We start from the raw sequence: 126,878 nt of genomic DNA on the forward strand, positions 1-126,878 counted from the left end.
TTACTGGCATCATTTCTGGAGAGAATTGTAATGAATCTCATTTCCCCACAGCATTCACGTCTCTCTCCACCGCTTCTCTCTCCTCTCATATAATTTTCACACCAGTGTTGGATTTTTTGCTACATTTTTACTTTACACATTCATAAACATCTGTGTTCATTCTACTTAATGTTTGTGCAACAAAAAAAGTGCAATTAATTTTTTCAACACAAAAGTGATAAATGGAAGCGATTTTAGAATTAGGATTTGACGCTTACAACCTTCAACTGGGACAGAGGATCTGTCTGGTCCTCTGCTGCTTTTTTGTGAATTTTTCAGTAAGTTTTGACTGAAAACAGCAGGCAGAAAATAAACAAGTCAATGATCCAGGGTGACCTGACACCATCATATTATCTAATGTAAGAAGGCATGCACGTTTGACGCAGAACATCACAGTCATGTCAGACAAACAAATGGGCAAAAGCTATAAAACTGAATAGACAATGGGTGAAAAAAATTATGTAATAGATCAGCAAATGCCCAGATACCCGGACTGTGGCTCAGGAGGGAGCGCAGAATACTTACTAATTGGAAGGATGGTGGTTTGAGCCCTGGCTACCCCAATCTGCACGCCAAGTATCCATGGGCAAGATACTAACCCCAAGTTCGAATGTGTGTAAATGCTTAGGTAGGAAACACTTAAAGCATAGAAGAAAGTGAGTGTGGCATGTTGTATAGAGTGCTCTGGGAGACTAGAGTAGGTTGTTGGGGACATCTTTTGAAAGTCAAACTTCGACTCATTTTAGATGTCGTTTTTATAATGCTTCTACGTGTACAAGCTCTTTAATCTCATGTTTTCAGGGAGTGGAGGGCATGTTTTCTGTACAGAAACAGTTATGTGTGAAGGAATGCAGAGTGATCAGTGGACATCTCCAAAATGGCGCGGGCTCTTGATGCTAAAACAAAAGTGAGCAGCTGCACCGTGGATTTCAAACAGAAATGCCCCCAGCTTCTCACAGACGCTTTGCAAAATGTGCCAGTCGACAAAGACTGTCAAGCAGATAGTCCAGTTCATACATACACACTGGGTTCTGATCACAACAACACTTACTTCCTCTTACAAAACTTTTCTCAATAAAACAGGATACTAGCAAAAATGAACCACAGATAATGCAAATGCTCTTTTAAACTTATGAAGCATATTGTTTCATAACACTGAGCTTCTGGCACAAAGTGAGCACCCAAAGAAGACACCAAAGCAAGTTGTCTTATACTGTCAGCACTTAGAAACCTTTGTGACCCCTGTCTCTTTAACATATTTGCCACTTTACAGCGTCATAGGGCTGCCAAGAAGCCTGGCGTGACTGTCATTCCCCCTCAGCCCTACATACGCCATGAACATGCAGAGGAATGTCATGTTCACTGAGGAGTCCAGATTCTGCCTACAGCAGTTGGGTTGTAGGGTCAAGGTGTGGAGAAGATCCAGAGAGGCTGATTGCTGGAACAGTTCTCGTGGAGGCAGTGTGTTGGTGTCGGTCTCTGGAAAACAAGGCTTGTCATCATGAAGGCAAGGTGACAATGATTGCCTCCAGAAAGCATGTTTTAAGAAAGCTCTTTGAAATCTAAAGTTTTATGTATCAAAATACAATTTTTTAATAAAATCACCTTTTTGTTGTTAATCTAATTGTACTTGTACAATGACAATAAAGGGCTGTTGTGTTCTATTCCATCTCAGACTACCTCCAGAATTTGGAAGTGCAGAGGATGGAATGGCCTGCCTAGCAACAAACGCTGGTTAATGAATGGGATACCATCCTACAGAAGTGCGTGACGATGCTGGTAAACAGCATGAGGAGGATGTGCCAAGCTGTTGTGGCTGTGTATGGTTTGATCATCCAATCAAATAAATGACATCAAACAAAAGTTAAAAGCAGAATAAGCGTTTCGGCATTGGCAGGGAAGATTTGGCAAGTTTTTCATGGTTGAAACATCCCACAAATGCATTTTCCTTACAAATGTAACACCATTTAAGGGGAAATAAACCAACTTTCCAACAGTGTAATATTTTTTGCCAAGAAGCATTGTTACAAACAACAAAGAAATAATCAACCAAGTACAAATTTCTTTACTTTTTGTGCAGTTTATTATCAGGCTCATTTCTATGGAAGGAATTGTAAGGGCTGTTCATGTTGGAAAATATACCTGTAGTATACCTCTGTGAAATCTAAGGTTTTATGTATCAAACATAATTTTAAAATAAAATCACCTTGTCATTACCAGATTCTAATATTATTTATTACATTGTGCTATCTTTTTTTTTTTTTTTTTTTGTAAATTAATCCAAAATACAGAGGCAGTGTGAAACATTAAGTACACCCCTAGATTTTGGGGGTGAACCACCTTTAGTACAGCAGAGTATAATCAGGCCTAACCCTTCATAGACTGAAGGGCCAAATAATTTTTATCATGTCTAAAATCTTAGAAGTAAAAGAGAGCATACTTTCTTTCAAACATTTTCTGGATCAAGCAAAGTTGAATTTCACAATTAAACAAACAACTCAACGCATGAGACATGAAGTCCATTGATTGTGTCAAGTCATTGATTTCTACTCAACTAAGGACTTTTCTGGGCTGTAGCTGGAAAAGGTCAAGGTGTCAGCACTTCCCATTACATCAGCCAAGCTCAGAGCTGTTTTTTGCTTGAGGCATTATGTGTCAGTCTGTGGAAAAGACACAGTTTTCTGTCATCTGAACTGATCTGAACCGGAAGCTAAGTTGCAGTAGAGAGTTTTAATCTCGAGAGTTTAGTGAATAAATATTTAAAAAATCAACATGAAACTGCTGCCTAGCCTGTACAAATTCTTTAGTGTGGGGAATATCAGGGGTTAATCTCCATCACTCATCTAAATCACTTAACCCAATGACAATCTTAAACTGACTATCTAATCTGGTTCTCACGTAAATGGAATAGAAACGCACGACCGACTGAGACTCGGGGCAGGGATGTGAGAAAATCTGTAATCTGTGTATGAGAGAAAATGCAGCAGAAGAATGAGGGATGGCTTAGTGGATGAGTGCAAAGCCTATATATGTGTGACAGAGTACATTGTGATGAGGTGTGAAAAAGAAGCAGGAACCTTAAAACGCCACATACTTCAGCAGAGATTTGCTGCTTCTGCCTTAAACTGTTTCATGTGACCGTCAAGTTTATTTTGTCTGAATCATCTGAGAACACTTAATGTGCTGCGAGAGTGATCAGTAGTTTTAAATGACTGCAGATGCACTGTTAAAAACTGTCCATGTAGCACCTCACTAATTATGTGTTCCCACTCAGCAATGGTTGGAAAAAACATTTTTTTTTAGTCAAAGACTATACGAGACCACTTTTTAGCTTACTGGAAGCATCCAGTCCCATTCATGCATATATACACCACAGTGGTTATTTTGGTGTGCTACCTCTTAAACACAAAAATAACTTAAAACATCCTGAAATCCATTTTTCCTTATAGCAAGTATTAATGCATATGTATGCTCCAGGAGAACATGACATCATTATGACTGAGGTTACTGGCACATTGAAGGCTTTTTGACTTTTAGAAACATGCAGTGAAACAAAATATCAGAATACGTGGACTAACGTGGCTTCCTCTTGCAAAAGCATTACTAATACACTGATACCAAACATTATTTTTATGTTTTTAACAGCAGATCAAAACTAATTCCCCCTCTAATTTACTTTTCAGAGTAACTGCATCATGAATGAGTATGAAATGAATGCGAGTTAACTGGCTTGTAGCTATGAAGAAATCTAGAGTGGGAAATGGCAGACAAAAAGCTGATCCGAAATAATTCTTCAGATTTATATATTATTAAAATGTAATAAATATGGTACACAGACAGTGATGTCACACTGTAGTGAGTAAATGGAAGGTGGGAATGATCAGATGCTCTCTTTTTCCCAAAGGTGTTGCTGCAACAGATGGATATGGGATTTTGCACCCAATGCTCTTCCTGTTGCAATGCTCATATTTATTCCAGGATGGGTCCAGCACCAGGAGGCAACTGGCTTGTGATCCTTAAGATTGAGCTTACCGGATACCTTTTGTTTGTCAGACAAATGTGATTATCACCAGACTGTGGATGCAATATTGTAGTAAATAAATAATTTACACTGTTTTTAGGATTGATAGAAAAAAACGTAATATCCTTTTTAAACTTTGCAAATGAATTACTGGTCACAAAATACTAGTTTGAAACTTCTCTGCCATTGAGGTATAAGCAATCACCTCTATGTTCTCTTTAATGGGTGTGCCAAACTGAAAAATTTGCAAGAACATCATCACACATATTAAGATTTATATATTTCAAAAAATCATCATCGCCTGTGAATGTTATGTTATACTCTCTGTTTGTTTCATGTTATGTTCAACGTATGTTGCCCAAATGCAACTAATCGGTCACCAAATTTGTAATATTCACCACTAAATACGTGATGAAAAATCGGAAAAGTGCCAAGAATAGTGAAAAAAAATTTTTTAAATGTCTTTTTACTGTATTAGATGGTATAATGTCACAGATGGAACCAGGAAACACTAAACACACAGGGCAAAAGAACACACAACATGAGGGAAGAATTGACAACAACATGAAAAAGAACAGAGGGAAGCTGAGGACTTAAATAGTGGAGACATCTGAGGAACACAGCTGAACAAAATCCAACTAATGAACCAAGGGAAGCAAAACTGAACACAACACACACAAGTTGAGGAACCATCAAAGTAAAACAGGGAACCTAATAATGAGACATCAAAAATCATGTAATTTACCAGTAATGTCGCTAAATTTGTGGCATCATAAATATTAAATCATAAAATGACCTCTCCTATTTCCAACAAGACAAAAAGTGTAAACTTAGCTATTCTTTAGAAATTGTAGCATCCATTTTTATTAATGGCATTGTTTTCTAAATGGGGCTATTATTCCTTTACCGTTTCTCTCTTTACTTTTTGTATTCACACTTCCTGCTGCAATAAGACTCTGCTAAGAAAAAGGCAATCTTTCTGCATATTTGGTGGTTTGCCATGTGCAATGCAGCTTAAATGCCAATACGGGTTGTCAGAAAAGTTTTCCTTTTCTCACCAATGACTTAAAAGAAGATGAATTTAGTGACAGATCAATATTCTAAACATAAACATGGTCACCTTTCCATTCACCTGTCAATCAGTGCACCAGGCTTCTTATAGGTGCTGTGATGTACTGTCATATCATGTAAATCTGCAATGCTAAACTGCAGCAGGTGAGTGGCAGCCACAGTAGTTGATTCTAATAAGGAGTTGCTATTTCAGTAAGTCCTCCAGCAGGCAGCTTTCTCTGGAGTTAATCACACTGAACAACAGCACTGTAGCTCGTCTCTCCTCTCTGGGGTCACCACTGGCTCTTCCCTTTTTTTCTGGCTCTGCTCTCTTTTTCTCCTCACTGCAGCTCCTTGTTGTTATTTAGATCTATATCTGCACAGCCTTCTCATTTACATCACACACTATGCTCTGTTTCCCCCCCCACTTTTCTCAGTTAATCACCCGGAGCCCCTCTGGGATGTTCAGGTTGAATGTCATTACACTCAATGCATTTCCATTAAATCACTCCCAGGCTACCAATCCGGTATAACCGGTATAAAAAATGTTTCTTTTGAAAATCTGTCCCTATATTTACATTTTACACACATTAGTAGCTGGTAATTAGTTAAACTGCTTTCGTTTTACAGTACTTGTTTAATCAATCGTCACTACTCCATGTGCTCCAAGTCTTTTTCATAAACAAGTCTGTCCAAAGCAACAGATAGCAGGATTCAGATGTTTGTCATTTTAATACATTTTTATTCTTTAAGATTTCAAATTAATTTATGAAAATAATTCTTTTTTTCCTATTTGCAAATCACTTGTGGACATAGAACTCAAAAAGTTGAGTTTGTGTGGTGATCCAGCTGCTGGTCTTTGCTGATGTGATGGACATTATTTAGTAAATTAGTGACTGAAAGGGAGGGACATAGAGTTGAGCCCTTTAAGCTTCCACAGTCAGTACATGGTTGCCGCTGTCTGTGCAACCCAACTTTCTCCATTTTTGTTTTCAAATTTTTTCAGTGTGACACCTGTTGTCATTAATGCCTGCCTTAAAGCTTTCCATATACACTACAGGTCAACAGTTTTAGAACACCCCATAGCTTGTAATGGCAGTGAACTGCCAGAGGTTAAAAAAAGATAAGGCCAAAATAATGAACTTTTTCAGAATTATACTGAGAGGCCTTTTTCAGGGAACTCAAAATGGGTTAACAATTTAAAGCTGTTCTGCAGCAATGGAGGTTGATCAAGCCTTGAAACCTGGTGCTACTAATTCCTACAGGTGTTCCAACTTTTCTGGATTACTTGCAACCCCCTCTGTCTGCATAAAAGCACTGTTGGAACACACTGTGGTACCATATCCTCATGAGCATCAGCTGAACAGTATTGTGTGTTGCTACAAAAATTGTGAGAAAAAGACAATATAAAGGAAGAGAGGCTGTTCACAGGACAACAGCTTAATAGTGGTCATAGTAAACAAGTCCCACTTTCAACTGTGGAGAGAAGACGTCGAGCTGCAGGTTTGACAGGAAGAGTTCCAGCAAGAAAGCAATTCCTAAGTATTTGTACTATGCTTTCATTTCAGAGTGCAATGAGACATTAAAAGCATAACTTCCAATAAAAAAACCAGAAAAAATTGGGTTGTTTTACAACTTTTGATCAGTGTCCCAGAAAAAGCCATATCACCAAGCATAAAGTTTACTGCAGTGCCCGCCTCATAATGCTCTGTCAGGACAACAGAGCTCTAACAACATGTTAACATGGTTATGATAAACTGCTGAAGAAAGTGATTGGCATGACTTTGAATGAAGCACCTTAAAGCAGATGGGCAACAGCAGCAGAAGAGCACATCAGGAGTCACTGCTGTCAGCAAAGAACAGAAAACTGAGGCTACTGTTCGCACAGACTTTCCTTAATTGGACAGAAAACTGAAAACGTTATCTGCTCTGGTGAGTCTCGATTTCTGCTGCAATGTTTTGGTAGCACCAAGAAACACATCACAGAATCCTTGCCTGATGGATCAGTGATTTTGTGTACTATCTCACACTGTATTATCTGCTGTATCTAACATGCCTCTGATACCACTGTATTAATGAATGCCAGTGACTCCGAGTACAATCTGATTACCTCTCTGCAATCTCGCTCTCACCAAGCATCTGAACGAGCGCTTCCCTCCAATTAAACTGAGAGCTTAGGGCTGTTTGGGCTCAACCAGTCAATTAATTGATGCTTCCATTGCAATGAGCTTGCTTTCATATTGCCCTTTCATCATGTCCATTGAGCATTATTCACTGATCCTGCATCAGATCACTGAAACAAACACACTGAAGGAAGCAAACAAAGCTGTTTGTGATTGAAAAACAGAAATATAATCTTAGACAGATTTGACACCTGCGATATACACATCTGTTGTTCTGATAATGTGGAGTGATTGTGCTTCTCGGGACTGTAATATCAAGCTTTTCATAAAAAAAATGATAAAAAGCCTTAAGTCAGTTATGGTCTAGACTAATAACAGTCCGATGATGGAGAACAGGATGATGTGGAGGGGCGTGCCTTCATATGCTTCATTGTTTAAGGTAAAAACCAACATCTGTGGAGTTCGACAAAAACATCTAAACCAGGCCATCGTGAGTGCGTTGCATAACTCTGCCTCACACAGTTTAGCTGTCCCAAGGTTATGTTAAAAGACACCGACCTCGATTATATGATGTCCAGTCGACCGTGAGCTCAGCTGTCCCTCCCAAAGCGCAGTCAGATCCTGATAAATTCATCATGTCAGATTACATTTTCTTTGAGAATTAGAGAAGTTTTGTCTCCCTCAACACTGGCAGTTTGTCCTGTAGATGTTATATCTTCCAGTATGTTTTTTTTTTTCACATACTACACAATAACGCCCCCCTTTTTTCTTTTTTTTCTTTTAGTGAGTGGTAGATTTGGACTCTACATGTATGAAAGACGAAGGATGTGGTTTGGAATTGTCTTGCTGAAATAAGCAAGACCTTCACTGAAAAAGGTTGTCATCCATTCAATTTAATTCAATTTTATTTATAAAAGGCCAAATCACAACAGCAGTCACCTCAAGGCGCTTTAGATTGTAAGATAGAGACCCTACATAATACAGAGAAAACCCCGACAATCACATGACCCCCTTTGAGTTAGTACTTGGCAGTAGGATGGAAGAACTCCCTTTTCACAGGAAGAAACCTCCAGCAGAACCAGGCTCACGGAGGGGCATCCATCTGCCGCAACTGGTTGGGGGTGAGGATAGGATACAAGTTGTGGAAGAAAGCCAGATATTAAATAAATATTTTATTCATTTATTTATATTTTGGCTTTTTTATACTGAGGTGTAGTTAGCGTGATTTGTGCCTAGCAATAATACCAAGCAGTGAAAAGAAGACTTATTTAGTTTGAAGCGTTTGCAAACCATTCTCTGTGAAAGCGTCACTCTCTTGTCGTTTGTGCCTCCACACTCTGTTTTCCTTCAGACGAGCAGGTGTAGAACAAAACAGTGTGTCTATTCTCTCAGCACCTCCCTGCCTTTCTGCCTCCCATTTTCCTCACTGATCCCCTCTCCGTCTCCCCCTGCCCACCCAAATGTCAGCCCTCACATCTTCTGCTATCAAAGGCTCTGCATTCGCAGCAGGATCCACCCAAACCTGACTGCTCCTTTCACATCATCCAGCTTCACATGAAAACAAGTGAAGACAGAGGCACAATGAAAAAATGAAAAAAAAAAAATGTTTGAAACACACGATCGGTTCAATATTACGTGTGTTGTGATTTGGTTTTCTGTAATTTTGTGGCTCAGCATGATGTAATAAAGCAGCACTGGAACGCTTCAGAGGCAATCTTCATGTTAAGTCATCATCATCATGACGCGTCTGGAAAATAAAATCCTTGTTCTGAGTAATAACAGATGACACCACCACACAGAAACATAGACATCCATGATACATTTTGTGATACTGCTGCTCTAATGGACTGACATGTGGTGGCTGTAGAGGTAGTTTGGGTGCTGTGAACTCACCGTTATGTTCAAGCAACCAGTTTGAGATGATTTTAGGTTTGTGACATGGTGAGTTATCCTGCCGTGAGCAGCCATCAGAGGATATTTACATTGTGATTATAAACCGATGGACATGTTCAGCAACAACTTTCAGGCAGGCTGTGGTAATTAAACTATGCTCAGTTGGTTCTAATAGGCCAGATGGAGCTATGCTTTCATGTTGTTTATTCCAAATTCTGACACTACCATCTGAATGTCACAGTAAAAATGGAGACTGTTCAGACCAGGTAACATTTTTCTGTTTCCAGTTTTGGTGAGTCCGTTCAAACTGGAGTCTCAGTTTTCTTTTAGCTGATAGAAGTGGCTCCTAGTGTGGTCATCTGCTGCTCATCTCCTTTAAAGTTTGACATGCTGCGCTTTCAGAGATGCTCTTCTGCATATCTTGGTTGTAACAAGTGTTCTTATCAGCTTTTCTCGTCTGATCTCTGGCATCAACAAGGCGTTTTGGCCCAGAGAACTCACTGGACATTTTCTCTTTTTCAGACCATTTTCTGTAAACCATAGAAATGTTTTCTGCGAGGCATTAGATCAGCACATGTGACACTAACAACCATGCACCATTCAAGCTCACTAAAACTTCAGCAGGTCATCATATTCTTGATCATGTCTACATGTATGGTTTCTGTCACATGATTGGCAAACTAGATATTTATGCTAAGGAGCAGTTGAACAGGTGTACGTAATGAAGCCTGTGCTGAAACTATTTAAAAAGTGAAAGTTTAGTTTTGGGCATGTCAGAACCAGCTATGATAATTTGGTGGTAAAAGGCTGTCTGAGAATGTGTGACTAAAAATCCTGCGTGGCGGCTGGCTGCGGGGTGGCAGACTCCTGTCAGAGGGATGTGGGATACAGAAGAGATCTTTAGTCCTTGTGGTGCTGCAGCCCTTTAGAGCTCACTGTAGCTAATTAGAGGCATGGCCTCGGGACTTTTATCTGCTCTGTCTGTATATGGGTGAGGGAGAGATGGTACTGATGCTGCTCTGGGGAGCTGCGGCAACCTGTGTGTGTGCGTGTGTGAAAGGAATTTGTAAGAGCACACTGAGCTGGCTCATGTTTGGATCTTGTGCATTGTTTATCTGCGTGTGTTGCGGTTCCTGTGTGTGTGAGAGAGGACGAGATGACAAGGGACAAGGATCCCCTCGTATTGAGGGCGTCAAATGGGACGTTAGAGCCAGAAGTTAAAGAGAAAAGAAAGAAGAAATGATGAAGGTTCAACTTATGGATGCTCCAGACTCCCAAATATCCTTGACCAAGATACTAACCCCTAGTTGCTCTCTGATGCATCCATCAGAATATGAATGTGTGTAAATTTTTGACAGAAAGTGCATACAAATGGAAAAAAGTGATTGTATGAATGGGTGAATGGGGCAAGTTATATAGAGCACCTTAGCAGTATTATACATTTTCTATCATAATACAATATTTTATGTATTCTTTATATATAGTACAGGTGTAAAACACCTGAATTGTTGAACTGTTGGTACATAAATATAGTCTGACCCAGGGTACTTTGTATAAAAGTGACAAAACATATTTGTCAAAATTACACTGTACTCTAGTTGCTTTTTGTTATTGCCAATAATTTTACACCATTACTTGGCATTTTTGGTCTGCAGATCCATACATGCCACAGTTAAAACCTTTAATAAACATATTTAAAGATTCAAAAACCTGCCGACTGTCCCACACAAATGATCTGTAGTGTTCCTTCAAAATAAACTGACCGAGATGATTAAAGTAAACTTTTCAGGTGGTTGAGAGAAGCCACGTTGTTGATCCGTTTAGGCAGGGGTGTGTTTTCATTCAGAAGCAGTTGTGGGGGAAATGCAGCTTGAAATTTGTGACAACTGGCACACAAAACCTTTACGTTGTAAATTGAGGCTTTAAATGAGTGAGATAACTAGAACTCAATAAAATCCAGTTGAACGCGTCTTTCAGCACCAAACAAAGAACTGGTAAATGTGCTCAGGTCCTGTTTAGCACTACAGAAAATACAAGGGTAAGAAAATTTCTTGAAAATACCCTCCTGTTCCAGATGGCTGCAGCTTTCTTTATTCTTTGAACAACATCGCCCTCTTGTGGCTTTTAATTTCATTACCAGGATTACTGAAAGCACAAAGCTGAGATGAAATAAATGTGTATCTGTTCATGTGAAAAATCAAAAGGAAAAACAAACACATCTTTAGAGTTTTTTTTAATGGTATGTTTATTTTTTTTATTCTTTTTTTTCTTTAAAAAATGACAAGGTCCAAGTTCTCTTGGAAGCCCCGCCCTCCCCTCTGTTCCCCAGCCGGCTAGCTTGACTCTAAAGCAACCAGCAAAGAAAAATAGTCATATGGACAAATTGTAATATACACCCAATATACAGCAATACATAGTGGTCTACCATAATGTTACCAATAATACGCAACCTCCAATGAGGCTTCAATTCAAACTGTTGCCACTGATAAGGTTCATTTCAACAGCAACTCTCAACCAATGAAGGTTGTATCTTTGACTAGTGTGGGTGGGGTTTAGGTTGGCATGGTGAGGCCACAAGCAGCTGCCTTTTTTCTTTTACTTTTTAAAAAAAAACAAAAACACAATCAGTGGCTCAGCTGACCATTGTAACATTAGGTGGCTTTCACTCAGCTGTTGACCTAAACACCCACCCTTTAAACCAATCAGATTCAGCATAAGTGCAAAGTTTAGGAGGCACTGACACACACTGCTATCTCTAGGAGCCCAGGAAAACATCGCGGACAGTCCCTACTCGCCTCTGATCTGTCCAGCTGTTTACTGAGGGTTGAAATGGGTTGAAAGCGGCCTGCAACTTTCGGCTGGTTTACTTAAACCTGGTTTTACTGCAGGTCGGGACACAGGAAATGGGATTTTATCTGTTTTGGTTCCCTGTAGAGTTAAAATTTTTACAAGTCCACTTCAGGTCCACCAAGTCGTTTCAATGAATTTAACACCACCTCACCTTGCATACAGCAACAGCCAGTGAAAGACAAGACAAACTGAGTAAATGTGTGAGAGTGTGTGTGTGTGTGCGCGTGCATGTGCCAGAGACCCCCCGCAGTGGTAGAGACAGCATAGAGTATGTGCATGAAATAAAGACGGAGCCTGTACACAGTGTGAGCGACCATGTGTTCATCTGTGTGCGTCTGCGTGAGGAGCTACAGACGTGGCTACCAGTGCAGCTGCAGGTCTGTATTGTCCAGAAAGTCGGCTGAGAACACGCTTTGCGGTGTGTGTGGTGCCAACGGAGCTAAACTCGTCCCTCCGTCTCCACTTCCTCGCCCTCCTCTATTGCCCTCGCCCCCTCCGCTTGCGCTCCCTACCATGTCCAACCAGTCCATGCTATCCAGGTTGGGGTCGCCAAAGTCCAGCCCCGTAGAATGAGGGGAGAAGCCCAGGTCGGACGTGTCCATGGGGGAGGGGGGGTGGTCCAGGATGCTGGGCGTGCTCAGCATCTGGCTGTGGAGGTCGTCGATCAGCGCCAGGCCGCCGTCGGACTCTATGCCCAGCAGCGGGGTGCCCGTCGTGCTCTCCAAGAAGTCCTCCAGACGCCCGCTGCCTGAGCAGGGCTCTCCCACCGAAGGCTCCGGGGAGATGAACGCCTCTGTGGGGGTGGGAGGAGACAGGTGGAGGGGGGATGGGGCAGTAGATGGAGAAGGTGGGTCAGAGTGGAGAGGGGGGAGGGAAGGGTCCGGGTTGGCCTTGAAGCCGGTGATTTCTGGGGGAGGACAGAGAAATAAAGGTCATTAAGATGTACCGACCTGTGATGTCTCTCTCACATTAAACTGAGATCTCATCCTTACCTCCACTTTTGAGCAGGATGTCAAACAGGTCGTCCATCTGTTGGCTGTTCAGGCCATTCTCTGGCTGTCAAACAGAAACACAGTATTCATTAGCCATCATGTAAACACAACACTGCTTTCTGTACTGTAACACAAACTCCAATAAATGAAACTTTATTATTTTTCTCTTACAGTTTCATTTTTATTAGGTCAGTGAATAACCGGTCAGGTGTAGATGCAAAATCTTTCGCAATGGCTAAAGAATATTATTACTTGGCCCTAGCAACAGTGAGGTATCATGTACTTATTTAACACAAAAAACAGCAGGAAGTGTTCTTCACTGGAATGTTGCAGGGCGTGATTTCTTTTAGATAATTGGGTCTGATAGGATGACACTGATCTAGTCTACCACTACGGCCTAACGAACCCAACACCACTGCCACTCCTCTGCTAAAAACATTAGAGACAAAAAAAGTGAGAAGATGGAAAAAAGGAGTCGAGACAGGGAGAAAGATCAATACTGCAAGGCAGATGGAAAGAAAAGACATGCTGGAGGACATACTCTGGAGCGCTGAGAAGGAAGGGAGGTGTTGGGTTTAGGAGAGGGAGGGGTGAACAGTGTGTGTCGGTCGTAAGGTGGACACACCTCCTGTCTCTGTCAGCATGGTGCCATGAAGTGATGAAATGAGAAGAGAGAAGAAACAAGAAGACAAATTTAATGAACATGTGGAGAGAGCAGGACCACCATTAGAGATGACATGCTGAAGGTAACTCTGCCTGGAAGCAGAGGAGGGAGAGGAGGAGGAGAAGGAGGAGGTGCTGCTGGTGGCGTTACCTTGAGAGATGACATTAAGTTGTTTTGGCTTTCATTGTCTGAAATGTCGTCAAAGAAAGGCTGCAGGTTGGGTGGAGCGGTGACGGGCTGGCTGGGTTGTGGATCACCGTTGGTGTCTAAGTGCAGCCCCGCTTTTTGTCCCTAAGGGCAAAGAGTGGCACGTTTAGACCAGAAGGCACACTTGCATATGTTAATCACACAAGTCATTTTCTTGGATAAGATGCAGTTTTTTAACATTTGTTAGTCCACAATCTAACTTGGATGATTTTACAGTGTCAGTGGCGACACCTTGTGGTAGGAAGCTGTTGCTGTTGTTGTCTTCAGGACTAAATTAGTAAACAGAGATCAATTCAACTCAGTGTACTGACATAGCGCCAACCCTCAGTAACAGTTGCCTGAGGGCGCTTTATGCTGTAAGGTTAAGACCCTACAATAATACAAATGAAATCAAGAAAAAAGTTAAGTAAAAATGTTGGGAAAGTTACAATCTACACCATGCTTACATGTTTCACTGAGAAAGAGTTTTTGCTGTACCTTTTTGCTTGGTTGGCTCACAGGCTCGGCCTCTGCCTGACCTTTTGATTGGCTGTCGGTGCTGGGCAGTTTACTTGGAGTTGAATTCAATCTCTGAAACGTTACAAGTACACAAACATTCATATTCTGTCAAACCATTTAATATTATGCGCTTCCCATATATAAGCAGTACATGCAGGACTAACCCTAACCTACTGAAGTGTATTTTTTATTTTATTATTTTTTCATCCATGGACAGTAAAGGTTGAAATACTACAGTAAGTCAGTGACATCTGGCAACTTCAGGTGACTATGGGTGGGGACAAAAGAAAACAAAAGAAGAAAACCCCCACAGGCGACATGAGGTAAACTTCTTAACTTCAAGGGGCGTGACTGAAGGGACTACCAATCAGTGATCAGGATACCGCTGATTGACATATGACCTGGTAGTAAATATACCTAGGCAACAGGAGCCTGGAATGTCCCCTAGTGACAAGCTGTCAGCTTCAAAGCAACGTGTGATGAGCGACTCAGAGTTTTGATGGAACTGAATTAACATAGTCAAAAAGACACTGCTGTTGTAGGCTACAGCTGGTGACAGTAGCTCTTGTTCTGCTCAGGAAGCTCTACGAGCTAAGACAAGAAATCTTAAGAAAACCCACAGCAGGTGGAGAGTGGGTACACGTGCCACTACGACAAACGCACAAAGGCTGCAGAGTAATTGTAGGGCTAAGTTTACTCGCTACAGTTCAAAATAGGGGAGTTGGAGGAACTGACTGAAGGTGCAACTAATTATTTGCTACACAGTATATATTTATTATTTTTGTATAATGTACAAATAGTCTAATGTAGAGGGAAACGCTTAGCATTATTATCATTCTCATCAGAATACCATGTTCCCTGTACCTGCAGTGTGATGCGTCCATTGGTTTTGGCCAATGAGGACACTCCATTCTGTCCATCTGTGGTGTGACTGGTGAGAGCGATTAGGTAGTGGTTCCCGTTGGTGTCTGTCACCAGTGTAGGTGTGCCATTGGCCTTAAGGAGGTCTAATGAGATGGCCTGAGTGTGCACTGGTGTGCCATTCTGTTGCTTGATGATGACTGGAGTCACCTGGAAACAGAAAAACGTTGCGTAAGCGTTTTATTTTATGCTATATACTCATAGTAAAGATTGCAGCATGTGTGCTTTCAGTCTTTGAAGTTCACAGTATTACCTGTTGTGTTGTGGCTGCTGATGTCTGCTGTTTCTGCTGCTGCCTCTGTTGAGCTTTCAGCTGCTTCCTCTGCTGAGTTTGGCTTAGTGCGGGTTTCTGACTTGTCACCGTCTGGTTTTGGATCTGCAGCTGAACCTGCTTTAGCTGAACCTGGTTCTTCTGCTGAGCCTGCTGCTGCCCTTGGGTTTGCTTGAGCTGGTTTTGCTGTACTTGCTTCTGCTGGGCCAGTTTCTGCTGCGTTATCTTCTGCTGAGCCTGGAGCTGTTTCTGTTGGGTCTGCTGGAAGATGAGCTGCTGCAGCTGCTGCTGCTGTTGGATCAGGAGTTGAGCCTCTTTCTTTTGGTGCTGCTGTTTTTGAGGATTCGGTTTGGGTTCTGCAGCCTTCGTCGGCTGCGCCTGACTTTGTTGCTGTTTCGGTTGTGGTTGCTGTTTTTGTTGATCAGACTGTTGGAGCTGCAGCCGCTGAATCTGCTGCAGCCTGAGCAGAGTCTCCTGGGAGCACTGCATCGTCGGGACCTGCTTCTTTGACAGAGCCTCCTCTGTTACTCCCTCCATTCCTTCCTCTGGCTCTACCTCCTTTTTGACCTTCAACACGATGCCATTAGGGAGCGTAGGGGGCTGAATGGCTGAGGCTTTTATTAGAGTTTGGAGCTTAACCTCTGGGGATGTTTTGCTCTTATCGCTTCCTTCCCTCTTGACCACTATCCCACCTGCCATCTTGCCTTGCTCCAGCTGGGACCTGAGAGTCTCCACCAGCCTCTGCTTTTGCCTCAGCATCCTGGTGAGCTCCTCGATCTGTTTGTCCTTCTCCTGGAGCATCTGGTCTTTATCCATAGATGACGTGTCCATGGCTGCTCCGGGCTCGGGGGTTTGGACAGATGCAGGTGAGGACCTGGACAGACTGCATGAGCTCTGGATCTCATCTTTGACTGCGAGTGGAGAGACATTTGCTGGGTGCTTAGGAGAGGGGTGCAAGGTGAGCTGGGTCAGTGGAGAGCTCACCTGAAGGCACGCACACAAAAAAAGGAGAGGATGTTGTGAAAATGTCTGGGCAGACACAAACATGACAAAGTGCTTCTAACAATAACAAATGAAACATAAGTTTCACCATTTCTCCAAACATGTCTCCATTGCAGCTGGTCTCATCTGGACTCATTCCAGCTAATGACCTCTCCGACGGAGTCGGTGACACCGGAGGGCTCGAGCTGGTGCTGCCAAACCGCATCACCCGCCCTGGAACCGCCTGACCCAGTGAGGACAGAGACAACTTAAACCCACCCTCTACTGACTGGTGGTCAGAGGTGGAAGTTGTGGTGGGAGAAGATGTGGTGGTGCTAGCAGCTGACGTCGTGCCCTGCAAGCCGGCCTGCAAAATACCATTCTTGGAAACAGTTGCGGTTCCCCCATTTTGTTCTTGGTAGTTACGGAGCCTCTCAATTAGGTCATTCTTGGTGCCTGAGACGGTCAAACCCCGCAATTTCAGTTCTTGTTTCAGCTCAGCAACCTGGAAGATGGAAACAAAAGTGTTATTCATAAAACAAACACTGACTCAAAGTGAGAATAGACTCAAATTTAAAATGCTCAGCTCAAAGGAACTTTATACAGCTGGACCTTTAAAGGGTGCGTAGGTGGTGATGTACTGATAAAAAAAAGCCGTGTAAAAGTTCGCCTCGGACAAATTCAGACAAATGAATCTTTAAAATGACACCCAACACCCAAATAAAATGACACATTATTTTAAAACCAAAACACTAATGAGTGTGTGTAAACCATTCACACACACAGAACTGCATGCAAATCAGGAGTAAAGATAGCAAAGATAAAGAGCTCAACTCTTTCGCCCATAAAGACAACTCCCTTGTACCCTTAATAATGAGTTTTGACACCTCAGTAAATATCAAAAAAGACGTGATTTGATTACCATCTGAATAGTTTCCAGCTTTTTCTCGCACAGACAGAGACGACACTCACTAACTTTGAATGCAAACCAGGTGATTTTGTTCTATAAGCAGGCTTGAAATATGATAGAAAGCACTCAGGGCAGAGAAGAGTTTCAAGGGTTACTCCTAGTAAGGTTTCAAGGCGTAAAGACAGAGCCTTAAAACGTAATTTTGTTGGCTTGTGGCTCAATGGGACTAATGATCACGTCTTTTATTCTCTGGCCGAGTGAGTTTAACTGTCTTTCTTAAGTTGGCTTTGCAGTGATGACAAAGCACAAACAATGCATGAAAAACGTATAATCGCATCTACACGTCTGTAGAGTGAACCACCATATGAGGGGTGTCTGCGCAGATCTAATCCTGACAGCTTAGTCTGCTGCAGACTTTCAAAGATTTCCCTTTTAGAAAGGACCAAAATCAGAGCTCTATTTTAAAATGGGCAGGATCAACAACTGTCTTAGTTTGGGGTCGTTTTGCTGAGCACAAACTTAGATCTTTGATTCAAATTACCCAACAAAAGTTGGCGCTACTTTAATAAGCCACAACAATGTGTGCAGTAATGATCTCATAAGTTTGTTTTTGGGTCCTGAGTTAATTACTTTGAACTCGTCCAGGTTGGCTGGCAGAGTGGCTGGTTTGGCTCCTCCCACTGCGGTTTGGCTGTGACGGGCTGTCCCCGTTTGACTCGAGGAAGCTGTGGTGGTTGTTGTGTGAACGGTACGGGAGGGGGAAGGGCCAGAGTTGGTCGTGGGAGGCTCCGTTTGTGGCCTGAAGGAAGACAAATAACAAAGTTGTAATAAAGATTATCGAGCATGTTTTTCTCTGTTGCAGACCACAGGGGAAATTATGATAACAGATCAGCTCAAAAGATTACACAAACTGTAAAGCTACACTGCAACTACTAGCTTAATGCAGGAAAAAAATAAGGGTGTTGAACTTGTTGACTCTCGGCAAAAACCCACAGCAATTACTCATCCTCGCTTCCAAACCATACGCACACATACGCAAAACCCTACCGTGGTTCGACACTCACTTGGGAGGGGCGGGCAGGATGGTGTGGTAGTTGTAGTGCTGCTGCTGCTGACTGAGAATCTGCAGCTGCAGGAAGAGCTGCTGCTGCTGGAGCAGCTTCGCGTAAGAGGAATCCATCTGAGGCGGACGCTCCTTGTCTGCCTTCTGGTCGGGGGGGATGTACTGATGGTACTTCAGCTTCTTCACCTTCATGTGGCAGGAGGCAAAAGTTTAAGAGACAGACACGTGTGACGTGCATGGGCATTCTGTACATGTAGGTCAAACGATGCATACTAATAAAAACTTAACTGAAGTAAAAGCTAACACACTTCCAGTTAAGAAAAGCAAGTATATATTTCTGATGTGCTGAGGCCACTGTGGCTGCATAAAATGGTATCTCTTCCTCTTTTACAAGCATTTCTCCTCAGTATGATTGTAAAATGTCAGAAAAAAAACACTGAGGTTAGAGAGAAGCCCCTGCTCTATGATTTAATAGAGACGACGCAAAAACCACAAAGAAGACTTTTATTGGCTCTTTCAAATCTAAGAAGTAACTTTTAATATTTGTCGCTCAGCTGTGGGAGCAGTGAGCCTTAAAGTCTTAAAATCTTTACTGCAGTCAAGATGTCGTCAAAGAACAGCCTTTACCTGGTGACTGGTCGCAATATAAATTGGCCATAAATCATGTGTCAGGGTGTGAGTTAAAATGAAAGCAAAACAAAGACCTCTGACCTTTGGTTTGCTGTCCTTTGCTTTCTTAGATCTCTGTGGAGGGCGGTCTGAACTCGTCTTGGCCTGAGACTGCAGTAAGAGAACCAGGAGAAATGGGGTAGGGGGTGGGGTATGAGGAAGGAAATGAAAAGATGAGGAGGGGGTTTTAGTGAGCTACAGCATTCCCATAAATAGAGATTAAGGTCAGAATTATTTTTAAGTCATGAAAATCAACAGGAAGTTTGAGGGACAGCCGTCTGAAAGAACGTTCGGCGCACCTTGACCTGGCCGGCAGAATGGCGGGAGGATCCCGAGGTCACCGTTGTCCCATTTGTAATTTTAGGTAAAGGGGACGAATCGGACCCATTCAACAAGGGAGGGGGCGGCGGAGGTGGTGGTGGAGGTGGAGCAGGAGGCTGTGTGAGAAACTGGTGAGATGAGATCACTGTGGTTAATTGCATGATCCTGCTGAAAAACACTCGCTTTTGTTTCACTAACTGCTCTGTCCAGTTCTTTCTGTTCCGCCTCGGTAATACCTGTGTGGGGGAGAGGTCTCCGTTCTGGGTGAGCACATCTGAGGGGGAGACCTGAGGGACAGCGCTCAGGGGAGAGTCCTGATTGGTTAGCTGGTCAGGTGACAGAGCATCACTGCTGTCTTCGTCCAAAGATGAGCTCTCTCCTCCGTTTCCCTTTGGAGAATCTGTGACAGTGCAGAAACGTTCACACATTTAATGAAACCGCAATTTAATGGTGGCGTCTTCTGGTGTACAGGATCAACGATGTGAAAAGGGTTGGCGTTCTCTGGAATTTCCAGAGCCGCTGGGAATAAAAGGAAAGGGCAGCTTAATTCCCAGCTTCCCCTGCAATTTTAATAGTCAAATAAAGTTTCTCTAAAGTTAGTCACCGCTCTTTAGCAATCGGCACTAAGCGATTTTAGAGAAGTTACAACACCGCGTGCCGTGTCTCATGTTTCAAAACAGTGCCATGTCCAAACAAAGCTTCTGAGTCACTTCTGTTTCAGAGCTGCTAGTTTTGTTTACACACTCACCTGACTGTAAATACGTGAATGGTGTAACTGCTCAGGTGTTCAGTCTGAACGGAAATCAAACTATAGAGGTGGCGCAACTGCACACCAAGTCACAGGTACAATAGCACCGCGAACAGTGGGAGTGGACGTGTTTGAACTTGTATTCATCACATGCCTGAGGCGCAGCCTGAATTCACCTTAGTCCACTGTCCTGTATTTACAAGTCTTGCTAATTCGTGCAGGTACGCTTGTGAGTGTTGGACGTTGTGCAATTGTGTGTGTGTGTACATCTCTGAACCAAAACACTTGGTTGTGTTGCTCAATTTTTCTTGTAAACACTAGCCTGCGGCACCTTTTCAAATTCTTCATTCCATTTTTTGAGTCCGACAAAATTTCATCACAGGTACAAATTTTTACATACAGAGATTGCAACATTGTATTACCAGCAGGATGAGGGAATGATCAAGAAATACAAAGAATGAACAGTTTAAAAAAAATACAGATCTTATTGATCGCTGTAGATGTGACAGTGTTGTGTGGGCCTACCCATTAAGGAGACGCTAGCCTTCATGCAGACATAAATAAATGCAGTGCGATCGTTAACGTGAGATAAGATTTATCTTTTCAATTCATTTACTTGGAAAACTTGTGTATTTCAAAGTTTTAAGCATCTACTGATAATGAGCACCAATCCTGCACCAGTTATCATTTCTCAGAAACAGACTGGGAATCGCTCTTCTTTAACGACTTAAACACTGATTTTCTGGTAACAAACAAAAGCGTTTGAGAATATAAATGAACTGAAACGATATTTATTAGTAAAAAGTAAATGAGAGTGAGATCAATATAAATAAAGCGATAAACCAAAGAATTGTGTTATACTTTTCATATAATGCTCATTTATTTTCACTCATTTTCACTCGTTTTCACTTCATCTCAGTGTGAGTCATTACTGTACTTTACTGTCATTTAAGGTCACCCCAGCTTTTCCTTTTCCTGCTCTCAGTTTAACTGCGGGTGCACGTTCTGACACACGGGAAGTGCAGCAGATGAGACACAGGTGAAACGACAATAACGTTGACGAAGTTGAGTAATCGCAGGTGCAATTAAACCTTCCCAACGACTCTTAAACTTGGGATTATGTTAAAAAGAAAGAGCAAGGCTGTCCATGAAGACATTTTCTGTTGGTGTCCCTGGACTGAGACGTGTACAGGTGAACGTTCTTACCTAGGAGTGAGTGCTGCAGATCGCAGTTAACAGACAGGATGTTCTTGTGGACCAGCTCGATGGGACCCGGTCTGTGAGAGATTTTGTCATTGAGGTCGTCGGCCAGTCGTGCTCTCTTCAGCTGCAGCTGCTTAGCCTGCAGAGACGGCTCTGCCGACGTCTCTGCAGAGGGCACAGCAGGCCGTTATGGATACATGTGCATTTATTTATCAAGTGATTCACACACGTATAATCCTCTGTGGATCTGTTCCAAATGTTACAACAGGTTTTAGCCTATTTTAACACTTTCTCGATTTAACTTCAACCTAATTTAAAAGAAACTAAACCAACAGTCAAACCAGCTGCTTCAAAAAAAATCATAACAAAAACAACGCTTTAAACCACAAACACATACATAACATTAAAATTAATGTGAAAATGTGAAGATAAGCACCTCGCCTCATGAAGACAACATGCCGAAACACATTTTATAAAAGAGTTTTCACAGCGCCCGAATCGAGCTACCGAGTTTTAAGGCGCAGAAGCAAAACCGTCAAAGAACACGGAATTGCTTCAAGCAGAAATATGAAGGAGGAACTATACATTAACCTCATCATAAAGATTTGGTTCCGGTTTTACCGTATGCTTCCTATTCAAGAAGGCCTGGGTATTTTACAAAGCTTAAAATTTGACTTTTTACAACACTGGCGCTGGCTGATTTTAAAAAAACAAAACAAATAAAAAACACGTACCCTCCAGAATGTGCATCCTGACCAGCTCCGAGCGCTCAGGACGACTCCGGATCTTCCTCTTTAGGTAGTCCTCAGTCTGGGAAGAAAACGAGATGCCAAAATCACATGAACTCCAAATTGCTACAACACCATAAAATACTATTCTGATAGTTTTAATATGCTTTCGTTTCCATGTCTCTCTGATTAAACTGTGAAGTCGCTTGTTTTCATTATTTCCTGGCTCTGCAGCTCACAACAATTTTGCAGAAACCTCAACTAACCAGAAATTATCTGTATGATAACCCAACTACAACCAATCTGTATCCGTGGCGTCCAAGCGTTCAATTTGTTAGGTTCTTGTGGGGTTTTTTTGTTTGTTTGTTTTTTGCCTCTCTAAAGAAAATCCACCGAGACTGCAGGAGACTCATTGTTCTTATGGCTCTCACCCTTGCTCGCTCCAGACTCCTCCGCTGTTCGTGAAAGGCTGCTGGGCTCTTCAGTGCTGCATGGAGAGGGAGGGGGGACAGTAGGAGAAACAAAAAGCCAAGATTAATGCAGTTTAGACAGACTGTGAAGGAAGTCGTGATGTTCCTTTCAGCAAGCAAAAATGTGAGAACCTGTACGGCTACAGTCAAAGACAGACTCAAAGCAGAAGTAGCTTCTGGCAGAGAAGGTCAGGAGTGCTATTCTAAACCACACACTCTGATGACAACTCAGTAGGCAGATCAGCCTCTGCTGCTTTGTGTGGTGCACATCCACCTCAGTTATCACCGAGAAAACCGTTAGTGCCAGCGTTTCCTCGGCCTTTTACTACGTTTGTCACATCAGTTGTGTTACGTTTATTCTCGCTGCAACTCAAACACCAAGGCAGCTGCAGGAAGTGTCGCGATGTGGTCAGTGGTAGTGAAGTAGTTTAGATGAGCTTGATTTAATGGAACAATATGACTAAAACCATGAAAGCAAACTGTACCAAACATTCACTCAGCAGTTTCATTAACCTAAATGAGAACACACTGCTCATTATTCAGCAAGAGTTTTCCACGTATTCCAAAGTTTCCAAACGTTCTTTCTCATACTTTGAACTGACGTTAGACACTTTTGGACACTTTCAGCTTTGTTGTGATCTGTGATTTAGAATTACACACTGTTAAAAAGGGAATACAAACACTAATAAAGATTACAGTTTACATATAGCCCAGCTTCATTATACTTTTATTGGTATTTTACACAGAAACGTGCTGCAGATTGTGGTGCGTTCTAAGATTTTTCATGAAGAAAAGTAAGTCTAAAGAAACAGCATTTCAGAGGTCAAACTATCTGCACTAAGTCTGGCAGATGGACTGTAGCTGAGGGACATCAATTCTTGATGAACAGAGTCTGGAGTGGCTCTTTAAAAAGGAGCGAGCTGGCAGAAGAGAGACTGATGAATAGAGTGCAGCACACCCAGCGAAAGTCTAGATTCATCACTTCATTGCTCAGCCATGACCAGTGTATGGGGTGGGGGAGCGAACGTCTATGCAGTATTTTTGTAAGAGGGAAATGCATAAAAGCAATTTCAGCTGGCTAAAATTGTGTAAAAAGAAAAAAATCTGTATTACCTTTGAGGTGAAAGAGGTGGTCAACATGAAAAATGAGTCCAAAGCGTCATATATTTTGCATTTTATCTTACACTTTTATAATTATTCAGTTTGCAGAAAGGTCCAGTGCAAGGAAACAAAACGTTTTACAGTCCATCTCCCATCACAGATGTTTTGAGCCTAGAAGATCATTTCTATCCAAAAAACAAAGCGCTAGACATCAAACTCTATTTAACCACAAATGTAAAGTCGAGGTTTTAGAAAAGCTCAACGGACAAAGGGAGATGCCCGCTCCGTTTTTGGGGAAGGATATTCGGAGGACAGCGGCAGTTATAATGATGTAAGATAGCGATCGTCTGATTGGTCAAGAGTTGGTGAAATCCCTGCCAAGGGTTTTTGAGATAGGACATTCTGGCTACAGCAGGGCGTCAACTGTATGTGCACCACAGATGACTGGGTGGGGGTCGGAAGCATTCCTCGTGTCACAACCCCTGGCGTTCAAAGAATACCAGTTGTAATATGACCAACGAGTGGTCTGGATCACAATAATAACACCACAAGGACAAACCGGGGCCATAAACTACTTAAACACTGATTAACTGCTTCAATATGATGTTCAATGAAAACAATATTTCCTTGCGTATGGGGAAGGGAAGGCTGGGCTGGTTTTATTTTAATCATATCAGACTCGTACTGGCATTCATTGGAAAATAAATGTTAGGTTATGACCTTGTTCACCAAATGCATGAAAGAATGGACAATGAGTCTGTTGGCCTGTGAGTCCTTACGTTATTGTGTGGACATGGCTCTGTATCAGAGGTGTGCAATTGGTTTTCCCAACAGTAAGCTATGATGACATAAAATTAATAGTGACCAGAGTTCAGCTTATTGGTGCGGCCCTCCACACCAGTCCGTTTCTCATGTATCCCCCCTGCAGTTTAAACCTTCTATTTGCAAGAGACAGCCAATCAGAAGAAAGATGGCTTAAACGGAAAGAGAAAAGACCCAAAGCAGCTAGTTTTTATGATGTGTAAATGATCACTGAATATGTAATCTATAACTGGATATACTCAAACATTAAAAGAATTGGAAACACCAAAACACGTACACACCAATAGAACAAGCAGCAAGTTAAACTCCCAAAACGAGCTACTGGATCAACAGTTCTTCTTTCACAATATTGCTCCTGAAGCACATTTAAATTGAAACTTCATGGGGAAGAAAACACTAAGTTATTTGAACATGCCAGGAGGAAGTGAAAACTTTCGGCTAAAAAACAGCATTTTCAAGCCTATTCTTATAGCTGGGCACATAATACTGTTCAGAACTTTCCCCCCCTGGAACACCACAACCTCCCTGACCCCATTATCTACAGTTTCACTATAAAAACATTGGTGTTTTTTTCACACATAGCCCAGTTTTTCATACAGTGGATCAACAAAATATGTCAATGCTACAAAACTATAGATTTGTTGGCATTCTTAAATGACAATTAACTGACGTTTGCTCAAAGCTGGACAGTCAAGGTCTGTGCTCAGGAACCTCGCCAAAGTGTTTGAAAGTGGAAAGTTATTCATTCACACCACCTTCAGATGCAAAACCAGTGTGAGGATTTGATACCACAGGAGGAACTGACCCTACTTCAGCACTCAGACATAAAAGTCTTTTTTTAGTAGCAGAAAACACAGCACAAAGGACATTTAAATGTAAGAATTAGAGAACTGACAGAAAACACCTGATCATTTATGTCACCTTTGAAGGTTCTATGTTAACTAAAACGAACCATGTGGTGACACTGTAAGTGAAATTTTCAGATTTTTTTTTATGTTTCAAAAATCCAGCAAATAACAGTAATTAGAGAGTCATTAATAAATATAAAGACTATTTTTTCCTTGCTGAAAAGTGTTCAGGGTGTGGCAGCAATGTGGAACTACTTGGCAAAATTTATTCCTGTCAACAAGATACAGTTACAGTGAAAATCGATCGAAGATGAAGCGAGAAGTGAAGAGAGCGGTTCATATGATCTTTACTGAACTATAACACAACAGCGGACCTGATGACTGAACAACCTTCGCCCCATCTTTCTGCATCTCGGGGAAACAATTTAAAAGAGGATTTCTGTAGTCAACAAAGTCATCGACTTGGGAGCAATCTAAAATCTCATTTAAACCCACAGCTATACTTTTTTTTTCTCTAGGAATCTCCACAGAGGAGTAGCTGGAAAGCGAAATAGTCAATCCAAACATGTTGATCCTAAATCTGCAACAATCTGGCACGAGGCCTGTTGCAGAAAAGAGGGCACAGAGCGATTTACTGGACTCCTTAAATGGTTCACTGGAAGGCTCCGTGCTGCCCACCAAAACAAACCCTCAGTCATCACTTTATGGTACTCTTATGTAGCTAACCCTTAAACTCTTATGCAAACTGAATGTGCAGCACTGCGGGCTGACAGCAGCTTGCATGGTGTATCTTTTCAATCGCATCTGCTTTTGTCAAAAACAAAAACCAAAATATGACAACAGGTGTGCCACATGTTACCATCCATTCACAGTTACTTGTTTCCCTGATACCCTTCTTAACACACAGCTAGCATAATCTACACATCAAAGTTTGTATGTCTGAACAGGCCTATCGGGTAATCTAACAGGTATTCAGTCTCCATTTGAAAATCTACTCAATTACAATGAATTTTGGCTACCATGTCTACAGTATGAGGCCGAACACTCTCTTGCACACTTGTAATTCAAACCAAAAGTCTTGGAAAAACAGAAAAAGCAGAGTGCTTTCGGTTCTACACAGAAACAGAGGGAAACATTTAAAACTATATTTCTGACTCTTGTGATGTGAGGAACCCTGAAACAGGAAGTGGATAGACATAAAGAGGAAGCTGCCGTATTTGATAACACAAAGTGGGGCAAAGACACAGCTAAATATGACACTTGCAGAACACACATACTCATACTGATAGTGCCGATAAGAGCCGACATTTTCAGCAAAAAACAAGAAACGACATTCCAGACCTTCACAATATCACCCATCATATGACAGCATATAGAGCACAGACTGACTGACACTATTTACCAACACATCCAGGTTCTGTTGTTGATAACCAATGTGTCAGCATAAGCTCCACTCAGGATGTGAATTAAACGACATTCCACATATACGTGAGTATCATGTAGCGTCTAGCATCTAGCGACCTTGTTAGTGTGTGACAGGTTAAGATTTGGTGTGTAATCCTGAAACAGGAAAGGGTTAGCAGTTTGACCTCAGCTCACAGCCAAAGCTCCTGTTTTCTGCTCGAGTTTACTGAACTGTACTGAACTGAACTGAACTGTTCTAAAAAATAAAGAAGTGCTGTCTTTGGGTAAAACTCGATCAGTTGAGAGTCTCAAACCACACTTAAAGTCAAACTACCGTACATTGATGATGTATACTTTGGTAAATGAGCTTTAATAAAAGAAAAAAGCAAAAAAGCAAGTAAAACACACTCAGCAGACTTACGTGGCATGATCCCTTGGCTGACCAGCTCCTCTCGTGTGCGTCTCTGCTGAAGTTTGAGCTGGAGGACTGCATGGAGACACAGGAGGTAAGAGGAGAAAGAAGAGAAGACAGTCAGTGACGGCCGGCGAGATTAAGAAACTGCAGCGGTGAAGCTCTGTCCCCGTAAAGCCTTACAATCAGCAACAGATCCACAATATTTAGGTAAATAACCACATAAAGGAACATATATGACTGTTACGATGAGGACCTTTACTCTGTGGCAACCGGTTCATTCTCCAGTTTCCCTGTCTCGCATGCATCTTTTTTTCTTTTTTTGAAGTTAAAGGAGGCGGGTACAAGGTGGGTGGGTGTGTAGCGCACTTCCTGTTTCTGAGCACAGATGTGTGAAAAAGCAGCAACCATCCGTCAACCATCCGAGTGAGAGAGACAGAAAACTAAGGCATAATGCTGCTATAAGAAATTAAAGAAAAAATTAAAAGAAATGAAAAAATAAAAGCTCCGATTTGAAACAAAATAACTTTTTTTTTTTTTTTTTTTTAAATGGGCCGATTGCATCGTCATTTCAAAACAGGAAGCTCTTGTTACATAATGGAGAGGCAGGGTGGGGGAGAACTGTAAGGAACACAATGCTGGACAGAAAGAGTTGGACATTTCTACAAAAATAAAATGTCAGTTGTTGGGTGCTGTGTGGCACAGTCCTCCTCATCCTGATACTTTTTAAAGTTTTAACGAACCCAGAAAGTCTGGCGTCTTCTTAGTAACCGGATATTAAATTAGAAACGAGCTGGCTATCGTTTAAACAAAGCAAAGCAAAGACACAAATATAACAAACTAACAATTACATATAGACAACTGCAAGGTTGTGCAGCATTTCATCATTGGTGCAGCATTGGCTTCATTGCAACACAACAACAATTTAGGGAAGTGACCTGGACTATTTAGTCAACCATCACATCACACAAACCATGAAAAATAAGACACCCAGAATGGCTGCAGACATTTGTGTGTAATGATTTTTTTTTAGCTTGTTAAGTAAGTGACAATATTTCCATTTCATTGTCTGTCTTTTATTTCCAAGATATTAACAGTATCAGAAGAGAAGTATGTTGTTATACCAAGTAACTTCACTACTGATGTAAACATTCAGCTGACGCTCCTGCTCAAGTTCTCCCAGCGATCCTTGCAGAAGGGCTACGTATCTATTTATGTGTGTATGTAGTGTGGTGCAAACCACTGAAGATTCCCAAGCATTTTGAGCCAGGGTTGTGTTTGCTACTTCAGTCAAGCACCTGTTCTTCCTCGCCAACAAAGTGACATCACTGGTACTCACAGTCTAGCTCACGATATAGCTGTTGCTGCTGCGGTGCTGCCTCTGTGTTATGACAAAGAATCCTCGCCTAGACGGGAACGCCGCAAGAGCCATGAATTAATGTCAGAGCCTGTGCAACTAAATGTCATTCTTTGGCTCCAAATTCGTGCTGGCGATCCCGGCTCCCCTCTGTTATTTTTACAAGTGTGTATGCTCCAAGTCGGAAAGTATCAGTCTAACACTACCCACTCCTCTCTAGAAGCAATAACTTGCCATTTGACGTTTAGCATTATAAACATGCACGCCTAAACACACTTACGCGGGTCGATCTATATGGTCTTGCTTGTACAGCAGCACTCATTTTGTCTCAGTGGCAAACACAGGAAAACACTTTCAATAAAGGAACGCGCGCACAGACACACTGATACAGACTGACCGTGCCATGCGGCATTAGATGCCATGCCACATGGGGCTTCCAGGGAAGAGGTTTATTCTTAGAAAGAGAATCTTACACTTTCCCCCTATCCATAACCTCCCACCCTCCACATCTTCTATCCCTCACCCAGGATACTCCAGTCCCCCCCTAAACACCAAGCTGATGAGTTTAGTACAGTGGCAACACTGGCTCTAATGGTTGGCTATAATAATAAAGCTATCAATAAACCTCCAACCACAACATTGCAGAATTCTCTGGCAGACAATTATGGCGTGAAGCAGTGTTGAAATTGTAGAATCATGTGCATAAAATAATCATGTTTGCACCACTGCCTGTTATTTTGTTTTTTTTCCCTCTGTCTTTTCTTCTAAATTTGTATCTATTTTAATTCCACTTTTCCAGTGCTTTTAATTCTAGTTTTTGTCTGCTGAACTAAACTGTCATGTCTTTTGTATAGCACTTTGTAACTCTAGTATTCCTAAAGTCCTACACAAATAAATACTGCTTGCTTGCAGCACAACAACAAAGACAGGAGCATAACAGACAGAAAAAAAACACTTGGAGGCTGTGAACTGTTTGTTCTGGATTAACCACAAAGCAAACTTTAAATGGGTGCCAGAAAGACAAATGAAAACTTTTGCACTACGACGGTGACTATGGTTACATGCACTGCAGCGAGAACTTATAATAAGATAAGACAGTTTCTTTAATGGACAAAATCATAACCAACAAGGATACTGATGTTTTGTTAACTGTAAGCAGATTACTGCTTGGGAAAAAAGAGGAGGGATGTGTCTTTGTGTTTTGGAGACCAGGACATGCTCTGGGACTTAAATCAGGTTTGAAGGCCATTTTGGTTAATTTAAGAAAAAGGATGAAAAGGCAGGACAGTTTTATTGGGATACTAGGCCACAGCCAAAGCTTGCTACTACACTCATAAAAAGTTAGAGCAAAGGAAGACAAGGGAGAAAGAGGAAGATGGCAGAGATGCAAACGTTTGAAGATTTTAGATTAAGCAGAGGAAATGACAGCAGACGGCTTATTTGAAGACAATTCGCTTAGTCGATCTTTTGATTACATTCGTCATTGCAAACGTCAGAGAACTAACACTATGATTTGCACAATGATTTGTTATTTCAAAGAACTTTGTGTGGGTGTACATAAAAAACCCCCAAAACAAAAGACTTTATCTCATGAAATACCTGACCTTTTTTCTGCCCAGCAACTAAAAATATGGATGTCTTTAAACCTTTCACAAGCTGAACTTTATAACAAATCACCAATAATGAAATCTTAAGCTGAACTTATAGAGCTTTTCTTTCCTAAATGTCAAGCTCAGATCTGTTTAAAGTCATCATCATCGTCTAAAAAGAAGGGTGTACAGGTAAAAAGTCACATTAGAGGGGAGAACGAGGAGGAATTAGGATGCTGGTGGCCAACTGGGCTAAGCCTGCTGTGCTCATGTGTCAGTAGATCTGATTAAAGATGTCTGAGTTCGTCACTGTCCCCAAAGACCCCTGGCTTGGCACGACTAAGCCTGCACGCACCAACAGGAGTGACACACATGAAGGCAAAAGGCTTCGGGCCCACAGAGCGCGTGCCACATACCCACCTAAAGACGAGCCCTGCAGACGCTTTGAACAGACGTTACGCTTGGCACTGGCTTTGGAAATGTTTTTAATCGGGAAAGATGCTCTCATCGCCCGCACGGTAGCACCGTTCAATTGCATGTGCTGAACAGACAGGCGAACGCAGCGCATGACCACAGCAAATGTTTCGCACATCAGTGAGAGTGCAAAGAAGCTAGAGAGCTAAAAGGGCAGAAACAATGCAAGGTTAAGGCCATTCACACCTTGGACTCACTCCCACTGCCTTTCCTCTGCTGCACTGTGCCGAGAAGTAGGATGACAACACGGAGAGGTGCGGTGAATACTAATCATCCTTAAAGTTCAAGTGAGAACAGACGGCTAATGGCTTTTGCAGCTTTTGCAGTTTGTGTCACTCATGTTTCAGAGTAAGCAAAAAGCACACCGGGATTAATAATCTTAAACTGATGGCTATAGTTCAGATAAGCACGAGTAAAACAAATCCCTTTTGTTTTTTTTAAATCCCTTTGCTTTTCTCTAGACTCCATCCATCTTCAGTCATTCTAACCTCACAGGAATGTTTTGTTTCATCTGCAGCCAGTCATCTGAGACTCTGGTCCATGCTTGTAACGCTCGTTATAAACAAAGTGAAGCCTTTTTACTGTTGCACGGACCATACCAAATTAGGCTAATTTTTGATAGTATGTCACTGTTGGATGACTTCATTTTTTTGGAACGCCATGTTTTTTTGAGCCTTTTGCACATCACATCTAAATCCCAAACATGCACAGTGGCAACAAGTGTCACACAGTCATATTTAATACAGCCCGAAATACTTTAGAAATAAACCACTACTGTAAGCTGCTCTTAATGTCCCCCAAAATAGGAAAATGGGAAGACTACTGAAGAGAAAACCTGTTTGCAACTAAATATCACGGTATATCCTGCTAACTATTCAAGAAATTTCTGTATGTCTGCCTGCATGCATCTCCATTCATCTGATCCACTTCAAACTTCCATCACTGGGACGTGGAGATCTCATATTTGGGTTAAAATCTGTTACTGGTGTTTACCTTCTAGTTACCTACCCCAATCTGTGTGCAGTATGGAGGGCACACATCCACACAGAGCCATGTTTTTTGGCTCTCACATTCACATTAACACATTCTCAAGTTAATTAATTCCAAGTTTTAGCATCACAAATAAGTGCTGAACCCTCACTCCACCTCTTAACATAAACCCTAAAACCTAGACTCAAGGTCTCAAACAATCTTTTCAATATTATAAAAAAAAAAAATAACAAAAGCCATTTCATTGCTCTGTTGGTCTAAAACCCAAGCTGAAACTCACAAAGACACCTGGACGTGTTATGCTTATTTATTATTTATGTTATTTATTTATGCTTTTGGTTTCCTGTGACAAATGTGTTGCTCGCTCATTGAGTTTGGAGGCGTGGCTCTAGAGAAAACTACAACCCACAATCTGCCTGTTATAGACACACTTTTTGAACAGACATAAACGTGCGCACACACTCAGAGTGTCTTTATAGCTGTCTCCCTTTGAAATCTGTACCTTTATGACTGCCTGGTGTGGAGCATTTATGTGACATCTGTAAATTTCCACCATAGTTACACTATTCCCAAATTCAAACTACACTAGGGTTTGTGAATGAATGCAAGTCAACACATTTCTTCTTTAAACATATGCATGATTTTTTGGGGTGAGCACTGACTCATTTTAAACATTAACTTGACCTTTTATGTCAACATGTTATTTGGAAGCTTTAACCTTGAAGAAATTAGCAAAGTTGCCCCACAGGCCCGGCTGTCAGCACTTCCTGAATTCACAGGGGTCAAGTCTGCTCTATTGAAAGGGTTTATCAGAAAGAACCTAAAACCACTTCAACTTCCTTCCATCTTACACAAGCCAGTAAACTCTATCACTTATCTTTAGCAACACCCCATTAACTATTTATATTAGGCCATAAAGCCCTGTTTTGAAAATGTAGAGTGAACTCAGGAACAAAAACACAACACAATCTCCAGATCCGACTGTAGATTGCCCACCTTCTTTCAAGCTGTGATAGACAAGTCTGTCATGATCCATCTTCAGTCCTGCCTTCTCCATGTCATCTCCCATTGGAGGAGAGTCCAGGGAGGAGGGTTCAAAGGACAGGCAATGGTTGGTGTCCAGCATTATCATTCAGAATAGGGATTGGTTATTAGGTAAACATTGAACACCACGTTTTAAAGTAGATTTCCTCCAAAGTCCCAGATTTTGACCGTATCCCTGAAGAAGGGCACCCTTGATGTGTCAAAAGCTGTCCTCTCTTCTCAAGGGAAAGATGTGATTCAAATGCTTCAGAAGACTCCGTTCCAAGTTAACAAATATCTCCTTTTAAACCAAAACGACAAAGAGAAGCACAGCTACCGCCCTTGCCCTTCTATCCCGGTGCTTCTTCTCTGTATCAGAGCAATCGATTGGGCTGTCTCAGCTTTGCTCTCTCTCTCCTGCCTCCTGCGCTCTCCTTTCCTTGCAGTGACAGCCGGCGAGTCACGACAGCGCTGTCCTGCAGTTTCCCAGAGAGCCGGGGTAAAGAAATCCACAGGACGAGTCGTGGATAGAAAGAACAAGAGAGCTAAAGGGAGGAAACTGAAAAGAGGCCAGCGGCTGAGGAAGGGAGGACAGCAGTGAGCTCAGCAGAGAGTCCCCAGTGAGACTGCTCTGGTTGCAGCTCCTCCTGAATCTCCCACACATGCAGGGAGACACACACACACACACACACACACACGCACACACGCACACACACACACACACACGCGCACACACACACACACGCACACACAGTGAGGGCTGCTGATAAAGTTTTCCTGCTCAGCTGTTGCCATTCATTCACAGTTACAAGCTCAGGGGGGCTCCAACATGAAAACCTGCTCCCTGTTCAACCCAAACACAGCAAGCTGATCAAAATCAAAGCAACAACACGACGATCGGCTCATAAAAACTTCCTCTGGCTAAACAAAACAATGACTCAGACAAGCTATGAACAGTTTTTATTAGACAGGTAGAAATGATTCCATGCACCATAAACGACCTTTGTCAAAGATGCTTGAGTAACTCTGATACCAGGATGAGTCACAGGCTGACTAGAGTGGCTGATTTGATACCCAATCACAAACGAAATTCTGAAAGATTTTCCAAACGGTTTGCCCTTCAGGGAACGCAGCAAACACAAATCTGCACTCATACTGGGAAAAACATTTTAGAAAACAATCTTATTGGACTGGTGCGACCAGCAACTTATCCAATGCGTCCTAACCTGGTCTTAAAACGATCAGATTCTTCTGAAGTTCAGCACTACTGACCAAAACTGTCTGCTGACGGTAAACGCCGGCCACGGCCACAGTCACCCTTCCCCCTCAATCTGTTTTAAATAGCAGGGCCAGCTGGCCATAAGGGGGCTAAATACAGCTTGGTATCACCTGTGCACTCGCAGGGTAAGGTTACTCTGAGACAGGCATGCACATCTCTAGCTCCAAACACATACAAGAAAACTTTAAACCCAATATCCTTGAACCAAATCACTTTTTTATGATACAAAAGAAGACTTTACCATACATTCAGCATTCAGCAGTTTCAACAGCAGCCGGCGTTTAAACACCAAATTCGAAATGAATAGCATACTACACTGATATCACACAGGGCACCAGTGCACCTGAAAACACAGACAACACCTTAAACAAACCCTGTCTGGTGACTACAATTACTGTCTGTTATGAGTGTGAGATTAAAGTCCACCTGCTGTTATGATTCACAGTCTGGGCAGGAAACACAGAAAAGACAGCACATGCTGGGATTAGGACATGGCTGTGTAGGCTGAATCTCAGCACTGCACACATCAGAAACCGACACAGCATGCTAAACACATACTGGCTTATTTACACCTCCACAGCTCAAAATCATAAATCCTTCATTAAATTAACATTTCAACTATTTGTAACCAGCTTTCAGCCTCTACAGTACAGCCAGCTGTATATTTCACATAACTAAAAACCTCAGGGGCAGCGAATCCCCTGTAATAACAGTACTGAGTGAGGCAGTAATGCTGGCAAATATTTTATGGTTTTAAAACAGCTTGACCACACTGTGTGGAAGGCACATTTCACAGTTTCCCAGGATTTAACCCCACTAAATAGGATTATGTAGTAACCAGTAACCCACACTAATAGATGAGTTATGATCTTCCTTAGAATTAATTTGAATTAGTTATGGTAAATGGTAAATGGCCTGTATTTGTATAGCGCTTTACTAGTCCCGCCTAGGGACCCCAAAGCGCTTTACACATCCAGTCATCCACCCATTCACACACACATTCACACACTGGTGGAGGCAAGCTACAGTTGTAGCCACAGCTGCCCTGGGGCAGGCTGACAGAAGCGAGGCTGCCATATCGCGCCATCGGCCCTTCTGGCCAACACCAGTAGGCGGTAGGTGAAGTGTCTTGCCCAAGGACACAACGACCGAGACTGTCCGAGCCGGGGCTCGAACCAGCAACCTTCCGATTACAAGGCGAACTCCCAACTCTTGAGCCACGATTAGTTGATACTGGGATCTCTATAACTACACAAAAAACCCACCAAAGCACTACAAACTCCAAAGGGTCTGATTCCAACGAGAGATGAAAGCTCAAAATGTGTCCAAACTGTGCTGCTGCTCAAGTAAAGTACTGGAGTCTACAACCTTTGACCTGATGGGTGTTGTTGGGCATCAGTACTTTCCACTGAAGTTATTTGGCCTTGGGTATTTTATCTGGATTTTCCTTTATCCTTCACTAAAAACATTTCCGTGACTTTATAATAGAAAAAGAGATGCATTTTGTGAAGAAGACAGAATGACTTGAAGGTCTCACAGTGAGTCTGAGACGTCCATAAATAAATGGAGGGAAAACCTGAAAACACATTATCTAGTAGGGGTGGATAATCTGGCCTAAATGTTACAAGAAGATCTTTTAGGTTATTAAAGGGATACACAATCTGTTTAATGTTGAAGGCTATTATTTCAATTCTGATCTCAAAGCCTGATTAAAATTTTTATTTTTCTATACGTTCAAAACTATAAGTGGTAATTCATATTCTGGGACTTCCTTTGTTTCAGACACTTGTCTGTTGCCGCTATTCTTTGTCCACCATGGTGTTTTTGGTTCGGTACACCGTCTCTCTGTGGTATTTTTAATTATCTTTTATTAAATAGAAGTAGCTGATTTCCGTTTGATCACAGCAGCTAGCACTGCAGCAGCGTTTTTATTCCAAATTCCCTTCATGACACAATCCAGAAGGGATTTGTGTCTCCTTGTTGATTAATCACAAACTGATAGCAGACTGATAGCAGACTGACTCTATTTTATTGCCATCTTATCACTGCCTTGATGCCTTAAAATCACTTTGAAGACAGTAACTGACTGGGCGATTGCAGATCTGGTCCCCAACATCAAAGCAATCATTTTAGGCAACGAGATTCCAAGTTTGTTAATTATCGAATTAGAGTTAATGAATTTTGACTGAATAAATACATCCTTGGGAACTAGCACCTCTTCTACAAAGTGGCAAAGACCTCACCTTACAAATTTGCCGTCAACTGGATTAACTAGAATGTTTTGGCATGTTTATTCACTACCTGACCACCACTGTTTAAGCTCGCGTTTAACTTCAGAGTATTTTATTTAGGCAACATTTTACACCTAACACACATCAAATAGTTTGGGATCATTTGTCCAATGCAAAAGGTTTTACAATGTTATACAAAAACTAGAGGCACCACAAGTAAATTTAAACTTGCGTAACATTATCAGCACTGAGCCAGACAACACTCCTCACTTGTATCTTTTCATGATGTCTGAATGTTTGAATTGATGCCTTTCTAGTCAAAGGCAAGTTTACAGATGGACAAAGAATGCACTAAACAGATGAGCTCAACAAAACCCGAGCTGCCAAGAAACTAACCAGGCCAAGTGTCAGGCTACCATAGGTCAGACCAGCCATTAACATTCCAGCAAGGAAAACAAGCAACGATTTTCTTTTCCTTTCCTTTTTACTTCCTGGTCTCCCCCCACCCACTCGCTCTTCTGTGGAGTTTACCAGCACTGTTTCCTGGGACTCGCTGACATCAGGCAGGGGATTACTCAGCGTCATCCTGAACCGAGGAGACTTTTAGCCATGGCAGCCATGAGGAAAAGAGGAATCATGAGGAAAAGATGTGGAATTCTGAACAAACCACAAAATGCTGCAACAAGGCTCCGCTTAATCATTTACTTTGCTATATAGTTGTAATTAAAGCAGCAAACTCACAGGAAAAGGCAGCTCTTTACATGTTTGGGGATGAGGGAACAGTACAAGTCATCCCGGGTTTATCAGATGCATAATCCCTGACTGACCTACTGCTGAACTTCAGCTTCTCTCCAAAGAGGAATCAAGTTTTGTGCTTTTGTTAGCTGTCAGAGGTAACAAAACTTCAAAGAGAGGTTTATACTTTGCAACGTACTTATTTGGCTTTTTCTAATGCAAAGTGCTACAGTGAGATCTCCAAATGCAGGGAATACTAATTCGTCCAATTAGCACAAGTTCAAATAGAATAATAAAAAATAAGCACAAACCTTTCCCAGATCCTAATCAGACATAATCCCAACATGATCTACCTGAAATAGTGCTGATAATCCTTAAATGTCACAGCTGGAGCAAGTCATAACTAGCCTGTACTACGGAGCTGCATCTTTACAGACTGGTTTGGTTTGTAGCTTTAACTTTTCGCTTAAGGAGCTCGGAAGTTTGAAGTCCTGCCCATTTTAACTACTACTACTTTATTTGATTTGATTTTCCCACATGATTATTCATCAGATGGCTGAAAGAGAAATTTAATTCTGCTTTTAAAAGCAGTAGAACTAATTAAGCCCACTCCTTTTAAACACAGTCAAAGGTTCTTTTGTTGACCAGCTTGCAGCAGCACCCCTCCCTCTGTCACATCATGTCAATGAAAAGTAGTCAAAACGAGCTCTAATTGTATACTGTTGAAGGAAACAGAAGCATCTATAAGTGCGCAAGCCCCGAAAGAGCCAGAAGCCAGCTGGCAGCTGTTAGCATCTGGTTTTGTCAACCTTTATTGTAAAACAGAAACGACGGGGTAAGGAGGAGAAGGGGGGTGGGGGGTGGGGGTTCAGGTCGTGTTCAGCAAAATGAGATTTTCAGAGAAACAGAGGGGGAAAACAGAGAGCAAGAGCAGCAGAAAGGGTGCTCCCAGTGCTGAGATGACGGCTTCGTAACGCTGTTACATAACTCCAACATCTGAAAATAATTTTTACTGTAACGAACCCCCTAACCTCCTACCCTAGTTGCAGAGGAAACACAACTTTTTTTTCCTTCAGATGTACAACAACAGACTCCTGTCAGCAAACAAAGACAGAGTGGGACACAAATAAAAGAAACCGTTTCACTGAGTGCACATTACAGCACACAAGCATCTGACAGAGAAGTCTTTTTAATACTTACTGATTGTATTCTTACAAGTCTCTTTCCTTTAGGTGCTCTTTAGAGTTTTATAGGGCTCTTTCTGCTTCCTCCTCTCCTCTCCTTTTTCTGTTACTGTATATAACATCTAATAAAAGCCTGGCTCTTAATTTGCTTCAGCAGAGTTTTTATTAGACACAGACCTTTGGGGACACAGGTTTCTATTTATTACAAGAGTTTAAGTGACATGCAGGTGCAAATCCAAGCGTACGAAAAGTCAGAGCTTCATAGACAGCTAGCTGCTAGTGCTACACATTCACTTCACAACTTTGCTTTCAAGAAGACTTATCATTAGTCACATGACATATTTGCAGATGTGTCGCAATGCTGATTAAAAAGATCTTTCATGTTCTATTACAAGGCAGATTTTTTCCACAGTGACCAAACAGACACACAAAACTTTAAATGTGGTTTGCGTTCAATGCAAAAGCAAAAGACATAACACAAAACCATATAAACCTGCAAGAGAGAAATGTGTCAGAATGCAGAAGCCTCAAATGACTTTGGGACGTCTAGAATGAGCTCAAGAAATTCAATCCAGCCACACACAGCTTTGTTTTTAGTTGGGTGTAGGAATACTTGAGATGTGATGTAACCTCTTCGAGAGTTTCCCAGCCTCTCTGGATTGGTGAAAGGTTTGATGTTATCAAGCATTGCCAACAGATATTCTTGTTTGTGCAGAAAGGCAACTATGTTCTCACACTTACTGGAACTTAAAACCATTTTCTAGTTTATTTAGCCAAAGAGGTGACATATGAGGGAGAAAATACTTAATATTTATCATTTGTTATGAAAAATGTTGGTGGTTCCTCTTTTTGTCCCTCTTTTGAGGCTATATGTTTCACATATAGCTTCAATAATGTATGGTAGGCACATCTTAGCCTACAGTCCTGATTTTTGTGACTCGTGACTGAGTCATCCTGATGAAACAGGAGTCCTGCCAGTTCACGGTGACCTCTGTTACATTCATCAGCGAACACTAAGTGCGCCACATTTGGTGTTGGCAGGTGAGTCACAGGCTAATAGGTCTTCTATTATTCAGAAACACCAGAGCACACCAGGTAGAAGAAGATCATAGAGCACATGTCTTCTGTTTGTGGGCCTACTTGTTCCCACAGCTTGCACAGCAGGAGCTTAAACCTTGAGTTAGGTCCAAGAAGTTTTGAGACATGATGCAGTTTTTGCATTATACCTCTGTACACCACTACAGTGAATTTTAAATCAAGCAATCAAGGCATGATTGAAGTGCAGACTTTCAGAGGATCAAAAAGGACAATTAATAAAAGATGTTGAGTGGATTACTATCATTATTATCATTGCAACTTTAAATATAAGGTCTTAGGAGATGTGGATGCAAATGAAGGTGACCATAAACAGGCTGAAAAACACAATGCAACTGTCCAGATATTTATCTGTACATGTGCAATTCCATCCAAGTGTAGCATGTAGGACATAAATTATTGTTTAAAATCCTAATTACTTCTGCTGCTTGCAGCTGTTTAACAGACTGTCTTTGTTCAGCCAATAGTAGATGTAATAGATTAGGGGAAAATGTGACCTAAGCTACGTGCTCGCCTAGTCTTCTTTGTTTGTTTTCACTCTCACAGTTTCTTTTTTTTGTTTTGCACTTGAGGCTGACTAAAGCCTGGAACTCTAAGTGGGGACTACACAACCTGAGCATAATTTTAGAGATTAACCGATCAATTGGTTGGTGACCAGAATCCGCCGGATTTCAGCTGACTGGCCATGATCGGTGTCGGGCCAGTCAGCCTCAAATCTATGCAATTCTGTGCCAATTCCACTCCATCTTTTCGTTTACCTTTGCAAAAAAAAAAAATCAAACAAACACATGTTCTGTTTGGTAATAATACATTTTTGCACATTGGTTTGGCTAAAATTCCATCAGACTGCCTTGTAATGCTGATGTTAACACAGCAGCCAATAATTTGTCAGTGTAGCATGAGCAGTTTCCTCAGTCCAGCAGTGAATAAACTCAAACTGTTCAGAAATCTTGTCTTTTCTTTGCATTGCAGTAATTTTAGTTAAGATATAATGTTTTACTCCTAATTCTAGCATGAACTGCTGGGTTCATTCAACTCTGTTTGCATACAAGAAGAACCTAAACACAGCATAGTAACTACATTGCCATCTAGCATATTAGGAGGTGTAATTACAGAGAAAAAGACATGTAAAACGTGTTGAAGTGTGATGTATGAAATTCTTTTCAGATTGATTTTAAATTTAAAAAAAAATTGCAGAAAAATAACTGTTTTCTTTCATTAAAACTCCTAGAAAGAAAATCTGAACAGGCCAAGAACTGAATTGGTAGACCAGATTCTTCTTAAAAAATTGAAATCAGTGCATCGTTTAGTAGTTTTCCATGGTCTAATGTTATTTTTCAATTAATTCACATCCAGTTTACTGAATGTATTCAATAACTTTTTTTAAAAGGGCCATTTTGTGGTAGTTACCCAGTATACGATGACAGCGGGGCTGGAGTCTATTCCACCTGCCACAGGGTAAGAGGCGAGGTACAACCTGGCCAGGTTGCCAGTCTATGGCAGGGTTATTGTTGCATAAATAAAATAGCCAGTTAGTTTATTTCTCATTGCACTGGGATTACCTCGCTTCCATATTTTAAACTTCCAGTTTTTAAGTGGATAACGTTGGGTTTAGTATGTTTGGTACCAAGTTAGTAATATAGTATTATTCCAATACATGATTACCCCTACCATACAATGCAAAACTACTGCAGTAATTTGAAGGCAGCAGACATTCTCATTAATAAAGCACCCCTTTGCCTTCATTTTCTGTCTTGCTACTCACAGCACCAATTATAAATGTGCAAATGTGTGCTGTAGCTGTGCTCAAAATACACACCGCAGCATAACCGTGTTTGTGAAACTGAACATCAAAACGTTTCATGCTGTACACAGCATGTTGCATTCAAGTGATAAACAACTGATATTAGCTGGGGTAAATGTGTGTCCATCTGCCCAGAATGGTCAGCTTTGAAACTGAATTGCATGTTATAAGATGTGTGCTTGTGTGTCTTTAAAGATCACTGAGCTACATGAGTGGGCTTGTACCTGTGGGTGTGCAGGCATTGTGTTCTTGTTGCTACGAGCAGACCTGCGAAGCGCTTTTCTTTAGCTTTAGGCAACAGATCTGAGTGAGGTTTTTTTGGATATGCTCTCACACTTCTCATTATCTAACAGGAATTTGCTGGATTGTAAATGAAAGATGTATGTGTGTGTCTGTGCTTGTTCAAATACCATGCTCTCAGGACACACAGTCAAAAAAAATTTTTTAAAATAAAAAAAAATGGAAGGCTACCAATTCCCCGAAGGGCATGTCCAGATTCTGACAGTGACACCAGTTGTGAAATGTGTGTGTGTGTGTGTGTGTGTGTGTGTGTGTGAGTGTGAGGGTGAGTCACGGGTAGCCTGTGGGTGTGTGCGTGGTGTGCTGGACACACTTAAGTTCTAAGCTTCTTGCAGGACTTGCCTGTGTTGCATAAATATTCTCCTGCCTGTGTGTTTATTAGACTGAATGCTGTTTACATTCACCAAAAGCTACGACATTTGGTGTCCCGTTGTTTGGACTCAATCTGTTTTGCCGTGTTGCTAGGAAGCACAGATTTGTCCTGCAGTTCCATACATATTCAAACTCCAATGTGCACAGATCTATCTATCACCACATGAATAAAAATATGAAATGTGTGCAGTGAAAATATGACAAAAAGCGTGTTGTTGCAATTATGTTTGTATACTGTATAACAATTTCATGTGTGTTAATGATTTTTTGGGAATTATGGAGATTAGCTAATACCATGAAAGAATTACTGTTATAAAGGAAAGGAGACATGTAGCTGGATTGTGTCGGTTGCAGCTGTTTGCAGGGATAAGATCAAAACAACTTTTCCTTCCTTCCCTTCTCTCTTTAATTTTTATATTTTTTCTACCTTTTGGAATATTCAGTTCTTTCTGCATTTCTTCTTCTCTTTCTCTCCACGTTTATTCCTTCACTTTCTCGCCATCTATCAGTCCCTCCATCCTATTCTTCCCTCTCCTCTTCACTCCTACTCTCAGCTTGACAGAATGATCTGGGGTCTCTGCTGCTGGCAGCCTCCCAGTAGGTTACATAACAGTACCAGCAGCCTCCCTGAATCACTGCTGGGCTAAGCTAGCCTCAGCAATGATACATATCTTAACTACTACCCAAAAGCATGAGTGTCTGGCTGTGCAGGGATCACATTATATTCACATTTTTAATTTTTCACACTGATCATTTCAGCCTCATGCAAATGAGACCCTTGTCCTACATCCCGATGTAATCTATAGCCCGTCATGTGCTGAAGACAAAGAAGCATGTGATATTTATCTGTCTTTGTTTACAAGTCTGAATGACGCAGGGAGGCAAATCCAAAATCTCACTTCATGGAATTTCAGCAGGAGGCTACCAGCTCCACTCTTACATTTCACCCTTTTCGTGACCATCTTTTAGCAGTCAGCCGCCCTTAGTCTGCAACTACCTGTAGTTTGTAAAGGAGTCATTTGCAGTCAAGTCCTGAAGGTCAAAATGGTTTAAGTGACTAGAAAGTACAAGAGGTGATTTAAAAACATGGAGGCTTTGTCTGGATCAGACAGTTTGAACTCGCCTCTGTGCCTGTAACAGAAAATTCTGCAGGTTTTAAATTCATAGCAAACATTGCAGCATCTACTAGTTGCAGGTATATTGCTTATTCAATCAGCTGCCAGCTGCAGACAGCGCTGACACTCTGTCTCATTGCATTTATCATTTAAAAACCTCTTTCTACTCTCAGCGGCAGTAGACGTAGTTTACAATGTGATCTGGAACAATCCGTTCTGACTGAGCGGGTAATTTCTGCTTAAATCTAGAGCAAAATCTGTGACGCCTCTAACCTAATTTCCCCCCAGCCTCAGTCTCTGTCAGTGAGCCCGGCATATGCCTCTATCCCTCCTCCCTCAGCTAACCTCTGACTCTCCAAGTTCGCTTGGATCCTGGCCCACTGCCTGTAGTCACTCCTTGGGCAGAACTCATGCCTTGTCTGGACAGTTCACAGCTGCTGAGTGATGGATGGCCTTCCCCCTCTCCCTAACCTAACTATATCTTCCAACCTGCACAGCTCCTGCAGCCCCTAACTTCTGCTTAGGACACACAAACCTGGCATCACAACCCCGCCTAGCTTCTGTGCCCTGCGGATCTCATTTACACACATGTACTGTATGGTCTGCTTTCCACCAACTCAAGACTCAAGAAACCACTGGAAACTATGTTTTTTCTTTTTTTCCACATACACACAATTTATATATTCAAAAGGTTACAGCGTTGCAGCTTGCAGCTAAAATCTACAGAGGCACTTTTCATGACTGAAGATTTCACATGTACTTCACCTTAAGGTCCATTTTAAGGTAGACCAAACTTTCAATTGTTTCCGTAAGTTTAAAACAAAATGCACAAAGACTAGAGACTCAAATGGGCTTTACCTGACTGGATAGTCATATCCCTCTGCACCATGCTGAAGGGAGACTTTACCTTCCTGGGAAGATTATGGATTCATATTCCAAAGACAGCCAACTTGGTTCATTTGAGAAAACACAGGAGTCTGAGGAGAAGTCCGACAGCAGAAAAGCCACAGCAATGCTGTCGCAGGGAACTGGTACTCCACAGGTACTCCAACTCACAGTCCCTTTCTCTGAACTGTCTTGTCTACAAGTGCATGCACGCCCCAACAGAAAGGGCGTGTGTAGGTCTGTGCGTCTGTCTTATTGCTCCTTGGATAAGAACAAGATCCACCCATACGCTGTTCCGTGAATGATTTTTAAGCTCTTCTTAAAAAGAAAAAGGAAACTTTTGGTCACTCCTCTGCACTCTAAAACAAGAATAAAAACAAGCTGATTCCAAGCCTCACCTCCTCAAGTCCAAGTGACACACACCCCTCTTTTCTTGCTTTTCACTTTCCTTCACTATCCTTCTGTTCCCTCTCTGAGAAATTATGCAATACAGCCATTTCAGACATGACCGCCCTTGTTCCCCCCGCTCTTTACGACATCCCCATCCTCCTTCTCATGTTGCTCTCACAGCCCACACTCAAGCAAGTTCCTTCAGCTCAAAGTTTCAAATGATTGCAATTCCATTATCATAGCATGACCAGGTTTTTTGGCACAAAAAACCTCAGAGGCAAGTTTGCAACTGGGAAAGCAGGAAATGTAAAATGCTTTCAAGACTAGTCTTGGTTTATATCAACCTTCCCCTTTAAAAACAGAGGGAGCCAGCTCCCTCTTCTTCTCTCTTGCATATGCATTAATGTATACAGACCTAACCATCCTGAAAAACATGCCACATATCTCTACAGCGTGTTTAACAACAAATGTCCCAGCCTCTATCAAGTACAGTTAGCATACTGTACAACCGGGTATCAGAGATAAACCTTGGATAACCTTCCCAATGCAGGTTCTGCGCTTCCACTGCAACACATGTACGTGTGCAGAAATGTACATCCAATCACATGCAGTGCTGTAAAGGCATATAGATAAGCTGCAGGGGTGTCTGCAGCAACATGTTTGCTCCTGGCTACCACACTGAAGTGTAAGGAGAAGGCCAAGACGAGCAGGGGTTGTTTAAAGAAGGGAGTGATGGCCTGAGGCTGTGAGACGGTGAAGTAAACAGGGTGTTGGGACAAGCAGCCACAGAGCCATTCTTAAATACTTCCTTAATGACATAAACACATTTGAAATATTGTTCAAGAAACACAAAGTTTCTTATCTTATTCTTTCACTGCACTCTAAAAGTTAGCCTTCTACTGCCTTAACTCTGTTTTCCATTGTACTTTGTAACTCAGATTTTTATTGTATGTGTTATTGTGCATTGTTCTCTCCCACTGTTGATTTATAAATCATTGACTGATCCAACCTTGCCTAACCTTCATCTCCTTACAAATCAACACCAAGTCAACTAACTTTCCCTCCAAGTAAAAATGGGTGACCAACGCCCAGCTGGGAACAATGGCCAATATGGCTGACAATTCTGATATGGCAAGATACATGTGCATGAGTGAGTGTGTTTGACTGACCTTCTAATACATTCTGGAAACAAATGTTGTGGACTGATGAAGCTGAAATAGATTTTTTGTGGGGCTCGGCTGGGCTATCAGCCGATAGCTTTCGTTTTCTTTTGTATCATAAATTAGATACTTCCTCCTTCCTTTTATAGCACTGCGCTCACAGTCATCCTTATAAGTTCAACCTTCCTCAGCAGGTTTAGTTCAGCTCAAGCTAAGATGACAGAAAATGAGCCTTTGGTCAGCAAAATCTTTCTAAAAGGCATAACAAGGTTTCCACAGATAAACACGTAGAAGGATCATTAGTGTTTGCCTAAAGCCGCCTTTGTTTCCAGAAGATCTCACATAAATTGGCTTCAACATCGCTCTCCCCATGCCTTCCATTCTGCCCTCCACAAGAGCACAAGCCCACTTTATGGTTAAAAAACACCAGCTAGTCTAGGCGTACTCCCTACCAGATGACCAGCTGCATGTCTTCCCTTACAATTCACAATCCACAATGGACAATTTCAAGAGGTGCAAGCTAAAGGTTTTGCCATTTCCCTCATAGTCCACTGAGGACTATGGACATAAATAGCACTGCATACAAGATGGGTCAAGACAGAGTAGGAGCCCTTTGCAGAAAGAATGGATGAAAGGGGAGAAGAACTCGATGACTCTTAGCTACAAAAACGTTTTAACAAACTTTGACTTTTGCTAAGTGCTAAGTGTTTTCTGGTTACTTCTGCAACTGTAACAAACGGATACATTCTTAAAGACAAATTTGACTTTATACCTTTTAGGAAACAGCTCAAGTTTTGCTCTCTTAGCAAGGGTTTTCTTGACACTATGCCACTAAGCACTGCTTCACTTGTAATTCGGCATTATGACCTTAAACAAATCAAAGACATTAATCCAGCAAACGTAACTTTTCCACTGTGACTCAGCCTAAAGAAAGATGCTCAAGTAACTCATAAGAACAAAGTACTCCAAGCTCTACGCTAACTCCAGACATAAAAAGGGTCTACAGAGTGTTAAGTCCACAGAGCAAACATGCAGCAAGCTCTAATCTACTGTAGCGGGAGGTCAAAGCTGAGGAGCAAGCCAATTAGGCACAGAAGCTTCTTCACTCCCTTCTTTCTGGAGACTTCAGTGCACACAGTCTTTTACATACACACAGTACCACCTCAGAACTTAAATCTCTGTATTTCGCTTGCCTTTAGACACCCTCCATGGTGAGCTAATCTCTCTACTGACTAATGAACAAGAAGTACGGGCGCATCTGACATATAACTTCTGCCTCCCAGACAAGTGCTTTTCCCACCTTCCACGTGTCCTCAACTTATGTAAGATATTCCCCAAGCACACCTTTTCTATGCTTGGAGGATTTTATGTTCACTTCTATTAGACATGAGAAGTGTTCGACAAAATCTTAACTTGGGGCAGAAGCAAGAGTGCTGCTGGTTTGTAATATCTGTTAAGCGTTTCCTACACGACATCCCAGAAAAAGGACATTTCTGAAAAGCCAACAGGGATAACTGTAAATACAACACTTATTGATTTTGACATTGTAGTAATGTATAGGGATGGGTATCGTTTAGGTTTTATCCGATACCGGTGCCAAACCGGTACTTTTGAAACGGTGCCGGTGCTTAAACGGTGCTCAAACCGGTGCTTAAAGAATGGAGAACACAAAATTGGTCCAAAAACCTCTCATGTTCAGCTGGTTTTTTTTGTAAAAAGATAACAATGTTAGCCTTTTCTGCAGCTATAGGGCATATATGGTCTCACTCTTGGCTGGAAGCAGTGCTTAAACAATGGGAAAAACACAGACTTTGTCCAAAAACCTCTCATGTTTAGCTGTTTTCCACTTTTTCTTTGGTCATTTTAGCCTTTTTGGCCAGGGTGAAGGGAGTATCTGCCATCAAACAAGAAGACAGCCGCATGTAACTACGACGGTGTTTGCTAGTTCACCTTACATGCATTAATGTAATAATGTGGTTAGCCTACTCAACTTTAATTACACACGAACAACATGAAGCTACTCACGCAGAGAAGAACGGCTGCTGCTGCCATCATCATCCGTCATCATTTCTGCTACACTGGCAGGGCTAGGGGCCAGGACTCTCCTCTTCGGGTTTTTGGGGGATGTTGCTAACTCCAGGTCCGCTAACAGGCACCACACCCGCAGTAGATGTGCACAGTGTGAGGTCTCACAGCAAGCTATCAAACACGGCGCATTTCTCAGCTTTAAAAAAAAACGCTATGCGTCGCCAGGTGTTTCATCAGATTTGAGGTGTTACCTCCTTTGACGGTATCACAGTATCAGCTTAAAGCACTTGTTGCAGGCTGCTGAGTTTGCATCTTTTGCTGTGAAGTACAGCCAGACTTTTGATCGCCGCGCTTGGGCATTTTTAATCTGTAGCTCTGCTCTAAAAGAACATACGTTCCTGGCCCCGCCTACTATCCTCGTAAACGTAAAATGATTGGCTAGAATTGGCTCAGGAAAAAAAAAGCACCGAAATAAAGCACCGAAATGTGCGCTGCTTTTCGGTCTGGTTACTACCGTTTATGTCAGAACCCGGTACCCATCCCTAGTAATGTATATAATGGCGAACATCTAATGGTTAGATGGTGAGTCCAGGAAGGATGTGAGGCAAAAAAAACAAACAGTGTGAAGCTACAAGACAACAGAAGGACAAAGTGTTTTTTAAAGTTGCTTTACAAAAACTCGTGGTGAGAGCCAAGAATCAGGCAGTAGGGCAGTTTTATAACACTACTTGATTACAAATGAGCAGAAAACATACATATGAAAAGCCGCCCTGCACGTAACTGAGGCTTTGTGGGACTTTTTACAGAAAGACCCTATCACTGAAGCAAACCTGGTGTGACATGCTCAAAGGAAGTGTAGCTAGACAGTGTTTATACCATGTTTTTCCGCCAGAAAAGCTGTTAGACGTGGTGGCTGCAATATGACTGGGGGGTCAGGTGGGTCTGTTCACTAAAATTTAATCTTGCACTCTATCAAAGCGGCACTATCCATTGACTATATCACTAACTGCCGTTTCAGAACCAGCAGGGCTGTAGCACAGATAGAGTAGGCAGAGATAAGTTTATGAAGAGAAACTGACATGTAAAAACCCCAGTCTTACAGATCTGAATCACATTTAATTCTGTTTACATACAGTTGTGATAAAATACTCAGTGTGTGATTTAATCAAACATCCTGCACAGTGGATGGTAAAATGATATTAAGTCATAAAAACTGGATTTTAGAACCTTTTTAATTTCTCTATAGTTTTGGAGAGCAAGCTCTTATGTGTAAAAACATCGAATTAAAATAACAGTCGTAGCTTTGGATGTATTTTTGCCACGTGACAGATGTCTGCTGTGGTTTCTTTAACACCTATCCAAAACCTAGCATCAAAATTAAGCAGTGTTGGCTGAAAAACACAAAGGTCACGTGCGTCACTGTCTCACCATTCTTGCGCTCCTGTATAGGCAGCAGATTGGGAGCAGGCTGAAGGGAGAGCTCCTGAAGCTCGCTGGTCACGGCGTCGCTCTGGGGGCTCGAGGCCGAGCCTGGCACACTGGCAACTTCCATACTGCCAGGACTTGGCTCCTCCCCTTTCTGTGAGTCCATCGATGCCAAGGTGACAGAAAGACCTGGAATCATTTTTTCAAAAGGGAAAGAGAAAGTGTAATGTCTCGTGAAATAATCAGAGGACGCAGAGTTGAAAGCTCCATATGAAAGGACAGTGACTAATGCAACTGGTGCATATGTATGCAGTTTTTTATTTAGGAATTGACCAAACAGGATTATACACACACACACACACACACACACACACACACACACACATCTATTTTTTCCATTTTCTGTAGCCATGTGGCTCTACACAGGAAATGAATAAACAAATCAAACTGTGGCTAATAACTGAGTCAGTTTGTACTTTTCTGAGCTATACTGAATATGAAGCGCTGTTGCAACATGGATAATATTCCCTTGGTCTAATTGCTGAAGCCGCAATGACATCCATTCTTCCAATTGCAATTTGTTTCCCCATTAAAAACAGATCTATTAATGAATTACTAAGAATTGGATTTTAGAAATTCCAGTGTTCAGCTTGTCCTTTATGTAGTTAGAGTTGAGGAATCCTCAACTTTGCCATGCTATAAAAACAAAACAATAACCCAGATATGTTCACAGGCTTTAACAAGTCTGAAAAACATAGTTCCAGGAACCTGAGTCCTAGTCCCAGAAACCGTTCAGTCTGACTGTCTGTCTCTCTCATACACAAATAACTTGGGAAAGAGAAAGAATGCTGAACTGTAGACCAGGGATTAAATCAGCCATCACGGAAGAATTTGCATGTTTCAGCTTTTACAAGTGTTGCTGTGGCCGCTGTTCTAAAAAGGCAGCATATGTTTTGTTTTTTACTTCTTAACAACCTCAGCACGATTTCCATACATTTAACCCAAGTAAAGAGTCGCCATCAGAGCTCGAGGTATCTCATAAGGAAGCTATTAAAAAAAAAGTGCCTGTCTATCTGTGTGCTGCCTTGCATTTGGCAGAGAGACAAAGTCCCTCCTTGGGAACAGTTAAAGTAAAGTTGAACGTTGAGCTGAGGAAGTGTATAAAAAAAATATAACAAAAAAAAAAAAAACACTTAATATAGAAACACATATAGTCAATTTGGACTAAATGGAGCCTCGAGGCAAAGAGTTCAGGACACTTTCCTATCTGAGGCTGCCCACTCCTTGTAAACCTGTAATGAGCAATGGGAATAGTGCAAATGTAACCTAAACGTGTGCGGGTTTAAACAAGCTAAACCTGCTTTTAGCAACAAAAGCATTCAGTTTAGCTCAGGCTACTTGGCTTTAGTGACAAGTGTCACTATATAAATGCAATTCATTATCATATTATTAACATGGATATCTTCTAATGTTTCCATGGAAATTTTATGCAAAGCACAAACACGTGGCGCAATAAACTGTGCTCTGTAATGAGCCAAAAGTCATACATGTCACTGACTTTTGAATAACTTTAGTCTATTTCTGGTTCTCCATCAAGCTTAGGTGATTATTGCTGTGTTTACAAAAAAAAGCCCCGTAAGCCATCACAGTGTGAAAGTGATGCAACAGGCACAATTGTGTAAAATGTGCACTTGATGCGATTCACACTTCATTGGCGTAATGGTTGGGGGCAAAAAAAAAATTCTTAAAATTGCTGTTGCTTTCTGACTGGCAGGTACATTTATAACGCAAACTGGTTAAGCGTGTGAAGAAGCGAAGCCTGAAGGCTAACCTTCCTGTGAATAGTCAAACCATTCAAAACCATGTTATGGAAGAGATTTTCCTGATTTACTGGCACAAGCCTGGTGTAACTGGTTCCTTTCTCAAACACTCCTCTGGACTGAGCAGGCCCGGTAACTTTTGACAGCTACTCGCTAATGGTTGTTTACAAAGGCAGGACCTGCCGCTGTGCTGTGTGCTGATTTCCCTCTTGCGCTCTCTGCAAATATGTGTTTTCTAGCTGTGGGGTTCTGATGGGGATTCTGTCATTACTGCACAGCGGGGCTGCAAACAATGAGGCAGTGTTGTCTGAGATGCTGCTCCTCTCTTTCTCTCACAATCAAACACAAGCTCACACGTCTGAATAGCGACACACTAACCGCACGACACTAAAGTTTCTCTTGATCTCACTGGATCACTGCACGTTTGATCGCGACAAACATAACACACTTAGATAGCAGTTGATAGAAGACAAATGTTATTTTTAAGTCAATTAAACCAGAGAGATAAAAAAAATTGTGAACCTATCAGAATGTAGGTAAATAGTGTTACTTTTTATGGAAAATAATAATTTTGAGTCGTTAAAACTGGATTAAAAATCAGTCTTCTCTGATCTCTGGGGCTGAGTTTCCTCACAAATAGACTTTAATTTACTTTTTCATCCATCTGAGCGAGTTCACGCTGGCAGCTGCTGTCCAAGATGCTACAGTCGGGGGTTCGACAAATGGACAAGAGATTCTCTAAAGAAACAACTAAACATATTGTTCAGTCATTTATCTGGCACAAGGCTTTTACTCAGTAAGTATCTGCACCTTATACAGAGCATCCATCCATCTCATTTTAGGGTCTAACGCAGCTGTGAAAGGGTGAAAAACAGGTCACCGGTCTCTCACAGGCTAACACAACCCACTTTTACAAATTATAAACCAGATTCTCTCATTACTAGTCAATGACAGACCTAATAAAATACAGCTAAAAATTAGCAAAATGTTATAATTTAATATGATTTAATAAGATGACAATTATTTAAACAAATTATATAGCTGGTCCAAATAACCCTGTATCAGTGTGTATACATGTTACAGACAGAAATCAAACTGCATAAGCATTTTTTCACCATTCTGTCCAGCTGTCAAAGTCATCTGATATTTAACAATGACTTTTTGACCTGATCACACAAGAGATTTGGAATCATTTTACAGATGACAACAGCCAAAACTAGTCTAGTTAGACCGCCTGACTGCTCACCCAGAGAAAACAAATCAGAAAACTGGTTTAGAAAGGCTCAGAAAACCTTGCCAAAATAACATTAAATCAATAATTGAGACTAAATATTTGTATAAAGAAATTATTTAGTGCTGTATCTACATGAGCTCAATAACAGCGTAAGCCAACACGATGAGACACGCAAGATAATGCATGCACTTGCTTCTTCAATCTGATGTGTGATCTTTGTCTCAGCACACCACGCTGAGATGCCTATCTCCTCGACAACAGGTGAGAAAAACTGCGAGGCGTTATGTCTGCAGCTTTTGTCGAGGCCTCACACAAAAGCTAGCTTAATACAATAAAGCCAGTGACCTAAATATCAAGTGTCACACATTAAATTAACCTCCAAATCACAAATGAAGGATGACAGATCTTCACAGTTGCCTCATCCCTACTTTCCCCAGCAAACAGCTGCTGTTCAAACATGCATAATGTGCTATTCTGCTGAATAGTACATTCAAATGCTGAAACACACTGGAAGCATTCCTCCCTACACGCCCACACTAGCCTTTCAGATATGCATCATCATTACACTGGTACACACTGCGAGGCACACACGTCCTGACAGCCAGGGCTGTTTCACCATCAGTCACAGGAAACCAGCTACCAAGAATTACAAGAGCTTTTCAGTTCCCCAGCAAACAGGTAAAAGGATGTGGTTGCAACCTGGCTTATCATAAACTAGGCCAGATGTGAACAAGGCTTGTTGCTTACCTGTGTTACAAAATCTGGAAGGGGGGTTTTCCCATTTCAGGAGGACAGAGCTTTGAACGGTCCTGTAAAGCAAAATAAGAGCAAAGCTTCAGTACAAATAGTCTGTTATACCCCTTTGCTCTTCTGATCCACTACTTGTACGTGATGCTGAGCAGCTGTATCACAGTAACCAGGGCATGTGCAGGAAAAAAAGAAAAGAAAAAAGATCTACAATAGTAAAAGACGTTTTGAAAAAAAGACTCATGACAACTGATAAGATGGGCTAAAGAAATCCACGTTTCAGGAGGCCTTTCCACAGATGTCATGGGGCCGCAGCCTGCAGCTGTCACTGTCCAAAACACACAGGCATGCTAAGCTATTGTTAGCCTGTCTGGGTGGGAGTGAACCTAAACATTCAATACGCGAGCCAAAGTCGGGCTGCTATAGAAAAGCGGACACACGGGCCATACTGAACGTGAAACGCTATCAAATACAACAATAAAGTATTTAACGCTGACACCGGCTTCAGCTGAAAACTCTTCGGCTCCCCTGCTGACTGCAGACACAGACACCCCAAGTTAGCTAGCAACCGTTAGCATGCCATAACAACATCACCTCTAAGTGCTAACGCCTACGATCAGTTATCTGCCACGCTGTTACTCTCGCTGAATAGAAATCAAGATGCTGCACTAACTCCAAACCATGAATTTGTATTTTTATGCTTACTCATAATGTTCGCCACTTGTGTGTTGTGTCTGTGAGGATAAACGCCTTTGGCATCACAGCGCCACCCCCGAATCACAAAGGAAACTTTGACCGGAAAACCCTCCTCTGCGTGGGACGCAGAGACCCACTTCCTTCGCTACGCCGTTCCCACGGATTCAGCCCGCTTCGGTAACAGGAGATAAAAGAGCGGAGCTTTGTCCGCATATCCCTTTAAAACACTGCCCTCGCCACAAAAATAGGTATGCTGTTTAACTTGAAGTGGAGAGTGTGTTTGCACTTCTGAGAACTGTTTCTGTCACACATGCGCAGTCTCTGTCTCCCTCTAGTGTTCAACTGCGTGTACTTCAGGACACACGGAGCTACAGGTATTAGCGTTATATTTATATCTAAAATAAAGAAGCGCGTTTTTCTATGTGATTTTCACTTCGGTCTGAAGTTTGCAATGCTACAATCTTTTTTTCTTTGTAATATTCTTAATCCAATAATGTATCTTTTATGTGATTTTTAATAAACAAAGCCAAACTGACATACCAATTCTTAGTCTGAAAGACAAACAGAGATGCATTTAGATAAAAGTAAATAAAAAAAATATTTATTGATGTATGTAATGTAGTTATTGATTCAGATTATTTGGATTTATATTTGTAGAATAATCAGTGTTTTATTTTATAGTAAAGATTTTTCTGCAAACCAAATAAAAATAATATAAGGTCCATTTTTATACATAGCCCCAGATTTTCTGTTTAATTATCTTGGTGCACTTAGATTTCTAAGTCTGGGTTTCTATCTAGCTTTCCCTTATACTTTATACTTATTAGCCCTCGGATTACCATTGTTATTCAAATAATGGCTGAGCGATCAAAGGAACCATAAGGGATTTCATGCACCATTCACAGTTTCACATGTACTTAGACATGCACAGTTTAATCACTGAGACAAGCACATGCTACTGGCAGGATCAATCAGGTTGCTCCTTAGATATCCACCCGGCCAGGAGACACCCTTCAATCAGGGGCCCCGGATAGATTTTAAGTTCTTCAGCTTTACCTTCATTGTGTATTGTGTATCTCCAGCCTTTGACATTCAGAGGTTCATAATTGAACGACAGGTACTTCAGTTTCATGGAAAAGTGAGGACTGTTCTGTTATTTCCTGACAAATGAAGCAGACTTCATGTATGAAGTTGATTCAGAGTCTTGAGTTTATATTTTATAGGTCTTCACTGTATAAGGCTCCCTTAATTCCTGTGTATTTAAAACTGTGTATAAACTGTATATTCTGTGTATTTATTATCTCACTCGTATTGCCTGTTTATGCCCCGTCCTTATCTTCAACGTCATGCTGCTCTGTTCTATCTTAATTAAGTCTTTCTGATTCTGATTCTGAATGTGAGACTACTAGAACTGGAGCCCCCTACTACAATAAAAACAACATTACCCAGAATCCTCTGGGCCTCCTTACATAACCAACATCACACCAGCTCCCTTTTTAAGGAGGAAATAAAATCTTTCACTTTGGATTTAGTTACTGTTGAATAGATTCTTAACTTGAACGCAGCTTTGCTCTTTTGTTTCTTTTGAAGATAACAAACTTTTTACCCCAACAGCCCAGCAACAGCCCAAGTTTCATCATAATGCATTAGCTTTCAAACTAAGGATAATCTCTGTTTGCGCAGTTGTTTACAAGTTCAGTCCAGTCCTGTGGTTTCAAAACTGCTCTGCCTGACTTAGTTATGACTGTGGTGCTATTTGGAAAAGGTCCGGGTGTTGGTTTTTGTAGGGAAGGAACTAGAGTGCAGTTCAACCACGCCTGTTCCCACGTAGGGGGATAACTGAACTCCTGTGCACAGTGATGCCTGTTGAAGAATCTCTGATGTGAATTCATTCTGTCCTTTCTCCTTTTCGATGACCGCTGCGCTGTCGGGAAGCACTGCTGGGTCAGCACAGTGGAACCAAGCTGGCACCAAATCAGACGTTGAGCTGGGCTGAAACACATTTTTAAGTGGGACGACAAGATATGCAGAAGTACTGATCTGGTCTTTTTTAAACAGCCTGTTTAGCCTCCCCATTGGTTTGTGGGAACTGTGCACTGCTGCTCACATGTTTGAAACTGTATGTATCAGAAAACGTTGTGACACCCGCTGAGAGCTGTGACCCATTGCCAGTCCTTAAGATCTCAAGCACCCTGTCACATCCGAACGTGGATTTCAGATTGACAGTGACATCAGCAAACTTTATGTGGTGGAGGTTGGCCATTTCAACATAGCTCGAGTAACACTCCACCAACAGCAAGTACATTTTCCATTTGAGTGTAAACAGGTCTGCCCTCACCTCCTTCCAGGGTCTCTCCAGGAGATCTGGTGGGAGCAATGGCTCCTTTTGGCTCACACGCATGTTCCGCATGCATTTAGCTACCCCTCATGTAGCCTGCTGAGGACACCGTTTCTTAAAGCTGCAGGAATGACCAATTATGCCCTTTTTAACTAGAGGCCACCATGCAAAATAAAGGAGGCATCTGCATAGTGCAGCTTTACCAAACTTTAATGATCTGCTCTCTGGCCATCCGTCCTGATACATTTTCATGACTTGGGTCTGTTAGCCACTAGCGACTAGCTGAGTCCACTAGCCCTGAGCAGGAGAGTGCCGGTTACTGATCACAAAGATGTAAAACCTATTGGTTTTTCTTCTTTTTGTAGTGTTAAGTTTGTGAACCTTAGGATGCTCAGTGGTATACCACCTTATGGGCTTCTTTTCTTTCTCAAGAGTTGGTTTCACATCTATGAACATCACATTGAATCAGGTCAGGAATGACAGTCATATCAGCATCAGTGTCAATTTTAAATGTGATAGTCCTGTCCTTGGGCTTTAGATCCACAGTCAGTGGATCTCCTTTTCCTGTTATGCTCCCAATGAATATGCTTCCATCTTTTTCTTGCACCAGCTCTTAATGAAGCACACACTCTTTTATAATATTGCATGTTTTACACTTTACTCTTTGGCTTATAATGGAATTTCCCCACATTTGTAACACTCTGCTTGTCTCTACATGTCCACAGTTGTGTTTATTTCCCTAACTTGTTTTTGTCTCTGAAAGACAAAAACAAAGAAGTCTGTTTGACTCTGCTCATTACTCTACCTACCAAGCATGTCTCTCTTTTTCACACAGTATTCCTACATAAGTCACTCTGTTGTTGTTTTACTGTTACTGGTTAGCACAAGATCCTCATCCAGTTACATGTGCTGGTGTGTATATCAGCGAGCCCTACAACCAGTCTGTCTCTGATTACTTCATTATGAACCATTTTGTCATATTAAGGTGTACCCGTTTCAAAATGACATTTGTCTTGCCAATGAAAAAGCCGTGGATATCATCCGCCATTGCAGCATACAGTTGTTGCTGTCTGTTAATGTGTCGTCACCTATGCTCCATCACCTATGCAGTACATTGAAATATTTACCTAAACATCTGCCAAAATACCTTCTGCAAAATGCAGCTATTTGGCCAAGCAGATAGTGATCCAAAGCATACATATAAAACACAGAGGGGGATTTGTTACAGTAAAGGATGAAGACCGTGAATGTGTTAGTCCAAAAACTTCTGGAAGATAGAAGAAGTACTGCATCTGAAAAAAGAAGTGGGACAAAAGTATAAGGAACTGCAGCAAAAATATGAAGACCAGACTAAAAAAATAGTAAAGGAGTAAAAAGAGGCAGAAGAAGAAAGAATACTTCTACATATGTATAACAAAGGGCAGGGAAAGTACGGCAAAGTATGACAAGAAGTAATTGAAAAGGAGAAAGAAAACCTGGAGCAGAAGAATTAGGAGCTGCAGGAATGCTGCTTAAGAAAGAACATCCCCCAAAATGCTCCAGGGTTTTCAAAATAAGGGAGATGGAACAGATGGAGGTGGAGCACAAGAAAAAAAGATAAAAGAATTCATAGTAATAAAAAGAAAAAATATAAAGAAAAGGAGTTGAACAAGAAAGAGAAAGATGACAGTTAAGGTTTGTGGAGCTGGATTCACAAGAATAAGAAGTGTTTGGGCAACTGTAGAGCAGAGGAGGCTGCCGCCTCCTCTGCCTCCCTCCTTCTCTCAAACATTTCTCAGTCTTTCATTTTTACCTGTGCCTCAGGTTCAGCTCCTCCATTTTTCATCAAGTTCTTAACCTTCACCTATTGTAAGTCTACATTTATTTGTATGTATTTCTTTTAAAACTGTATAACACGTACACACTTCTTGGAAATCTGTTTGCTCTTTGCTCTGTAGCATTTCTCATTTTCATATCCTCTCTGAATACAAAATCAGCAAAGCTAAACAGCAAGAGGAGAAGCACAAATGTTATTCCACAGTACACATGCAAATTCGAAAACAGACTTTCGAAACGGACTTTTACAGTAAATGCCAAGTCATTCGCGTACCAGACAATGAGGTCTGTATTTACAGGTGAAGAACTCAGTATATTACCGTTACAAATTCACAACATAGACACCTGATCCGTGTCGCCAGTTCTGATGAGATCGTTTGAAAATCATCCTCCAGTCTCTGCGATGCCTGCCTTTGCTGATGCACGGCATGGTTTGCAGCGCCACATGTAGAAAAACTAAAGAGTTGCATGTAGTCAGGGCTCATTATGCCAGGACTTTAACCTGGAAGAGTGAGGTTTCAAAACCCCCATGAACTGAAATTCAGTACCCAATACCCAAGACATATACCACAAAGCAAATTCAACATAGCCAGACTTTCTTTACATTAGCCGGCAATCCTGTTCAGAAATAACGAGTATCATCTATGGTTGTTATCAACTTCATTTGTTAAACTCAAGGCTGCACTCAAACAGTTTCCAAATTAAATTGATAAGGAACAAACCTTCCATTGCCAGTGGATTCATTATGGCACACAGATATTTTGGACCTCAGCACTATTTTGTACTGGGACGGTGTTTGGGACATCGTTAAACAGTCCTCCAGGAACCCTAATCATTAACCGATACATTTCTTTATTTTGTACATAGGACATATATGACTTCACAAAGATTTTATAGTATGAAACTTGAGGCTGACTTTGCCGTTTGACACCTTTTATGACATGGTATGGAAAAGTCCTGGATTGTCCATGTTTTTGAAATGTCTGAAGAAAATCTGTCTATTTTATAACATATTTCAGTTCCATTTCCCCCATTTTTTTTTTCAATTTTAAGTGATTTATGTCAATTAAAAGTGCACGAGGCTCAGAAAAATGTGTTTTTAGCTGGTTTAATAGCTGCTACAAAGATGATTTCCACACGGAGGAAACTTCAGTTGCTCACTTGGCAGCAGTGGTTGCTCATTTTCATGAATGTTGTTTATCTTGAACTGTCCACAGCACGAACCCACAAAGCTAAAGAAGATGTTGTGTAGAATTTGAAGTCTTTATTGTACTGAGTGCCTCTCTGTCTGTTCCTCTCCCCCTTCTTTCTTTTTTCCCTTACTCTTTTATTATATTTGTACATTTGTCTGAAAACAATAAAAATTTTATCACAAAAAAACTTTATTTGTTAACTCAGGGTTTCTCCTTCAGTATTTGTTCAGTCTCACATAAAAGGGGTCCTTCACACATCATTTCATTCTTCCTTCAGCACAAATTTAACAGATTGCCCCCCCCCCACACTTTAATCAAACATTATCAGAGGAACAGATGATAAAATTCTGTAAAGAAAATAAAGAGTACAAAGCAACAAAACAACACATATAAAGTGAAAACTGTGTTTATTGTCTATTCTCAGTGCTAAACAAAAAGTACAAATGAACTGATCAGCTTTCTAATAGCTGTAGTGTGAGCTGCAATTCCAGCAGCTTATATGCAAATCAGGAGGAAGTATGAAAATATATATATTTAGGTGTCCTCTGCCTCACCAACTGACTATGCAAATTCCTGTGACAATGCAACACACAGTCTGCGCTGCTTTTACTTTAGAGAGGGCGTCCTTTTGTGTTTTTTTGAGGTACAGTTCAACTGGTATGTGTTTAACGTCATAAATGTTGGTTTGACGCCTGGTGCTTGGTGGTGATTGCAAAAGAGTAGCTTCAAATCGAAGTGCTAAATTAAGAGAGAAAACTCCTGCGTCCCTTTACAGCTCAGTAAAAAAAATAAAGGGGTGAGACAGTTCTCTCACTTTTCTTTAATGAAGGACAACACAGGAAGGCCATCATGTTAAGACTGCCTCAGAGGCAGTCTTGTGTTTCACATCAAACCCGTCGTGTGAATCAATTGTTTCCTGTGAATTTGTTGCACATATTGTGCAACTTGAGTTCCCCAACATATTAATGACTATGGGTTTAAACTGATATCTGCTTCTCATAATGTAAAACCATTCACTTCATTTGAAATCCAACGTTGAAATTCGGATATTATTATCATTTTTATCAAGTTTTTTGTAACATCTTGATGCATGCTCATCCAGGTAAGGAATTCCCAAAAAGTTGATTCTGTTCATCTGGACGTAGTGTTTTCAGTGGGAGAAACGTTTCGTCACTCATCCAGTTTGCTTCTTCAGTCTCAGCTAGCTGCAGTTTTCCCCAGCCAGTGATCAAGGAACTGACCTCACAGCCCATTGTTCATTGGGTGGTGCTAGTTGCAGTTATTGTGCAAAGGTACTGTTTATAAGTTTGGGGAAAACTGCAGTCAGCTGAGACTGAAGAAGTAAACTGGATGAGTGATGAAACGTTTCTCCCACTGAAAAGGTTACGTCCAGATGAACAGAATCAACCTTTGGTGAAGTTTTTGTAACAAAATAAATTTCAAACTTAGACATCATATTAATTTACTCAACCAGTGAACATGGACATGGCATGCTTGTTTGTTTAACTGAAATAGACTTTTTTTTTTTTTTTAATCTTTTTTAAGTTCCCATCAAGTGTAAAATATCTAACTTTTAAGCAGCTTAGGTATTTAAAGACTGCCAAATTTTATGCAGTGGGGTTTATAGCGTTTCCCCTTCCCTTACACTTGTTACAGTTGCGAGAGTAAATCAAAAATGACAAAGCAAGACAATAAGCAATAAGCTCAATTGTGTGGCCCATTCATGAAGTGAAGTTTAAGAGTTGGAACTGCTTTAAGAAGACAGCCGGTGATCTTTCCTACGGTAAAACATAATTTTTGTACATATTTAAACCCCTTATGAAGCAGTCATGTGATGAAAAGCGCACTACAGGTGAGAACAAAGTGGAAAAGGTAGGCTTTCGCAGTCTCAGGGGAGGATCTGCTCCAGTCTACTGACGCAGGCGGTGACAGCAATATGGAGCCAGGGAGGCGCTACTGCGCATGTCCGCGACTGCACGGACGGAGAAAGAGACAGGAGAGAGCCACAACAGGAAAAAAGTGGCAAAGACAAAGGTCTGAGCACCCTTTAGGGGGAAAAGGACAGAGGAGACTCGGGTTTTAGACCGGTTTACGGCAGCTCAGCTGTGACACCAGCGGCAGGTAACGGGCGGGGAAGTGGTCGGCGAGAGAAAATGAAGTTATAAATCATAAAAGGAGGCGTTGTGGTTGTGTTTGCTGGAGACACGGAGTCACGTAGAGCAGCAATAAGACCAACGCCAGATATCTGCTGCTAACACGGATTAAAACCTTCTGTACATTCCTGCTTTTAGGGGAATATGTTTGCTATCCCTCCTTAACGCTGTGTAAGCTGCACATTAATGTGTAGCTCTTGTCAAATGTTGCTAGCTCAGTGAACAGCTTGCTTCCTCTATCCAGTTCAAAGCTGCTCGAAATGTTTACCTTCCCTTCATTTGGGCTCTGCTGACCAACAAGAAACTGAAGCTCTAAATAATGTAACAGCGTATTCAGTGGTGCTTCACTGTGTTGTTTAGGCCGATTTGGCAGCTGTTCTTTAACCAATCTTAATCGAGGTGTGATTTGGGGACTTGTGTTATTATGTGTAATAGCTAAATTATGAGGAAAAACACGTGACTTTCCTTTCCCTTTTAATAAAATGTATTTAGTTTTTGCATTTCAGTTGCTTATTGAGTGTATTTTTCTCCACAGTGTGTGACTCCTCTGTTCCTGTGGAACTGTAGCTTCGCGGTCAGCAAGTCTTGGAGGATGGAAAGACCTGCTAAGCTATAGGCTTTAGATGGAAAGAGCTGTCAGCACATAGAGAGAATGGAGGAAGTGGAAAACGCAAAGAGTGACGGCAGTATGATTGATGACACCGCTGTGCTGTTGGAGGACTAGTCTGTCATTTTGGAGCATCTAGAGTATCTTTGCTGGTTATACTTGGTCACTCATAGCGATATTTCTGCACATCTGTCCTTTAGTGGGAAAGAGACAGAGAGAAGGTTTTGCGGTGTTTAAGAGCCACAGGTCTCATTTACCCTCCCTCCAGTCACAAGCTCCTCTCTTCCAAGTGGCTGAGAGGTTATCACACAAATGGTTGTCATGATGCTCATGTAGTGTCCTGACATTAGTAGTTGTGGAGCTGAAGGAGGTACCGGTGGTGGTGGGGGCGGCGACAGCGCTGGCGGTGGTGAACGTCCAGGGATGGGAAGTGCTCCGTATCCAGCCAGTGAGTGGAAGGGGAAGGGGCGAGGCAGCCTGCAGGAGCTGGGGTGCATGCCCTGGAAGGTCAGCAAACAGAAAGGTGGTGGAGGAAGTGGAGGGGGAGGAGGAGGCGAGGCGGTGGTGGGAACAGAGGAGAAGAGGTGCAGAGATCCCAGGGAAACTCAGCAGCAGCAGCAAGATCTCTCGTCGTCTTCTTCTTCGCTCACCTCGCCAGCTCCTCCCCAAGCTCCTTTGGTGCCTCCGGCAATTTATCACGAAAAGCAGCGGCGGGAGCTGTGTGCCCTGCACGCACTCAATAACGTCTTCCAGGATGGGACAGCATTCAGCCGGGACACCCTGCAGGAGATCTACCAGAGGTGAGACAGTATGTGGATTAAAAGTGTTAAGGTGTGCATAAAATGTTTCGTCAATGCAATCTGACTAAGTCATCTGTGGACGATCCCTTTTGTCAACTTGTTGCAGGCTCTCTCCCAGCACTATGGTGACGCCTCACAAGAAGAGCGTGCTGGGAAACGGGAACTATGACGTAAATGTCATTATGGCAGCCCTGCAGACCCGAGGGTTTGAGGCAGTTTGGTGGGATAAAAGAAGGTATGTAGGGGTAGCAATAAAAGAAGCCTTAGCATGGATAAATCATATTTAATCTAGTAAAAGTATTGATTTAATAGATTTATTTCCATTTGCTTATGTTGTAACTGCAATTTGCCTCATGACTTCTGCCCCTGATTGTTTCCCAAAATAGTCAATGTGAGGCAGAGGAAGCCCAAACCAAAGAAAAGCAATCAGTCTATTGTTGCTTATCTGTACTTGTTTACACTTGTTCCTCTCTTATCTTGCTTGAGTGCACATATATTGTAAATGCTAAAAAGGAGGCACCCCTTGTTTTCATCTGCACCTCAACCACCTCATCAGCAGGGTCCTGAGTGATCTCTGTGATTAGTCAGCGCTTCCTGTGGTTGATAAAGTTTAAGAGTCGGTTTTATCAGCATTCCTGCTTCCTTCATTATCAGGCTTACACGACTGTTGACAGCAGCACCAAACACAGACTTGCTATATCGATAAAACCCATTCCTGTTATTCTCTTTTTGAGCTTCTGCAGCTGCGCGCTGTTGCTGTTTGACATAACTCTGGAGATTCACCCCTTTTTTGCATGTAACTAAGGCTTTACATGCTTACGTGTTGTAAACATTCGGTTGCTGGCACATTAACCGGAGACTGAGGCGAGAAAACAACGCGATGCATGGACTAGCACTTAAGCGCTCTATCTTTTTCGATTTCTCGACAAGAGAAGACATGACTTCTTTTTATTCTTTGGTTATGTTTATGAAGTTGCTGTGACCTGAGGCTGTTTTTATAACTCTACTCACAGGGGATTTTTGATGCGGTAAACACTTGCAGCCAAGATATTTTTAAGTATTTGGATCACGGTGAAAAAAGTGTGCTTAAAAGCTCCTACCCACAACTGGAGTATTTTTAAATATCATTTATTTTTGGAAGGGAGCAAAATAATAAGGCCACTTATGAGAGGACAAGTGATTGATAAGACAAGGAAATCTGGTGCCCTGATCCACAGAGCAGGTTTAACAATCTCTGAGTTCAACTCTAAGGTTTTTCAAGCGGATCAGCATGTGTAATGAAAAAAAAAAAGATACCAGCATTGGGTAAAGAAAAAGCAGAGCCTTCGTTTTAATCCAGAAGTATGAATGTCTCTCAACGAGAACCTTGACCAGACAGCCTCAGAGCCGACTTATTGTCCACAGAGTCACAGATGATCAATTATATAAGCACTCAGGTTAAATAGAACAAGTACTAAGCTAAGATATCAGTGGGATTATAATGTTTGTAAACTTCTTAAATTAATACATTTCAATATGTGCTCAGAGTTTGTTGAAGAAAACCTGCTAGCGGTCTCAGAGTCTGTTACTCCAATAAAAGACTCAGAGTTCAAGTTAGCTCTCTTTCTGGAGCAGAAAACCCACAAACTCTGAGTTTTTATTAAATCTGTTGGTTGAACAGGGTCCTTGTGTAGTATTATTATCAGTGTACAGTCAACTGTGTTTAGAAGTGTGCTCTGATACTGGAGTGTAGGTGTGGCAGGCATTCAAGCACTGAAACTTCAAAGTCCCTACTTCAGTCTTAGTTTGCCAGTTAATGACAGTTTTGAATTTTGACAGATGCAAAGTTTGCAATGCATGTCACTACACAAACTGCACAAAGGTCAGTGCAGTTGAGTTACACAGTGTTCGTTACAGTCATCAATGGGAACTGACAAAATCAAGAGTGGTTTGAAGTGCAGTAAGCATGTATGTTATATAACCTGTTTGTTTCATTTGAAAATGAATCTGCCTCCCTGGTTTGTTTAAACTTCTGGCTGCAAGAATGCTTCTCTCTGGTATTCTACGCAGTCTCTTGCGATGTCCTGTACATAGCTGAATAGCTTTGCTTGTGATTGTTACTGTGGATGGTTTATCACAGGGTTTTTTTTCTGGACTTCCTGACTTAGAATAGACCTTTGTGTTGTGACTACACTTGTAAGTGCATTTTATCTGAACGTAGCTGAAAGTTTCAATGTAAAAAAAATATATATATATATATATATATTTTGCTCAAGTAAATGCAAGCCCAAATAATGACAGGTAACAAAAATGCTGTATGGCTGGAGAGCAGTAGGCCCGGGTTTGAGTCCGACCCGCAGCCCTTTGTCTTCCCCTCTCTCACTCCCCACTTTCCTGTCAATCTACACTGTCTCTATCCAATAAAGGCCAAAAAAATAATCTTAAAAAAAAGTAAAATAAAAATATTTGCAAATATTAATATAATATATATGTATTGTTGTTATTATTATTATTATTATTATCATTATTATTAAAAAATATATTTTTTAGGGATGTTGGCAATATTGAACTGTCCAACGTGGAGGGCTTCATCCTGAACGTACCGTCCAATCTGCGCTGGGGGCCTCTCCGGTTGCCGCTTAAGCGCCAGCACTGGATAGGTGTCAGAGAGGTGGGAGGAGTCTACTACAACTTGGACTCCAAGCTACGTAGCCCTCAACCAATTGGCAATCCGGATGAGCTCAGGTGAGAGGGATGGGGAGTGTGTGCATGTGTAGCAGCAGCAGCAGCTGTGTTGTTTTATACTTTTGTTGTCATAAAGTTTTAAAAACTAATAGATGTGCCGGTGGAGAGGATCTAGCTGAGAAATGTACAGTTAGCTCCATGTTAGAAGTAAGTGTGAAGCCTCGATGGTGCTCTGCATGTACATGGACAACTGATGCATCACAGCTGAGTAGTTATTCCTGTTGTAGTTCTTTGAAGTCTGCTGCCTGGGGTGCATGCGTAGTTATTGCATTGTAATGTAAAGTCTGTGGACGACAGAGGCCCTCAAGCTCATCATCTCATGACGAAATGTATCTCATACCGATCCTAGATGACTCAAGGATCTGGAAAGGCCCAAGACAGCCATATTGATCCCCAAAAATGTTCTAGCCATCTTTTATAGTGATAAAACGTCATGCTACTTTCAACGCAAACATTTTTTACTTAGAATGACCTAACGTTACCATGTAGTCTTAATGTTTTATTACACATGTCCTGAAATGAATGACTGAGATTATAAACTCATCAGAAAGTGTAGACAGAGGTCAGGGCAGAGGGCTGTGTCTTGTAGACCAGTGTTTCCCAACCACTGTGTGCCGCGAGAAATGATCAGGTGTGCTGTGGAAGATACAGATACACGTGATTAGTACTCTAAGCGACTGGTGTGAATAACGGGCAGAACAGGTACATTCTCTTCCACTAGAGGGCAGTACAACTTCCTGCTCTAATTAAATGGGCTGCCAACTGCCAGTAAAACAGAAGAAGATGAAGAAGAAATTACATAATAGTCATGGTGTGAGATGAAGCAGGGTGGAATAGCAATAGATAAATATTTGAAAAGAAAAAGTAGTCAGTCTGACCTGCGTCCTGGAGAAAATTCAACCCAGATGAAGGCCCTAGCATGAGTAGTGGTCAGAAGAAAGCAAAAAAGGTAAACTGGGAACAAACCGAACCATTTTGCTATACCTGGTGCGCCTGTTGCAGGATCTTCTCTCCCCTAAGAAATAAAAATAAAGTGCCCTGCTACTGGGAAGAGGTGCAAATAGTTAACTATAATTAACTAATAATTAACTTAAAATGGGTTGTTGTACACCCACTTTTACCTGATATATTTGATATATACTACATATTTTACCAAACAAGTTTTCCTCGTTGGCTGCTTTAATGGTTTTTGGGGGTTTTTTCACTGATCATACTGATGCTGACTCTAAGCTCTGCATAGCTTTAACTTGAATCGCTTTTCCTTTGTTAGCTTCTTTAAAATGTCCATCTTCAGCTGGTCAAGGGTAATTCAAGTGTTTGATTAAGTTTGTTGTTACGAGCATTCTCATGGTGGCACACCGTGGTTTACTCTGACAAACTTGGTGACGTTGCCCATTTTATACACATACTAACAAAGTCAAAGTCTTTATTGTTAAAGAGCATATGTACAGTTATACGCAGGAATTTGAAATTGCAATGCTGCCATGGCCCTGAGTGTACACTAAAAATATAAAGATAAAAAAACAACATGTTAGCATGTGGTTGTAAATGTGCAAAAGACTGTTTGCCTGAGCCTCTATGTACAAGTTGGACATGTATGTAAAAGACCCGCTTTAAGCAGACATACACTACCAGTTAAATGTTTTAGAATTGAAAATTATGCAGTTTAATGTCTCATTGCACTCTGAGATGAACGCATAGTACAAATAAGCAATTGGAGTTAAAAAAAAAAAATCATGGAATCAATTTATAGACCAAAATGTATTCTAAACTTTTGACTCATCAAAGTAGCTACCTTTGGCAAATATAACAGCTGAACACACCCGTGGCATTCTTTCTACAATAGAAATCAAATATTCTTCAGAAAGTTCTTACCATATCTGTTTGCAGAAGTTCCCATAAATGTGTGGCAGTAGGTTGTTTTGCTTTCACTCTTCTGTCCAGTTCATGCCAAACCAGCTTGGTGGGCTTTAAGTCTGGAGACTGTGCTGGCCACTCCATGTTTTCAAGCTTACCGTCTTGTTCTTTTTTCCTGAGGTAGCTCTGGCATAGCTTGGACTTATGTTATGGGTCATTATCTTGCTGTAGGATGAACCCCTGACCACCTAGGTGCATACCAGAGGGTATTGCATGGCGCTGTGGGTCCAGCAAAACAGCTCCAGACCATCACACTTCCTCCTCCATGTTTGACAGTTGTCCTTTCGCCTACTCAACGCTATACAAATATCCTGTGTGATGAACCGATGATTTCCGATTTTAATTTATCAGTCCATAATACCTTCTTCCAGTCTTCAGTGGTCCATTGGCAATGTTTCATGGCCAGGCAAAGCTCTTTGTCTTATTCTGACGTCTTAGCAATATTTTTCTTGCTGCAACTCGTCCGCTCGAAGTCTCCTCATCACAGTTCAAACTGAGACTTGCTTACTACGACCACTATTAAGCTGTGCTTGAAGCTGTTGTCCTCTGAGCCGCCTATCACGCAAGCTGTTAACTCTCAGAAACTTGTCCTCTGATTCAGGTGTGGCTTTGGGTGTGCCAGACCTCTTCCTGTCAGAGTTTGCCCCAGTTTCTGATTGCCTTTTGATAGTGAAGGAAACTGTACTCACGGACACCTTGACTTTCTTTGCAATTTCTCTGTAGGGAAGACCCACATTTTTAAGTGTTATGATGATCTGTCTCTCTTCCATTGTTAATTGCCTTTTTCTCACCATTTTTGTAGCAACACACTACTTTATGCAGCACAGTACGGTTCAACCGATGCTCAACAGGGTATGGGTCTACAGTGTGTTCCAGTGTTTATGCAGACAGAGGGGGTTGTAAGTAATACAGAACAGTTGGAACACCAGGTTTCAAGGCTTGATAAACCTCCGTTGCTGCAGAACAGTTTAAATTGTTAACCCATTTCGTGTTCCATGAAAAAGGCCTTTTAGTATAATTCATTTAAGAAAAATTGCATTATTTTTTTTAGTTTAACTTTTTTTTTTAACCTCTGGCAGTTCATTTCAAGCTATTCATTGAACTTGAACAACCTGAATTGCAATAAATGACTGGAAAAATTGGGGTATTCTAAAACCTTTCACGGTAGTGTATGTGAAGCTGACTGGCGGGTCACTGGTTAGGGCCAAAAACGCTGGTCTATCGCTACATCTCCAGTTTGTGGTTTACAACTTGTTCTGCTGGGCTAAAAGATAATTCATAGAAGCTTTACATCAGCGTACACCTTGTTAATTTTGTTGTTGTTGTTGTTTCACTTTAATCACTTTCACTTTAATTAAAAAAAAATGTAATTCTTGTGTTTGATTTTTACCACATTCTCAGGAAGTTTCTCCACCAGCAGCTACGAGGGAAGAACTGTGAACTCCTGCTAGTCGTCTCAGAGGAAGTGGAGGCACACCAGACATGGCGATCTGATGGCTAAGGGTTTAACCAGCCTATCACAGCTCTAACTGGGCTAGCAGTCCAATCGCAGAATAAACGGAAGAGGAACTAGCATTGTTGTGCACAGCCAAACCCTTTTGATGCACACTTGCAGATATATATCTACTACACACACACACACACCTTTTTTGGAGGTTTTGTTTACACAGCCATTGCTGGACAATTATCTGGCGAGATACAATGCAATGAAGGAAGCAAACACTTTACATACAGGGAGAATCAAAGAATCACAGCTCTTTCTCACGACACAGCTAAGACTTCTGAAGTGTTATCCTGTTTCTGCTATTCTTGTGGATTTTTTTTATATTGATGCATATTTTCAATGTCAGTTTTGATCTTTTGCTTTTGTTTTTTTCCCTTTTTTACTTTTCTAGTTTCCAAAGTCATTCGAGTTCAGGCTTTATGAAAAATGCTGTGTTCATGTGCCTGTCTCCTTCAGTGATCCTCCCCGCTTCGGTCATGACGTTCACTGATGTGTCTTTGTGTTTGTGTCCCTCCCTTCGTGTTGCAAAGCTCTCTTTCTCTTTGTCCGTATCACTTTCACCAAAGCGTGCCCTTCGTTGCCTCAGCGTGACTCCATCTCTCTGTCTTTTTCACGTCACTGGTAAGAATCGGTGATTGATCGCATTGCCAACTTTGTATACTTCAACACCTCCCAAACATTTCTGGCACAGATGGAGCCTTTGCTGCGGAGGCTCTGCCGACACAACACTTTTATATGGCAACAAAGCAATGCAACAGCACCCTGGCCAAGTAGACCCTCTAGTGGATGTTTGCCTAATTTTCAATCAAGCAAGACATACCATCACCACCTATCCAGTTTTTCTTTTCAGATTGTTCATAATGAAGTCTCAAACTTCTTATGGCATGCCTTGATTAAGAAGCCAATGCCCCATGACTGTTTTTTCCTTTTAAATCAATCATTAATCAAAATGGGTGCAGCTTTAATTTAGCTTAAACACTGGTCAGCACAAAAGTCATCAACCTTCAGTTTGTCCAGTTTCTCTAAAAAAAAAAACAAATCACATTTAAACAAGTTAGTTTTAGTTTGTATCTTTAACCTGGCTGCTCCCAAAGTTAGAGTATCACTGCAACAGAGTTAAGTCTGCATATCCGAAAAGGTGGTATTTACCTTTGGCAGGATTCTTTTACATCAGCATATAATAATCAAGTTAGTGTGACATTTCAAATGTAAGTCTAAATGATAGATAAAAGTGTACCAGCAAAGCCTGTTCCATATTACAAAATGAAAAAACTTCACCATATTTTGTAGAGGCCGATTTGTTCCTGATGGGTTGCGCTTTTTTTATGTATATGTATTCTACATATACATATACAGCATATAAACACGTGTCAAATTAGAGGAAGAATTGCTTTTGTTGTTAATTCAGATCTGCTGAGGTGCAATATGGCATTGTATTAAAGGCAAAAGAATGGGAGTGTGTAAAACTCTGTAGTGTCGCCATAATTGCCCGACACATCCCTTTCTCCATTATTTTCCTTAAAGAAACAGTAATATTTAAAAAAAACAAAAAAAAAAGGTTACTGCACATATCAGATGGCATTTATATACTGATACTGAGATGTCTGTAATAGGTGAATGTCGTCTAAAAATATCAGTCAAGTCAGATATCAGTCGGGCTCTGTACGCCAGTTAACGAGAGATCGTTAGGAAATAATTTTGTTTCCCTCCGTCACCGACTTCTACTCAGAGCCACCAACATTTGTTAAACGTCTTCAAAGTGATCTTTCACGCAGATGACACAACAGTTATCAACCCACTGCACCCCCCACCCTACCTCTTACTTTGGCTTGTGAGTGTCCCCACCACAGCAGTCCTCAGTAGCACTGGAGCTCAGCCTATGCAGAGATTCTCCTTCTCCGTATCCTCTCATAAATATCCTGCCAAACATTGCCAAACTACAGCTCTGAGAGAATGTCACCGATTGTTCCACCAAGTCTTACGCAGCGGCCTCTGTTGCGTGAAGTTTCAATGTGTGGAAGATTTTGTTGGTGGCTTAAGGGAGATGAAACTAAAATGCTTGAAGATCTGTAGGTGTCAGGTAAAGAAAGTGTAGGTCGGAAAGTGTCCGAAATGTCCAGCCTTTACACATGCTGTGGGAAAGTGTAGTGAAATGAGCCTAATGAGAGATTCCGCTGTTGTAGCTTTCGTATTTATTAACTGTTAAAACTGTTTGCTACTATAAATGTATTGTCTGTTGACGACAATATTGGCCTTAACTTGTTTACATTGAAAGAAACATATAGATATACGTTGCTCTGAAATATTGACGGGGGGGCTGTGCAGTTTGGCGCCACTTCAGGAGGTTAATTCCAAAGCACCGGCGAGAAATCCAGTACGCAAAGAAACTAATCTGTAATGATATTTTAAGTTTTGCCGCCAAGGACTTTATGTTCTATACAAACGTTTGAAATGACGTGACTTTTATAAGAAAAAAGATTACTTTATTTTAATTGTGCATGTCTTATTTTAGAGTGACTCCAGCGCAGGCTGTTGGCCTTCACCGCCTCGTTATATCCAAGCCGAGCAATCGTCAGTAATTTGTGGAGAGTTTTCAGCCCAATCACGTCATGACTAGTGTGGCACATTTGCACTCAGCATTTGCCTTTTTCTTCTTCTTTTTTGCCATGACAATCCATTTAGCCCTACCTATTAAAGGACCCTGATTGTCACTGTAATTTTTTTTTTCCTTAGAAATAAAATGCTTATATTGGCACTTTATGTATAAGCTGGTGTGTGGGTGTATTAAATGGGTGTCTCTTTGCTTTCAAAGGGTGATTGTTGGGTTACATGTAGAGTATAATGCTGCTATTCTGGGCCTCAGTGAGTGTGTGGAAAGTATGTCTCACTTTTACAATGACATGTTGCCCTTTAGAACATTTGTTCATTTCACAGGGAAATTGTGGTGCGTCAAAGAATGTAAGCCTTCATACATTATACATATATATATATATATATATATATATATATCATACTTCAAGTGAAATATTTCAAATCTTTTTTTTCCCACAACTTGATGGTTGTCATGTAAGCTCATGAAAATCAGAAATCCAGTTTTCCAGACTATTTTCTAAGATTGATCAAAGACTGATTTCCAGCATAGACATGAAAAGTTTGTTCACTTATACTCAGTTTTTGGTTTGGACTCCTTTACCAAGAACTGCTGCGTTAGTGCATTGTGGCTCTGCTGAGGTGTTATTGAAACCCAGGTGGCTTTGACAGCAGCCTTCAGATCATCTGTATTTTTAATCATGTGTTTGTCATGTTCTTCTTAACACTAACTGAACCCTGTAGTTGAATTCTCTACAGGGTTCAAGTCAAGCGACCGGGCTGGCCAATGAAGCACAATAAGATGTTTAACATTCGGTAGCAGCTCTGGCACTGGAGGTAGATGCTAAGTCCTACTGGAAAAGGAGATCTGCGTTTCCATAAAGCATGTCAGCAGATGGAACCATGAAGACGGAACCATGTTGACTTTGGACTTCTTGATACACAGTGGGCCAGCCACCAACAACATCATCACAGACCGTGGAAACTTCCCACTGGATTCTGTGCCTCTCCCACTCTTCCTCCAAAAAACTATAAAGCCCAGGGAGCAGGATCGGACCAGCAAAGACTTTGGAAAACATTAAGTGAAGGATAGTTTTTGAACTTTTAGCTGTATTTTCACAAGTTTGAAAGCTTTTCCTATTGGTAAAGACCTCACCACCACCCAAAATAAATAAATTACCATTAATACTACACCAAATTATTAAATTAAATCATGTAATTTTTTTTTTCATTTATTTATTTATTTTTCTGTGAGTCCACAGTAAAAAAAAATTCACAGAAGCAACATTTCTGTGAATTAATTATTTTTTTGAATTTTATTTTTATTTTTTTACAATTATAGGACAGCCTGGACAATAAACTACCCAAACTCTTTCTGTAATTTTACACATTTATCCTGTAATGTCACTGCACCTAAGATCAAAGTGAGTTGTATGTGACTCGTGTGCTCTACGGCCTTAATTTCAAAATGAAGTGCAAAAAATTAGTGTGTGACTGTTCCCGCTATTCCTGAAGACGTCTGCTTGTGGTGCCTCCTAATGCACTAACACCAGCTACAGTCCACTGATTGCAAAGCTCTTCTAACGCACGATCATCTGAAGACTGTGGTCATCCTTTTTGCTTGTCCACGTTTTCCTACAGACAGTCTATGCAGCAATGACCTTCTGTGGCTTATCTGTCAATGATCGTCATCTGGACAGCTGTCAAGTCAGCAGTCTTCCTCATGATTGGGGAAGATCGCTGAGCTACTGAACAGTGGTTGCATGTGCTGAACTAGACACAGTATTGATACTGGCTGACTCATCAAACTCAAAATATTCAAATAAGTGCAGATATTGGATTTCTGATTTTTGTGAGTCAAAAAAACGCAATAATATAAATTATAACAGAGAAAAGACTTATGTCACCTTACATGTAATGCATATATAATGAATGAAAGCTTACCTTTTTGAACTAAATGAGGGGACATAAACATTTTTACAATATTCTAATTTTCTGAGATGCACTAATAATGTTGTTCAAAAGAATGATAACTGCATCTCACAGCTGTATCCCTACGTCCTCTCCAACATGAAGAACATGAAGGTTTACAGTTAAACATTAAACCTTTGCTGTACAAGCCCAGACCTGCATAAAAGCAAAGTTTGGTTGGGCCCCCTATTTACACGTTAGACACCTGAGTTGTTCCACCAAACACTAAAATGACCCTCTCACCAAGATCAAGATCATAATTCTGTGATCAGATATGTCACAATAAAAGCACAGATTCAAGAAATGCCAAGCTAATGTTCGTTTGTTTCTCTACACCTCAGGTACTAACCATTTGAAAGCTGGCTTTCAAAGGCTTACTTTAAGTGCATACTTAAAAATGAGCAGCTTCCATACATGTAATAACGACATTATATCATAAATATTATAATAAACGAATGACTGTTTATACTACGGTGCTGCTGCTTTAAGTGAAGCAGAGGAGGAAAGTACTATCACCGTCTTTGGCATCCGTATACACGCTGCACAATAAGGATGATGGGGAAGCTGGTGGCGCGCGCCGGAAACGCGCTTTGGGCCAGAGCGGGCGCGCGCGAAGCGGTGTGCAGATGTGTCGCAGATTTTGTAAAGTCACTGGACGCATGGAAAGAGCCAGCAAAAGGAAGTCGCTCTGGATAAATGGGCCTTTAAACTGTCAGGGAAACGAGGCAGCCGAAGGAGACACGCGTGGAAGAAGACGTATCCGAGGGAGGGCTGTCATACGCAGTTAACGTTAGCTTAGTTTGTCGGGGAGAGGGACGTTACTTTGACAGTTAAAAGCCAGCGGACGGCGGCGTGCGAAGAGATGGAGCTGTCAGCGATCGGAGAGCAAGTGTTTGCCGTGGAATCAATCGTCAAGAAAAGAGTTAGAAAGGTAAGCGTGTAAAAAACAAAATGCGGCCAAATTATCAGCCTCTCTAGCTCTCAGCACTTTAAGGAGACACGCTTTTTTTCTTTTTCTTTTGGTGAACCAGAATGCTACTTTAAAGATGCTAATGAAAGCTTTGGAGATTAAACGAGGAGAGCAGCGTTTCTAAGCTGGTTATCTAATTGCGGAGTGTATTGAGGGAGCAGGTGAGCGGAGGATGTCCCTTTGATTTGACACGGAGACTGTTGTTCCTGTACTACAGCTTAAAGTGTCAGGTGTTTGGCTTATATGGGTTGAAGGAGGACGGGCTATCAACCCCAAAATACTCTGCTTTTGGGCCCATTTGCTCGCTAATTGTGTTTGGGTCTAAGTTACCGTGTTGTATTGACATGTGCAGGTGCGACGCTAGCCTTTGTTTACTCGCAGGGCACAGGGAGGGCCCCTGAAACTAGTGGTTTCCACCAGTGTCAACAACTAATATACAGAATATAAATACAATGCTTAAGATCCACTTACATACTTGTTTCCCAAGTCATACGCAACCCATAATATTAAGTACAAAGAGTTTTATTAAATGGTGAGTAGAGTAATGTGAACTTTCATATGTAGTTTTGTAATGGGCCTTAATATGAATTTATACTGGTATTCTGTATAAATGGTGTGACGCTGAGCTTAAATACAGGCTTTACAGAGTAAAACTACTTTTTTGTTTTGAGATTTGGGGATGCCAGAGTTCACAGAGAATCTAAAAGGGAATTGCTCTTTACATTTTAGCAACAAAATACATTTTCAATACAGTGCGTATGTAATATTTACATGCATAATATTTATTAGAGACGGGAGAAACAACCTTCATCCATGTTATAACTGTTAATGTTGCATAGTTTGTCCAACAGAGTCTCTGCAACATAATAACAACAACCAGCAACCAGTGGATCTGAGCACATCAGGCGGGCAGCACATGTATATAACTTGTTGTGACAGTAAAACAAGATTATTTTTAAACTGTATTCATAAATAAATACTAATATTAACTACTACCATTAAAGTAATTTCTTGTCTAGTATATTGTAGCAGTATTAGTATAGTAGTCGTATGTTGATATATTGGCCAATATATCAGATTTTTAAAACATCAAATATCAGTATCAGTCTTTAAAATTCTATATTGGCTCTGTTATTTATGTGATCTTCTTAGAAGGTTTAGAAAGGATAGGTAATAAATGTATTTATTACAGTCAAACATATGAGGTGCTTTTAATTATACAGTCTTTTTTTTGTGTAACTAGTGATTAAAATGAAGTCGGGGAAAAGCGGTGATTTCACCGACTGAGAATACCGTTGAGAGCCTGGAAGTTATTATTGGATGATGTCACAGAGGATGACTAATCTGAGTAGATTTGCTAGTATGTGGAAAACATACAATACATTTTGAATTGTGTTAATTATAGATATCTTCTGATGAAATTATGGCAACATCCTCCTGCACATTTAACGAGAATGCGATGAGGAAAGGCCTGAAATAGATAAGAAATAACAGATAATCATTAAATAAACTAATTTAAAGTTTGATTTGTTCCATTTCAGATTTGTAGTCATATTACTGTGTTTTCATATGATATACTTGTATAATGTGTTACATTTAGGATTTCTAATGTTGTTTATATAGTTTCACACATAAAAGCTTAAAAGAGACAAACTTACTATGTACCACAAAGAAAGCAACCACCTCTGGTTGTAGCAAACTGCAATTTCAATGAAATCCAAGTCACTGATGGAAAAGTTACAACCTTTATGAGTTTGACATTTTGACCTGAACAACCTGATACCATCAAATCTAACCGACTGGCCCCGCGATATCACATCCAGGCAGTTAAATCAGTTTAAATGTGAAAATGCTGCACAGAATAGCGATGCACTCCCTTAAGTTGCATCAAAATGAGACATTGTGCATCTGAGAGATGAGGTAATTGTTGATGGGCTGATTTCATTGTGCTTGGCAGTGGTTCCCAACCTGGAGGTGAAGGCGCTCACAGTAGGTCACAAGATCCACTGTGAGTGGAGGAAAAAGAGAAGAGAGGAGCAGAAAAAAGACACATTAGTTTCCAATAGGTATCACTTTTTTCAGACATGACTGTGCCTTTTTTTTTTTTTGCTTGTAATTTGTTTCTTCAATAACTTAAACAGTTCATAACGGGGGAAAAAAACAAAAACTACTCTATATCTGACGCTGCTCTGAAACTTTGTCTCCACAGGGGAATGTGGAGTATCTGCTGAAGTGGAAAGGATGGCCTCCAAAGTGAGTAGATTAGAAGAATAAGATGGATAACATGAAATGGAACTGCATGTGACTCAGAGAGTGGTATGCAAAAGTCTTGAGCCACCCCTCATTTTTTAAATATTGTACTTAACAGGACCCAGTTTTCCCTGTAACTTTTTGAAAGTGGTTTTGAACAGTAGTCCTTTGGCTTTCTGAAGGTAAAACGCAACTAGCATCCAAAGAAGAGCTTTGGAGTATTCTTCAAGAAGCCCGGAGAGCTATTCCTAAAGTTTAAAACATTACAAGAAAGCATGCCTAAAAGACTTCAGACTATATGAAGAATAAAGTTGGTCATATTATATATGGACTTTCTGGCTTGTTAAAAGTGTGCAAACTCAGATTTTGCCTACAGACTGAATTTCTGTGCATGGTTGCACATGTTACAATAAATTCCAGCACCTGTTTCTCATTTTCCTAGCAAAATATGAAGAAATGCCAGTTGGGCCAAGACTTACTCTCCACATAAACAGACTGTTCAAAATTGCAATCATTCATCAATCATATTTATCTTTTTAAAAGTATATAAACAATGCATCAGATGTTGTGAAATTAGAAATGTAATCATTTGTTGACAAACATGCCCATTTTCAATTGGATGCAAGCTGCATCTTTCAGAAAATTTGAAACAGGGACAACAAAAACGGGATGATCTCATAACAAATCAGTTAATGTACAGTAGCAGTATGATTGGATAATAGGACATCCTATAGGCGAGGTCTGTGCTTTGGCAGTTTGACATCGTAAGAATGTTTGTCAGAGCAAAATCGCAGAGAATTAGGGGATTTCATCACATATGATGTGGCGTGGTGATTAGCACTGTTGCCTCACAGCAAGAAGGTCCTGAGTTCCATTCCACCAGGCTACCATCTGGCTCGGGCCTTTCTGTGTGGAGTTTGCATGTTCTCCCTGGGTACTCTGCCTTCCTAAGAATGCAGTTAGTGGGGTTAGGTTAATTAATGATTCTAAAGTGCCCATAGGTGTGAATTTGAGTGGGAATGATTGTCTCTCTCTATGTGTTAGCCCTGTGACGGACTGGTGACCTGTCCAGGGTGTACCCTCCCTCTTGCTCTATGGTAGCTGGGACAGGCTCCACCCCCTACGACCCTGACAAGGATAAGCAGAAGAGAATGGATGGATGGTATTCAGAGAAAAGCTATGCAGGGGAGAACCAGTATTGAATGACCATAGTTATCAGGCTCTTAGATAGCTCTGGATTAAAGTTTGACACAGTCTTATTGTGGAAATCTTCAAACTGTCACTTTCTCTAGACGTAAACTCACTTTGGATGGACTGAGGCAAAGTGAAAATTTGTTTTACGGTCTGATAAGTCAGAATTTAAAATTCTTTCTTGAAATTATGGATGCTGTGTCCTCCAGGCTAAAGGGTAGAGGAACTGTTTGGTTTGTTATGAGCACAACAAGATGTACACTGGCACAGTTAATCTGCACTTCTGCTAAGGCACCATTAATGCTGAACCATACTATAGATTTTGGAGCAATCTATGTATACTACCATCCAGACCATTACTTCTTTAGGGAAGGGTTGTTTTATTGTAGAAGAGAGTAGCAAACTGCTTTGACATCTATTACAGCAGAATCAGTTTCTAATAAAGAGCCATCATTATTAAAGAGCCATAGAGACATATTAAAAAGCAAGAGGAAGCAAGAGGAAGGAGTTATATATCAAGCAACAGTGGGTAAATATTTTCCTTTCACGACTACAGCAGCTGCTTTTCTCAGTCCCTAAACAGTTAGTGTTGTTTAAAGAACACAGTGGTGCTCATCCTTATGATCCAGCTTTTATTGTAATATGTTACTGACACCGTGCATGATATTTAAAATGAGAATTGGTTTTTATAATAATAAAAACCTCTCGATCAATTAAACATTCAATATGTCGTCATTGTTTTATTTCAGCTTAAATACAGGTTTTAAATGGGATTTTTTGTGTCTTGACTTTGCGGGAATGGGGTTGTGTATACGCTGACCCACTACAACATTAAAACCACCTGCCTGATACTGTGTAGGTCCCCTTAGTGCTGCCACCCATTGGGGCATGGATACAGGATCTCTGGGAGTGTCCTTCTTTGGGCCCTGTGTGTTGCGGGGTAGGTCGTCCTGTTCAATTGTATTGAGATCTTGGGAGCATGGAGGTCGGGTCAACGCATTGGGATCTTTGTCGTGTTCCTCAAGTCATTCCTGAGCAGTTTTTGCAGTGTGCATGGGCACATTATTCTCCCGGGGTAAGCCGCTATCATCAGCCGCTTCTGGCCTGGAGCAATGTTTACGTGGGTGGTACATGTCAGGTAACATCCACATGAATGTTAAAATCTAAGGGTTCCCAGAAGAACTTTTTATTGTATGCAGACAATCAGTGTTTTTCACTTCAGCTGTCAGTGGTTTTAATGTTTTAAATACCAACATACTAACAAATCTAGTAATGCAGTTTTGACAAGTTACACCAGGGCAAGAATTTATTTTAACTAGAGTTCAGAAGTTTGTTTTTCTGATTTAGAAATACAATAAAGACACTATGTCAGCACTTCTTTGGCCTTGTTTTTAAATGAATCAACAGACTGATTTTAATTACCTAAATGATTATAATAATAAATTATTTATGGAGGTCACTGAAAAATGAAGAAAGCTTTTATATACTTTTTGTATCATCCTACAGGTACAGCACTTGGGAACCTGAGGAACACATTCTGGACCGGCGCTTGGTTCAAGCCTACGAAGAGAAGTAAGGCTGCCTTCAGCCACCATTTGTCATTCATTTTTTCACCTTTGTATTTTACTCCTTTATTTAACACAAACTGACATGCAGAGTCTGAATTTTGTTTATAAATGTGTGCATGTATATATACAGTGGCTTGCAAAAGTATTCTTTCCCACATTTTGTCACATTACAGCCACAAACATGAATCAGTTTTATTGGAATTCCAGGTGAAAGACCAATACAAAGTGGTGTACACGTGAGAAGTGGAACGAAAATCATACATGATTCCAAACATTTTTTACAAATAAATAACTGAAAAGTGGGGTGTGCGTAATTATTCAGCCCCCTGAGTCAATACTTTGTAGAACCACCTTTTGCTGCAATTACAGCTGCCAGTCTTTTGGGGTATGTCTCTACCAGCTTTGGTAGAGACACTTTTGCAAGCCACTGTATATATATATATATATATATATATATATATATATACATATACATATATATATATATATATATATATATACAGTGGCTTACTATATTGCCAAAAGTATTTCTTCATCTGCCTTCACACACATATAAACTTGACTCACATCCCATTCTTAATCCATAGGGTTTAATATGATGTTGGCCCACCCTCTGAAGCTGTTGAAGCTTCTGGGATGGCTTTCCACAAGGTTTAGGAGCGTGTTTATAGGAATTTTTGATAATTCTTCCAGAAGGGCATTTGTGAGAACAGACAATGATGCTGGATGAGAAGGCCTGGAAGTTGACACTTGGCACAATGCACTAAGTACCGATCTCCAGGCAGTCACCAAACCCAGACTTGTCCATTGGTTTACTGGACAGAGAAGAGGGATTTAGAGATGCAAAGAGTCTGGACTGCTCTAGAGTCCAGTGGCAGCGTGCTTTACACCTCCTTGTTCAACGCTTTGCATTGGGCTTGGTGATGTAAGGTTTGGATGCAGCTGCTTGACCCTGGAAAACCATTCCATGAAGCTCTCTACACACTGTTCTTGACCTAATCTAAAAGCCACATGAAGTTTAGAGGTCTGTAGCGACTGACTCTGCAGAAAGTAGGTGATCTCTGCGCAGTATGTGCCTCAGCATCTGCTGACCGCACTGCTACCGCACTGCTGATTTTTCTTGGCTGAGTTGTCATCGTTTCCTCCAGTCGCTTCCACTTTGTTATAATAACACTAACAGTTGACTGTGGAACATTTAATAGCAAGAAAATTCCACGACTGGACTCGTTGCACAGGTTTCATCCTATCACGGTACGATCCTGTAATTCACTGAGCCCCTGAGAGCGACCCATTCTTTCAGTGTTCGTAAAGGCAGTCTGCTTGATTTTATACACATGTAGAATTCAATTATTTGGATTTACTAATCATCATAAATCATCAAAAACCACATATAAAAACATAGACAGAAATTTGCATTTAACTATGACATTTGAAATAAGACATAAGATTTCTTCTTATTTGTTTGTATAACCTCTAGATTGGTACCTGGTTCTGTAATCATATACATGTTGGTGATTTCTGAAATGAGAATTGCTAAACAACACACTCACACACACATATATAATTTTTTATATAATTTTTGGACGAATATTGAAGTAAAGCATGTAGGTAGTCTCCTTGGGCAACACTGGAAGACTATTTTTAGAAGCCTTCTTGAAAGCCCCTCTCTGACCATTTACATTTGTGCGTCTGCAGTGATTCCAAAATGTCACAATCGCAACCTTTCAGCTTGAATTAATTAGGGAGGGGCCAAAGTTGTTGGGTGGTGAGCAACAGTTGTGTTGTTGTTAATGCACAGTGTCTCTATGTATGATGGCACACATGGCGTAGTTTGAGTGGTTGTTGTCTAATGTAGTACCTCAAAGCTTCCCAACATTACAGTACAGCTCTTTTCAGACTTTCTGACCCCAAGTCATAGCGCACAATTTGGCTTGGACACTTTTCCTTTCCAGACAGTTATTGTTTGAACATTTCTCTGCCAGCCTGACAAAGGTCTGCTTGGTTTTTCCAGAGAACAGAGAGAACGAGCTCTGGGTCCCAGAAGGAAAGGATCCAAATCCAAAAGAATCCTTCTGCAGGTAAAGTTTGGAATTTGATTAAAAAATATGTATATGTATAAAATTCAAACTCTGTTTCTCTCATTGGGGCCTGACAATGATGTTACTCTTTTTTCTTTGTCTGTTTGATCTTGATTTAGAATACTGTCTACACCATGGATCTCCGCAGCGCTCACAAGATTCCCGAAAAACCTGAACCGCGCCTGCGTCTGTCTCTGACACGCTCTCTGCTCCCCGAGGATGACCATCAGTCGTACAGACAGGAATCACGAGCACAACACAGACTGAGGAGGAAGGAGTTCAGATGCTTTAACTCAAACCCTCCAAGTCCAAGACAAGAGAACTGGGTAGAGCATGGAGAGGAAGACGAGGAGGAGGAGGATGAGGAAGAGGAAGAAAACAGCATGGAAGATGATGAGGACAGGGAGGAGGAGCAAGAGGAGACTCAGAAGAACACAGCAAAGGAGAGCAATGGCATTTTAAATGGTATGTGTGTCACTTGGTCAGCCAGTGGACTCAGCATCACGCGCCACATTTACTTGACTCTCTTTGTCACTGGGCATCCTACCAAAAATATTAAAAGTCCCTCATTCTGAGCTCATACTGAGCCGATTGAAGAGCGAATCCTGCAAAGGGTGGAATATAGTCTCAGTTTGCTTCTAAATCTAAGGCAGCAGTTTATTCACAGCTGTGTTTGCCTCTTGGATGCTCTCATGAAATGACAGGAGTTCAGGAGCCAGCTAATAAACAAGCAACAGTATTTAATAGATAAAAATAATGACTTGTCTATCTTTGTTATTGCTTTTTTTAGTTAACTGACTACATTAACTACATTAACTTGGTACAAGCATTGACACCAGGTTGTTTTTGTCCCAATCAACCCTCACTGACTGGTCCTTTTCTAAGGTTTTAAGTAGCTTGTTCTGCTGTTTGGAGCGCAAAGACCCAAGTCAGGAGGGGAGACGGGCTTAAGCCCATCAATCAAGTGACTAACACAGAGAGAAGGGCAACCACACACTCACGTCTACACCTCTAGGTGGCTGAGAATCACCTACTATACATGTCTGTTGTTGCAGTTCCTGTTGTTTCTACCTTGCTGTCCTTCTGATCAACGATAAGTCCCATCCACGTGCAGTTGTTTTTCAATATGAGATACCATCCGTCCATTTTCTTCTGCTGATCCATATCAAGGTCACTTCTCCCACCCATCATAGGCTGGAAGATGGGCTACACCACCTTTCAGCACTTCTAGTGTAACTCTAGTCTTTTTTCTTCATCCTCCATCTCTCTGTTCTGTTCTGTAAATGTACTGTAGTGACAGAGCATCTCCCAGCTGTCAGCAGACTATCATGCTGTTCTCTTAATACTAGTGTTATCCAGAAGGGTGTCCAGGCCACAGTGTAAGTCTGTGAATGCACAATTGTTTGTGTTACAAATTTTCACACATCTACTCAGGATATCTCCTGGGCTCCTCCCCACCCAGCTGCTATAACACGTACACAGGGTAGACCCAGAACTCGCTGGAGAGAGACTGTATGTATCTTTAAAACCCCACAGGGAAGTGGAAAACAGTAGGGGAAAAAGACATCTGGAATACCCTGTTTATCCTGCTGCAACCCTGATCCAAGGTTGAATAAGTGGAAGAAACTGGATGGATAAATTGTTTATGTTTGATAAATATTGTTTTGCCCCGATAAAGAGAGATGGTCTGGGATTGATTTGATTGATTTGTCATTTACTTACTATGAGTCATTTCACTAGCTGGGCCCACGTCCTCATTTTGAGTTGGTCAGCATTTTAGTAGGTAAAAGTGAATGCTTTGACATGAACTGAGCTGCGGTTTGGGGAAGGCCTCGAAGGGGACTGGCGATGGCTCCCGGGCCTGGCAGATCCCCATGTACTAAATAGGAGTGAAGAAGCTGAAGAATGGAGAAGAAGGAGGGAGGGAGGGTGGGGCACGTAAACGAGAATGATCAGATTGCAGAACTAGGGGAACCTATATACATGGCAGCCGGAAGGAGCGTGTTTGGAGGCATGATCCTGCTCCTGTTCAGATACATAATCTCCAATAGTTATTATAGTAATTAGTGATCATTAGTTATTATTAATCTCTCTTGTGTCTTTTGTCGTCTCTCCAAAAACTGTCTTCTTTCTCACCTCACCTTTTCCCCTTTCTGTGAAAAGGGAGTTTTTCTTTCCCACTTTCACCAAGTGCTTGGTCACAGGAGATTGTCTGATTGATGGGGTGTTCTGTATTATTGTAAGGTCTGTACCTGACAATATAAAGCACCTTGAGGTGACTCTTGTTGTGATTTGGTGCTATTTGAATTGAATTTAATGGGGATTCCCTCCTCTCCTAATTCAGTAACAGGGAGTGGTCTTGTTGATATTCACTGATCTGCATGATCGTGCAGTAATCCCAACCGTAGTGTGCTCTTCTGTCATCTGGGAAACATAAGCAGCCACGTGCACTCTGTCTGCTTCTGTCAGTTTATAACATGCATCAAAACAGATCAGTCAAGGCAGGCTAACTCAGAACACAAGTGGCAGCCTCGATGCAGTAGTTGTCTTAGTGTAAATGTAGACTTTTCACCTTCTGCCTTTCTCCCTCTGTGTCCCTGCTTCAACCAGGACATGAGAGGACAGACGGCTGGAGCGCCACCGGACCAGACGAGGGCACCACATCAGAAAATATCTGGAGACCCGTCATTTGTCCGGGAGAAGTAACCGTCACAGATATCACCCTGAACTCCCTCACAGTGACTTTCCGAGAGTCAAGAGTAGCCAAAGGCTTCTTCAGAGACTGGGGCCTGAAAGTCTGAATGCTGGAAATTGGGTTGGCAGGTTAGCAGTGGAGGCATGGCGAGAGGGACCTGGAGGCACCGACACAGTGTGTAAAAGGTGCCACAGTAGGTGTTTTCACTCTCTCTCTGCTTGTCTCATTGCCAGCCACTCCCAGCTTTCTGAGTGGTAAATTTACATGCACAGAGTCACCTGAATATAAGCTGATCTCCAGGTAAAGTGTTATTTTCATTGTTCTTGACACTTTTCCTACAATCAGACTGAGTTGCCTTGAATAAGAAGTGTATTACTTTTTAATTTAAGAACAGGATTTAAAACTTGAGTAAATCCTGAAGGGAAGTTATTTTGTGTGGTTCCCGTAGAATGAGAGGCTTACTAACTTAAATTTAGCAAAAAAAGTGATGGCCACAGCAAGGACCTTCTGAGCAAAACTTAAAAAATGGCCACCATACAACTTGCGTAGCATTCTCAAGCATTAAGTGGATCAGCCACAGAAGAAGTCCACGTGGCACTTCATGTGGACAACTGCAAAAATCTTGCTCTGCTCCATTTTTCTAAGTGAATTTTCATTTTTTATGACAACCAAGACAACAGAAAAACATGGAAAGCTACTTCTCCACAGAGAGAGATTAGGTTATTCAAACACAGGTCCAACAGGTGCAACACAAACGTGATGAAACAACACAAACGTGATGAAAAGACAGTACTGAATATCTGTGAAGGCATTGAATACTGGCAAAATCATTTTGGTATCTGTTCTTTCCTTTGCCACTGGAACAAAGACTGGGCCACATTAAGTATTTCAACTAATCATGACCAAGGTACAGTCAGAAACACTGACAGATCAAATGTGAAGAATGTCCAGACCTCTGGAATCAAGCAGCTGGAAATGTGTGGAGGTAAAATGGCCCAGAGTTTACTTGTATTGTTGGCATTGCTTAATGCATAGATGTCCAAAGTAAAGCTCTCCTCTAGAGATGTCTTTCAAAGAAACACAACTACAGTCGCACAGTAGTGGATAGGGGTTTTCTTTGTTACCCCAAGGTGTAACAAAGATGCAAAACACATTTCTGCCACGACAAACCATTTGAAAAGTCAGCCGCCTGCCTGCTTCATTAGTTTACCAGGTTTGGTTGTTAAGTGCACACTGCATAAAGTAAGCAGAGCGGCCAGATCGCACCAATCCATCCGAGCTGTCAGTGGTGGGTCATTTAAACTGAGATTGGTTAAGGCTACCTGACAGTACTGACAGGCACTGTGAAACAGCCACCCTGAAACAAAAAACTTAGTTGCTTTGGGAATTAAGTATTTCTTCTCCTTGATGTCCCAAATATCCAAATTATTGACCCATGTGGATTTAAAATCCCTGTAACTGTTTGAAATTGTATAAATGTTCATCCCGGAGGCATTTATACAATGATGGAAAACAAGTGGCGCTCTGGCAGGCAATTCAATGGTTTTAGTGATGGAAACGCAGAGCTCCATACTTTACGTGGATCCATAGTTATGACTGAACACTGTGAATCGAGTGGATCTTACCTTTCATGCAGAGTCTTTATTTTTGAACCTTGTAAAGTAGAAAGGAACTCCAGCGATGAAGTATATGTAGTAGTTTCACAGTTTAAAGTAGCACAAAACTGGAAAGTTAAACAGCCAATTTCTTTGATATTGCATTTTTAATTAGCACCTGAGCAAATTTCTTGGCTAAATGTTTGACCTTACATTAGATCTTCTCTTTCCTCTAAGCCCATTTGCCCCATGACGAGCAAAATCCACTGACAACTCCCCACCAGCGTGATCTGAGTTTGCCATCTGTGTTTGTGTAATAGTTATGGGCTTTTTTTTGTTTTTTTGCTTTAGACATGTTAGCTTTAGAGGTGGTTCAAATTTGTCTGGCCTCTACCCTTTGACCTGTTCAACCTGGGTATCCCAACCAGGAGCCTCTGCTCCCACTGGCACAGCTCTCCTGGTCATTGAAGCACACAGGCTACATTAGTAAACATGTGAGGAAGAGAAGGGAGGAGTTCTCTGTGCATGTAAACGGAGCCACACTAAGCCAGCCTGACTGGACTCAAACATTTTGTACATACTCAGTGAGGTGGGCTTAGGTGTCAGACCCATACTAACACACAGTGCTGTACCTGTAACCTGTAAACTCATAGACTGTTACTACTGTACAACACGTGGCTTTAGTCTTGTATGCGTTTCAAAATCCTCCGAGAGAAGATTTGATCCGCCTGCATGCCTTTCTCCTCCAGTACAGTTACTATAGCGATATAAAGACGGTGTAGTCTTCTCTGTTCAACTAGCTCTTCATCTCCGCACATATAGCCCACCATACAAGTGACAAATTTGTACCAAAATGAGAAACTAAATGAGACTTGATGAGAGAATGTATTAAGGAATTGCACTGTATTAGCATCATAGAGGTTTGTGTGTCCACCGGGAGGCTCTCTTTGCAAAGACTGATGGGTAGAGTTTCAAAGGTGAAGTTTTAAAGCTGCTACCAGCTGATGTTTCGCGCCAATATTCAGTCCCTTTTTATCATATCATTTCCACTGTCCTTATCCATTAATGTGATTCTTTTAAAACTGGAAAAGCCTCATTAAGTCAATTACCAAACAAGACTCTCCACTAAAAGCTGGGCTGATGCATTTAGTTTTGTTAACCGTGTAGCGTTCCAGCACAACTTTCAGAAAGTGTGCTTTTCGGCTAATAAAACAGATAATATTAGTAACCCATCATCTAACAGCCGGCTAAGGCTCTTAGCCAGTGATAATGTCATTTAGTAATGCAGGAAAACCTTTCAGTTTAAAACAAATGGTCTCTGAAAACAAAGAGGGACTAATGTGGACATTAACATGTAAAACAGGACGAGAGTCTTATACTTTAAAATTTGAAACGGTGTAACTACATGTAGAGTCTCTTATGTTGGAAGCTGTAACAGGCTTTATAAAACACTTTTCCAAACTGTATAAAGCCCCAGTCACACCAGCCTAAAGACCAATGGGAACCCAAAGTATGTGAAGAGTATGTAGAAGAATGCACTTTTTTCCAGAGGGACCGGTGGTGTCTGAGGGGCCACCAACTGATCTCTAGCAACCTATAATTGGTTATCTCATAACATAAGTATCTATAACATGATATATTGACAGCATTTATGAGTAAAAGGTCATTTTGGACCAGGCTAACCTATAGCTAGGGTGACCAGATCCCAAGAAACTGAATGTGAGGGACACGTCAGCGATGCTGAGAGGTAGTCTGAAACCTTCATATCCAACCACAAAATAAAAATACAATAAATTGTTCATGTTCCAACTCTCCCAGTAAGTAAATACAATACTGAAAAAAGGAAGCTCAAGTTTGTTCTTATGCTATGATACGAAGGGCTTTATATATTCCTGTATTCTTCTTTTTTATTTCTCTCTTATTCCAGTAGTTTCTTTTTGTATCATTGCATAGATTGGACAAGGAATCAAAATGCTGCACGCTCCCACATAAGGAGGGGCTTCTGGTCACCCGAGTAGGTTTGGCTTATTATTTTACATTAGTTTCATCACCGGGATTTGCTTAGAGATTCCTTCTTTCGTCTGCATCTCCATGAACATTTCTTCTAATGTTGACTGAAAAAGTTGAGTTTTTGCAGTTCATACATGACTTTAAACTGAACTTTAAAACACCACCTCGCTTCAGTTCTGCTAAAAAGGTTTCAGAACACCGAGAGATGAAAATCACAGAAATCCAAATCATTTAGATGATATTAAAAACGATTAAAGTTATCAACGTTCAAAATGACCAATTCCATGACAGCTGAGCGGCCAGCGGCTCAAATAAATGGAAACCTTGACAAATGATTGCGATGTGTTAATCAAAAGTGGAAGGTTTGAGTTATCAGGGAGCGACACTGAATGATCAGTATTACAAATTCAAAACAAACTAAGAAGTAAAGCCTAACTCTGGACCCAGCAGATCAGTCTGACTCCACAAGCTTCCACTGGGGACACAGGAGCAGGTGTGATGTGTCACGTCTATGGAATCTCCCACAGAGGCGTCCCATTGGTCCACATGTTGTTTATATCACACTGAGGATTGATGGGTCAGCCTCTCATGATCTTCAAACTGTCTCTGTGTGACAACGAGCTGCAGGGAATGGAAGTGCCTGATGTTGCCTTTTTTTTTTTTCTTTTACTTCTGTCTGTGGAGCTTTCAGGGCTAATATTTCCCTTTTACACACACATTAACACACCTCTCCTGTCCCAGTTTTTTGTTTGGTTGTTTTTTTTGTTTTTGTTTCTGTATGTCTGGATTTCACCATCCTTCAATGATGTTATTAAGACTTGAAAAACGAGGCGACGCGGGGAGGAAGCCGGAGAGGAAATGTGTATTTTTTAGTGGTTATTTTTCTACATTGACCTGAATGTATATTTATTCTTTGAGGGTGTATTTGTCACTTGATGACCAACAAGGATAGTTTTTTATACAGTTTGTGATAACCACTGAGCTCATGCCATACTCCAGTGTTGCTGACATGACGTAAAAAGCACCTCGGATTTGACGTTGCCTGACGTGGTTGCTCGTGCTGCTTTCGTCCACCACTGAGCGAAGAACCTTGCACTTTATTGTGATGTAACCCTACACATTACATGCTCCGGTCTATGAAGTGTCATCGTGTATAGACTATTTCTATGGTACTACTAAAATAAATGTTGCTCATGTTTAATATCATTTGAAGTCAGCCTCTTGATTATGTACAGTGACTCGAGTGACTTTTTCCAGGTGCAGTTTTGTGTCTAAAGGTTATAACAGATCTACAGTGGGTCGACATGTGGTGTCACTTTAAGTGAACTGAAGAACTGAATATGAGGCAAAGCTCTGTCAGAGAGCCTCCATGGCTTGCATGTAAAAGGCACAAATAGATCTTAAAGCATTTCTCAACTTAAGCCTCTTCTTAAGGGACTGTACACAAGTTACAAGACCTACAGGGAAGAGAAATTTCATTTACTTAAAGGTACAGTCAGTTGTTTTTAGAGTTTGAGTAAAAATAAATATAGATTCATTAGTGCTTAATTCCATCTTCCAACAAGTTGAGACATTCTCATAAACTTAGACTTAGTACATTAAAAATAAATAGGAGCAGCTGCCGGTTTATGGAAGCCGCCATGTTGAACACAGTGGCTGAGATGGACATCGCTGCTCTGTCTAATTGCTTTTTTTGTTTGTGGCTAGAGACCGAGCACATATTTATTAAGCAATTAATGTAAGACAAGAAAACTCATAAGCATTTATGTGCCATAGAGGCAAATTTTAATGTGTCTGCAACTTCAGACTCAAGATATGAAGTTTTATATTTTATCATCTGAGAGTGGCTCCCCTTCAGCTAACAAGTGAAAAGACTAAAGAAAGACATATATTGTATTGGACTCCTTTCACAAAGTTTTACAGCCTGTTCCAGAGTAAATATACACAGCAGACTGACAGCCTAGACCAGGGGTGGGGAATTCCAGGCCCCGAGGGCCGGTGTCCCTGCAGGTTTTAGATCTCACCTTGGGTCAACACACCTGAATCACATGATTAGTTCGTTACCAGGCCTCTGGAGAACATCAGGACATGCTGAGGAGATAATTTAGCCATTTAAATCAGCTGTGTTGGTTCAAGGACACATGTAAAACCTGCAGGGACACCGGCCCTCGGTGCCCACCCCTGGCCTAGACTCATGCAGGTGCAGCTGGGATTACTTACTTGAATTGGGAGAACAGAATTCACTTGACTGCAATCTGCTGCTATCTAGTGGTGAAATTTTACTCAGTGTACCATTAAATATATATTTATATGTCCTATTCTTTTCTTAGAAAAACCTAAATCGTTGTACTTAATTTACAGTTATATTACATAGATTTAAATGGTTATACTTTTCTACTGCAGACATGGCCTGTAATATCTCTGATGCCATGTTTAGAAATAACGTTGGGGTTCAAAAAATATTAATGCAGAGGTTTTTTAAAAAGCAGATTTCAAGTTTAAACTTTCTTTCTTTGACTTGATAGTTTTCACATATTTTGACCATTGACTGTATATAAATGATGGATGCAGCCATCAGTCCATTGTTGGTTTGTGGAGAATCATGATGAAAGCTCAGGTTTAGCATTTTTTCCATCTCTATATTTGTTTTTTTGTTTTTTTTTCTTAGGTATGCATGTCCATATTTGATTGAGAGGGTAGGGCTGGAGATTTATCAGCTAATCTTAGCACAGTTTAGACAGCTTAATTAGCAAATTGCATCTTTAATTTACTCCATTTTATTTGAACTTACTGTGGTGCAAATTTAGGCTAGTAAAAACAAAACCAACAAAATGCTCTTACTGGAGAACTTGGAACAGCTGATGCATTTGCATCATTTTGCACAACACCGTGATGAAAAAGCCATTAAAAACAGCCATTCCCCTAAGATGCTTAACTTTAAACCATAAGTAAATACATTATTCTTACCTACACAGTTGTGGTCCATAAGGAAGGAACTTGGAAAAAACAAATCTCAGGCTTAAAACTTGGACAGAATCGGTTTTTTGAAGGCAGCTTCAAATGACAATTCAAGAACTCCAGTTTGGCACTTAGTACAAGATATAGTCAATTTTAAGAACTATACACATGTATTTAAGAGTTTGAAAAATAGCTGACAATATCTGATCTTTTAACAGAAAACATGCTGACACAGCTTCCTTCTAAAATGCTAGAGCTGAACAAACTCATCCCACAGGATGACAAAACACTTCAGTGTCCTCTGGCAAAAACCCTTTAAACCTCTTCATCACTTAAATGTGGAAGTTTTTTAAACTTTGACTTATTTACTGTCCATCTTCAAATGGCACAGGCTTCTCAGATGCATCATATTGTCATTAATCACTGGCAGAGAAAAAAAAAAAAAAAGAAGGTATTTTTTCCAATGGTACAAACATACTTTATTGTACAATTAATTTATTGGCAAAAACAAAAACAATCAGACCACCGAAATAACTTAAAAGAAACTAATGAAAATGGAGCAACAGTTATTTTTGCTTTCTCTCAGCAAGCACCAAAACTGTTAACAAGAACAAAAAAGAAAAGAAAAGAGAAGAGAAGAGAAGAGAGTGGTCAAAGATTCCATTTGAATACTAAACAAATATTTAAATAGTCTTACTTCCAGTCTCTTTAGGAAAAAGAAATGATAAAAACAAAACTATTTGTTCAGTTGCCATCAGTTTGTACAGTGATTCAGTATGTTTACAACTATATTCATGTACATGAAACATTTCTTCAAAACCAAAAAAAAAGAAAAGAAAAAAAGGATGGTATAATATACTCCAAGGCCTCCCCAGGCGAACTGAAAGACTGTCTGCAGTGTCTTTTTGCATCACCATAACATCTTTAATACAAAAACAAAGCATGTTTTATCTATTAATTCCTGTAGCTTCAAGTTTTATTTCCAAAAAATAAAATTAAATAATATATCTATTTATAAAAGACAGTTTTTCCTTGTTTTTTTTCTTATAAAATAAGTCTCAAGATATATTGCCACCTGGTTTCTGATGCGTTCCCTTCCCCATACCCAGCAAGCCCGACCTTTAAGAAAAATAGTGAGCATGTGAATATTGTGTCTTCAGTCCTCTCCATAAAAAGCTAAATGACCAAATTTGAACTCTTAAGTCACACCTCTAACCGACCCCAGCTTCGGCTCATCGTCGTACAGGTTTCCTGTCTTAACTGCTGAGATTGTTTAGGTGTGTGACTCGGTTGCTATAGCCTCCCTAAAACCTTACACAGAAAAAGGCGCATTGGTGCTTGTGACCGACTACACCCCATACTGTACATTATAGAAAACGAAACAAAACAATACTGTACAGTAGCTCAGGAGCACTTTTTTTTTCCAAACACATACAAGCAAATATTCAATCAAACAAGAGGAAACAATGGCAGAAAATGTCTCTGCTCATAAGATTTTAAAGTATGTACACTTATTTTACATCTTTCACTTTCATTACAAAAGAAAAAACAAACAAACAAACAAACAAAAACAGTATCCAAGTCCATCATTTCTTAATTTGTACAGTACTAACAGTGAATTAAACCTTGTGGCTGAGAGGCAGTCATGAGGGTGTGGGATGGGGGGAGGATAAGGATATAAGGAAAACCGTTGAGGTTCGGGATAAAGGCGGGATTTTAGCGACCTCTTCTCCAGGTTACTGTTCATAAATGCAGCTGTAATATATGTACACACAACCTCTTTTTTTTTTTTCCTTTTTTTTCTTTTTTTTTTTAAATCATCAGCGAGCTTCAACAGCTATAATACAGTTATATAGAATGCAGGTTGTGGAGCAGGAGAAGTTAAGATGAAGAAAGTGTGCACATTCACAGGAGAAGTGCGAAGAGGCGGCCCCATAAGGAAAAAAAACAAAAGATCTTAAGGTTTAATTCAAATTATAGAAACCCTGACGAAGACAAACCTGGGATAGCTGTCAAAAAAATGTAAAAAAAAAATAAATCAAACTGCATTGAACACACCTTCCTAACCACCTACAAACCCAATAAATATACTTCTGAATCGCTGCAGTCACTGGAAAAATCTACGTTTGTGTGTCCAGAAGAAGGGTCGGGTAACGGAAGATATGTTGATGCCTGATTAACGAATTGCCGAGGGAACGAAATAATAATAATTATAATAATAATATAGAAATAAAATAAACGTACTCTGCAAAATAGATACAATCATGATGGGTATTTGAGGAGAAAAAATAAAAGAATAATAATAAAAAAAAAAAAAAAAAAAAAGTACATCATGTCAACTCTCATTTTTAGCAACATTTGAAATCTTAAAAATATTCATAAAAAGGCAAAAATTCTCAGTCCCCAAAAATATTGTCATATACTTAAAGAAGTAATATCTTCAACCTGAAACACTGACCTTCCACCTTTTTGTACACAATTGGCAAAAATATATAGATATTTATTAACAGCAATAACTTACCATTGTTTTAATTTATTCAATTATTGACTTCTAAGATTGATGTTGCATCTCCCATAGGAAGGAAGCTTTCAGTTCATATTTATACATCAGAAAAATATTTAAATAAAAAATAAAAACTTCTAAAACCCCAAAGCTGCCCCGCTCTCCTTTCATGGCAGTTTGTCATTTGGGGCAACAGATCAGAGCATCACGACGGAGAGAGACAGTACAGAGTCAAGGCTACATCAGGTTGTGGTTAATGTTCGTTCCCAGCTCCTGGTTGTTGTTGTTGTTGTTGTTGTTGCCGCCGCTGTTGTTGTTCCCACCCAACATGTCTGACTGCCCCCCTTGTCCACCGTGCATCCCCGTCATCCCACTCAGCTGAGACATAATAGAGTTCTGGTCCGAATTGTACTGACTAGGATCTACAGAACTACCTGGCTGCTGTTGCTGGGGTTGTGGAGGTTGGGGTGGTGCCATGTTGGAGTAATGTTGACTGAGATGCCCTGGGTGGGGCGACCCACTCTGGGTTTGAGGGGAGATGCGGTGAGGTGAGGGCTGAGGTTGGGAGGAAGGCTGCATGCGCGGGGACGGGCTGGAGCGTGGAGGCTGCGACTGTGGCCTTGGTGAGGGCTGAGGGGACCGGACCTGACTGCTGAGCGATCCAGCTGGACCGAGTCCTCCTTGTCCCTGTAGGTGGTGATGGGGCGACTGGGCCATCTGCTGCTGGGGACTCATAGGACTGCTATGGTGGGCTGGAGAACCCCCTCCAAGGTGCTGCTGTTGCTGCTGCTGCAGGAGCCTCTGCTGGATATTTTGGGCAAGCATGGCTTGGGACGTCTGTGGCATTGGGGGGCCACCACCTGCACCACTCTGCGGTTGTTGCCCTGGCCCTGATCCACCTTGTCCAGGCTGGAGTGGAGGTCCTCCAGGGCCTCCACTGGGGCCTACATCTTGTCCTTGAAGACCACCCATTTGATTTTGCTGCTGCTGCTGCTGCTGCTGCATCACCCTGTGCTGGAGCACTGCAGCTACTTGTGACATCTGGTAGCCTTGCTGGCCTAGCTGTCCTGGCCCACCTGGTGGTCCTCCTTGCTGCTGGGGAACCCCTACACCACCCCCAGGTTGGGGTTGAGAAGATGGGGTTATCCCTGGCTGTCCCTGGCCAGGCTGCATGAAGCTTTGCTGGCCTTGTTGCTGCTGCTGGAGTCCTTGAGGCTGCTGGAACTGGCCGTGGTTCCCCATTTGTTGCTGTTGCTGCAGTCTTCTCAAAAACATCTCTCTGAACTGTGGTGTCATATTGGCCATGTTCCCTTGCTGACCTGGTTGCATTCCTCCCTGTTGTTGCTGCTGTTGTTGCTGCTGCTGCTGCTGCTGCTGCTGCAGCAAAGTGGCCATTTGCTGTTGTTGCTGTAAGTTTCCTGGCAACATCGGGCGCTGCTGTAACTGCTGAAGCTGAGCCATGGTGGGCATATTTCCTCCCCCTGCTCCACCCTGAGTTATGTTCATCCCTGGCTGGCCTGCCTGGTTCACATTAACCTGCTGTTGTCCATCCATATTGGCAAGCTGGTTGGCTCCAGGCGCTCCTACACCAGGCAGACCTCCAGCAGCTCCTTGGAAACGCACACCTCCAGGACCTCCTTGTGGAGGCCCGCCTGCTCCTCCAGGGCCACCCTGAGCACCTTGATACCTGGCTGCTCTCTGCCGAATAAAAGCAGCCATGAGCGTTGGGTTGGAACGAAGGATGTTGAGGACTTGCTGCTGTTGCGAGATTGAGCTTGGGGAGCGTAGCGCTCGCAGGAGATCTTGTAGTGCAGCCTGGGGCAAGTTCCCCGATCCAGCTGCTAATGAAGCAGGTACCCCCCCTGCTCCTCCAATTGCCTGCATCAACCCTCGGTTTCCTGGTTGAGGCTGCTGCTGATTCAGCATTTGTTGCTGTGGTTGGGGAACCGCTGGCTGTGGTGTCATATGACCCATCATGTTTGGCCGTTGTTGTTGGTTCATGGTTGGTCCCCCAGCACCCCACTGCTGGTTTGTTGGCTGAAGCTGTCCACCTGGCTGGACCTGCTGCTGAACTTGAGGCGGCAATTGTGACGAAGGACCACCCTGTTGCATCCCTGTTAGCGTTCCTGGTTGCTGTGGATCTAACATAGTCCTTCCATCAACTCCCTGAGCCCCAATGTGGGGCATTCTCATCTGGGCCTGGTTGTTCTGATGGTGAGGATGTGGAGGTATCATGCCCCCCTGTCCCAAGCCACGCATGTGTGCTTGGGCGTGAGCCATCTGTCTCTGGGTCTCTGCCAGGCGCTGGATTTTTAGTGCCGTCTCTACAGCAGCCAGGGGTGGCCCTTGCTGCTGGCCTTGGACACCCATGGACCCCTGGCCTTGGTTGGGTGGTGGTTGTTGCAGAGGAGGGGTTGCTGGACCCATTCCAGGTTTCCCAAGGGGTTGGTGAAGAGGAGGGACTCCAGCTGGTCTGGGGTTGTATGGAGGCAAACTACCAGGATGCTGCTGCTGCTGCTGCTGGAGCTGCTGGAGATTTGGTGGCTGCTGCTGAAGCTGAGGTACCATCTGCTGCTGAGGAGAATTCATCATCCCCCCTCCACCTGCTGATGGAAACTGGTGGAGATGGTGTTGAGGGGGAATGCCACCACCTTGCTGTTGCTCACCTGGAGTTCCCATACCACCCATCCCAACCCCCTGCTGCTGAGAAGGTGCAGACATGTTACCCTGGGTAGGTGTCTGTGGGGTAGGGGGCTGCGTTCCCGATGTAGGGGTACCAGGACCAGTAGCTCCATTGTTGGCTCCAGGAGAGGGTTGTCCATTTCCCCCAGGTGCTCCTCCTGCAGCGGGCTGGCCCACTCTCTGCATGCTGGCCATTCTCCTTCTCAGCATCTGAGCTTGCTGAAGCCTGTGCTGCAGCTGCTGCTGGCGAAGCTTGTGCTTGATATTTAGACAGAATGGGACTGGGCACTTGTTTTCCTGACAGTGCTTAGCATGATAACAACACAATGCGATAAGCTGCTTGCAGATGGGGCAGCCACCGTTGGTTTTTCTCTTGCATCCTTTTGTGTGCTGAACGACACGTTTCATCTTCTGGCAGGACGGCAGAGAGCAATTGGCATTTCGGCACTGGCATGCGTGGACGAGCGACTGGATACAGCGCTGGATGCTGAGGCGACGGGAATCTCCGGGACTCTGAGTGGCAGCGGCAGACTGATTGCTGCTCTCATCATCCAAGCCGAGGCCTAACTTCTCCATCTTGTGCTCATGTCCCTTAGTGTTGTAGCATGTGATGCAGAGGTCGTAATCCTAAAACAGATGACAATAGAAACAGAAATGTAACTTGGAGGTTTTAGAACAATTATAATAATAAACATAATAATAATAATAATAATAATAATAATAATAATGATAATAAACCCAAACTTCACCTATTTTGCCCTGGGACAAATCAGATAAACCAAACACACCTCACTTCTCTTTCCAACTCACCTCACAAACAGTACAGTGGAAGCGAGTCTCCACGTGGTGTTTGCACTCATTGCACGTGTAAACGAAGCGGTCCTGGCTTTGGTTGTGCAACTCCACCAACATGCACATTGAGCTCCACATGGACCTCCTCAGCGAGCTGAATTCAAGGTGCTTGTCTCGGGCCAGTGTCAGGAAAGCATCACGACCATCCATGAGGTCACATGCCATCAGGGGATCTGGGTCAGCAATAGGGGGCAAGGCATTTGCCATTGGGCCTGCAATCAGCCGAATCACAAAGAACACCTAGGAGAGGAAAAGAGAGGAGATCAGATGAAACCTAGTCTTTAAAACAGTTTCAACTTTTTGCCAGCAGCTCACCCCCCAAAGATGGCAAAACCTCAATCCCCCACCCCACATACCTCTTTGTGTTTTTCCATAGTGGCATAGAGTTTCTGTGATAGGTCATTGGAGACATTAGGCATCCCAGGCTTCTTCTTATTGGCTCGGCTCAGGCTGCTCTTGTTCTTACTAGTCTTTTTGTTGTTCTTCTTCTTTGCATTTTTGCTGTCTCCTTTTGTGTCCTGCACCGAAAAATAAAATAAATAAAGTCCTTGTGGTTTAAAACAAAACAATCACACTGATGAGAAACTGCCCTTTGTAACGCTAACCCTTATTCACCCCTCTTTCAATCAGTGCATTTAGATTCAAGAACTACATTGAGTTGTTAATTCTTACATCAACACTCTCATTGGAAGTGCTGTTCTCCTCCCTTTTCCTCTCCTCCTCCTCCTGCTCCAGCTCCTTGATGCTCTCCTCCAGCACATTAGGCCAAAAGTCCCCCTCAAAGTAAGGCAATTCCTTGGCACTGGTCAAACGATCCTCTGTCGCCTGCTTGAATATATCCTTTTGGGGTAAACAGACCGTATTGTTATTACTCATGTATTATACAATAAAGTTGATCTTTACTCCTGTTCTAAACCCTCCAGAGGCCAAAGAATGCCTCTTTACCTTATAGTCATGCACTATCCGTTCTGCCACAGCTTTATCCAGCATTTTCTTGTACCACTCCTGAAGGCGTTTGGGCTTTGGGATCTTCTGATCTGCAGGGTGACAGTGGAAGATGTAGTCGTCGCCTTCGCTAGGTGGGCATGCCCAGATGTGGCCGGTGGTGTAGCTATGAGTTCAAACAAGAGAACACAAATTTAACATCTACTGGACAAATTAAACTATATGAAAATAACAACTTTTTGTAAGAATTTGTGTAGCCCGGAACAAAATAAATGTTTTGTCTTGTAGCAGCACTCACCCCAACTTCTTCACGTACTCCAAGTAGCCAATGAGTATTTCATGGTAAACTGCTGTTCTTAGAGAGCGCGGCCGAAAGAAGTGTACGCTATCCAGGTAGGAGATGTACACTCGCCTGAGTGGATAACATAAAAACAAAAAAAAAAATTTAAATTAAAAAAAGACTGTATCAAAAAAGCTGAAACTACATTTTAAATAATATAATATAACAAAATAGAAAAACACAAAGTACTTGGTGAAGGTTTAACAATACGGTGATATCGTTACCTCTGGTTGGGCTGAGGGCAGTCAGATCCATACTCCTGAACATGCATACCAAAGAAACAGACGTCTGCTCCATCAATGTCCTCGAATGCAAAAAGGGCTTTAGTCCTGTATGGGAATGACTCGGACATTTCGCCGCTGTCCACAAATCTGGAGACAAAAGCACGTGTTAATACAGGAGCTGTGAATGATGTGAATCCAAATGAAAGCCTATACTCACAGACGTCTGCAACAAGCTGATAGCTAGACTGCATTTATTTAATCATAATTATTAGCTTAATCACTGTTAGCTTCCATTTCAACACTCTCTTTTATTCAGGAAATTTTAAATTAAAGAAAAAATATTTTGTTTTAAAAGCATTTATAGCATTAACTAACCATTACTCCATTCTTTAAAATTCAGTAAATCGAAAAATAAATTCACAAATAAACACTGACACCTTTCCTTATCTCAATTAATGAAATGTTGCAGGTTTTACCAGACGCAAGATTTCAACTTGAATTCCCAAAACGCCTTGATCTATTTGACACACAAGAGCTGGTGTAGGTAAACCTCGCTCCAGCTCTGGATGAAGAGTGTTGTACCTGGACTTCATGCCTGGTTTGACCTCCACGACTTTATCAGAGACATGAACAACACGAATGAAGACCTCTCCAGACTCTGGGTTGGCCTGTCGCTTTAAGAAGTCGTTCACCCTTTGCTCCAGAAAAACCCCAAGCTTAGTTTGGGGCAACCCTGTGGGACAGTTAAGTGAGTCAACAACTGTATAAAACAGCCAGCACAAAATGACAAATATAAAAACTTCTGTTGGTAAGTGTACATCTAACACACTCTGAACAACTGCAGGGAAAGACATCAAGCTGGAGGAAAGCCAACACAAACTTTAGCTGTAATTATTATTTTATGTCAGAGTTTGGTCAAATGGTTATAAGAGCAACATATAGCCAAAGTTAATTCGGTTATAATTATAAGCATATACACCCCCCATTGCACCAAAGACTAACTGATCTGTGTGAAACACTAAAAGCTGCACAATTACAAAAGTGAGCTCACAAATGTCCACTTACTTTTGGCAGAATACTTGTTTTCCTTCCTCGTCTTATTCGACTTCTTTAAGCAGCCATCACATACAAAACTATGAAACAGAAACAAGACGGATAAAGACCAAAATCAGTTTTTACCAAACACCAGCTGGACTTTCACAGAAATCAAACAAAACAAAAAGGCTACTTACCCTTCTGGCCAGATCGTTTCATTGTGCAAGACGCAGATCTGATGCATCTTGCGACCACAATCCATACATTCAACAAACCTGACCACAGGGACAGAGGGGAAGACACAGCTTAGACCAAATCTCTTCACCCCACCACCTAAATTAAATTTTCCCACGACAAAAGGCCGACTTACAGCTCAGGGTCCAGTGTGTCATTCTTCTTCTTCTCAAACTGATCCTTGTTTATTGATCTGAAACCAACAAAGCGGGATATTGTAAAACTGAGTATTAGCAGGTGGGAATTTAAAATAAATTATTCCAAAACACTTAATAAAATCTCTTTAGGGGGCATGATGAGAAAATGAAATTAACTTAGATAAGAAATTGAGTGGAACGCAGAAATTTTCATTTCTCTTTTCTCATTGATGTATTAAAATCTACTAAATCTAATATTAGGTGTAGAGTCTACAGCACATGCCCTTGCTGGTAAAGATTACACCATGAAATATGATTCAAAGTACGCCTATTGCAGTTTCTTTTTTCCTATAATGGAAATGAACAGTGTAGACTCACACGAGAGATTAACTGGAAAGCATTAAAAAGCATGTAGCATGCTGAAAGGTGACATTTACGTTTCACAAAAATCACATTTTATTGACTAATACTCACGTCTGTGGCTGGGTGGGGTCGTCACCCAGGGAAACGGTCTCTCCCTGGATCTCGTTGAAACACTTTTCGCAGTAGTGGTACCTGTTAGCAAGAAGCCCAAATTTTGGTGAACTACACCGTTCCCCACAGCACAGTCAACCACAGACAGCGCATGGGAGGGCAGTCACCAAATGGTATAGGACATGGGCAAGGCAGGGTGCCACAAGCCAAGCAAGCAGGAAGTGCAGGAAGGAGGAACGCAGGACAGCAGGGAAGTCGTCACCGCAACAGCCAGTCATGATTTTAAGGGGTGAGGGAATGAGGTGGAAGGGGTTGGTGGTACATGGTGGGGCAAGGCAAATGCAAGCCAATGTTGATATCACAATCATTTGGGGAGGAGAGACAGACAAGTCGTATGGGAACAAGACGAGACAAACATCCAGGACAACACACAGCAGAGAGCCGAGGCAAAGCACAGATTAGCAATTTGGACATGAGAGGATGAGCAACAACAGCAACAACAACAACCACCACAGCTAACAGAGCAGGAGCAGAATCAACAGGCGCTAAATGGGGAGCAGGAAGCTGTGGCACAGGACGTAATACAAACACTCAACAGATAATGAACAAGTAAGCACAGACAACTGCTGAGCTGTTCATTCAGGAAGTTCATTTTAAAGTCGGTCCTTTCACATTCCACTAAATTTTCATGACTGTACTTAATAATGACGATGATAATAATAGAAATAATTTTAAAAAATGATCCAAGGAAGATTTTGAAAGTGTGGCATTTATCGTCCAGTTTCTTCTGACTTCAGTATGTGTTAGCATCGTTTCCCCACAGTAAAACTTTGCTTCGGCGAGTCACCAATTATTTTTACTCAATTTAATTTTAATTATGTTTAACATTATTGATTAACTAGTAACCGATACACCACAGTTATTTTGAAAAGTCTGTCACTGCCAACTAGTTAGCTTCACCATCTCATTTCCCTACAAGTAGGCTGGTCCTCAATATCCTTCACCTGTCTCAAGTCTCTTATCCTTTGGTGGAACAGACTTACTCGACAGTCTTGGACTGTGATGCCACTTTTGATTGGTTGTGGAGAGCCACCCTAACCAGAACCTGCAGCAGGGTGGAGAGCTATGTCTCGCTGTGCTGTAGAAATAAATTCGGCACCTGCAGTCAAAGGTGATGAAGCAGGAGTCCGTCCACTGGATAGAGAACTTACTAAGTGAGACAGGTGATTATGCCGCTTTAATCAGTGTGCCAAAATATAAATGTTATTTATTTATTTATTTATTTATTTATTTATTTATTCAGCATTTTAGGAAGCGAGGGAGTGTTCGTTTGCAGTTGTTCGTGGGTTGCCTGCCTCGCAACCACACAGATAAAATCTAGTTCTGCGGGAGACACTGGTGTTTAAATATTTTAAGCCGAGCTTTCTTTACATAATCACACACACAAACACTTCTTAAAGAATGTGATCAGAGGACTGACTGTTAAAATGCCAGTGCATTAGGCACCACATGGAAATTTTTAATTTATAAAAAAAAAAAAAAAAAAAAAAATGGAGAACATGAAGTGAAGGGAAGTGTTTAGGGAAACAAAATTAATCAGATAATCATTTGGAATTTACCTCATATTCTCTGAGTACTGGCCCAATGAATAAACTCTTCTAAATGGCTCTGTTCTACAATCCCTTCCTCTTTTACTATCCATTCTTCCTATTACCCTTCATTTCTTTATTGTTCCTCCCTTCTCCCCCCATACCTGTTCTGGTAGCTGAAGTATGCAGCGTCTCGGGGGATAGTGCACAGCTGCTTTCCGTAGCAGCACAACGTCTGAGGAGAGAACTCCAGCTGATGGGGAGAAGCAAAGAAAATAATAAAGAACGCATTAACCTCTTGACCATCAACAACTAAATCTTCAGCCTTTCAAATCATTCAATCAGCATCATGTGAATGAGGCAAACTCACCAATGCCCTGTCACTGGTATAGCCTCAATACTTATAAAAGTAATGAAATAAACTCCCGGAATCTGACTTTTCTATCCCTCAACCTCAGCCTGTGTGTGGTGAGCTCCACCTAGGCAGCTAATGCATCTATGTCATACAATTAGCATTGAAGCTAGCTACTTCAGTCAAGTGCAACATTAAATTGCAACCCCCTCCCCCGCACTCTTGCTGGGACAGCTGCCCGAGTTAACAACCCCACACCACACAACAGTATTATCAAATCTAAGCACTTCTTAAAACTGACCTTCAGTTTAATCACACTGTGACAGTGGCACAAATATATAAACTATTTCAAGAAAAATGTTTATACTTGACTTGTGTGGCGAACCAGAAACAAGTGAAATACAGATAATGTGAGAGAAACCTCCATCAATATTTAACCTGAAAAAAACTCACAGGAGACAACATTTCCCAAGTTCTGTTTAGGTTTTTATTTTATATGAGAAGAGAAAAAAAATAAAAAAATAAAACTTGACAGAATAAGTCAAGTTCTACTTCGATTTGTCACACTCTACCATACTTTCAGCCAGCTTTTAATAATAGGGGGCAAATCAGTTTTGTTATTTGTCTGCAAAACCAAAAATAGAGTCTAATGAGAGCTGAAATGTGATATCGCAGTGGCATGCTCAAGGCCAATTTTAGCTATGAACCCACTTCACTTGCTTCCTTTTTCAGGTCTGAAACACGGTCAAGGAATTCAAACACATCTTCAACCTGCGTTTTATAAAACTGTAATAGTTTTAGACTGCATGGATTGGTTCGCTTGTTAGAAAAAAAACTTATAGAAAGTATAAAAGTATAAGACTAAATCGTTGCTTAATATTTAGCCAGATACACTAAGCTGTAGTTTACTTAGACTCTGGTTCAAATTCATTTGTAAATACTTTGATGAGTTAATTGGCCGTGTTAATTTTAACCAATGCAAACGTGCACTCAGCTCTTCACACCATGTCAGGATTGGGTTTCTTTACCTTTAATGTCGTTACCGTGTGAGCTCTGGGCTGCTATACAAAACACGTGGGGCATTTGTCTACCTAAACAGTAATGCACTTTCACTAGATTTTCTGGCAGATTGCTTGTGTTTCCACCCTTACATGCACAATACTTGCCGAACATACGAATGACTCTCACACCATAACCAAACTCTGTTGAACAGCTCTAACCTATGCAGTGCTGTTGCCAATTTACGAGTGACCTGTACCCACTCCTATTCCACTTCATCCATTCAGCCAGTTATTCCACACTTTGTCTCACCTTCCTCCCACAACAGTAGCCAAGACTCTGCATCACGGGGTCGATCTCCTGTTCGAAAACCTCGGCCAGCTTGGAGCAGTACTTGTAGACTCGTGAGGTTTTGCGATTGTACAGCCAGGCATTGTTGAACATCAGCCAGATGTCTTCCACGTACTGCCAGGGCTCCTGGTACTGACCTAAAACCAACACACGTAAACCATGATGACTTTCCAACCTAAAAAATCAAGAACTTTTACACTTTTAGTCTTCTGAAAGTGTAAAAGTCTTCTTCAGTCTTCTTCACATATCAACTTCTAACACCCCCAAAACCCATGCATTTTTGTTGTGGTCCACTAAGTTTCCATAAATGCAACAGCACATACTAACCTGTGTCTAGCTTTCGCTTGATGGTTGATAAGTCCATTGGGTTCTTCACAATGTCAAAGTAATCCTGGAACATCACAATGTCAAAGCAGAGCATTTAAACCCTCTACTAAAATTTATGCGAGTTAAAATGCAGATAGAAAGTTCAACTTTTTTTTGCAAATATGACACTGAGCAAGTATAAATAATGTAAACCTCAGCAGGGGTACATACAGGTATGCAGAGCAGCTGTGGATCAACAGGCATTCTGAAGGGCAGAGACTCTGGATCTTGTCTGTAGAGAGATTCAAGCGTGGGCATCAGGGCCTGACGAAGCTCCTCTGGCTTGAAGACTGTAAGAATGATGGAGATTAGAGGGCAGAATGAGATGAAAGGATGAATAAAACATGATTCATTTTCAGCAGGTGTAAAACAGCTGGTAAAAATTTATTTTTGACTTACTCTTCTTTTTCACTGGGGCCTGTGATACAACTGCCTCCGAGGTCTCCTCTTCATCTTTCACCTCTTTCTTCACCTCTTTCTTTATCTCCGGTTTCCTGTCTTCCGTCTTTACTCCTGACACCTGTGTTGTAGTCGACATTTCCATAGGAACTCCTTTACCGCCTTCTCCAGAACACTCTTCTTTTTTCAGTTCGGATTTTACAGGTTTCTCCTCCATTTTGAGGTTGCCGAGTTTCCCTCCTTTGGAGCAGCTCCCGGCGTCGCTCTCATCCTCCTCATCCTGATGTTTGACCTCCATCTTCATGTCAACATTATTGGCCGAAGTGTCCGATGCCGGTTGCTGGGACGAGGTGTCTAAACTGCTGACAGAAGCTGGAGTCGGGGCCTGACTATCAGCTGGGAACGAACCTTTCTGGGACAACTGAAGAGACACACACAAATAGACTTAGATGCATACAAGTAGTAAATATGCCAGTGATGCACGACAGGGGAACATAAGTCAAACATTAACAGAAAGGGCAATGTGACATAGCTTAATCCCTCTGGCAGTTGCCTGGAGCATAAAGTCTGTAAAGAACTTTGATGAACTGTGTAAATTTACCTTTGAGGCAAAGCATGTCCACAGCAAATCATTGATATGATCATGATGATCTGATTCAGATATTTGTGCTATTATTTCTGAAGTATTTTCTCTTTAAAGCATTTTCATCATTGTCTAAAACTTTTCCACAAACAAGACCTGATTTTTAAAGTTTCTAATCCATGAATTAAAAATAAATGCAAGTTTTTTTGTTTTTTTTTTTAAAAAGGGACACTGACCGGAGTGCGTGGCAGCTGACTGCCATGCGGTGTTGAACTGGAGGCCATTCCAGGATGAGATGGAGTGGTTGAACCAGCAGGGCCCATGTGTTGCTGCTGGAGGGGCTTGTTGGAGCCAGGACCCTGACCAAGCTGGTTCTGCTGAGGAGTTGGGGGTGGCACCAAATGTGATGCATTAGGGGTGTGTGGTTGTGGCGTCTGTGACCCAGCAACCCTGGGGGGCGTCTGGTGGGGAGTAGGTGATCGGCTGTGAGCAGGAGAGGGTGAGCTGCCACGCATGGCCCCCAAATGAGGGTTGGAGTTGGGTTGCTGGTTTGTGTTAGATGGAGTCATTGATGAGGCAGGGGCTCCGACAGCTGAATTGGGACCTCCACCACCCACGCTTTGAGGACCCATTGGCCCTACTGCAGGGACCCCACTGGGAGTGCCAGCTGAACCCAGCTGTGCTAGAGGACTCGCAACTGAGAGGGGGGGAGGAGTGCCCATCTGCGTCTGACGACAGAGGTAAAGTTGGTTAAGAGACAGAAAATGTTGTTCTTTGGGTAACCTAAGAATGTATGAAATTAGATTACATCAGGATCCTTTATATTCTATCCATGTTCCTTAACATCACGCATTAGGGAAATTGTAACAATACTGCACGAGGATGGCAAGAATGAACAGCCTACTCATCTTCTACATTTAGATTTTACCGCATAAAATTTTATATTAACCCAGAATATTGCAGTGTGGTCTGTTTTTTCTTCTTCAGTTCTACATTTTAGCTTGCTAAATTTTAAATGGGGATGCACCAATCCTGTTTAGATAAGGCTCTAAATATCTGCCAATACAGAGTATCAGTGCTTATGTTAATTTAAAGTTACAGTGTGCATCATTTTCACTGCTAGATGTCAGTAGACTGGAATCCACATTAGAGTTTGTTGTTGTTCTTTTTTTTTTTTACCCCTCCCAATTCAAGTGCACTAGCTACAGTGACTCCTTCAGGTAAAACATATCTGAATTAACCAAGAGATCAAAAACAATAAAAACGCCCGCTCACTCCATGTCTCAGTGATGCTGAGATGAGCTGTTGAGGATAAGTTGAACTGCTGGTAAGCGGTTCAAGAAGGTTTCCAAGAAGGCAATTTAATTTCTAAGCATTCCAGAAACTACACAGAAAGGCATAGAGTCAAATATGACTTTTAAAAACACCAGTAAACTTTTGAAAGGCCCTGTAGGGTAAAAACTACGTTTCCCATGAAAAATGACGCCACTTCCGGTTATTGCAAGTAATGGCGGACATGCAATAGTTCAAGTTGACTCCAACGTAGGAAGTGCTATGAACAGATGATCAGATCGGCAAAGTGTGTTTCTGGATTATAATGTTTTTGTTGTTGCCAGAGCTTTTTACGCGATTTTTGCAAAGCCATTTGTGGAAGGAAACCACAACCTGGGACAATCTGAATGCATGTTATGTAAGTATAACTCTTGCAATTCTACTGGGATTTAAAGATAGTGCCTGCTCCGATGGGCTTAAAAATTACACTTTCAGCTTACTGTGAACACCATTGGGTTACTTTATACTGTTGTTATTTACACTCGCACTAGTTTTGCCTTCCCTTGACTCACAGCAAGTGCACACACTTAAACACACCTCTCATGTAGAGTGGAGCAAGCAAGAGACAATTGAAGTCAATATTAATCAAATTGGCGACAACACTTTTGTTACTGTAAGTGCAGCAAAAGCTTCCCAACAAGAGAGAACGAGAGAGAAATAAACAGACACACAGGTAAAGGATTGTTGGAGCTTTTCAATCGTGTCAACTCACTTGACCACAGTATGTGGTTGAGTAAAATGTACAGGCCTTTTCCTGTTAGCTTCCTCTAAGCTATATGTACTTCTACTGGTATGTGGTAAAATAACACAGAACAACATACAAGTGAACCAAGTCACAACTGGAAATATATCTGATCCAAAGGATTGGTGCATCCCTAGTTTTACGTGTATAACTCATGGCTAGAGAACACAATGACCTACACAGTACTCTATACAATTCTCCTAATCACACCCAACACATTAACAACCGAGTTCATATTTGAGTTGGAGGGAAAAAAAGAAAGAAAAAAAGAAAAGAAGAAATGAAGGACTGTCCTTATTAAAGACCTAAATATGAATTGCTACAGCTACAATCAGGATGTCTAAGCAACGGCAAAAAGAAGTGCGAGCCCTCTTACCTGCACCATACCTCCCGGTCCCCCAGGTGGTGTCATCCCAGACTGAACTGCTCCAACTCCAGGTCCTGAGCCAGGAAACTGTCCCTGGGACATATACGGGGCCGGCAGCTGGTTAACATTGGGCTGCCCCACCCTGGGCCCAACCATTCCCATCTGAAGATTAAAAAACAAGAGCACTGGTCTTCAAAAAAACTTTTTCTTAGAAGTGTGATTTTTTTAAAAATAACAAACTAATTTAACAGCTACTCATTTTATTTTCCCTGCCCTATAAACTGTGTTCTGCTACACTAACATCATCATGAAAGCGTTCAGTCAGGGAATTTTATTGTGTGGCAAAAACAATAAATAAATAAATAAATAATATCCGAAACACTGTGTGTACTCACCTGGTTGCCAGATGCTCCCAAGGGTAAAGGAGGTGTTGACCTCTGGCCCATAGACTGTATTCCCATTTGGTTAAACTGATTCATACCTGACAAAACACAGAATTTATGATATACAACATAAACATATTTTACATGGATTTTATTTTAAAAAATGATCAACGCTGGAGGGAGGGGGGGGTCCCCGCCAAACAGAATGCGGTGTCAACATGAGGGCAAAGAAACTCAACTGTAAAGCCTTGATTATATATTTTTGTGAGAGAAATTTTGCCATCAGAGTGAGCACAACAGCAGATTTCAGAGACGCACAGCCACTCAGATGTCTCCAGCTGTCTATGTCCACAGTGGAGAATAATCAAGGCATTACAATCAGCCCATATGGCTCATTGATCCAAGTTAACATTTGGTAAAATATAAATAGAAAATAAATAAATAAAAGTTGTTGTGCCAGCAACTACAGATGTTTTACCTGGGCTTTGCATTCTGTTCATCTGATTTGGTCCAGCTGGTCGCACCATTGCCGGGTCAGTTAGGGGACCGTCTGTAAAGACAGGGGCAGGAGAAGAAGCTCATGCATCTGTGCACCAAACATGAGCAGAAGACCTTGAACAAACCCTAAAATATCCCCCCCCCCCCCTGTAATACCAGCAAAAGCTGTTTCATCCATTTTTTAAAGCTTGTGGTATTGATTACTAGCAATGCATACACCTCTTAAGTAATAGATCTTAAATAGTAGGAGACATTGCACTGCAGCAACTGGGAGAAACCTGTCAAGATCTAACATACACAACTGCAGGTCATAATCCAATATGGTACAAATAACACTACATTCACAATGTAGCTTCCACTAAATTAACAGAATGAGATTAAATAAATAAATAAAACAACATATTAAAATGTCACAGTCCATCAAGTGACACTTACAAAAAAAAAAAAAGGAACTGTAACCACCCAACAGGTTCACTCACTTGGAGGCAGCCCAGTAAGGGGCTGACCCATGCCAGCAGATCCAATATTCACACCTTGCTTCTGCAGTCGGGTCCTCCTCTTCTCTTCCAATTCCTTCTGGATCTTGTAGATCTTCTCTGCCAGCAAATGATAATACTCAGCCTGGCAAAACGGAACAAGACAAAAAGGACATTAGAAAACAAGAATTTGCACACAGAGAGGACACAAAAATATAAATTATTTTGAAATGAAACTGAATTAATAACAAATCTGTGGCCATCTTTCATCTTGGTAAAAAGACAAGTTACCAACAGGAAATAAAAAGAAAGGGTTTCACCTGCTGCTATAAATTTAATGAATGAGTAATGACAGCACCATGACTTACAGAGGGACGTACTGAAACGCCAACACCTCTGATTTCTCAAGTGGAAAGGGTAACTTACTCTGCTGTTAGCCGATTCATACATGTCACCCTCAACTTTTCGGGCATACGCCACCAGGTTCTCCATTCGACGGTCCTTGAGGGCAGCGGGATCTGGAGTCGGAAAGATGGCCTGGACGCTGTGGAGGGACAAGTAAAGAGGACAGAAAATAGAATGAAGGAAAAGAGAGTGGAAATTGTGTAGCTTTCAACTACAGCACAGACAGAGGTATGTGTCTGAGATGAACACAACAAGGACATCCAGTCTCGATGGCATCACTCAGATCTCACGACAAAAAAAAAAAAAAAAAAAAAAAGTTGATGAAACCAAGCACATAACCCTGTCTATTCTATTCTGAAACAGTCGCCATATTTAATATGATAATCCACCAGTATGTTTTGTGTTTATGGCTACAATAAAGGAATACATGACACCTAAATCTTCATATTCAGGCAGATGAACGGAACTAAAAAAATTTAAAAAAAAAAAAAGGACACTATGTTTTTAAAAATGTATTCGCACAGCAAATCTAATTGTGATCCTATGTGCAGTGCAAAACTAAATAAATAATGCAGCTTTTCTCTGTAATACTTACAGCTTGTGTACCAAATGATTTCGTAGATCCTGTGTGATGTCCTCATGCCAGTTTTTCCTCATGCCTGTGGCGGAGGGAGGGGCTGCTGTAGGCATGGAACCGACCCCACCAGCATCAGTCAGCCTAGAAGAGACAGAGTGAATCCTTTAAATGGCTTCTTAAAAATAAATGTATGTCGTAAACTCACGTAGAACTGACCAAATCTTTAAAAATAAATAAAATGAAATAAAATAAAAGCATTGGTGTTTGTTCTTACCCCTGGTTGTTCATATTAAGATGCATCATTGTATCTTGCAGTAGACTGGCTTGCTGGCTCTGAGGGGAAGCACCCACACCTCCATTCACTCCCATAGGATTCACACCTACACCACATAGAAAAGAAATTAAATTATATGTCTTTATTCTCAGTGTCATCCTAACAATAGGACACAGTGGACATGCTTTTGCCTGGGATTAGGGTTAGCTACATGGCATGGAACATATTCTTGAGATGACTATTTTTCCTGGAGACATCAGACAGACAATTTTATATAGCTCTCTTCATAGCTCCCAATAGCGATAAACAGCTTCTGAAAAACCACTTCAAGTATACAATTCCCTCATTCTGAAGGTCCTAACCTCTTGTCTGGCCTCAAAAAAATGCTTAGCATTAAGCTCTAAAAGAGCAGACAATGTCTTTTTACTGAAAATAAACTAAACTCACCCAGTGGGTTCAGAGGCCTCACGCCAGCCTGCCCTTGCAGGCCTTGGTTGGGCATGTTAGGCTGGGAAGTCTGAGCCTGGATTTGGTTCCCTTGGTAGGTGAGGCCCAGAGCAGCATAGGCCCTTTCTATAGAGCTGGGATCAATCTGGCTCGGCTGATTGAGGTTGGGAGCACTTGGTTGGCTACCAGGGACTGTACCAAGTGAGCTGCCTAGTCCTGTAGCGGCCCCTGCAAGCAGAGCTGTAAGAACACAAAAAGCAAAAGTTATGATACATAAAATCAGCTTGAAATTTAAAAAAAAAAAAAATATCATTCACTGAATCCTTATACAAAATTCAGAACAAATTATTCTATTTTTGTGCAATAATATAATAATGACTAGTATATTCAAAACAACGCTGTCATTTCAAACCCAGAACAAAATCATACTTACTTTATCAGCATTACAACATTAATATCAAACTTTGCTGTTATCATTATCAATACATTTACACATTTATATTGTGTAAATATATTGATAATGATAACAGCACAGTATCTAAAAAATGTATCCAATGGTATGAAGAAAGGAAATGTAAAGGTATATTCTTTTGTTTGGTCGGATACAGACACTCACACTGCGTGTTCCTCTTGTCCCCAGCATTCTTCAGCGGCAGGCAGACAGGACAGTCATGTCGTGTGCAATTCTTCCAGTGGGAGATGATCTGCCTCGATGATGCACAGTGAGCAACTGTTGAAAATATTTAAAGTGAGGTTATGGAGAAACAAAAAAAAAAAACAAAAAAAAACCAACAACAACAACAACAACATAAAAGCAATAAAAACTAGAAGTTGATTAAAAGCATGGGGCTGGGGTTTTTCTTAAGTACTACTCTCAAAAATCAGGTAGCATAAATAAAACTAATCTTCATGTGCTTAAGCGCTGCATCCCTCTAATAGGTGAGATATACTTTCATTACGAGGAACGTTGCCAGCTATCCTGCTTGACAGCTACAGAAGGGATTATTTTATCCAGTGTTTCCAGGAGGATGCAACATCCTTTCTACTTACCCTGACAGGACTTGCCAGCCTGGCAGTGAGTCATATGGTTGAGGACATTCTTCATAGTGCGGCAGTGGGGCAGGTTGCACTGCCAGACTTCACCATTGGCCTGCTCCCGCCGCTGGCACTTGTGTGCATGTAGCAGGAGTACCAGTTGCTGCTGGATTAGCTTGCGCTTTTCAGGGTCGGCTGTGGGCGGTGCTCCAGCTGCAGCGGATGCTGCAGAAACCTGGGTACCAGGACCCACCAGACCTGCTTGAGCGCCTGGCACCATCCCGGGGGCTCCACCCACGGGTGCACCTGTGGGACCACCCACACCCGTCTGTGACTGCTGTGTGCCCTGGAAAGAAAGTGGGCAGCAACAAGACGAGGTGAGACGGAGGAAATACGAGAAAAGAAACAGAATAAAGAGAAGGCAGCAGATTAGAGGGAGTAAAAATGGAAGAGGAGGTGGAGGATCAAAATAAAAGGATGGTGTTTACAGCAATACTAGAGTACTGAGTGCTCAAGTCAAATGACAGGACATGAAAAGGTAATGCAGCAGAAAGAGGTAATCTAGTTTGATTGTGTTGGGAGATTAAATGATAGATTTGACAGATATCTGTATTGCCTGACTCTTTCACATCAATTTTTGCTAAATGCTCACAACCAGTGGGATGGAGAACTAAAATATTTTAAACATACAACTTTCTTTTTTTTTTAAAAATGAAGATCTTCTGATTTACTGATACAATTGGATAAAAATAAAATGACAAAAAACATTTTTTTATCATTACTGGCTATCAACCAGCATTAGTATCTGCTCAGATTTAACTTTTTAGGTACTGTCCTAGAGTTTATAGTAATCTACTAATTCGTAACAGGGATTAGAGTACAAATTATTTATTGGAAACATTCTCTTGATCAGCTCAACTTCCTTACCATGGCGCTCATCCCTTGCATGGGCTGGTTCTTCTTGTCCACATTGAACTGGGCCATGCTATTAGCCATAGGACCTTTGTTCTGGAGCTGAGGGCCCAGCCCTGTGCCTCCCAGACCTTGATTCCCTTGACTTCCATATGGGCCTCCAAAGGGCCCGCCTGGATTCCCCATCATCCCCATCTAGCAAATGAAAATACAACTTATTTTTATTTTGTTTCAAAGAGAAATGTTTGTGTGAATAATGAAGATAAAAGGATGAAACAAGACTTAAAATTAATCTATGCCTTCTTGAGAATGACTTGAGCATCTGAGCTCTACAAATGCCAGTATGTTGTGCTCTTATTTTACCAAATAATCTTGTAGTGTAACCAAGTCTCAAGAACCCAAGTCTCAGTTGTTAAATGAGCTGGATTTGTGGATATTTCCTCACACCGTGAACTTTATAAGACCGAAGGTTAAAAAGGAACAACTAAGTAAATTAAATCCCACGCTAGTGGAGATAGAACATGTTCTAACTATATCATTAGAATACGTTCTGAAACACACGAAAACAGCAATTCACAGTAGCAAAGAGTGCAACAGTAATTCTGATGTGATTCTTCTTTTCTCTTTCCACACTGAGGAGGCCATCGCAAGCTCATCTGAGTTTTTCCTTTAACCTATTCCTAACCAGGAATCCCACTCATTGCATTTGATTGGGTAAAAATCAACCATCAGCAGCTTTACCACAGTGAATCATCTTCATCACCAGTAGCCTGCAGCTGCAACATTTTACCATCACTCCTGTGGGACTGTCAATCACACAGATGGACTCAAACAACAAACCCAAGTGCACTACTTACGTTGGTTAAAATAAACAAATACAACCATGAACCTATAACCATCTGAGAACAAACTGAAGTCCACAGAAAAGAATAAGAAATTCTAAGGAATAAAAACAGGATTTGAGAATTTGTTTTGCACATACACATTATGTCTAAACTCGAAGTGTCTCTAAACAGAATTTTAACAATGAATGAGAAAGTGAGAACACCTTTGATAGTTATACATCTATGCCTGCCTCTTAAGTTTTAAAATTGTAAGACTGAAGAAAATTCAGTCTTACTCAGAAAATTAACTTGAAGATGAACAAATGATACTAAGGCAAACAAGACTAAGTGTGTGCAAGGGTTAATTTCCACTATTTTGCATTTGCAACCTTCTTGCAAATATAGAAAAAACAAACAAACAAACAAAAAAAGTCTGTAACTGAAGCACTGCCTACCTTGTTCATTGCTCCAGGCTGCTGGCCTCTTATCCCAGCCTGGCCCCCAGCTCCCGGCTGCTGTAGGGTCTCAGCCAAAAGGTTGCTGCCACCAGCCATCCCCTGATTGCCGAAGCCCATCCTTGGAGAGCCATTCATCACCTGGTTCCCAATCATGCCTGGCTGCTGTTGTCCATTACTGCCTTTCTGCTGTGCTCCCATCATGGTCCTGATCATTCCACCTGCAGCACTCTGCTGCTGCATCATGTTGGCCTGCTGCTGAGGGGAAAGGTGTTGTCCCTGGCCCATCATCTGCTGAGGCCCCTGACCAGGGGACGCCTTCATGTTCGCTAAGTGCTGCCCCATGGCAGCAGGGCCTCCTGGGCTACCCATGGCTCCTTGGTGCCCCGGCTGAGTTGAGGGTGTTGCCCCTGCACGCAAAAGTTCTGACAGCTGTTTATGCTTGGCCACTGCATCCTGCCCTCCACCAACTCCCCCAGGACCATGGCCAAGCCCAAGACCCAATCCTCCTGCCCCTCCACCACCGCCTCCAGGACCCAACAATGCAGGTCCTCCTCCTAGAGTGGTGTGCAGCTGGTTAGGGTCCCCGCCATTGACCAGACCTGGTTCATTGGAGCTGATGAGCTCATCTGGGAGGTCGTGCTCCAATTCAAACAGAGATCCAAAATCTGAAAGGAAGAAATGCAAGTTCAGGAAGGCAAAAAAAGTAGAGAAAGAGCGAGGAGGACGACAACAGAGACCACAGCTATGTTAAGCTGGTATAATCCATCATATTTAAGCATGACCGAGTGAAAATGTGATCGCTTGCTTGACATCAAAAATTGATGAAAGCTGATCATGCCTGACCAGTTTTCTCACATCAGAAATTAAAAACATACTATCCAATGCAACACCACTGAGCACAGAACCAGTAAATGATTTAGAGGTGGGCAACCTTACAAACTTATATGATGAATCAAATAAAAACAGTGTTGTCCAAGCATTTTTCCCTCCATATGAAATGACCAAAAGTGTGATCAGCTGTGACACGAGTAGGATGATATTCATTTGACGCACTATGCATCTTGTGAGTCTAACACATTTTGTAAAACAGAAAATGGGATGACAGACAAAGTATAGCGGCTAACCAACAATGCTGAATGAAGCAAAGTGAGGGACAATAATAAACACCACTTCTAGTCAAGAGAGAGAAAAAAAAATCTGTAGTATCTAGATGCAGACAGTTAAGTTTTTAGTGGCAAGCTTTGTATCCAGCCAAGCACAGTAAACCTATGGTGAGATGTGTGATTTAAAACCAACTTGACTACTCGAGTTTGCAGAAAGAGTCCGTGATCAGTAAAGACATTCAAAGTGTTGCACAGACAGACACCGAATGGACTATTTCATCGGAGTAAGGCCACAAAAATTGGTACAGATACACAGGGACCGGGGACAAATTCTTTCAGGAACAGCAATCCAAGCTTTAGCAGTCTATATTCCTCTCATTCAACACACAATTTTTATGCTACACATTACCAAGTAATGTGTAACATACACATTACAACTGGTAGTCATCTTACACATTACATAGAAATGTGGCAGTCAGCAAGTATACATAACTAAGTTAAACATAAATTCACTGCAGCTCACAAACATTTGAAACATGCTGTCTGTCCACACTGAACCTTTTTCCCCTCAGGAAGCAGAAATATTAGACAAATAATAACTTAAGCCTTCTTTAAAATACAAATGTAACGGGTACACTGGTTCAGTGCTATAACATTTGAGTAATAGTTTATTTTTATTTTTTGTTACATTTACAGCAATGCAATAGTTTAAGCTTGGGGCTGTCTGAACAAACTAAGGTATTTAGGTAGCACCTTTACTATTTCCTGTTGTTTTATAGAACAAATGCTTTTTCAAATGGACTGATCAACCAAGAAAATAATCTGCAGTTCAATTGCACCCTTAACCTTAATAACGCTAAGATTTAAAGACAACTGGAGACATCAACAGGAAGCATCTTTCGGCAACAATCACACTTCATGGCAGTGACACGAAGAATAATTTTGAGTGCAGTTAATTACATCCTCAAATCGTGTTTATCTTTTGGCAGTAATGCGTCTGTCATCGAAATACACTTTGCAAGGTGACGGAAATGTGTGCAGTGCCTGACTAATTTAACCGTAATGGTCTCTCTTATTGCCGAGCAAGCGGGCAGAGACGCAGCTGGCTTTGGTGAAACGACTCAGTGAATGTCTAAGTGATGAAATCTGGGTGAATATTTCGTGCGTGTAGTAGTATTCGGTCACTAACTCGGCTTTCTGGTTAGCAGCTCGGTGGTTGGGCATGGCGCTGTGTCCATGCTCCACCGTTTCGTTCTCGGGCCACTATTCCAGCTGCTGCCACACGCCATCCACACACACACAAAAAACATACCAACAATGGCAGTTTGAGCTTAACAATCAGTCGGACCCGTGGGCCTAAATTTAGCTCTCACCAGGCTAGCAGCACCACCGTCTGCAACCTCTGTCTTCGCTAACATCATTAACGATGGCTTACAGCAGTTAGGAAAGGGTCCGAGTTATGATGGGGCAAAACAAGGTTGTTTTAGACGCTAGCAGCCTAAAAACTCGAGTACAGAATAGCAGTACGTATACATGGCTGTCAATTTAAGACAACTCTAAGACAACAAGAAACTTAATCGTAAGTTTGACTGGCAATGGGGTTATAAACAGCCCGGCTAAAGTAGCCATTAGACACGGGACCATCAGGACAGGATCCGCGTTCAAGTGGGCTAGCCTAGCGATAGCTGGATGGCTAGTAGCTACCTCCGGCTAAAATGGCTGTTAGCATGCGAGCTAGACGGGGAGCGTTTCTTCACGTACACACACTCACTACTAGCACGCTAACATTAGCAAGCTACGACAAAAACAGAAGCGTAATCCCGCGTTTCCCTCCTCTTTTAAGTAACCACAAGCCGTTCAAAAACAAAAAACTCAACGAATAACACCAAACCAAATTATAACCTGAGCCAGTACTTACCGTTTCCATCGCTGGCGGACGCGGAAAGTGCCGGAGAGGAGAGTTTAGGCCTCTTGGCTGAAGGCGGGCCAGAGTCCAGAACGTTCTCGGCCATATTTTTTCGAAATAAAAATATATAAAGTATCCACAATTGCAGTCGTTTTCACACCTTTAGAACCTCATTCCTTTCCGTTTCCAATATTGCGACTTTTCCCCCTCCTTTTGGGGGACTAAGAGGGGGAAAGTCACGGGTACGAATTACTCCTCTTTCCCTGGGTTCGCCTCTCGATTTCAGCCTCGGCGTATATCAACCCCCTCCCTCCCTCGTCAGATTTTTTGTTCTTTATAAATTTCTGCCAGCGGAGGAGGAGGGGGTCCGTGAAAGTAGAGGGAGACACACGCATCGGCTTCCCTCTAAACTTACAGAGCCTCTTCCGATGTAAATAAACTATCCCCTGCTACCTCTCCCATGATCGCATCCGTCATTTCAGCTTCCTTTCCAGCGGAGTCTGGATGAAGATAATGTCGGGCAGAAAAGCCTCGTTTGCCTGCGAAGTGACGGTGGTGCTGCTGGTGGCAGCGGGTGAGGATGCGGGGATGCAAATAAAAAAAAAAATAAAGCTGAAAATATTCAAGTACAATGGTTGACAAAATATAATGCTTATTATCCATGCATATAATGAGCAAAAAAACTCAAAGTTCGTTATGATTCATCTATGCAGCAAGATGAACGTGATCTTCTGTTTTTGAGGTTTATAGTTGCAAAGATTCATTTTGAACTGTTAAAGGAGGGAAACTTATTTTTTAAAACATTTTGTACGTGGAAGCTTTAAAGAATAAAATAGTGCAATAACTTTGAATTTTTAGTGAGACACCACAAAAAATGTTAATCTTCCCAAGATGATCATGCAACTCTGCAGGGTTGCTCTAAAGCCAGTTTCACTGAGAAAAGCATTAAAAGCTTGTCACCATTTACAGACTCTCCACTTCAGGCCAAGTATCCAAAACCAACCAACAGGTTCTTTCTTTTCAGTGACATAGAAAGAACCAGTTTGAAGAGTGATTGTTTTAACCTGTTAATTTCCAGTCCCCCCGTGTTTCCCCTCAAACTTCTGTCTGTGTAAAAGTATTCAAAGATGTAAAACTGCACATTATTTAACTGTGTTACATTTGCAATATGTTTATGAGCATGTTCCATTAAATCTGTACAGTAATGGTACACATGCACTGAGTTTAATCAAAGGTCACTTTATGTAGTTACTGCTCCATTATATCCAACAATGTGAATTTTCACATGTGTCTCTGAAACACAGAATCAGTTTGCTTTTATAAATCACATGATCTGTGCTAGAATAACTTACTGTTAGCTGCTGGAAAAGGTTTTACAGCTTGATCCGGAGTAAAGAGTGAACACACTAAAGAAATGCCCTTTTTAAACTGATTTAATCTGGGCCTTTTGGTGATGCATTCTCTAGTATTCCAGCATATACTGATTTATTTTAAGTTTTTCATTACAACAATCCATCAATCATCTCTTAAGCAACTGATAATAATTTTTGCAAATGCTGTGCCCTCTCAGAGAATAAAATATCATGATGTAACTTTAGTTTACAACATCTTATCACTTGGGAGGATGCCTCTAACGCAGTGGTGTCAAATTCATTTTAGCCCTTGGCCACGTGCTGTCAAATTTGAGGTCAAACTTGGCTGGGCAGTAGCAGTAATATTATTGTATAGTAGCATTTACTTTTCCACATTCACCTATCCGGGTATGGGTCAGTGGGGCAGGACCCTAGCCAGGAATTACTACACCCCCCTCTCTTGTTGGGTAATTGGGAAAATAGGGATCAGGAGGGGGACAAAGAAGAGCTGAGTACACTAATCAGGGATAACGTGGCAACGTAAGTAAAACTAAGGCTAAAGTACAATTATGGGGGGACACTGAAGCATTCCCAAGTTAGCATCCCCAGGTCAGGATTCCCAAGGCGGTCGGTAGATGTAATCTCTCCCCCGTCTCCTGAGGTCTCCTTGTGGGCTTCCTGTGAGGTCTCCTCCTTGTTGTACACCTCACCTGAGAGGTATCCAGACAGGATCTTAGTTTGATGCACAAACCACATCAACTTGATCCTTTTGATTAGGAGGAGTATAGTGTTTATACCCTGAGTCCCTCCCATGACTCATCTACCCTATTTCTAACCCATATGGAAAAGAAATAGTAAAAACTTATAAAAGACTTACATAAGATGTGGCCTACTTCATATAGTGAATCATATAAGGCTTATATGATTTACTCATGAAAGTGGCCACTTTCTCATTACTTTCATATATTGTTTTAGTAAGTATCCAAAACATACAAGTTTCATTTATATGATTTTTCAAGGGATCTTATATCCGTTTTCACTCTTGTATGCTTTTCATACAAGTTTCACACAAGACAGATAAAAACTTTATAAGATTTATATATATTTTTTCCATAAGGGAAGGAACAGCACAAACACCATTCAGAGAAAGCTCATTTCTGTCATTTCTATCTGCAATCTTATTCTTTTGGTGATTACCCACAAGATAGAAATATAGCTTTGCTAGTAAATAAACAGCTTCACTTTCACACTCAGCTCTCTCTTTACCACAACAGACCCATACAACATCTGCAACACTGCAGATGCTGCACCAATCCATCGGTCAGTATTCTGCCTTTTTCTTCACTCACTCATGAACAGCACTAGTTGGGTCAGCAACTCTTTCCCAATCCAAAGTTGGCTTTCCCCCGTTTTCTGGCTGAGAAACATAGCCTAATACTTAGAGGTGATGAGCCTTATCCCAGCCACTTCACACTCTGCTGCAAACTGCCCTTCAGTGTAAGCTGGACATGATTGTTTAATGAAGACAGCAAAACCATATTACCTGCATAAACTAGAGACCAGATCCCGAGACCAGCAAAAGCAACACCCTCTGTCCATTGTTTACATCTAGAAATTCTGATCATAAAAGTTATGAACAGAATTGGGGACAAAGGGCAGACAAAGTGCAATGCAAACCAAACTTTCACAGCTATTGTGCAGGGACTGAGTACCTTGCAGCAATGGGACTGATATACCACACTCCTGAAGCACCCTTCATAGGAGCCTCCAAGGGACACAATGGAATTTGTTCTTTAAGTCCACAACAGGGATGTAGAGTGGTTGGGCAAAATGTCATGCACCCGAAAATATCCTTTAGGGAATTAAGAGTTGGTCCACACTTACATGAATAGGACACAAACCACATTGTTTCTCCTCAATCTAACATTCAACTAATGGGCAGACTCTCCTCTGCAGGGTAGTCTGTGGAGAGCCTTCCTCCATACGAAAGGATAGGTCTTCCCCCGGAGAATGAGCTTCTGGCTCCATTTCTTGGAAAAAGGGACCACTACCCCAATTTGCCAATCCAAGGGAAATTTCTATAACGTGTGCATGATTTTCCATCCAGAGCCCCAAGGGACTCAGGGTGAATTTCACCCACCCAAGTTACCCACACAGCAGTTTTTTAACTACCACAAAGATGGACGAGTCATCCCCCTCATCCACAGACTCTGCTTCCTCTACAGCAGGTGTGTCAATGGGATTGAAGAGATCCTGAAAGTTTTCCTTTCAGCACCTAACAAAATCCTTTGTCCTAATCTTGCAGATTGAGGACTCAAATGCATATTCCAAATGTAGACAGAAATAAACACAAAGCAAACATTCAATTGCAAGGTTGTTATAAAAGTCCAAAGAATCCAAAGTCCACTTGTGAAGGGAAACTAAACAAAATGACAGGGAAACAAACAGGAACATATAAATATGTCACAACAAAGTATCAAATGAAACTACCAAAAGTATTCACTCACCCATGCAAATCATTGAAATAAGGTGTTCCAATCACTTCCACATGTACAAAATCCAGCACCTAGGCACACAGACAGCTTCTACGAATACTTGTGAAAGAATGTGTCGCTCTCAGGAGCTCAGTGAATTCCAGTGTGGTACCATGATAGGATGAAACCTGTGCAGCGAGTCCAGTCGTGAAATTTCCTCACTACTCACTATTCCACAGTCGACAGTTAGTGGTATTATAACAAAGAGTAAGTGATTGGGAATGACAGCAAGTCAGTCGCAAAGTAGTAGGGTTCGTAATATCACAGAGATGCTGAAAAGCCTAGTGTGCAGAAGACCCCAACTTTTTGCAGAGCCAGTCACTACAGACCTCCAAATTTCATGTGGCCTTCAGATTAGCACAATAACGGCGCTTAGAGAACTTCATGGAATGGCCAAGCAGCTGCATCCAAGCCTTACATCACAAAGCACAATGCAAAGTGCTGAATCCAATGGTGTAAAGCATGCTGCCACAGGACTTTAGAGCGCTGGAGAGGTGTTTAATAGAGCGACAAATCAAGCTTCTCTGTCTGGGAATCAGATGGACGAGTCTGGGTTTGGTGAATGTCAGGAGAAAGGTACTTGTGGGACTGTACTATTGTTAATGCTTCAACACATCAAGTTATTTTGGACAACCATGTGGGAATATTTTTGGGATGGCCCCTTCCTGTTCCAACATCACTGCACACCAGTGCACAAAGAAAGGTCCATAAAGACATGGATGAGCTAGTCTGGTGTGGAAGAACTTGACTGGCAAGTAGAGAGTCCTGACTACAACTCGATAGAACAACGTTGGGAAGAATTAGAGCACAGACTGTGAGCCAGGCTTTTTGCCCAATATCAGTGTCTGACTTCACAGATGTGGGACCTTTCTGCAAGAATGTCCAAAAATTCCCATAAACACACTCCTAAATCTTGTGGAATGTCTTGTGAAAGTTATTATAGTTGCAAAGGTTGTGCCAATATCACATTAAGTGCTATGGATTAAGAAAGGGATGTCACTCAAGTTTATATGCATGTGAAGGCAGAAAAGGATTTTCTTTTGGCAATGTAGTGTGTGTATACAAGCTGGCACAGTAAGGGCTAACTGCATAAATAGTGAACAGCTGGAGAAAGAAAAACATCATCATCACCTTTATTTATAAAGCACTTACAAACAACCACAGCTGACACAAAGTGCTGTACATAGGAACTGTATAATAAAATTAAACTAAAAGCCAAATAAAAGAAAAAGTAAAATGATTAATTAAAAAACTAATTTCATTACAAGAGAAACTAAGTCTCACTGAGGTTAAAACCCAAAGAATAAAAGTGGGTTTTAAGATGTGATTTAAAAGTGTACAGTGAAGGGGCCTCTCTAACGTGCAAGGGCAAATTATTCCATAATTTAGGACCCACGATAGAAAAGGCCCTGTCCCCTCTGAGCTTCCTCCTTGATCTCGGTAACTCCAGGAGCAGCTGGTCAGCTGACTTGAGAGACCGACAGGGTGTGTGGAGATGAAGAAGCTCAGAGAGGTAAGGCGGGGCAAGATTGTGAAAGCATTTAAAAACAAACATGAGAATTTTAAAATGAACTCTAGAAGACACAGGCAGCCAGTGCAGTGAGGCCAGGACAGGGGTTATACGTCTCTTTTACGAGTTCCTGTTAGGAGTCGTGCAGCAGCATTTTGAACCAGCTGCAGACATGAGAGCAACGACTGACTGACCCCCACATAAAGTGATTTACAGTAGTCCACACGGGAAGAAATAAAAGCATGGATCGCTGTTTCAAAGTGCTGCCTAGAAAGAAAAGATTTCACAAAAACAGCTGAGTACAACAGGTAAAAGTAATCAGGGATAACAAGGAAAAGAAAGTAAAGCTAAGGATAAAAGACAATAGACAAAGGACTATCAAAATAATGCATAAAGTAACTTAACACAGACAGAAATACACAACAGAGCTTGACATTGAGAACATATGAGAGAAAGCTAGGAAGACAGTTACGGAGGCTAGCAAGGAAGGCTAAGTTAGGCATGAGAGGTTGGTGGCAGAGCCAGGAAAGAACCTCCAGGGGCTGGACTAAAGACCAAAAGCAGTGCTGCAGTCTCTCTGGAGACTTAGCTTGAAGAAAATGGGGCTTAAAGCTGAGGATGGAGATTGAGTCCCTCTGGAGAATTGGCAGGTGGCCAGCAATACAGCTGAGCTAACTTAGGTGGGCAGTGGGTCAGATTGGAAACTTGCCCGGCTGATTTTTGCCCCCAGGCATTATGTTTGACACTCCTGCTCTGTACATTAAGCTTAAGCTTAATCTTAAGCTTGAGACACATAGGCTTTGGATGCTCAGTACCCACAGGATCAGCATGGAGCTACCAAGGAGACACTGACTTCTATAGGCTGGGGCTGCGCAGCACGCACTGGCTACTGTGGCTATGGCTGTGCAAAATGGGCCAGCTGGCACTGTTTCTAAGGCGTTCCCAGGTAGAGCAACAGTCTCTTGGGAAGCTAGCACAGAAAACACAGGGAGCCCGGGGAAAAACAGTAAGTTGGAGAGACCCCAGATAGAGTATACTCTGGAGTGTCATGGTGTTGACCGTTCTGGGCACTGAGGCCTAACCAGAGGCCTTAACCCTTGGAGATGGGACAGGGTTGGGCCTGTTGTCATGGGACCCAGGAGGACAAGCAGGCAGTGCCTGACATCGTAGGTTTTGTAGTGTAGTGATCAATGTCAATCTGGTCAATGTCAATCTGGTCAGGCAGGATGACTCTGGTTGCACAGAGTGGTGGTGACTAGGGTGCTACAGTGATAAGGAGGAAGGGCATTAGCAAGGACCATGCTTCCCTTTTGAAGAGCTAGAGGAAGTGGGCTCTGGAAAACATGTGGCAGCCATTGTAGCAAGTGGCTGATTACCTGGTTGTGCAGCAAGCCTACAACCAGCTAGCAGGAAGGACCAAAGTTAAGGAGGAACTAGGAAGGTGTGGTACACCTTTACTGGTGAGGCCCATGCTCAGGGGTGAGCTATGGCTTCAGATCAATAGTCCCCTTTAAAAAGGAAAGAGCCACTTGCTGCTGTCCAAAGGCTTTATTTTGTTGGTTGTGGTATTCAGTTATAATCTAAATTGAAGACTCAAATGCAGGCAGAAATAATTACAAAAATTAAAAGTAACAATACCCAACTATGGCAACCAAATAGAACATCAAATAACAAGATTCAAGACTAACAGATAAGGGTTAACAGGGTCCCCTCTCTATCCAGGCCTGCCGGAAGGGCTTGTCAATGAGCTAAGGATGAACAAGACACATGAACCAGTCTTAAATATCAGTTGGTGAAATTTTTTTATTTATAATATGTTTAGAAACAGTAGTTAACATAGGATGGATCTTTAAATCTCTTAGATGAAAACAAAACAAAACAAAAAACAAACAGCAGCCTCAGGGAGTAGAAAAGCTCCAGGAAGGTTTGGCTTTGAAACCAAAACCTTCTTCCTGTGAGGCAATTCCTCTAACCACTGCACCATCATGCTGATGCAATAGACTCTCCAATGAAACTTGTGATAATGCATTGAAGGCTTTCTAAACTAAATAAGAGTAATTCTCCAAAAGTTGAATCTGTTCATCTGGACGTAGCGTTTTGTGGGAGAAACGTTTCTCCCACAAAACGCTACGTCCAGATGAACAGATTCAACTTTTGGAGATTTACTTTCCTGGATGATTGAGAATGCATCAAGACATAAATAAGAGTAACATTTTCTTTTTCAATCTTACTAAGCATAGATAGTTTCATAATGTTATGCCTCGAAGAAACAGTGTAAAGATGTACTTTTTAAACCTGAAGCCTTTATATGCTTTATACACTTTATGCTTTATATATCACTCAGCTGGTCATCTACTAATTGGAAGGTTGGTGAGTCGATCCCTGGCTGCTCCAATCTCCAGCCTGCATACCTAGATATTCTTGGGCAAGATACTGAACCCAAAGGTGCTCTGTAATTCGTTCATCACAGCATGAATGTGTGTGAATGCTAGCTAGAAAGCACTTAGGTGCAAAAAAAAAAAGTGCTGGAGTGAATGAGGCATGTATAAAGCACTTAGAATGCTATATAAGGACCAAGCCATTTACCATCTTTTTGTACCTCAAAAAGGTGCACATAATTATGAAAAAGAATAATAAGAAAAAGGGTAAAAACTACTGCATTTATTCCATATTCAGGAAGTAGTTTTTACCTTACCTTTAGGGTCCAGTAATGACTAGTGTGTAGAGATTGCACACACTAAGAAAGAAATGCACTTTTACTACACCTGCGATTTCTCAGAGTGTGGGTAACAGTAAGGCAGATGTTCTGATAGCTGGAATGTTCTTCTGCAATTCCAGAATGTGCCATTTTAAGTTTGTTCAGGTATGTTTCATGAATCAGAATCATAGTCATCTTTGTTTCTTTGCTATGTGGCCATGCAAAGAAAAAAAAGTTCTTTTAAAATATGCAGTATACATATATGATAGGTAAAAAGTAAGAAAAAGCAAGATACGGAATGTAGTCAGTATGTTCAGCTATTAAAAAATAGTTTAGTTTGAGATCTGTGGTTTGCCTATTTGCTAAAAAAAACCCCAAAGCAAAACGACAACAACAAAAATCTCATGAATATTCTCTAAGTGTGGTCATTTGATCATTTTTCATATTACTGCAAAACTAGTGGCATCAGCATCTGTTAATGTTAGCTAGATTACATATTTAATTACCTACATTTTCTTTGGGATTAAAAGATTATAATATTGCACGTTTGATATGAAGCAAAACAGCAGGCACTACAGTACGTTAAAGTACCAAGTCTTAGCGGCAATTTGAGTACACTTACATTAGTGCACGAAAACTTGATTAGATCTTGTTTAATATTCTGTAGAAAAGTCAAAGTCCAAAATTTTCCTCCAATTACATTCAGTTGTTATCAAGTATAAACAAATTGTTCATTAGCCCGATCAGGTCACAGGGTCACCAAATTCACTGGTCCTATTTTAGATGTAGCTTCCAAACCATCATGTTCCACAATAAAACTGTCAACACATTTTAAAGGACACACTTGCATTGTGTCCTTTAAGAAGAATTCTCTCCAGTTTCCTTACATACCGATCACAAAGCTCAAGAAAGCTCCCTAAAACTTTTCGGATATTGCTCATATCTCCTTGTGTTTGTTCTTTTGAGTAGAAGGTGTGGCATCATTTGTCTAATCCAGAGTGTAACATTCAGTCTTTGTGCATTTAGTCATTTTATTGTGGTTAGATTCTGCAAGACTTAGATAGATGTTCGCATTTACCAGTTACAGTGTGTTAATCTGAGGTGTGAATTCACTGTTTCAGTTGCAACACAATTTCCAGTCTTCTGCTGCAATGTCCGTTTCTAAATCTTTGCTCCAAGTATTTAGATTTTATTCTGACATGATGTCTTTTCTCAAACACTCCTTTGTAAAATAGAACATTTTCATAGGACTCTGTGAAAAACTAAGTGCGTCTCATGATTCAGCAACTTGTAAAACCACCTTTAGCAGCAATAACGTGAAATGCACGCTTTCTGTATGACTTTGTCAGTTTCTCACATTGTTACAGAATAATTTTGGCTCACTCTTCTCTCACTTGCTCTCTTAAGGTGCAACATTTCAGTCAGGCTGAAGTCTGGCCTTTGACTTGTTCACTCCAATACTCTGATACTTGTTGTAGATTTGCTGGAGTGCTTTGGATCATTGTAATGTTACATGACTCAATTTGAGCCAAGCCAAGCTAGCTGTCGCACAGATGGCCTCACGTTTGACTCTAGAATACTTTGGTACATTGAGGAGTTCATGGTTGAGGTGCCCAGGTCCTGGTGGGTACAAAACAAGCCTAAATCATCACCCCACATTTGACAGCTGGTGTGAGGTGTTTGTGCTGATATGCTGAGATTCATTTTGGTCAAATGTGGTTCTGTGCATTATGACTAAATATCTCCACTTTGGTCTTGTCTGTTCAAAAGACATTGTCCCAGGTCTGTGATTTGGTCAGATGCAACTTTGCAAACCTAAGCCTTGCTTCTATGTTACTTTTAGAGAGTAGGCAACCCTTCCAAATAAGCCATACACAGTCATCTTCAGGCTTTTTCTAATTGTACTGCGACAAACTTTATAGTTTAGCATGCTACATGCTAAATTATAGCATGCTGGAGGCTGAGATGTAGCTCTTAGGATTTTTTGCAGTTTCTCTTTTTTTGCTGGGACATCCACTTCCGAGAGGACTCTAGCATGGTGTTAATACTCACCTGAATGATCCAGACTAGCGAACTACCAAAACCTCATCTTATGGATGATCAATTAATCAAGTAGCAAACCTGACTGCTACTTATCCTGTTCATTTCTGTATTAGCAGTAGTGGTATACTTAGTTTTTCACAGGACTGCATACAGTCCTAAGCAAATTTTATTTTTTTAAACATGACTTTGCTTTAATGTGGTTTAACAAAACTTCTCAGCTGTCAAAATTATAAGTAAATACAAGTGAATTAATATAATTTTTAATTTTAAACATTTCCAAGCCTCCCAAAACTTAAATCTATCATCAGTGTCAGAGCAGCTGTACCTGTAACTGCCAAAATATCTTGTTCATCAAGACATCCCTAACTGAATACATTTGATGAACACAGTGTCTAGATTAAGAAACAAAACATTATATATTTGGTTTTGTTTGTGTGTTTATTATGATTGAAGTAAATGTGTGTCACCCTCTTCTTCCTCCATACTTCCTTTTGGGAACCACACTTGTGAATATCATCACTTCATCTACTCTTCCTCTCATAAAGACACAGCAGCTACTGCCAAATCACATTCAAATGGTCTAAAATCCATTCCTCTGAGTTTTATTTTTCTTATTGATTTAGTTTAGCAGTGGTTCCTTTTGGGGCAGTCACCACGAGGAATGATTCTTCAGGGGCTTCTCCAAAAAGCTGATGATGAGATGTTTCAGCTCTGAGAGGCACAGATGGATCCTCTATTCTAAGGTGCTTTCTCTTTAGTTAGTTAAGCAGTTCTTGCAAAAATATGACTAAGTACAGTAGCCAAAAAATACTTTTTGCTGTCTATCAGCACTACTTAGGAGCAACACAACTCAAAGTCAAGAAATTTCA

At 41.4% G+C, this 126,878-nt stretch overlaps 4 protein-coding genes across 12 annotated transcripts; 2 read left to right on the forward strand and 2 right to left on the reverse strand.

Annotated features, from left to right (window-relative positions):
• Window positions 1-11,359: 11,359 nt before the first annotated feature.
• Window positions 11,360-53,405, reverse strand: mrtfab (myocardin related transcription factor Ab). Of its 6 annotated transcripts, none has more exons than XM_031748786.2 (20): window positions 53,152-53,405; window positions 52,447-52,508; window positions 48,649-48,834; window positions 27,219-27,284; window positions 22,584-22,639; window positions 22,159-22,234; window positions 21,428-21,589; window positions 19,710-19,873; window positions 19,452-19,601; window positions 19,195-19,263; window positions 18,485-18,669; window positions 18,051-18,219; window positions 16,620-17,015; window positions 15,512-16,513; window positions 15,202-15,408; window positions 14,317-14,409; window positions 13,783-13,923; window positions 13,510-13,602; window positions 12,969-13,032; window positions 11,360-12,883 (listed from the first exon to the last, which is right to left on the reverse strand). In XM_031748786.2, exons 3-20 carry the CDS (start codon window positions 48,809-48,811, stop codon window positions 12,336-12,338), a joined length of 3,804 nt encoding a protein of 1,267 aa, XP_031604646.1. In that variant the 5' UTR covers window positions 48,812-48,834; window positions 52,447-52,508; window positions 53,152-53,405; the 3' UTR covers window positions 11,360-12,335. The 6 variants fall into 6 exon arrangements, with proteins under 6 accessions (XP_031604646.1, XP_039472244.1, XP_031604649.1 ...); XM_039616310.1 differs by lacking the exon at window positions 53,152-53,405 and adding an exon at window positions 52,946-52,962; XM_031748789.2 differs by lacking the exons at window positions 48,649-48,834; window positions 52,447-52,508; window positions 53,152-53,405 and adding an exon at window positions 43,616-44,078.
• A 7,064-nt stretch (window positions 53,406-60,469) lies between these two features.
• josd1 (Josephin domain containing 1) lies at window positions 60,470-71,201 on the forward strand. The gene is made up of 5 exons (XM_031748837.2): window positions 60,470-60,609; window positions 61,177-62,048; window positions 62,155-62,283; window positions 64,578-64,772; window positions 68,091-71,201. Exons 2-5 carry the CDS (start codon window positions 61,672-61,674, stop codon window positions 68,188-68,190), a joined length of 801 nt encoding a protein of 266 aa, XP_031604697.1. The 5' UTR covers window positions 60,470-60,609; window positions 61,177-61,671; the 3' UTR covers window positions 68,191-71,201.
• A 2,141-nt stretch (window positions 71,202-73,342) lies between these two features.
• Window positions 73,343-88,316, forward strand: cbx7b (chromobox homolog 7b). Its single transcript, XM_039616844.1, has 6 exons — window positions 73,343-73,684; window positions 75,933-75,976; window positions 78,671-78,736; window positions 80,744-80,810; window positions 80,930-81,275; window positions 83,421-88,316. The coding sequence occupies exons 1-6, from the start codon at window positions 73,616-73,618 to the stop codon at window positions 83,609-83,611; spliced, it is 783 nt and encodes a 260-aa protein (XP_039472778.1). The 5' UTR covers window positions 73,343-73,615; the 3' UTR covers window positions 83,612-88,316.
• A 2,206-nt stretch (window positions 88,317-90,522) lies between these two features.
• ep300a (E1A binding protein p300 a) lies at window positions 90,523-116,348 on the reverse strand. Of its 4 annotated transcripts, none has more exons than XM_031748812.2 (31): window positions 115,885-116,348; window positions 112,861-113,528; window positions 111,597-111,776; window positions 110,685-111,015; window positions 110,251-110,364; window positions 109,635-109,874; window positions 109,188-109,293; window positions 108,932-109,054; window positions 108,358-108,475; window positions 107,935-108,076; window positions 107,436-107,507; window positions 106,970-107,055; window positions 106,584-106,736; window positions 104,370-104,861; window positions 103,551-103,971; window positions 103,323-103,441; window positions 103,113-103,176; window positions 102,747-102,922; window positions 101,248-101,336; window positions 99,495-99,575; window positions 99,020-99,076; window positions 98,847-98,924; window positions 98,680-98,747; window positions 98,197-98,347; window positions 97,615-97,761; window positions 97,349-97,462; window positions 97,051-97,216; window positions 96,778-96,945; window positions 96,462-96,623; window positions 96,064-96,345; window positions 90,523-95,880 (listed from the first exon to the last, which is right to left on the reverse strand). In XM_031748812.2, the coding sequence occupies exons 1-31, from the start codon at window positions 115,976-115,978 to the stop codon at window positions 92,809-92,811; spliced, it is 8,334 nt and encodes a 2,777-aa protein (XP_031604672.2). In that variant the 5' UTR covers window positions 115,979-116,348; the 3' UTR covers window positions 90,523-92,808. The 4 variants fall into 4 exon arrangements, with proteins under 4 accessions (XP_031604672.2, XP_039472282.1, XP_039472283.1 ...); XM_039616348.1 differs by having other exon boundaries at window positions 99,495-99,605; XM_039616349.1 differs by having other exon boundaries at window positions 110,245-110,364.
• Between the last annotated feature and the right edge of the window lie 10,530 nt (window positions 116,349-126,878).

This window comes from Oreochromis aureus, linkage group 8 (assembly GCF_013358895.1).
Source record: "Oreochromis aureus strain Israel breed Guangdong linkage group 8, ZZ_aureus, whole genome shotgun sequence".
Classification (NCBI taxonomy): Eukaryota; Metazoa; Chordata; class Actinopteri; order Cichliformes; family Cichlidae; genus Oreochromis; species Oreochromis aureus.

Excerpts from the sequence above, each read along its gene's own strand:
- mrtfab (XM_031748786.2), bottom strand. The coding sequence starts at position 48,811 with ATGGACTCACAGAAAGGGGAGGAGCCAAGTCCTGGCAGTATGGAAGTT. Across the intron at positions 22,640-27,218 it reads CAGCCAAGGGATCATGCCAC|CACTGAAGAGCCCAGCAGCC; the intron begins GTAAGTCTGCTG and ends CTCTCCATGCAG. Across the intron at positions 19,264-19,451 it reads ATTCTGCCGGCCAGGTCAAG|TCTCAGGCCAAGACGAGTTC; the intron begins GTGCGCCGAACG and ends CTCTTACTGCAG.
- josd1 (XM_031748837.2), top strand. The coding sequence starts at position 61,672 with ATGGGAAGTGCTCCGTATCCAGCCAGTGAGTGGAAGGGGAAGGGGCGA. Across the intron at positions 62,049-62,154 it reads CTGCAGGAGATCTACCAGAG|GCTCTCTCCCAGCACTATGG; the intron begins GTGAGACAGTAT and ends AACTTGTTGCAG. Across the intron at positions 62,284-64,577 it reads GTTTGGTGGGATAAAAGAAG|GGATGTTGGCAATATTGAAC; the intron begins GTATGTAGGGGT and ends TATATTTTTTAG.
- cbx7b (XM_039616844.1), top strand. The coding sequence starts at position 73,616 with ATGGAGCTGTCAGCGATCGGAGAGCAAGTGTTTGCCGTGGAATCAATC. Across the intron at positions 78,737-80,743 it reads GTTCAAGCCTACGAAGAGAA|AGAACAGAGAGAACGAGCTC; the intron begins GTAAGGCTGCCT and ends TGGTTTTTCCAG. Across the intron at positions 81,276-83,420 it reads GAGCAATGGCATTTTAAATG|GACATGAGAGGACAGACGGC; the intron begins GTATGTGTGTCA and ends TGCTTCAACCAG.
- ep300a (XM_039616347.1), bottom strand. The coding sequence starts at position 115,978 with ATGGCCGAGAACGTTCTGGACTCTGGCCCGCCTTCAGCCAAGAGGCCT. Across the intron at positions 106,737-106,969 it reads TGGGAGCATCTGGCAACCAG|ATGGGAATGGTTGGGCCCAG; the intron begins GTGAGTACACAC and ends TTTAATCTTCAG. Across the intron at positions 103,972-104,369 it reads GTCAGCTGCCACGCACTCCG|TTGTCCCAGAAAGGTTCGTT; the intron begins GTCAGTGTCCCT and ends GTGTCTCTTCAG.